We start from the raw sequence: 144,179 nt of genomic DNA on the forward strand, positions 1-144,179 counted from the left end.
TGATCAATTTTCAAAAGGTTTCTTCAAAAAGGGGCGGGATGAGGTAGGGAAGATTTTTCGTTTCATATCAGGTGACCATGAATGGGTCTCAAAAGTCTCCATCAGGATCTTAAGGGAAATATTTTAATCAAATATGATTTTTAAAAAATACTCTAAAGTAGAGTTTATTTTACCAAATGGCTATTACCTTTCATTCGATTTGCCATATTTTTGGCACCGAAAAGCTGTCAAAAAATTCAGCAATCTAGACGTGAAGCATATCTAATTTTTGCAAATGAAAATTTAATAAATAGTTGAATACAAGATCTAAGCATCTTCTAACTAAAATTTTTTTTGGAATTCAACGAATTTTTAACAGTCAAACTCTATGAAAGTAGACAACATTTTCGACTAAGGGTCCTTGATTTTCTGTGTAAATTGTTGTGTATGTTACGCTTACCTGGCTTACCTTTCGCTTCCCTTGTGAAATTGCATACTTAGAAAGAATTAAAATATCTTAAGCATTAAACCATGTAATTGGATATATATATACCCAAATTTTATGAAAATACACCCATTATTAAGGGAGGTCCTTGCGTACCAGCGTATATGTGTGCTTTAAATTTTGCGTTAGCAGTTTTAAAAAAAATATCAAATTACATTTCTTAATAATCATAATATATGTTTTTAGCTGATAGTTCTTAAAACATCTGTCATTCCAAATTTATTTTATTCCGTAGTTTTTTTAATTAAAAATATTGTATGTAAAATACAATATTTTAATTAAAACATAGTTTGATTATTAAAGTGAAGCAAAAAAAATTAAAACCATTATATTAAAATTGATGAATATGAAGCTGGTCAAATGCAAATGGTACCTGTTTTCATACATTAATCTCTTATTTCTTATTTGAAATATGCCAGTTTAACTTCGAATATTCCTTTACATTTCAGATTTTAATCCACAAAACTCCTCCTTCAAAGACTGAGGAGTTTTTTTTTACTTTACTATAAACACTGCATTGTTACCGGGAGACTATATTAAATTTAAAAAAAACTATTCTGAACAAAATGCGACTAGTTTTCGCAATTTTCCTCCTCATCAAATGTTCTATAATCTCACTCGAAAAATTTTTTCCACTAAGACGAGTCAATATTTGACTCAATAGTTATCTTGTCTTCAGCATTGAGTTTAAAAAATATGAATATAATCAAAGGTGATTAAATAAAACAAAAATACTTTGAAGTGTACAAAAACGCATTAATGTTTTCTATTTTAGGTACAGCATGAAACGGGTGACTTGAATTAAATTTATAAAATAATGTGAATATAAATTGAATTGAAACATACCTGCATGATTTTTTATCTGAGTTTGATACTTCGGAACAGGAATAGACAATATCAGATGTATATTTCGTGATATTCAGCAAATTCCAAATTTCCTTGGATCTCCTAATACTCTGATACTCAAGATCGGAACGAGAACACATCTGAGTATTATTAAAAATAAATAAATTAAATTAATCACTATTTTAAACTAGTTTTTTTTTATTAGAAATTTTTACACTCACTGTGAAGAAGGGTACTTGATTGTCTGGACACAACTTTGGAAGCATTTTACACATTCCACTTCCGATTTCAAAGGATGATTGGAAACGCTCACAGAATAGACTTCGTCTTTGTCTGTTGGAGGACAAAATTCTCACAGATAATAGTTTATTTATATTAACGATGCTTAACCAAATTTGGTATTAAATACTACTAGTATTACCGCTATTGGAGCTGTGGTAATGAGAACCAATTATGCTTATATAGCTGCCTAATATGGGTACTGTGGTAATAGTTTCCTTGCAGCCTTCCGAAACGGATAAGTACCTTAATATCGCCATACTACACATTCATGATTTCATATTACCTAATGCATAACTTTATATTTTTGTTGTTTCGTTGCAACTTCATGTTATTCGATAGAACATAATATATAAAACAGGAAATATCACTTAAGATTAGTTTACACTCATAGTATCGTTTAACCAATGATGTTCAGAATTTACCATAATTTTTCCGACTTATTAGATAGCTTCAATTTTGGTTTATCAGTTCTCGTTGAGTTCCCATTATTTAAGTTTGCAGAGCGAAAAAAATGGGTCTTTGACCACCCCGTGCCAGAAAATACAGCAATAAGCTTGTAACTTGTATCGATCACTTTTTTTATTATTATTATTTGCAATATCTGCATAAAATTTCATAAGTCTAACTTTAATATTCATGGAAATATGGATATTTTTTATTAACAAACAAATTATTTCATCTAATATTTTCTTACTATAACTGTAAAAATATTCAATAAAATTAAACACATTTTTGGAGTAATTTTTAATTGATATAAAAATATCATTTTAAAATTTGAAGAAGAAAAATATATCATTAAAACTTGAACAAGATATGAGTAGTTAAAGTAGTTCTTTTATACTATGCATTAGAGGAAAATATTTCATTTTTTTTTCTTCATACTTCTGTGGTGAATTGCATTTGGTAACTTATGAAAAATGCTTGATTTGAAAGTCTTCAAAATTTAAAAAGGTTTCTATCAGTTTTTGTAAATTTGCGAAAAAGAGTTGAATGATAAGGTATTAACCACACATTTCATTTTTCATCATGAAACATTTAATAATAAGTTATAATAGTTACAATAATTGATAAGAAAACGGAATGTGATGGTATAAGAAAAATGAAATATGTCACATATTTTAATAGAGGATGGGACCTCGTAATGGCGGCGACATTTTTAATGAATCTTGTTTTATTTTTAACAAGAGTTTTATTTTTAATAAAGTTTTTTCTTAATGTTTGAAGTTTATTCTTGTTCAATAGAACATAATGTGAATTGCGGAAAACCCTTATCATCCACAGCTCTCTTCTTTCAAAATTCGAAAGAAACTACCTAGAAAATTGCTAGAAACTTTTTAAATTTTTAAGATATCCAAATCAGACATTTTTCATAAGTTAAAAAATACTATTCACAATCTAGGAAAAAAATCAATAGTTTTTTGGGCATGCGCAGTGTGAAACGACTACTTTAAATGCTCAAATCTAGCGTAATTTTTAATGAATTTCTTTAAACTTTTTTTAAAATGATATTCTTGCTTTTAATTAAAATTGCACAATAAAATTTTATAGCCGTCGTTGAACAACCGAGACTATTTTGGGGTTACGACTAATGCTCAATTCCGCTGCCTTGTAATTTTGGGATTTTGGGATCAGTAACCCCAGATTTCTTGTTCTTGATAGGAGATTTGTTGAGACTTATATATATATATATATATATATAGTTATGGGTTGCATCAATTGGTGTTAGTTTGGTTGTCCTAATTTTTACATACGTTTCTGAAGAGGCCATAACATTCTTTTCCTTTTTCAGTATTCATATTTATATTAAAATAACCATTCAAGACAGTAGTTATGAAGTTATGAATAGGTTAAATGTGAAGGGAACGTAAAAATACTTCAAATTTATATTATGTAAAAACATTAAAAATGCAAGCTGATGATAAGAAAAAAACACAAGTGTGGAAAATAATCAACTCCAAGAGGTTCCAAAACTGATCCAGTTGAGCTGCATTTTTATTTATGATTGATTTTGATTTTCTGATTTTCTTTTATGAATCTCACAACTCTATTTATGATAATGGTGTTGATGAAATTGGTCTCGTCAAAAAGTGTGCGGGCATGAAAAATCTGTAACAACGTTCATTTTCTCGATTGGTTAAAAAAAAAATAGTGAAAGTGTGTTATAATTACCCGTAAAAATAAATAAATAAAGACATATTCCTTTCTATTTTTCAGTTTCTTATCTTAGATAGTCTGAAATTAAATCTTTTTACTTGTGTTTGACGTTTAATGATATACAAACAAGAAGTTTTGAAAATAAATATATATATGTACAATGCGAGTTTTGTAAATTTTACTCACGGATTGGAATTGCAAACTGTGATGGCAGGGTACTCCATGTCCATCGGGAATGAGACCACCTCGCTTTTGGTGGTCGGATAAGTGACATAGACGGACAAAATTATGGAGAACTGATAGAGGAATCCTATCAATCCCATCAAGAGAATAACAGAGATGAATACTCTCTCCCTCATCGATGCACAACTGGCGATGTCTGAAAACGCGGAGAAATAGGATCTCTCAAAAATGGATTTTAAAGATCGCCTCACTCTTAGCTTCTTTACATTTTGCTTCATAATTTTCATCTGAAAAATAATAGAAGAATTTTTATTGTCCATATAAATGTTGGCTCTAAAATTGGGGTGATTATTGGAATACTAACATTGTTCGATAAATAAAGGCAGGATGAGACAGGTCCTCGGAATTATAGAATGCAAGTAATATAAGATACGATGAAAAACTTTTTTTTTTCATATGAAGCAGTTTTAGAATTTTTATTGTTTGATTTTATGATGATTAGTGAAAACAATATCATGATTTTCTATTTTGCTAAATTGTGATCCTATAAGAACAGTTAGAATTCGCAATTCTGTTCGTTTCTTTTCTTTTTTTTGCTTTTGAATTCAGTCATCAAGTACATAATATTCGCAAAAAGATATTTTGAACAATTCAATCCTTAACTTCGTACGTCACGTTCGGAAGAGAACCTCTGAACCTGTCAAAAAAAAAAAAAAAAAAAAAATACGATATTTGTTTATTTTAGAGTCTAAATGTGACGTTTTAATCCTACTGTTTCATCTTTGAATAGTTGGTTCTATTTTGAGAACGAATTGCATTATTTGGGCATAAAACATCAACGAATTTGTGTTCTTGCCCCCGTCGTCAGACCAAAATAGGGGGAAAGAAATACTCTTAAGTCTGATGGTGGCTTCACTCTGTCCCTCAATAAAAAAAATTAAAAAATCCTCTCATTCCCCCATTTCAGCAAATAACAAAAATACAGACAAAATTTAGAGTAACAATTTTTAGTTGCATCTGAACACAATGCTAATCTCTCAATCATTTCTCTGTTAGTAATGTTTTGTAAGATGTTATTTATTGTGAAAAAGAATCACGGGAAAAAAATCCCATTAAGATCGCAAAGAAAGACTTTAGAGGAGTAATTTATGTAGAGAGAACAATTCCCCCTTTCCTTATTGCAAAAAACGCTGTCACGTTGCCCTGTGTTTGGAACTATAAAATTTAATAATAAAAAAATAATCATAGTCGTCTGCTTTTTGAGGTGAAGAAAATTTCATAAAAAGATAACTTTTTACTCTTCACAAGAGCTACTTTTGTTCTTTTATTTTCATGCGTTAAGATGAAATTGTTCTTTTAATAATTTCGTTGAGAATTTTAATTTGTACTTATATGTAATGTTTTGTTTTTCGGAAGAAGAAGAAACTTTAAAAAAATTTCGTCAGCAGATAAAATTTATAAGCAAAAAAAAATCTTTTTTATCATCTAGGATATTATTCTATCATTTAAAAAAAATATTGGGATATACATTTTTATTTCGGAAATTTTATATTTCTTATTCAAGTATTATTCAAGTAAAATATTAAATAAGTAAAATTGAATTTACTAATTAATTAATTTATTTCGATGCTTTGAAATATAAAAGAATTAAATCATTTTGAAGCGATTTTAATTACAAACTTTGCTTAGTAAACTTCGTTAATACATAAAATTTATAAATAGGAAACTACTCTCTTAAAATGAAAGAGTTATTTCCCCTACTCAAAAAAGAGTTAAATTTTTTTAACTCAACTTGAGTGAAATACGTTCTTATTTGAGCGAAATTCTTGGTTTGCATTAACTCAAACTTGAGTGGTATTTATTAAGAAATATTTGAGTGCTTTTAGCTCAAACTTGAGTGATTTATTTATTATTTAATTGTGTGTGAGATATAAGCTGGAATTTCTATCGTTTTATTTTAAAAAGCTAACGATAATAAATCTAAATAAAATTCTTATGTTCTGTGATCTAAATAGATTATGTCTTCGTTTTTCTTTTACGTTAAATTTTTTTTCTGGAGAATATGTCATTTAATATTTTGAATTAAGAAGAATTGAAACAACTTTTAGTTCACAGCGGTATTTCTGAAGAAGACGCTGTTTTACTTTTCAGTAAGTAGATATACTTTGTTGTTTTTATTTTGAAAATACTTTTATTTTGAATGTGTTATATACACATTCTATTTAAATTAGCTGTTTTTCAGCGTTTTTTAATAAAATATACTATTCTTTTAAATTATTTGTCAAAAAAATTTATGAAATATTAAAGTGGATGATTATGAAATATTAAAAAAAATTTGATTCCCTGATAGAATCTTTGTCGAAGCATGTGGGAATATATTATATCTCATCTATTCAGAAATTTCTCTGTTTCAGAAATTTTTCAGATTTCATATTAAAGTTTTAACATTTTATTTTAATATAATAAATTTATATCCATGTTTTAGTTTTTTTTATGTATAATTTTGGAACAAAACATTTCTGGATAATTAATTTCATATCATTCTATACTTCTTTTATAAAAGATATTTACGAAATTATTGTTCATACAGTCTATAATTGCTGTTGTTTAAATTGCTTTCCATTAATAAAGTTGACTGTCTTTATGAAAGTTCACATTTGCAACATCCATTCATTCAAATCAGAATCTTCAGATGTTCAATGTATTTTATTATAAATATATCATTCAAAGAAAAAGTGGAAAATATTATATTTAAAAAAATTAAGCAGCATTTTGAAATTCTATGTTTTTATCCCGTTTTTAGCTTTTATTTAATTGGAATTCAGAATTAATACTATCTTTTTATTTCATAAAGTATTTATCACATTATACAAATTATTTTTCCTTTGTTGCTAGCATAAAAGCACTAGCACTTTAGCATAAAAGTACTAGCAAGTAGCACTTTTCTTCAAATTTAATTTTCGAGGCAAAATTGAAAATGCAGAATTAATATTTAATTAAAAGTACAATGCTAATTAAAGTATTTGAAAATGCAAATAAACTAGAATTTTACAATAGTTATTGATTAATAGTAAAAAATAGGAGCAAAATTAAAAGTAATATTTATTATAAGATATAATTCAATTTGAATTTATATACCTATATCCCAGCTGAAAATAAACTGTATTCTACAGAACTGAAGTAATTTCGTAGTTTTTCTAGAGTTAACTGCAAATTTTCTGTAGTGCAATCTTTACTGTAAAAACACTGTAGTTATTTTGCAGCTAATGCGAAGTAATTTCTCAGTAATTTATTTCAAAAAAACTTTTAGCTATTGTCTATAAAATTACTGTAGTTTAAGTGAGGTCACTTTAAAATCATAAATTTAGAAAAAACTGAAACTTTAAATCCGTGGTCATTCCGCAGTTAATTTGAAGTAATTATGCAGTCATTGTTTCAGAAGTATACTTTCTGATGAATCTGCAGAAAAACTGCAGTTACTTTGCATTGTTGCAAAATTGAAAGAGTTTGATGTCTTCAATCTTGCTTTCCTGGTTGGTATATTAAATTTTTATAATGTTTTTTCTTTTTGACTAAATATTAATTTCTTACAATTAGGTAACAATTCTAAACGTATATATTGATAACGGAAATAACGTACACTATCTATATTCATAATAGTTAAAATTCATAAAATACATACTTGATTTAATTGTAATTATTTATAATTCAGAAGCGATACAATTTAATTAGTTTAAAACATGCCTAAAGTTAGGTATTTCAATATTTCTGCATTTTAGTAATTTTATTAAAAATGTCGTTTTCATTAATTTTTATTATTTATTTCTTTTTGACTTAATTAAATTCCTATCTAAGGCTTTCTTTCAAAAGGAATTATTTTTAAACGAAAACTATACTACTTTCTATCGCTTACGATAGATGGCACCACTAAATACAAAAATTTCGAATATTAACAGTAAAAATTTTGACTGCAATTTACAAACTGAAATACTGAAAATCGCTCAAATACGAGTTAAAATCACTCAAGTTTGAGTGAAAACGATTCACTCAGGTAATACTGAAAATCACTCAAACTCGAGTGAAAATAACTCAAGTTTGAGTGAAATTTTTTTCACTCAAATTGAGCTATTTCCATAACTCTTTCACATCAGTGATTTAACTCAAGATGAGAAGGCCGGTTTTATCTAGATGAAAGAGTTAAATAGCACTCAAGTTGAGTTATTTTCACTCGTTCATTTTAAGAGAGTAGTTTTTTTTTCTTATATTTAAAGAATTATTTTATTATTTAAAAAAAATAATTCGGATATAGATACATATTTCGGAAATTTTATATTTTTTAACTAAAACTATATTTACATGACTGTGTTTGTTTAAATTTACAATTTTATGGCATCAGTTTTTCGGAGGTGCGGCAAATTATTATTACTATATATATTTTATTTTAATTTTTGAAAATAGAAAAGGAATATTTATACCATTTTTTTTATAATTTTAATATTTATGCAAATATATTACAATTATTGTTTTGATACCATTTAAATCATATTTAATAATATTAAACAAAGTCTATGATTAAGCAATTAAAAGTGAATAATTAAACGTTACACTTGTTATAATGTAATTTGATTTAAGAACTTGTATTTTACAATAATTATTATTTTATTATCGTTATAGCCGTCGTTGAACAGCCAAGCCAATATTTTTTTTTTTTTTTTGGTTGAAGGATTCTTCAAAATTCTCCTTTATGATGCAACCACTAACAAGAAATTTTCGCCACAAAAGGTAACCCTCCAACTAATTCATCTTTAAGCAAGTTTTCAGAGCCTGAACAATAGATTAACTCTCACTACCTAAATGCCTTCTTTAATTGTAAAATGGTCATCATAGTAACTCCCTTCTCTCCTTAAAAATGGTATGAATTCAATATTTGAGCCTGCTGTCTTCATCACCAATCCCTCCCCCGTAAAAGTTGAACCACTCTCACCATTTTGAAACTCTTCATTAACAGTCCTGTGGAGTTACCCATTGATTTGAAATTGAAGACTACAGAGGATGAAAAGTGTGGTACAAATGTGTCCACCAAATTGAATACGATTCGTTTTTTTCAGTTGTTGATACATATCTGTGCCTCCAATGCATCCGGAACATTGTTTTCAAAATCTTTCTCTCAAAGATGTGATTTTGTCATTGAAAAGATCTAACAATGACTTCAAATACAAACCATGTTTGTTTTCCTCTGTATTTTTAAGTGTCGTTTGAGCCCCAAAGCTGTCTTGGATCTTTTATAACTCCATTTGTGCCACAGTCTTCACATTTAGACATTGACTGCAAGAGGCAATTTCAGCCTCTAATTCTAAAAGCCGTTTAAAAAGTTCAATAATACGGTTCAGGCGAGATATTTGTAAAGTGGTTTTTTCGTATTGGTTTAGTGTTAACCAGTATTACAAATAAAGCTGTTGACGATTCTGTTTGGGAGTTTATTGCACGCTCTTTAATGTCTAAATATTTTTATTCGCTCAGTGATCAACAGAGATAGCGTGATTACGTTACCGAATTTCTAAATACCTGAAACCACTTATTTATTTAATTGGGAATTTCAAATGCGTTTCTTTAAAATTAAATAATTTAAAATTAATGGTAGTTGAAGTAAAGAAAACATTATGTTACAAAAGAGAACAAAGTTAATGGAGAAAAGTTCTGGTTCGTTTAGGGAAACCGTAAAAAAGTGCCATATGCTTAATTAAGTTGGGTAATCAGTACTAAGGTAATTGGTGCTGTTTTTAATCGGTACCAAATATACTAGTACAGCTGAAGGCACTGAGTTAATAGTTAATGGTTATGGATTGTAAAAGTTGGCCTCGAGTCACAGCCAAATGATAGTTAATCCTTATTTCGATTGGATGAAAAAGGAAACATATTAAATTTATAATTTAATCTTTTATCAACTTTTTTAAAACGTTACTTAATAATATTTTAATTTAATTGATAATATAACACTAAAAAGCCTTCAGCTATATGTTATTTATACTTCACTAATAACAGAGTGGATAATTGTTTTCTCAAATATATCTGATTTTAAATTGAGTTATTACTATCTGTTTACAAAGATAAGAAATTACTGAGGACTTAAATCTTGTAAAAAGATGAAAGAGTCTGAAATAAAGTAGAAAACAGCAAATTATGCTTTTACTCTGAGATTCACATTTTTTATAACCATTGCAAGTAGAATTATCACCATAAAAATTTTCAGATTAGTTACACTGTTTGATTTTGAACTGAATTTCAAGATGAATTGGCAATTGCCTCCAGAATGATGCAAGCAAAACGTATCGACAATCGAAGTTTCAGCCATTTTTATCAATTAAACAGACGCAAAACTAAAATAAAGAAAAAATAAATAAATAAAAATTTTAAAAACTTTTTAAGTAGACTAAAACAGTGAAAATAATTCAAGTTTTTCCGACTCTAGAACGTGTACTAAATTCCTATCTATTTATAAGGAAAATTTTACTGTTTCATCTTCCAAGTCAACTCGAAAAAAGTACTTGAAAGAAGAATCAAGCGTTATAAGAAATATTGTTCTAAAATACGTACTTTTAAATCCTGTATTAACGAAACGGTTCGTCAGAAGATCGAATCGAATTGTCTATGGATTTGCTCTAGGAATTTTTGTCCTTTTCGAAAGAAATTTTAGAATTAGAATAAACTTTTTAAATGTCAAAAGAAACCCATTTTTAATCTATTCATTAGTCTATAAAGTTGACACATCTGTCGATGAAGTAAATACGATTTTAATAGTTACAATTCATGAAATATTGCATCACGAGGATTTTGATTAAAAAACATTTTCGTTTATTTTTCAGATATTGAAAAGAAATTACTTCTTATCACTACTTTCTGAAACATAATCGGGTAAACAGAAAATATTAATGTGGAAAAACGTACAGAAGAATAAAGAGTCAAATAGAAAAAAAATTTGGTTTACCGATACCCCTTTTGTTGTTCGCTTAAAGAAATGGAAAATATGTTGATATGAGAAATGCAATCGAGATGTTACTATTAGAAAAAAGTTTGAATGTCATTTTCTCAATCAAGATTCTAAAACGAAAGAAAAATCTTTACAGCGAGAAAAAAAAAGGATTTAAAAGTTTCTATTCAAAAAGTAATGATCGAAATACAAACTAATGCATAAATGATCTTTTTAGAAACCCATGAAAATCAATAAGGCAAATGTTGTTTCTTAAAAAAATTAGAAGTTCAGCAATCAAATTCCGTAATTGCTTCTCATTCGTCGTTATTCTTTCCTTAGACGTTAATATTTTCAAAAAAAAAATACATTCTGTTTTCAAAATATACAACTATTATAGCTCAATGAAAAAATATTTTTCTACTATGATAATCGCAAAAAAATGGACAATTAACCTAGATTGGAAGTATAATAAATTTTTACTTGAAAAAAAACTTAACCTAAAAAAAAATTAAGAGTAATTTTACTCATTGACGGTACGATTCAAATAGGGAACGGTTTTTATTGAACTTTATTGAGTTCTTTATTTTTAAAACTTTCGCGTAAATATTTAGATTTACATCTGGCAACATGTAATCTTTATCTCCTTTTTTTCTACTTTAAATTGACACGTACTCGTACTTATAAAATAAGAAGATCTCGCAAGGGGAAAATAAGTTTTCGCCAATTGATATAAATAATTAATAAAAGAAGCTGAAGAACTCACGAAAAAGCACTTAATTTACAATAACTTTCAAAAAATTAGGAATTTCGAAAAAAAAATTGAGTTAAGTTCTCACATAAAAAAGGCCTTTTTAGAACGTCAAAATTCAACTCTGTTGTTCCATTTCAGAGGGCTATAGATCAACCAAACATGATTTTGTTTTCTCACCAGTGGATGATTCTCAGATGAGTTGTTGAATATTATTTTTTTTTCATTCCGTCGTACTCCCTGTACTTTTTTCTGCAGCCCATCGTAATTTAAATTTTCAATTTTAGAGTTTTTGCGCGGCAAAGCAAAAGGTAGCGTAAAAAAATTGAGAGAAAATTTAAAAAAAAAAAGCTTTTAAAAATTGCAATAACTTTCAAACAAATTTGAATTTCTCAAAAAAATTGCCTTTTTTGTCGAATTCCTGCTGTTCGTTGAGTGGCCGGTGTAGTATTATTTACGTCAAATTTAACAGTTTAATAATTCTCTGTCTAATTATGGAACATTAATTGTCTGTTATTTCATCATGCTCTTTGCTTTTTGTACAATCCTTCGTAATTTTAAGTTCATAAGTCTTAAAATTTTTGTACAACAAAAGAAAGCGCAACATTGAGTTAAACACCCAAAATACTGTCGGTGGTGTGGACCCTTTACGACTTTTTTTACTTACATTATGAGGCTCCCTGCTGGCTTCACTCTCAAACCCCAGTTGTTGTTTCTCATTTTTCATTAAGATGAAGAGAGAAGAATTGCTTTACCCATTTTTTATAGAAACCATGATTGGATTGCCAGCTGCTGTATTTTGAGAATTAATAAATTTTAGCAAATGAAAAACATGAAAAAGTGATTGCTCTGAGAGTTATTACACAGTGAATATAGGTCGTGCTGAGGAAGCACAGCTCCTATCCGTGGTCAAATTCTATTTTTTTCTTCTTTTTTTGGAATCAGCTTCTTTGAACATAAGCCGTTCTTTACTCTTTATCCTCTTAAAAGTTCTTAAAAGTCGATAAAAAAAATTTTTTATGAAATATGTCATTATTATATTCTTATGTTAGTGCACTTTAAAAATATGTTAATCATAACAAAATGAAAGGATTTTAAAAAAATAATCAACTGTCTTCGAAAAAAACAAACTTTAGAAAACAAAATATGTGCAATAAGAAGAAATAAAGTAATTTTTTCTACGACAATGGGTGAATAATAATTATTTAATGAAAAAAGGCACAAAAAAAAACCATTTAAAAGTGCAATAACTTTTATACAAATAAGAAATTCGAAAAAACTGTAGTTAAGTGCTTTATTGAGAATGGTCCTATCATCATGCTATATTTCTACTCTTTAGTTGCATTTTAGCTGGCATTAGATCAACCAACATTTTTTTACTACAAATACAAAACTTAATAATTGAATTAATAATCGAATTAATAATCTCGAATAATATCTTTTGTTTTACTTCATCATACTCCTTGTGCATTTTCTACATCCATTTTTAATTTCAAATGTTTAAGTCTTGTAGATTTTAAGCAGCAAAATAAAATGTGACGTAAAGAAAAAAAATGAGAAAAAATTCGCAAAAATAACACTTATAGCAAAAAATTTCGAAAACAAAACTCTGTGTTCAGTTCATGAACATTCAAATTTCAACTATGTATAGTTACATTTTATCTCACGATCGGATTTTCACATACTAGGTACCTCAAATATGCTAATTAGTGCAGCCACTATTTTAAGTTATGAGATCAGGCACAAAACCTACTTCTGAGACCCCCGAATAATAATAATATCATAAAGGTGATATCCGCAATATGGGAAATATGCTACTAATAATTTGGGCAATGATTAATTTTATTTTTTCTAAATTTTGCCATATCTCGAAAACTATTTAAGCGAATTGAAAACTTTTTGCCCACAATTATAAATTTCGTTTTTCCAAAGATAATTTCGCATAAAACAAATTTAGTCATGATTTAATGTTTTTACTATTTTATTCAATTATAGTCGAAAAAATTTTGAATTGTGAAGTATACAAACTTCACATTATTTTAAAGAATGTAATTCAAAATAGCAAAACACTATAGTTGATGAAACTTGACGAATCGAATTTCAAATATATCCGACTTTTTTTAACGATTTATAGAGACATTTTGTTCGCTATATTTGAAGGAGAGAAAGGTTAAAATATTTTAAGTGTGCTATTTTAAGGAATGACAAAAATAAAAAGCTATTTATGTTCAAAAATTCGTGTACCACATCACAAATTTGTGAAATCAATACCCTAATTGCCCCTTGTAATTAAAATATAAAATGTGTTTTCATTGAAAAAACATTTTCAGTAAAGCATTATTTAACGAACCAACAGACAAAATCTATGAATGTCCTAAAAATTCTTGCTCCACCTTGGAATGTAGTGAAATTAATACCTAAGGAGCCTTGTAACCAACACCACATAGTGATCTGAATCGAAGAAAAGATGATCAAAATTCGAAAAATTGAGTGATAAATTTTTTTTTTTAAAAATAGAAGTTAACGTTTACGGAGAACAAAATTAATTTTTGACGTTTCTATTTCATGACATTAGTTTTTTTAATTAAAATATCATGTTTATAAATACAAATGTGTAAGTAGAATACATAAAAATTGCATTTTATTTGCTCATATAGACTTTTTAAATACCTATTAATGGTACCGAAAAGTAATGTCGTTTCGGCGCATTAAATATTAGTTAGTCTTGAAAATCAAGTCATTTTGTTTCCGATCCATTTCGATTGATTTTCCATCCGGCATTGAAAGGTTGTTGCTAACAGGGATGAATACATTATTAAAATATATTTTATGTCGAAAACAGTTTTAAAATTTTACCTAAAACTGTATTTTAGTACCAATTATTTTCGTATTTAAAGCTTAAGAACTTTAAATTTATTTTAGTAAAAATCCATTTTCAATAATAATAAAACTCTTATATCTTATATTTTAATTTTTCTAAATTAACATTCTATTAGCAGTCATAAATCTAGAACAAATAGAAACTCTTTCATTTAATGTGTGTAAGAAATATCATCATTTTAACCCTTTTTTCACCTACTCAGAGGAAGAACCATACTAAAATCTCTCCAAACCTATAAGAGTTATTTCGATTCAGTGTCCATTCAACCGCCGTGTACCCAGGAATTAAACTTTTAAATACATTAATTTAAAAACGTGTCATCTTGATTTTCAGTGCTGTCATATTATTTATCAAATATTTTGAAAACACGTAGTTTTAACTACTATAACATTATTTTATTTTTACTCTTAGCTTTCAATTTTTCTCATTCATTACCTGAAATCTAAATAGTTCATTTTTTAATCATCCCTTGCACTTATCTTGCAGATGAGGGTGACCATATGTCTAGGTTTTTAAAAAATACATTATTAATAATTTCACCGTAGTTTCAAATGAATCGTATCACAAAATATTACTCTTTGTTTAGATAAATAACAGAATCTCAAAAGTTAGGAAAAAAATATGAAATAATAGTGTTAAGCGAATTTCATTTCTGAAACTAAAACTTAATAAAATTTATGAGGCATAAATTGTTCGCAATAAGAAATAAATTTTCATTGAATAAAAATGCTTCTTTTCTCCCTATGCCATAAAAATTTAAATGATAAAATGACATATAGGCAATGAGAAGATGTCTTATCACGTGACATCAATGAAAATAAACAGGCATAAAAAAGAGTGATGCGTGTTTGGAAAAAAAATGACAATTATCTATGCTTGAGTAAATGCGGGTTTTCTGATGGAAATTTGTAAAATATATTTTTAAAATGATTCTAAGTATTTCAAATAAGTTATAATACATCAATTTTTAATAATTTTTTTTTTTTGAAGAAGATCCACCGAATTGCTCCTCAGCATGCAGAAACAATACATTGGTTTTTCTTCCTTAAAAACACATGACGGGTTTGACAATGAATATAAATTTTGGATTTTTTTTCTTTTTCATTTTTCTTCTTTTTATATAAAATACAAATTCCGTTCTTCTTGGCTTATTTGATAATTATTAATTCTTCAGTTATTATAAGCAAGTGTATAACACTCAGCTGAATTATCCCGGAAAATCTGGTTATTATTTATGATGTATGAAGATTTTGTTTTATTTTATAACCGTCGTTGAACGGCCGACCCAATTCTGAGTTTAGGACTATCAAACTCCGTAGCCTTGTCATTTTAAACCTAATCCAGAAGACAAGGGAGATCCTGGATCAAAGGGACTATGATACGTCGACCACTGAGAATATTTTCTCGTCATTACTGTGGTCAGTGCGAGCCGGATGCGGAATTCGTAGCGACCAGCCGTCGTTGGGATTCGAACCCGGTCAGCTCATTGTAAGACGAGCGTTCTATCCACACTATACACGAAGAGTACAAACAAAAACCATATATGTGTAATAAAAATGTGATTTCAATATTTGCCCGTCAATCAGATGATCTTCAGTGCGAAGGAAAGAAGCGACTTTACTCTTACGAAAGTGAATTAAGATATAATATTTCGAAAGCAATATGAAGCTGTTTTTAATGCATCATTGAAAAGACAAAAATTCAAGTCTTTTGTGCCTTACGGATATGTTCAAACACTGCAGACGGTGATAAATTGTTGTAGTGAATCTGTGTTATGTACTTCAATTTAGTAGAAGCATTTCACTTGCAAGGCCATTTATCCGCCGAGCAGTTTTCACCAGAAAAAGTCACTGTCTACCGAAAAGTTTCTACAACGATCTTATTATTTGTGCTATGTTCCTTCTAGCTGGGCTGCATGATGTGTTGCAATATTTACAACACTATTTTCTTTATCTAATAGATAATAGAACAGCACTATTATTCTATTATCTTCAAGCCCACTTTCTACACTGTCCTATATATATTTTCCGAGTTCCATAGGAGCACATGTGCTCATTTTTCGTCCCGAGTGTTTCAGATACTCTACTGCCCCCCCCCTCAAAGTTAAGAAAACTTCATGATGATTAGGATGCAGGCTGCTACACGGTCCCAAACTCCCCCCCCCCCACAGTTACAGATAAATTCTGGAGCCGCCATTGAGAAATGTGTATGTGGTGAAAAAATCATGCCAACAACCTTCACTTTACAAAAATAGGTTTATTTACACCGGAATGAATATATAACAAAAACTTGAGAGAGAGTTCAAGTGTTGTGACGTCCTTCTACCCTCCTTGAAATGTAAAACTTTCATCAATAATAAAAGTCGTCCTCTTGTAAGAAAGAGATCAATAGTTCCAACCTATCCAAATGTGACATGTCACCAAATAGATTGTTGACAAAGTTGTCGTCAAGATCATTGTTGGAAAACCGATCCTTCAATGTAAAAAACAAACAAATTAATTAAATTTTTGAAAAGTAAGTAACACTCTGCCATGAGCTAAAGCTACAAAAATATTGTACTTTAAAATTTAAAAAAAAATCAATGCGATGAAATAACTTGAACTAATAAATAAACTGCATAAATTAATGATTATAAACTATATCTCTATCCATTGAAAACAGGTCGAATTATATGTTTTATATAAGGAGCTTAAGAAAAAATGATATCGAACAACTAAAAAAAGCTAACAACTTATCATTAATTTACAAATGCACAAATAGGTGTTTTCTGAATGTATTTCAATAAAGTATATTTTATTCAGAAATAGATATTCGGGATCACACTATAAATAAAGCTGAGAAAGATATTAATAAATATAAAAATAAGAGAAATTCTAATTTGTTAAATGGATGAAATTTAATTGTAACACTATTTTCACGCAATCTGGTTAGCTAGAGCTTTATTTTGAAGGTTTTTATTAATTTGTTTTTAAGCTTTCTATTATAATTATTTTATTTATAAATTATTTATTTAATTTGTTTTGCTTCACTTGCACTCGAATATGTTTAAAAAAGCCTCCACCAGCAACACTTTTTTTTTTTAAATCTCTTCCATTTTGGGTCTACAGTTAATTAATTTTCTTCATTGTTACGCTAAGGTTGCAACACTTGCTGTGGTGTTTGCACCTTTGAGTTAAAACTGTGGTTTGTGTGTCGTCACTCTTGAGACCTATTCCGGCATTAGCTATTGCTGCTGCTGAAATACTCTTGGGTGGACGTTAGTGGTGGGCGGGGAATGATTTTCCTCACTGTCAACTTCCGGGCACCTCTTCGACACAGTATTTTGAAATTCACCAATGTTGCATTAGCCAGTCGGGTCTCACATTTTCTCGCGAAAATCTTCAAACACTATTTCGCGCATCACTTGGAACATACGATATGAAAAACACTATGATTGAACATGAATAAATATAGCTGCTTTATAAGTTTTTGTGCATCTTTCAGCCTCTTTATAATCAGATTTTCTGAAACACCTTTATATTTTATAGCTTTTGTTTCTTTTTTGGTTTAAACGTGTTTTATAAATCTTAGAGGTGAAGCATAAAAACTTTCTTGTTTCGAAAACTCATGGCCAAATTTAGTAGTGTAGCCCGTCAGAAAGTGGTCAAAATTTTAATTAGTATTAAGTTCTTTGGGCAATAACTATTAATATAAATCTATTAATAGCTATTACTTGTAGCGATCATAAAACTATGAAACTAGTTATACCGTCCAGTTAAAATTTGATTCCTCTAGAAAGTCGTCGGAATTTTGACTGCTTAGAGTAATTAAGCTTGCATTGTCATTAAAACGCAGTTGAAATTTGTGACTATTTGAAAAATAATCAGAATTTTGATGGACTACTGTAAGGAATTTTATCTGATTGAGAAATAGTATGAGGATCAACTAACAATAAATGATTTGAAGTTAATGCATCCTGATATAAGTTTATAAAAGCGTAAGGAGGAAAGTATTTTAAAGTCTGTTCAATCTAATTGCGTTGGATTTGCCCGAAAAGTGTGTTTTATTTCTCTTTCTCTCTCCACCCTATATTTTTATATATTCTTTTTATTCTTTTTTTTATATTTTAATGTGTGTGTGTGTTTTTTTTTTATATTTTGTGATTTTGTGTTGCGTTTGTCTGAACAGAACAAAAAATTTTATAATTTTTTTGAAGCGCCTCACATAACTGAGTTAATATATTTTGATTTAGGGATACAAACCAGTTAATTTTTAAGTTACTGTTTTCTTCTTTTAAGCTCTCATTTATTAGCTCTTATCAAATATTTTCAGATTTTTACTAGTTCCTGTTGTGTGGTTACCTTAAATTAAGGATTCTATGTTCACAACAAAAGCAAAAATAGCTAAAAATAAACTGCAGTTAGAAGACTGTGGTGATTTGGCCTATTCCGCTACAGAATTCTTAAAGTCGAAACACTGCAAAATTACTGCAGTTTACAAACTGCAGTAATTTTGTAGTAGTAGCAACTTCAAAATTTTTACTGTTAAGATACAAAATGTCTCTCTTCAGTGGTGCCATCTATCGTGATCGATAGAAAATACTATAGTTTTTGTTAAAAAAAATTCCTTTTGAAAAAAAGTTTTTGATAAAAAAAAAAAATTAACTTAATTTTTTCTCTATTTAAGTCTCTAATTAGAGAGTATAGTACTTATGAAATTTTTTGGAGTGAATATGTCGACACGTTATATCCTGGGATTCGAACTCCTACCCTATCAGCCATGAGATTGACCGATTAACCCTCTCGGCACTCATTGGGTTGGATGAAGTCTTAGTTTTTTTAACTATATTAGGTGAAAACAAAATTAATAAATTTTCCCAGAGTTAACAGTTTGAATATCGTCATTTTATGGTTATCTAATTGTTTTGATTTGAATACGGTAAAATAACAATTAAATGAATTATTACTGATTAAAATTAAAGATTTTTTATGAAAAATTCCCAACAATGTAGATTTGAGGTTATTCAAACAGCTATTCAAACGGCAATGTTCCGTATTGATTATGTAACATGGCGAAATCTTGTCCTTTCAATGAAAAATTATGTACTTCTGTTGATTAAAAAATGGAGTTTTCCCATCAATAATTAAAATTATGAATTTAATTTTTTTCTGATTAAATACTGTTGTTTATGCTTACAATTTTGAAGCACGCTTAGCTGTAAAAAGTGTGATTATTTTTTTTTTCTGAGTCAGTTTTTTTTCAGTGGTCGATTTATATATATATATATATATATATATATATATATATATATATATATATATATATATATATATATATATATATATATATATATATATATATATATATATATATATATATATATATATATATATATATATATATATATATATATATATATATATATATATATATATATTAGCAAAAGGGATAAATAAAAGAAAGGAGAAAAACGAAGAAAATTAATGCGAGTATTATATATTATCTTATGAGATCTGTGTACTTGCAGCTTATGAGCAGTAAATAAAACTTATTAATTTTCTTAATTTTTTTCGTAATTTACACTTCAAAATTCTTTGTTTCGATCGTGTAAAAACTAAAATGAGAAAAATTTCACCAAAGTAAAAGACAAATTTAGATCATTTATATTTTGCTATTAATTTTCAGAACCCTAATTTCAATAAAGTTAAATTTCACAATATTTTTGAAAATTTAAGTAATTTATTTCCAATAAAAGATTTTAACATAATTAAAAGCTTTAAACATAATAAATCTCATGGTAGAACTATTTTTAATTATAATGATATTAGTGAAAATTTCGGAAAAATTAATAGGTCTGATTATGAATGTCATTGTGAAGAAAAGAAATATTTTGAATTTGCTGATAAATAGAGCCCGGATTTTGATGACCTAAAAAATCTCAACTAATGCCCTTAAAAAGTGCAAAAAATGCCCTTAAGAAGGGCAAAAAATGCTCTTAAAAATGCAAAAAATGCCTTAAATAAAGTAAAAATATTGAATTAAACAAATGTTTTGCTCTTTAAAATTATTATGAGTCATTTAAAAAATATAAAACAATGCAATACTTGTTCTACGTTCAGTAAAGTTTGAAAAATATGTTTTATATCCTAAAATAACAAAAAAAGGAAAATATATTGACACCAAAATATTTTTATTTTGTATAGAAACTTTAATGGATATAACAACTTCCATCTCATAATATTACTAAATATCAGAATTACATTGGATTATTAAATGTTTTTTGATAATTTGAAATGTAAACGAGCGTCTCTTGTCTGAAAGTAAATTTTCATTCCTGCAGAAGCTTCTTTCAACGTCTACTGATGTTATAGGTGTGTACTTGAAAAAGACGGTCTCACTTACTGACAATTCTTCTTCAATTTGAAAAGATTTTGCTTCACCTGTTATTATCCTATAGATTTTCTTCATTGTTTAGAAGCCAGTGTAATAATGAAAATTGATAAAAAATAATAAAAATTGGAAAAATTAACAAAAAACTTAAAAAAATGCATTAAAATGCAAAATACGCCCAAAAATTTAAAGAAAAATGCTCTATAAATCTAAAAAAATGCTCTAAAAGACCAAAATGTCCAAAAATGCAAAAAATGCAAAAAAATTCAAATGTCATCAAAATCCGCGCCTTACTGATAAACATCATAAACATATTATTACTGATAATTTAAAAAATATAGAAAACTTATAACTTACAAATTTAATAATAAAAGGCACAAAACTTAGGACCATTTACCATATATACCATTTACCATCTAAAATACTTTCTTAATAAACGCAATATTTTTTGCTTACAGACATCAAATAGATGATTTTCACCTTTAGATATGTTAGCAGAATGGAAATGGGCTGTTATTATTACTTTAAAAAAAATTTGCTTCCAATAATAAGGAAAATTTAAATAACAATAACAATTCAACACATTTTTCTAAAATTGATCGATTAATTAAGCAACTACAAAAAATTTTATAACTACCCCCATAGGCAAAGCTAACAATAGTTATGTTTTCTAATGTAAAAAATTCTATGTTGAACTTTTAAATAAGGAATTAAAAAATAGTAAACATTTTGAGCTTAGTAATTTAGATAATAATATTATCATTGTAAGAAACCTTAGATTTATGTAAGTGGCTAAAAATTAAAATTAGCAACATACAATTTCCTTACTTATTTCATAATATTCCTATCAAATTTATAACAATCACAAGTAGGTTTAATATTTACCTAACTAAACTTGGCACCATTTTCTCTAACTACATAAATAAAATTTTTCTATATTGTTAAAGGCAGTTTTTCTTGGATTATCACTAGAAATCAACCGATTTTAGAATTTATTTAACAAAATAAAATTAATTCCCTTGCGACTTTTGACTTCCAGGATCTTTCCAATAGCATTTTCCTTTTGAAACTAAAAGATGTTCTCTTGAGTTATTATTACGATTTTAAAAATATCCTTAACTGCGATTTTGATTATTGGGAACTTTTTACTAATTTTTGTTTCTTTAATACTTATCTTCACAAAAGAAAACATACTTTTATTCAAATTGATGGAATACCACCAGAATCTAATTTTTCATCTCTATTATAGCTAATTTATTTTTAAACTATTACGAAAAAAATTATGTTCTTAATATTAAGTTTGTTTCTAGATTTATTGATGAGTAACTATCTTTAATTTTCCAGATTATACAATTTTGTTGAATAATATTTACCCCGAGGAATTAATCTTGCTACGTAATCATGATTATAATGTCAATTAAAAAAATTTTGATATAGGTATTAGAAGAGGAAAACATATCTGCCTTGTTGATTTATACGATAAAAGAAATTATTTTAGTTTAATAGAAATAAACTAATTAGTTGGAAATCTAGTGCTTCTAAAAACATTTATTTGAATACCATTTTTAATCAAATGAATAGAATTAAGAGAATGTGTATTAATGTTTATTTATCCAAAAAACAAATAACCAAATTCTTTCAAAATTTGATAAAATATTCAATGGATACCCAACTCATGTAATTAAGTTCTAGATAAAGTCATTGAGTTAATTGTTAGATAATTATTAATAAATTTACTAAAAACTTCTTTGTTAGTCATATTTTTACCATGTACAAATCCAATTCGGGCAAATCAGTGGCAAAAGGGGCAAATCATGTTTCTTCTTTTTAAAAAAATGTTAGTTTTCTGAAATCATTGAAACTGTATAATTAAATATCAACCTCATCAATTATAAACTTTAAATTATCCAGTGCAATATTATTACATTGCGCACATTCATTTTTGGGCAATCCAAGGTAACTAACAAACCAAACGCGCTTCAATACTGCAGTAAGAAAGTGCTATAAGAGATTCCCCTCTATTTACGCTTCTAACCTCTATTAGCTCTTCTGATTTCATATTTTGTAAACTGGTAATCATATTATGAAAATATTTCAAATCATTCTTGAAAGATTTCGGTAGGTGTAAGTTCACTTGAATTCACTTCACTACTCTGGAGTAAGAAATTAAGAGAATTTGCAAACTTGGCTGATTATCTCTAGAACTACAGGATCGATTCTCATGAAATACACTGATACAATACAAATTAAATAACCATTCAACAATTGTAATACACACTCATGATCGTGCGCAACATTCATTGGAGTCGGAAGGCATGAAACAGCGGTTGCAGAATAACCACACAAAAAAATTGGTTAATATGGACCCCTCTAACAGATATACAGGCCTTGCAGTGGTTTTACATTCAGTACAGTTCTTTTCATGAAATTCAATAAAATATGCAAATTATCTTCATTTATTTCACCAGTGTATTTCGTTTTGTGTTTTGTTCTATATTTTCGTTACATTTTAATTTGTTTTCTGTTTAATATGTTTTATTTCGTATATATTTTTAACTTAATGTGTTCTATTTTCGTTTCAATTTTTTTGAGTGCTCCTCACACTATTGCATTGAAATATTTTGCTTCATACTGATACAAAATTAGAAAGCACTCCTTTTTGCGGATATAATCGTGTGAGCTGATGAAGAGATTATATGTTTTTATTATTTTGTTTTCCGGCATTTTAATATTTTTTTTATTCAAATTTCATTCTTAAATATTTTTAAAAATATTTTACTTTCATAATTATTTTTTCTTCTCTTTTCATTTATCTTTGTTATTTTCCATGTTTTCTCTATATTTTTAATTTAGCTCATTGATTCAGCCTAAATTTTTATTTTGACCCTGGGATACTATCATTCTTTTTATCTACTTTGTTATTTGCCTGTTTGATCTTCCTAACTTTTTCTTTGGTACTTATACATATCACAAGTTTTTTTTTCTTTACAGAATAAAAGATTAAGAACTATTGTTTTACAAAACCATAAAATTTATATTAGTGCATGTGGGGAAATTCAATGAATTGTTTATAAATCAGATTTTTTCAGAATGCATGCATTTAATTTTTTTATAAAGGTTTTTTTGAAAAAAAAGAAGAATGCTCATCTAGATGAATAACAGTTCTGAACTATTAGAATACCCACCTGAAAAAATCGTAAAATGAAAACCTGTAGCCGTGCTGTTCCGCCACTCCGGCTGTCACCAAATTTGCAGAAGCACCAATCAGAGTCCCGTTTCCTTAAATAAAATATACACAAATGAAATTAATTTATTTTTAAAATTGTTCTTGGGTAAAAATTGAATGAAAAGAAATCGAAACCTCAACGATAGGAACTGTCAAAATAACATGTTGGAAAATTCTGATAACAGACGAATTAAAATTTGTTTTTACCTTAAAATAAATGTCTTGAATATTTTGACTGCTTAAATGCCGAATTAAGAAAGGGTAAATCAAATTTGATAAATTCACTACTAATGAGCATCTAAAGACAATAAAATAAAATAAGTGTGTTCTTAACGATGTTCCATTTTTGGAACATTGATGTTTGACAGGGAGTCTTTTTTACTGACTGTGGTCGCTTCAACGGTTCGGTATCTTCTCTCAAAACAAAACGGTATCGATTTGGAAGCCCATAAAGATGTAAAATATATTTTTGGGAAGCATATTAATTGCTTTTTTAAAGCATAAAAGTATTGTATACTGACAATAAAATCTACATATTTTTCAGAAATAGTTTTTAAAGCACGCAAAGACAAGCACAATTCATGCTTTCACGATAATTTTTCAAAATTGTTTCCTTCTTTTTCAATTCTGTTGGCTCATCAAATTTTACTTCCTTATTCGATTTATAATTTGGTTTTCTCTCTTTCGTTTTTATTTGCAATTGACTTGATTTTCTGCTTCATCATCTCCAATGTTACTTTCAACTATAATAACAGGCTCTGAGTTATTTTCATCTGTATACATTAGAACTCCTGGCTGACAAATATTTATCCAAATGATAATATTTACCAAAACTGTATCAGGAAATAAACTCCTTCAAATCCTCTGTTAGACATGGGATGAGAGGAAAACACTTTGATCCAATCGGTAACAGCAAAATTTATCAGAAGAGTAAAATAAATAAGAAAGGAAAAACTATTAATAGCAGGAATCTATTCAATATCATTGTTGGAAAAAATTGAGAAACCTATTTAATGTTAAATTTTAACTCATCCATTGTCAAATAACGCAAACGAAGTACATCGCACCCCTAAAAGCAATCACTTTATCAGAAATTTATTTTTTTCAATAGTTAAAAAAGAGATATATTTCCAATAGTTAGAATAGCAAAAGAGAGAGTGAGAGATGAAAGAGTGAATTGCTTTCTCATTATTATGTCACTATCACTGCATTTTTAGTCACCAGAAAAATTTATGTTTAGTTGAAATGAATAACATTTATCCCCTTTTTTTCATTCAAATATCTCTGGAATAAGTGCCATAATATCAACCGATTGAAACACACGCAGCATAACTCGCAATCTAAAAATAGTCTTAAAAATGCCAATGTTTCAAGAATGGAACATTTGGTTTTAAACTAATATTTTGACTTTAAAATTTTGAAATAAAATTTTGCATTCAACAAACAGAGGGATATATTGGCCCTTTAAAAGTTTATTACAAATTACATCAAATTTGTAAAATTCATGAAAAGCTATAAAATTACTTAAAAAAATTAAATTAAATAATTAAAAGTTATAAAACTACTTCATAGTGTAAGATTTAAATAAATGAAAAATAATAATTTGGGACTTAAATTGCGAATTATAAATTCTAACTCCATTTTCGTTCATGAAAATGTTTAATTTACGAGGAAATTCTTTCACCAAATTTATTATGTATCTTTTGAAGCTGAAGTAAAAAAATTTTAATAATATTTTGTGCTTTCATATTAAATACTCTGAAATGACTAAGGACATTTGAATCCAGACATTTGTCTTATCTGAAAAAATTTCAGTGGCAGTGCGAAATGACAAAAACTATCACACGCTCCATTTGCAATAAATCATGAAATAAAATAAATAAAATAAAGCATTTTTACTATTACGTTATATTTCAGAATACAGATTAATTGAATAATAAATAAGCTTAACATTTTTATATGCACGATGCGGAAAACCACTTTTGCAAACAGCCCTTGAAAATAAAAATTACATTATTTATAAAAACTTTGATATTCTCAAACATTTATTACATTTAAAGGAAAAGAATACTTACAAATAAATAATGTCAAATAATGTTCTTTTCCGTGCATTCATTAAAACACCCCTCAAAAGACGGTCAGTTATGACGAAATGATACTTAACGTGAGGGAAAAAAATAAAAAAACATGCTTCCAAAACTATAATTCAGAAAACCTTTTAAAGAGTGATGAAGCATAGGGACAAATTATTCAATACGAGTGATCAGCCTCCAAAATAATTGACATTATTCGGTATAATTATATAGCATAAATAAATATTATTTTTTTTGTTCACATGCCGCCTACAAAGCAATTGTCTATGAAAAAATATAATTGCTCTCATTGGCTGGAATTTTTAATGTCAATGAAAAATTTCAAGAAGTTTAAGATATTCGATTCAAAAAACCTTTTGAGCAGTTTTATGGCGGATAAATATGTCACTATTTGAGTCTAGTGAGCTTTGTTATGTGACGAAATACATGTATCCTATACTATGTAAAAAAAATTAAAAATTAAACTGTACCACTTCCTTATGCAATATTTAAAAATTTGTAAAAGATATTGACACTCTATTAATATTTTCTCAACAGATATTCCACTTTATTGAGATGTTGCGATGTAACTGAAAGGCAGTGGACAAACAGAATGTTTCAAAGGAAATTAAACACCTCTTCGTTTCTTCTTACGTGAAAACTTTCAAAACAATGGTTATTATAGATTTAGTTGCGTGTTCGCAGCTTTAATAATCTATAATAGTTTGCTGCGTATGTCTCTCTCTTATAACTCCAAGAACTTCAATGATAGAGTTATGGTAGCAGGAACTGCATTTTCCCAGCCTTCAGAAGTGCCATGTGCAAGTAAGTCACGTCTTTAAATTGGCATATTTTTTTGAAACTATTTCTGCTTGTGGTAATAAAGTACAACGTCCAACGTGAATCTTGGTACAACCTTATCTATCGATCAACTTTTGAAGTATTTTTTCCCTCACACAAACAAATTTTCTTTGCTCCACGTATATTCGGACAAAGAATCAGGTCATTCTGACCAGTGGTGATTTTTCTTTTACTCCCTTTTGAAAGAGCAACTATAAATATAAGCACCATGTACAGGGTAGGTCAAAATGAATGTCTCAATTTCATAGGTGGTCCAGTAAAATCAGACTTTTCTTAGGAAAAATCAATACCCAAAACAATATTTGACAATAGCTTTGTTAATTTCGCATAAATTATATCAGAAAACTCTCCTGCTCTCTCGTATACCTTTCCCATTTTTTTTAGGGAAATGTGGGTGATTTGAGAGAAAGAATTGAATTTCTTCTAAGCAAGCAAGTGAGGTACTGTTTCCGAAGTACACAATTTTTCTGAAACTGATTAAGACCAATCTTTACGCAATCGGAGAAACAGTTTATAAGCAATAAGGGTTTTGTGTACAAAAATTATAAATTTGTACTCATTTACGCATCTGATGTTGCCATACAAGCAAATGAGGCAGTGTTTTCTTACGCTAAATCGAATGAGACTAGACAAAAGTCAATAGAACAAATAACTCAAAAGTTGCAAAGGCTCTTCTGTATAAAATGTACTTCTTTTGATAAGTATTAACGTATTTATTTACTTTGCATTGCTGTACAAGGACTATCTGAATTAATGTGAAGTTTCTGGTGAAATTTTTTTACGCTGAATTGAATGAGCCAATTCTCGAGATGATCAGAAGAAGAATAATGAGTGTTTTATGTACAATTTTGTACTTGCAATTATTTACACACTCTACATTGCTGTATAGACAAGTGAAGTATTGTTTCCTGCTTATTTTTTCTCAATTGATTGAAAGAGACAAGACACGATTAGAATGAGCTAATATTTAAAAATTTGAAATGATTTATTTTTTGTATGATTTATTTTTTGTATTATTTTGAATGGTAGTTGCTATGAGGAAAACTCTTATCATTTCAAAACTATATTCTGTGAGATTGAATTTTATTTCATTCAATTCAGTGTAAATTAATCGGAAAATACACCTCACATGTTCAGGTCGCCTTGACATAGAAAGGTAAAAAGTGTACTAACTTGTGCCAAAAATAGTACTTTTTATAATAGATAACGCTTGCAACTTTTGAACTGTACTTTCTATTGGCTTGTGTATAGTTTCATTTGCTTTAGCGTAAAAAATACAACAGAGCAAATGTCTCACTTGCTCTGTTCATAGATTGCAATATCAGATATGTAAATAGGTGCAAGTATAAATTTGTATATAAAACCCTTATAACTTCTAAACTATTAGTTTGATTATCTCGAACTTGTTCTCAATCTATTCAGTGTGAAAAAATGCAATGGAAACAGTGCCTTCGCAGCCTGTTTAGAAAAATTCAAATGTCCCCCTCAGCTCACTCCATTTTCCTTCAAAAAGGGTAAGCTTATAAAGGAGAGAAAATGAGTTTTCAGGGAGCATTTATAATAACCTGACAAAGCTTTCTGCGAAAAAAATCTTGAGTGTTAATTTCTAACATAGAAATATCCTTTTTTAAATATAAAATTACTGGACTAAGGTGATATTTCTCAATATGTCACAAATGTTTTCATTAAAATATACGTATAAACAGGGGAAATGTAAGCAAGTTTTGAATAGTTGACGTCTAACTGACATCAGCATTATTTCAAAAACAAAATGACCAGAAAAATAATAACACGTTTGTTATTAAGGCCTTGACTCGGCGATCCCCAAATCTCATATCATGTCAGGTTCCCCTCATGTCCAATGACATGATTGATTTAACAGCCCGTCTGCTATCGCCATTATCTTGATGTAAGCCTCATAACGAATCATTTGAAGAAATCAAAACTTGCTCATAAAACCTTTGCATGCATCTTTAATGAAATAATTTTTAAGTATTTGCGTAGTACATCTTTTACACGAGTCCAATGGCATGACTGATTTCATCAAGCATCCCATCTTCGAAGAAGATGGGGCTTTTATTTTGACTTAATCTCTATTGGGAAGAAAAGGGAAAAAAGAAAGAATTAAAACTAACCTCCGAAGCAAGCTCCCAGTGCCAAGGATAGAACAAGAGGAAAAAGTGGAAGTTTCTCATTGCTTGAAATGTCACAAATCACTTGCACCTTCACACAAGAAGAGAAGAACAACACAATTCATAAAAACTTCTTTCAAAGAAAGTAATTTTTGTTTTTAATCAAGAAACGTTCGACTCTTTTAGTCTAACATTTTTATTTTGTGTAGCAAGGGTTACAAAAAGGGATTACTACGACTTAGGTCATCTGTACGGAAATATATGTCCCAAAATGTTGTTGGAAATCAAAATTTAAATTATTCAGCGTCATTATCAAATTTCTAAAAAAGATTGCTTGTGTCCGTGACATCGGAAACAAATCATCCTAAACTGTTTAAAACGTTTCTGCTCCACAGTGATAGATTAGCATACGCACGCCAATGTGTTATTGGGCAATCAGACCCAATTGAATCATCTAACTTTATTATATATAGCGATAAGTAATAGAGAAAAACAATTTATGAATTATGAACTTTTGATGTTTATTATTCTTCTCTTAGAGAGTAATGAATTTAGATACTGCCGTAGTATTTGAACCAATTTATAATTTAGGCGTGGTGAAAGTTTAACCTAAATATTAATACCTATTTAATCAATTTTTAAGATATTTTTATTTTATAACAGTCATTGAACAACAGATCGAATTTTCAGTTTACGGCAACCAATGTTCAGCTCCGTAGCCTTGTAATTTTAAACCCCTTCCAGAAGACAAGACAACTCCTGTATTAAGTATTGGTAGAAATTTTATCTTCGTGAAGGACTTTTTGATGGAACTAACCCGCATTTGCGCTATATGGTAGGAAAACCACAAAAACTTTCAGTGATTAGCCTGACGGCTAGGGGACTCTAACCTAAGATTTATCTATTACAGAGGATATTTTACGACAGCTGTGTGTACTGAAATCATTTCGGATCCAGTTTTTAAAATTTTATTTTATAAGTGTCATTGAACAGCTGACCCAATTTCGGGTTTACGACTATTAGTGTGTTCAATTCTGTAGCCTCGTAATTTTGTACCCAATCCAGAAGAAAAGGGAACTCTTGGATCAAGTATTGGGAGAAATTTGCCTTCCTGGTGGACTTTTTGATGGAACTTACCCGTATTTGCGGTACAGGGTGAGAAAAACCATGAAAATCTCCCACGGCTAGCCTGATGGCTAGGGAATTCGATTTCCATGATCCGCCAACCCCTGAGGATATTTTACGTCAGTAATGTGATCAGTGCGAACTGGGTACGTAATTCGCCTCGCTGGGATTCAAATCCGGTTCACCTCATTGGAAGGCAAATGCCCCTGAGCCACCAAAGCTCAATTTTTAGTGCAGTGGAAATTTTTGTTTTTAAAATATATGTGTAACGTAACTCCTAGAAGGAGATTAGTTTGTTTATTCCCTCTGGAATGCTTCAACTACATTAAAAATTATTTAAATAACTCATTAAATGAAAGTATTGGCAGATAGAGTAATATCCAAGGCTAACGGCATCGTGACATAAGTTTGTGTCGTTGACAGGAAGACCTCTAGTCTTATTGAAATAAATAACTTTCATAATAATAATGCAAATTAGTCATAAGGATAAAATGATTCTATAAGTTGATACACAAATAATTGCTGTGTCTTACCATGACCGTGGTGAAGGGAATGTTGTCGATGAGACTGGACGAGAGAGCGGATGTCCAAAGGATAATAACGATAGCCACCAGGAGCCTGTGTTCTGAATCCACAGAATTGATGATATCCTGAGTAGTGCTCACAATGTAATACACAAGTTCTAACCTCGAAAGAGCCTGAAAAACAAACATCAACTTTAAACTAATTCGTGTTTTTATAGTCTCACTCTTTGTGTTTTGTTAATCGGCATCAATGTCATTTTAAAAGGATAAATTGACCTGACATGGAAGCTAAATTTTATAGTTTCAGTTATCTTAGAGCAGCTATTTTTCTCCTTATTATTAACACTAACATTAAACATCGTTAACTATAAACATTTATTAATTGCTGGATAAATATGACTAACCATTTTGTCCGATTCTTGCTGTTTAAATTTGAAACAAAAATGGCATTTTTACAAACTTTGCTTTTACGAGCACGAAAATATTCGAAATATTTTCTTTTTAGATTGATATTTTTTTTTTAAAAATAGCTGTATACGGAAAGATTTGGTTTATGAAAGCTGAATCAGTGTGATCTAATTTTTTAAACGTTTGGAATTCATCTTTACTTGCAGGATGTTCTTAAATTTCCATTATTCGTAAACTTATATTACTAAAACGACAGATTTTAAAACAGTATGTTATATTGAGAGTTGAAAGTGTTTTTAATACAGCGTGGAAAAATTATTTTTGAACTAACATTTACAATAAATGCTCAAAATAATAGATTTCTTAAAGGAGGAAAAACTGATTCTATTAGTGCATATTTTTGCAAACACAATTTGAAATGCATTGGTGTGGTGGTTTTCACGTGATAAATTCATTGGGAAATATTTTGCAATAATATTGTTTCAAGAATTCTGCATGGAAAAGTATAAAAGAGAATAAAAACGCTTTATGTAATTCAATAATAATGCCTAAGGATTCCTAGATATCATATTGAAGCGCACGTCCATTATTTCGATGCAATGTCTTATTGGGACCCATAATCATCGCTCATTAACAATGCAAAAAATTGATTGGAAAAGCTCACACAGAGCAATGCCGTATTTTAACCTGACTACCCATTCAAATTTTTATCAAAAAGTTATGCGCTATAAGGATAATCTAGAAAAAAAAGCCTTCATTAAAAAAGTTTAAAAAATAAATAGAATGTAAAATTTTAAAAACCTATTATCAACAAATAAAATAGCGTTGTCTTTTTTTCACTCATAAACATTGCTTTTGCAATAGATTATCACACATGCACGTCTTATAACTTGATGATCACAATTAGATACGTTACTTAGTCACTCGTGACCTTCTGCAATCTCTAATACACACCTGATTACAAATTTATTTGAAAATTTCTTATTACTAAAAATCACGTTTTTCTTCATCTCATTTGATTCATTCCTTAGCTTTTTAAATAGACGCACCGAGGGAAGACTGCGTTTTTTTAAAAGATACAAGCTTATTTTGCATGGTAGTTGTGTTTCATGTTGAAATATACAAAAAATCTACGAGAGAGAAAAAAAGCTATTAGTATAAGAGGCATAAACTAATATGAAATTCAAAAAACAACGCTAAAAGAGAACGTCAAAAAACTGATAAAATAAAAGTGTATTTTTGAAGAGAAACAAATTGTTACAATTCTGTACAGAAATGCAAATCTTTAAAAATCTCGACTTTGAATTTTTGTTGCTAGAGTTCATCTTTCTATTGCACGCAACCTATAAACCTGTTACACACTCATTCAAAAAATGTCAGTGCATTAAAAACATACAATTAACACTTCCAAATGATTACCTCCATGACTATGAAGAGGGCGGCGAAGAAAACCAGAGTGGACCACTCAACTCTTCCCAGAATACTCTCCAGTTCCTCAAAGTCACCCAACACTAACAAAAATATGGCACCAAGTATGGCGATCCAGCCTACAAAACATCATTTCATAAAAGAGAGAAATGTATTTATTTGAAGCCTTAGAAACACGTTTTAACTTGTCATAATTCATTTCTTACTCCGCTTTAAATAATAAAAATGAACTGCTTTCTAAGAAACAGTTCTCATTTTTAGTTTAGAAGGATGAAAAGTAGTGCGCATTGTTTAAACGGCAACATTGAAAACTTTTTAAAAGAAATCAAAATATATTTTGTACTGCTCTCCTTTATCGACTAGTGGGTCAGTCTTTCAAGTAAATAGTCTGCTTCGAACTCATAGGCTGAAATTATTCTTTTGAATGTACTTAGATGGGTGTGTGTAAAAAGTAGCTGTTAGGTCTTATTCCTAATGAGTACATTAAAAATAGAGTTTAAATGGGGTATCCAATCAAAAATCTCAGTCTGCGAACAACTCCTAAGTACCCTCCTTATAGTGCGGGACATAGGTTTCACAGCCTCGCGTATGACGTAGGAAGAAACTTACATACTGCTATATAGACAAGTGAGGTATTGTCTCGATGTCAATTTATATGCTGAATGAAATGAGATTAATAACGAAACAATAAGAAAAATATTCAGAATTTGCAAAGTGCTTTTTATGTATAAAAATTATTTTTTTTAATTGTACTTATAAATATTTTTAACATATCTTTCCAATCTAGACAAATCAGGCTCTTTATTATTCGCAGGCAGTAACTCACTTCCGTCTCATTCTGAGTCACTCAACTCTTTTCTGTCTACTATGAAGAGGATTGTTAACATTCGCTGTAGCTTAAAACATTTCTTCTTTTTTTTTTACGTCCTGTTTTTTTGTGCTATCTTTACTTTTTCTTTATACAAAATCTTTCTTAATTCTGTTAAAAATTATTAAACTAAGTTTTAAGCATTATTATTCCGATACTAACCAGCTTGGTCACCTTTCAAAATTATCTTGTACAACATATAAACTTCAATGGTACAAAAACCAAATGCACAGCACAACTGTATTTAAATATTATTCAATCCCTTCTCCAATCCTAACGGCATAATTGGTTTTAAACAATATACATTAACCAAATTTTTTCACTGTCTAGAAGTTGTCCGTGCGGAAGTACTTTGATTTCAATTTTTAATTATTCTAGCAATAGTTATTATGTAATAATTATAAAAATTAGCAATTGAATTTTAGTATTCATTTAAAATCTGTCATTAAATCAAAATCACACAAACGTGCAATCACACAAAAGTATGAGTTCGAAATATTTCAGCAGAAGTATTAAAATTATTTCTGTCTCTGTCGCGAGATGAGATAGAAAACTCATCTTAATACTCCACTACGTGCTGTTTAAATATATATATATATATATATATATATATATATATATATATATATATATATATATATATATATATATATATATATATATATATATATATATATATATATATATATATAAACAAGGGAAAAATTACAGAACAATGAAACAAGGGGAAAAAAAGAAAAATAATAATAAAAATAACAAGAAACCGAACAAAAAAAATTCCGAAGAAAAGGACAAAAATTTTTAAAACAATCCGGAAAATAAAAGATGTAATCTTTTCATCAGCTCGCACGATTATATTCTCAAAAAAATGGGCTTTCTAATATTGCATCAATACAGCCAAAGCAAAAATATATCAATACAATAGTATGAGGAGTACTCAAAAAATTTTACAGAAAAATTACAATAAATAAAATAAAAAACAATAAGTAAAAATATCACGTAAAAACAGAAAATAAAATATAAAGAAAGAAACAGAATAAAACATGAAATGAAATCTATAAAGCGAGTAGCGAATTAAAATGAACTTACATGAACGGGAAATTTTTCAAATTTTTCAATATACAGTCGAACCTCGATTTCACGAATTTTTCGATATCTCGAAGAAAAAAAAATTCCCTTCAAATTTCCTATAACCTTTCCTATTTTTTTAACTCAATGTTAAAAAAAACTTGATTTCACGAATTTTTTTTTCTAATCCCTCGATAACTTGAATTTTTTTCCTCCATAAATAGTGTAGATTTTTCTTCTGAAAATGAAAAACTATTCCAAAAAGAATAAAAAAATTTAAGAATATAAAACCAATTCTCAAAATGATAAACTTTTTTTTAAAAAATGTACATAAAGACGTCAGTGGCATGGAATGATGTGTCTTTCTCTACGATAATGAATGACTTCAAGAAGGCTGGAAAGGTCACGAAAGTAGTCAAACAATAAATATCGTTAATTCTGATGAAAACTACACCGAAAACGATTGGGACAGATTGACCGGACTCATGAAACTTGACGACATGGAATTTCATGACTTTGTAAACGTAGATGATGCAGTAACAGTGTGTGGTCAGTGGGATGACAATGATATCATCGCTCAAACGAAAGCTTCTTGTGAACTATCAGAAGAAGAGGACGAGGAAATCGAAGACTTACTCCCCCCCCCCCTCGCGAATGTTACTAACTAACAAGCACTTTTTGCAGTGGACACTGTAAGGAGATTTATTGACAGGCAGCCAAATATGTCACAGGAGACATTTAAAGCTATAGTCCACTTTGAAAGTGTTACAGACAAATTTCCTTACACATCTCTAAAGCAAACAACAATTGAATCTTTTTTTAAATGAAAGTGCAAAAAGTGTTTTTAGAATAAATATGGAATAGTAAATAAGGTATTTAAAGAGCATTTTCCTTTATTCTACCATCGATAACATGCGATTTTCAATAATTCGAATTTTCGGTATCTCGAGTTTTTTCTCCTCTCCCTTCAAGTTCGAGATATCGAGGTTTGACTGAATATATATAAAAATCTATAAAATATTTCTAAAATATTTTTTTTTCTTATTTAATTTTTCATTTCAGAAATACATCACTAAAAACATCGTCTTTAGACTCTGAATGCAACATGAGGTTGTAGATCTTTTTCAGAGATCGTCAAAAAGAGCTCTCCAAATAAGAACCTCACGCAAATATTTTGAATACATTTAACGTACTTATTTGTTTTGTTCATATTTTTTGCTTTGATATTTTTCTTGTTTCCTTATTAGATCTTTTCCAAATTTGGTGCAGAGGTTTTACCTACTTTGTCAAGAGAGGTTTTGATGGCGTCGCCTAAAGGTTTTCACAACACAAAGTCTATGGAAAAAATTCCGTGCCTCACAAAAGTGGTCATAAATAGAGGGGGGTCGCTACATAAAAAAATTTTTAAACTAAACACTTAACTTAAAATTTATTTTTTAACACTGCTTAAATTATTGCTTAAGGCAATCTAAGAAAATATTATGTTACCAATAGATAGAGGTTTAGGGTGCCACATGAGAAATATGTATACATACATAGATTATGACCTCAAAATGCTAATATTATACACGTATTTTTTAAAAAAAATAGTGTTAATTGTGTCTAAATGAATTGAAGAACTTATTCTATGAAGAATTCAGTTACGGAAAAATCATAGAGCTGTATGATTTAAAGCTGGACATTTTCAAAAGGTTCTCTTGACATCATTACACACTGAAAATAGAGAGAAAATTCAGAAAAAGCAGCATTTAAAAAAAAAGAACTTAAATCGTACCTAAACTTAGATTAAGTTGTGGAAAACTTTCCAAGAAGAAAAGGATAATAACTATCCCAATAACGATCAGGGATTTTATGAGAAGCACAGAATCCTTAATCTTCAGCTAGAAAAATATAATAAATGAATAAAAAAAACTCATTTTTATACAGAATTGAAAGTATAAATAAGGATGCCTCTCCATAACTTACCGTATTTGTTAATTCTACTAAACTCGCTCTATAATCTGCCTCCGATATTCTGTTCGAAATGGAAAGAAAAAAGTGAGTTACTCAAAACGGCATTATTTTGTGGAAAAAAATGCAATTTATAATTCAATAAATATTTCTTAGTGATTATGCTTTTCATTTCTACAAACTTCCACAAGTAATTGAGAAAAAGTATCTGCAATTAGTGAATAGAGAGATTTTACATTGAGTTTCTCTTTCATTCATCGTAACACTCACCTTATTTTCTATACCTTAGAGACACTGAGATATGAAGTTTTTGCTCATGTACTGTCAAGCTCAAATAGCGTTGCCGTTAAATGCTTTGCAAAATCTCTCAATTATTATTCTCAACACACTTGTATTAGCTTGTAATAAAGGATGAAGGTTGTATGGTGAGAGCAACCCAACTGATCTTTAATATATATATGTATATATATATATATATATTATTGAAAGCATGGAAAAAATAGCAACATAATTGTTTCATTTATTATATCTAGTTTCAATCAGTAATATTTCTTTCCCTGCAAGTTTATACCCATTCAACATGCCATAATTCAAACTCACTATTTCATAAGTTTTAGAATTTCTGTACATCTAGAGAATTTTATTTCAAAAATGACAAGCATTTGCGATTTGTAGCTTTGAGTCAGAGATTTAAAATTACGCTATTGTTAGTATTATTATTACAGTTTCAACTAATGAAAACTGGTTTTAATGAAGGCTAAAAAGTACTTTTTAGCATATAACATAAAACAAAGGCATGTATCTAAAATCAACCTTATGTATGATACTAAACTATATTTCGAAAAAATCTAGAATGCGGAATTGTCACGTTATAATTTTATCAGAGAAAAAGTACCGTAAATACCGTAATAGGTGATTGGATGACGGCTTCGTGTTGTTTCGAACAATAAGACTGCAGAGAGAATGAATCATACAGTGTGTTTGTGAAAATTAAAAAAAATTTCTTCTCCCCGTCTCCATCCCTCCAACAGTTCAGTTCGGCCTCTTGAGAAACAGACTTATCTAATGACGGGTAGACACAGATGTTGTCCCATCCTCACATGATTTTTTATTTTGGGCAACTTCGATCTCGATGCATTGCCTGACACTCACGGAAACACCAATAGTGAGCGATTTGAAGACAAAGTAGTTGCAAACCATAAAACTACAATGACGAAATATCATTCGATAAAAACTTTCTAGTCTAACATGTGGCCTTATTTAAAAACGACGGATGGAGTCAGACTGAGGATTCTTTGTCATCTTATGAAGTCTTTACAGTGTAATATGATGCTCTTATAATTGCTGGAAAGTGTCTGTTACATCCGTTTACAAAAGCCCTAACAGTAACCATGTGACATAACAAAAAGAACCTAATTTTTCACCTCCGATTCTCTTAGCCTGCTTTCAGGCAAGCACTGTTGGGCTAACATCTCATTCTACGCGTAAATGGAAACAATCTTGCGACTCCTACGAAGATCAATTTAACTATTCTCTCGTCAAATTTACACTATTCCGTAGATTAAGAACCCTATTTTGCAAGGATAGGCTAAAATTAACCACGTGACGCAAAGAACCAGTCACCATGCACGTGTATTCCACCCAAAGTTATCTTCGCTTGACAATGCTTTTTGCCTGAAAGCAGGTTAGGAGAATCGTAGGTGAAAAATTAGGATTTCGCATTAGTTTGTCTATGTAAAGAACTCCCCTAGGTATTCGTCGGAATCCTTGGCGGTGTATCCGTGTTGGAATCCGTGGGGGTATAACAGCTTCAAGTAGGAGTGTTTAAGACAAGTCTTGGCTCGGGTGAGCGAGAGAATCTTTTTCTGCTGTTCATTGTGTTAGAGTGAAGAAAAATGATCAGAAACATTGTTTAGAGCTTTCGATTCCTTTTTTTTTTTTTTTTTTTATCCTTTCACTTTTTCGAGAGTCTCCATTTCGAGAAATTTATTTCAAAAACATATGGGAGTTTTTTCAATATCATTTCTGATTTTCATTGCGATTGTACGTCTAAATATTAAAAATATTATTCCATCGTTATTATTTAACATGCTGAAATTATTGTTCTTATTAATAACGGTCGATAAATGGGAGATGAAATTTCTTAATATTGTTTAAAAGCAGCTCGAATAGTTCGATGTACGCATTTTATTAATGCATAACTCATCTGTAAAGTTCCTATACATTGTAAAACGATTTTTAAGGAACACAGAAACAGTAAAAATAAATTTGCAAATAGAAATAGTAATGAAAATGTAACTAAAAAAAGCTTTGATAGCTTCAGCTGGTTTGATGGGTGTGGATAAAAAAATTTTTTTTGATAGTTTTAGATTTCATCCTTGTTGTGGTAACTTGTTTTTCGCTATAGAAAAAAAATAAATGGGAAAATAAAACACGATGCAATTTATTACCTATTTATTTTATTTATTATTTATTTATTATTTATATACTTATTTATTTACATATTTATGATTAAAAAAACTATAAATAAAATAAAAACTCGACCCCCCCCCCCCAAAAAAAATGAATTCTTTAAAGGAAAGAAAAAAGTAGAGAAAATGTAGTTGTTATCGTATATATTAGCTAAATAAGTTATTAATACAAAATATTATCGATTAAATTATCTGCACATGAGAATACACATCAACTACATAAACAAAGAGTTATAAAAAATTCTAATGGATCGGTTAAATCATTGAAATTTTCTCCTGCATAAATAACATTAACTATTTCTATCTTGAACAAAATTTTTATCATCTTTTAAAATTAAATTTAATAAGTTTTAACTTCTCACTTTTACCAGAAAATTCAAGTAATAAAAAAAAACTGCTTTTTAAAAATGGTAAATTCTAAAATTAAAGCATCTGAAAATCAATGAATATTCATAGTAAATAGAGAGAAACTAGCGTGAAATTAAAATACATATAAAATAACATATAAAAAAAACTCTACAATACCCTTAATATCAGAATGTGTTCAATGTTTTCTCTTTTTGTGTGCTTGCGCAACCGATTGCATAAAATGCATCATTTTAAATCCATGCAAATCTTAAAAATGTTCTCAAATCAGATTAAATAAGTCAACTGCTGACAGCTGAGTCAGCCAATCTGGTAAACTTCATATCCCCGAAGCTCCCCTCTCTAAAATGCGCGATTCTTGTTTTGATGGCGGCCTTAAACTTTGTGGGGAGTTCTTACTATAGACAAGCTATACCTGTTGTGACGCCACTCATCTGTTGCCAGGCCTCGTGTAAATCGGAAGTAAGACAACTCCAAGTCAAACTGTAATTCAGTCACGTAACGATTGGTCCCCTTACACCACGTGGTTCTGTTTCAGATTATATATTCAAATATCCGCCAAAAAGATGGAGAAATGTATATTTGCAGAAAAGGGGTGACACTAGAAATTAAATTTTGATCGAAAATGGCTAGTTTAAAAGTTAAATCTTATTATTTTATCTTTTGAAGAAATTTTTTTGTGACATAATTTTATGATGCCACACTAATTTAAATCAAATTACTTTCGATTCTATTTTATTTCTAAAAAAAAAAAAAAAAAATTGTAGTTATAAAATTTTTGATATGAATCAGTTACTGTTTTGATGGTTGGTTAGATTTAAAACTTGCTTCGACTCTTAAGGAAAAAGGAAGTTCCATTACTTATTTAGAGAATTACTTTTTTTAAATTAAAATCTATTTGATAGTCAATCATTAAAGTTAAAAAATACAGAAAAAAATACTAAAACATCGCAATCAACTTAACATTAGCATTGCAAAACTGTTTGACATTTAGTTCTATGGATAACAATTGAAATAATAGAAAAATATTATAATATTTTTAGAAAAAAGCTTTATATTGCTTATTAATTTTGAAAAGCAGCCGATCCACACGAAAATTTTGAAAAAAATTTAATTTTATGTGTTTTAATACAACAAAAAAATAACATAGCTATTACATCTTATATTTTGTTAAGACAGTGGATGTTAGATATTTTAATAATACTCAAAAATAAACAAATGATGGCAAAAGTAATGAACTCTTCATACTTCGGATCATTAAATTTTAATGTTTTCATCTCGAGCTTTGATTCGATGACACACATTTTTCGCTTCAGAAGGGCTCTGATAGCGTCTTCGTCTTTTGAGTAACCAGAATGCAATTTGGCCGCTTTCTTCCACAGAGTCAACTCATGCTTCATATCTGTTGGAAAAGAACTATTAAATTCCCTTTTACGTATTATGCAAATAAATTTTAACTTCCAGAGAATAATATCAATGAAAACTTATGATGTAATTGCACACAAATAGGAAAGGTGCTTCAAAATCTTTCATTCCTAAGACCTTTTCACTAACTAATGATAAGCACAAAGAGAAAATTTTTATAGACTTTTTTCTACCCTACCAATGCACAGGGTGTCTTAAACGTACGGAGGAGATAAAGTACTTCAAGAAATGGGCATCGGATCTTAAACTACGTGACAGAATCGTTTTTCACAAAATACACTGAATGATATTTCACTTCAACCATTGGGAGAGAGCAACTCATGTGCATCGTTGAAGCGTGGGTACGTGCCCCTCCGCTTAATTGTTAGAAATCTCAAAAAGTTTCCAACAATATTTCAAAGAAGTTTTTAAAAAAAATGAATCATCGTTGATTTAAGTTAAACTAAGTTGAAAACAAGCCAAAAACTTTTCAAAAAATAATCATTTTGCCGATATTAAACGTGTAAAAAAATTTCTCATTTTTTAAAAAAATATTAAATTCAGAGATTTATCGTAACTGTGTAATATAATTTCATCCCTCTCAAAAATTAAACACCCGGGGGAGACCATTGGGTAACTTCAGAATCTTAAACAGGAACTCCCATTTTTTTTATTGTAGATTTTAATTCTCGGAAGAATAAAAAACACTCCAGATGTTTTTCAAAAGTTTTTGTATTTGTGTTAACAGATGGTGCAATTATTGCGATATGAAAATGATGAGTCTTGATTGTAGGGTGGTTATAAAAAAATAAGTTTTTTACCCTCAAATAACAAAAGTCTTATATTTTTTCAATGTGACTCAAGGTTTTCTTATATCTCGATTTTGAGCAGCTTGTTTTTATTTGTCGATTATAGTACTAAGTTAACAGAAATGCAAAAAAAAAAACTTGTAGAGCAAAGTGAAAAGTAATTTTTTTTTCCTTGGTGAACTCTCTGCTATATAAAAACAGGGTTTTCTGCTTAAAATTTTGAAGGTTCCCTCTGCTCTATTCGCGATCGCAACGAACTATAAAGGTCGTTGTTGTATGAGACTAATACCTGCGATTTCTATATGAACAGTCATTCATTTACTCTAGAGACGTATTTAATGTAGCGTGTAGCATTGCAACGTTCCTTTTTTTTATCGTGGCTAATTAAATTTAAAAAAGAAATAAGTTTAATATCCTTTCTTATGCAAACGAAAACAAAATGGTATCTCCTTTTTTAGAGAAGGGACATCCAAAACACATCGGAAAAATATTTGCACATAAACAGAAAAAAATATATATATTCTTATAAGAGTTAAAACCTAATGCCCGAAAAATAGTTTTACTAAAATTATCGATATAACATGAAAGGCCTATTTAAACTTTACATTCCATAGTTTTAAGAATCATATTAGTTCAAAAATTAAAATGAACAAAAAGTATACATAAGCCTCATAATTTTATGAAATTTAATTTAGTAAAAAAGGTTTTTTTGACAACAATTTTTATTAAAAAACTTCAAGTTTCAATAAAAATCATTATTTAGAAACTAAAAAAAGTAAAATAAAGAATGCTTACGATACAAAGCAAAAATGAAAAACCCAATTCTAAAAATTCCTTACATAAAAATAAACAACTTTCATGTTTTTTCTTTTTTGACTCATAATCGGGCGCAGAAAACCATTCTATAGAAAACTATCATTTAAATCAAATAAGAAAGAAATTACTTAAAAGTAAAATTTTTTATTTTATAAAAATTAACACTTACCTGCTTTATAAATCAGAAGAATTCCAAAATGATTTGTTCTTCGATTTTTGTTACCATTTTTTAGTGCTATGAAAATGCGTCTTTGGGATTTGCCAAAAATTGAACAAGATGCAATTTTATTTTTTGAGGAGCGAAATATTTTGGCCATTGTCCACCGAAATCCGATAAACTACTTTGATTTTAAATAAAGTGTTTTATTTTATGATTTGTTGCAAAAATTTTGGTGTAGATTGGTGGCACTTAAAAACCGCCAAATCTGTAGTTGCGGTGGCGTTTTTACGTAAGTACCGAATCATATTACTTCAAACATTAGAATATGCAAGAAGTATACATTAGCACATAATTTTATACCATTTAATTTTTCAAAACAATTATTTTAACAACAATTTTTATCAAAAAATTATAAACTAAAAAAAGTAAAATAAAGAATTCTTAGGATAAAAAAAAACGATTTTGAAAATTCCTCATATTGAAATAAAAGACTTCCATATGGTTTCTCTTTTCATTCTTATAGTTCTTAATCAGACGTAAAAAAGCATTCTGTAGAGAACTATTATCAAATAAGAAAAAAAAAATTTACAAGCTAATTTTTTATTATTAAAATCATGACACTTACCTTCTTTATAAATCCGCAGAATTCCAAATGAAATGTTCTTCGTTTGAAAGTTTTATTTTCAAATAATATGTACATAGATTATCCCTTTATTACTTTTAGATAACATACCACACATCAAAATTTTATAATTGTAAGATCACGATATGAATTTGAATATGTAGCTTAAAAACAGAACAGCTGAATTCTAGATGAAGTTATCTATTCTTTCAAAACTAAAAAATACTTACCAAGAAAACGATAAAAATTTATTAATCATCAGCACAAATGACACTATTTCAAGTAATTTGGATGATTCTTTATTGTTGTTTTCCGAATTATATAGATCCAAAAATATATACCGTTCTATAACAAAGAAGAATATTCTGTAACAATTGCTGTTCTTGACGTTCTGAATTCACATTTATTTATTGGAATGACGAAAGCAATGTTGACTTCAGTTTAATTTGTAATGAATTGAAGACAGAAGAAATGCATTTTACCTTAAAACACACATCTGTAACAGTATGCGATAGCGAAATCGGAAGTTATCAGTTGCAAGTTTGTTGATAATAGAAGTTGAAAATTATTGAGGAATTTTCTTCAAACGTTTGGCGTGTTCTGTTTCTAAGAGATTTAACAATGTTCTGGAGAGTTTTTTCAAGTTTTTCGGCTTCTTCCTTAGGGGTATTTTGCTTCTTATTTCGTGCAAAGAAAATGGCGACCGACTCTGCCAGTGATTCTGATGGAACTGAATGAAAACGGGATAAATTAATGTCTGATATTTACAGGCTCCCACTAGAGGACGTACTCGAGAGTTGCGATCGCGAATGCTCAATGGATAAGATAGAGTTTGAAGTCAATTTTTTGTTAATTTTTTTTTTCCTTTATGTTTTGAGATCTTCAATCTGATGCGTCGAACTTTTTGGCAATTTTTATATATTGCAGTCATTTTTAATATTAAAATCTAAAATTGAAAAAATAGCTAGTATTATTTTGAGAAAAAATATTTTTTTAAATAAATTTAAAGTGTTATGAAATTTAAAGTAATAATTGTTATAAAAATTACAGCTTTTGGCTTAAATCATTTTCTTTGACTAAATAGAAATATCCCTCTTTATGAGACATTCATATTATTTTGCTTAAATTTCAGCTATGTCACCTCTCTCTACCTTCTTATTTAAGCTTAATATTTTTGCAATTCGCGATCGCAACGCTTGAGTACGCCCTCTAGCGGGAGCCTGAAAATATCAGGCATTTAGTTCTATAATAATCATTGGCAAAATCGGACGCCATTTTCTTAGTCGAAAATAAGAAGCAAAATTTCCCTAAGGAAAAAGCAGAAGAACATGAAAAAACGTCCCAGTACATTGGTAAATCTTTCAAAAACAGAACGCGCCCAACATTTGAAGAAATTTCTCAATAATTTTTACCTTTCTATTATCAACAAACTTGCAACCGATAGCTTCCATATTGTTACAGATGTGTGTATTACGGTAAAATCTTTTTTTTTTTTTTTTTGTCTTCAATTCATTACAAATTATTAAGAAGTCAACATTTCTTACTTTATAACAATTGATAAATATCATTTCAGAACAGGCAGAACTTTAATAGTTTTAGAATAGTATATATTTCTTAATCTATATCATTTGGAAAACAGCAATAAAGAATCATCCGAATTACTTGAAATAATATCATTTATGTTGATAATTAATAAATTTTTATCGTTTTCTTGGAAAGTATTTTTTTAATTTTGAATGATAAATTTCAACTAGATTTCAGCTATTCTCTTTTTAAGTTACAGATTGAAATTCATGTCGAGATCTTGTAATTATAAAATTTTATTGTGTGGTATGTCATCTTAAAGTATTGAAGGGATAATCTATGTATATACTATTTGAGAATAAAGTTTTCACATGAGATCATTTTGGAATTCTCCGAATTTATAAAGCAGGTAAGTGTTATGATTTTTATAATAAAAAATTTTACTTGTAAGCACTTTTTTTTCTTATTTGATGGTAATTTTATATGGAATAGTTTTCTACGTCCGATTATGAATAAAAAAGATAAAAAGAAGAAACATGAAATTTTTTTATTTTTATCTGAGAAATTTTTAGAATCGTTTTTTCTTGGTTTCGTAAGCATTCTTTATTTTACCTTTTTTAGTTTATAAATAATGATTATTATTGAAACTTAAAATTTTTTGATCAAAATTGTTGTTAAAAACTTTTTTTGCAAAATTAAAAGATATAAAATTATGAGCTTATGTATACTTTTTGCATATTTTAATGTTTGAAGTAATATGATTCTTAAAACTGTGGAATCTGAAGTTTAAATAGGGCCTTTCATGCCATATCATTAAATTTAGTAAAACTATTTCGCAGGCATTTGGTCTTAACTCTAATAAGAAAATACATATTTTTTTTCTGATTATTTACAAATATTATTCCGATGTGTTTTGTATGTTCTTACTCTAAAAAAAAGACATACCATTTTGTTTTCGCTTGCATAAGAAAGAATATCAAACATTTTTCTTTTTTAAATTTAATAAGCCACAATAAAGAAGGAACGCTACTATGCTAGACTGAAGACATTTCCAGAGCAACTGAATGACTGTTCTTATGAAAATCGCAGGATTTCGTATCATACATTAACGCCCCCTATAGTTCGTTGCGATCACGAACACATTTCCAGAGCAACTGAATGACTGTTCTTATGAAAATCGCAGGATTTCGTATCATACATTAACGCCCCCTATAGTTCGTTGCGATCGCGAATACCCTTCAAGTTACTTTGTATACATTTTGAATACCCTAAAAATACGCATAATGAAATATGACCCTAAAAATGGGTAATATGGGAATGATTATATCTACTATATACTAATCCTAGCCTATAGTCGACGATCAAATCAGTTTCGTTTTTGTATGTAGAAGTAGGAGGAATTTTTTATTGAAACACTGATAGCGAAACCCTAATAGGAAACCGAACGGACATAAATCGAAATATATATATATATATATATATATATATATACATATATATATATATATATATATATATATATATATATATATATATATATATATATATATATATATATATATATATATATATACATATATATATACATATATATATAAATATATATATATATATATATATGTATATATATATATGTATATATATATATATATATATATATATAAATAAATACAAGAAAACACGAAGAAAGTTAAAAACAATAAGTTTCATTTATTGCGCTTAAGCTGCAAGTAAACAGAACTCATTAGATAAGTTCAAAATGAAGAATAAAACAAAGAAAAATAATAGACATATGAAGAAGAAAAAAAAGGGGGGAGGAAATAATAAGTAAAAAAATTGCACTCTGTTTTGCGGATATAATCATGTGGGCTGAAGAAAAGATTATATCTTTTTTTTCCGGTTTTTTTAAATAAAATTTCATCCTTTTTTTTCTTCTTTATTTCATATATATATATATAAACTGTTGTTTGTTATTATATATATATATATATATATATATATATATATATATATATATATATATATATATATATATACATACTGAATGTATCTATATATGTATGTATATGAATATGAATATTTAATATTAAAAGATTTAAAACATCATCATGCTGAAGTTTGATAACAAAGTTTCTCGACGACCGTAAAAATGTTTTAGTAGAAATAATCTGACACGTGGCAGAAAATCTTGTTGTTTAGGTTTTTTATATAGTTCTTTTAACCTATCTTTTGTCGATATTTGTAACGAATTTTAAAATTTCGTAAGAAAAATATCTTGTATCCAAAAGAACGCAACAAATCGAACTTTTCTATTACCAGCAGTCTTTATTTTGCTGACTATGCAATTTGGCTGCCATTTTGGGGCATTTTTAAAAATAAAATTTCTCGTTCATATTTTCGATATCTAACTTTGTCTTCCTACAGATTAAATTTCTTCCAAACAGCGAATTTTCGTACATCTTATAGTATAAGTCAACACAAAGGAAATGTTTCTACTTCAAAAGCAATTGAGTATGAAAGAGGCATTGTAAAATACAGTTTAAAAAGAGACAACGTACCAACAACATCTTGGGGTTCTCTAAATTTCAGACCTGCAGTATTTCTGTACATTATCCTCATGAGAATGTAGGTGGCTCCAATGCAGATGATCACAGCCGGAGCCATGTGAAGAGTGAATGCCGTAAAATTAATACCCTAAGTTTTAAAAAAGTTTTTTTTTTAATCTAGACACAGCTACTCGAAATGTTTGTTTACGGACAAAACGGGCATAGAATTTGATTGTTTTTTAAACTTCATTTATGAGTGTTGTTTCTTATTTTAAGAATAAACTAATGAATCGAAATAAGTTCGTAATACGGTATCGTCTATTTGCATAAAATACTTTTTTTAGTCTTTTTTTATAAAAAGACTTTAAAAATCAACCGTTTTTTTAAAAGGTTGTCACGAGTGAAATAAATTTATAATAGTGGTAATTGATTAGTGGTAGCTGCAGGAATTTAGACTTTTAAAACTTACTTTACCGTTTAGAGGTATGAAGATAAAGCTTGAAAAGTTAAATCTGTAATATTCCATGCCCCAAAGTTAGGGATTTTGCTCCCTAATGATCATGCTTCGTGTTTAAAAATAAGTAAGGAAAAGAAAGCATGTAATTCCTGATTTAGTTGTTAAATTTGGGTTGAAAACGAAAAGTCGAAATTTTTTCATTATTTTCGTGAACACCCTTACAAATTCTGTCCACTTTCGTAAGCAATCATTTCGAGCTGTGTCCAGATTGAAAAAAAATCACCAATGGAATATAAAAGAAAAAGTTTAATCTGATAATGAATATAGTATTTTTAATTGAATCAGTTGTACATACAAGCACTATATAGAGCTAAATATTTTATTAAATTATTTTCGCGTGTAAGGGTAGAATCCTGATTAGAGCACCGTTTACAGTATTCGATCACAAATGACAACTGTAATTAATTGCAGATAATTACTGCTATGTAATCAATTACTAGTAATCGAGATACAAAAAAATACCATCAGAGGAAATCATGATTTCTGATTGGATCAGATACGGGCAAAAAACTAATAAATTTTTCGATTAAAGTAATCAACTACAAGTAATCATGATTACGAACTTTAAATACAGCTGTAATGGTGATTACAGTTATAAAGTAGAGTAAAAAATTACATGCAACCGTGATTACAAGTAATCCAAATACCTGATTACATGTAATCATGATCGCATGTTATCTTGAGGACATGAAATTATGATTACTAGGAATCCAAATATACGATTACAAGTAAAGACGATTGAATACCGTATATATTATTATATTATTCAGTACAGATAGTATAATAATACATTTTGTACTTATTTATAAACAACATATGTACGTACTTAGAAACTAAAATATATGTACAGTAAGCCAAAAAATAACGGAACATCCTGAATAACTTTTGATCTAGTGATCTCACGCTCTTGGACTCATTCTTAATGGTTCGAAGGGGTGACCTAAAATATGCTAATAAACTAATGCGGACGATATTTTTAAATACTAAATCAGACACAAAAACGCACTTTCTCTTCATCTAGGCCAAAGGATCCTGTGTGCTCTTTGTTCGCCAAGCTCTGAAAAAGCATACCTTTTTCCCAACGCATTCAGATTTCTGACCCCCAAAATATAGAGAGTAGCCGCAATGTACGATATATGGTCCCCGTTGTTTGTTCAGGAGAGCGATCCAAAGTTTGAACCTTTTAATGTTAGTCGTATTTTTTGTGTATTTTCCCATATCTCGAGAACTTTTTAAGGGAATTGAAAAGATTTTGAAAAACAATTATAAAATTCTTTTATCCAAAGAGAATTCCACGAAGGAAAACAAATTTAGTAGATATTTATTATTTTTTATTATTTTATTAAATAACAGTCGAAAAATTTTAAATTATAAGGTATACATTTCTATACATCATTTTAGAGTATGTAATTTAGCAAGGCAAAATACAAAATTTGAGCAAAATTGGTTAAATAGTTGGTTTGATAGAATTGGTTAGGTATACGATTTTTTTAAATTTGATTTCTCAGGAACGATTACATTACTCAACCGATTTAGCTCAAATTTTTTATTTTGCCATGTGAAATGGTGTATACCTTAAAATATATATACCTTAAAATTCAAAATTTTTTCGTCTATTATTTAATAAAATATTAAAAAATAATAAATATTTACTAAAAATTTTTTTTTTTTTGCTTAGAATTGTCTTTGGGTAAATGAATTTTATAATCGTGAGCAAAAATGCTTTTATTCACAAAACAATTTGTCGAGATATGGGGAAATGCACAAGAAATAAAATTGACATTAAGGGGTTCAAACCTTGGACCAGTCGCCTGATCAAACTATTGGGACCCTATTTCGCAGATTGCGGCTATCCCTTATATTTGGGGGGGGGGGTTGTCAGAAATCCAAATCAGAAGTATGTATGTCAGGAAAGAAGTATCTTAATTCAGAGAAAGCATGTTTTTGTGTCTGATTTCGTAACTTAAAATATCGTGTGCACTAATTAATTAGTAGCTTGAGGTCACCCCTTTTAACTGTAATAATTAGAAATTTATTGTATTTTTTTTTTGTCAAGTATTCTTAAAGATGTTTTACTTTTTCAGCTGAAATAGTTCGCTTATTTCATCAATAGATACTGGTTAGCTCTGCTTATTTTCGAATTCTTGTGAGTGTTTATGGTGTATAACACGATTTGCCTTCAGGTGGCGCCACCATTATAAATTTGAAATTCAATCACAATAGTATTATGTATTGGAAATTTTAAATATAATTTTAAACTGGGATTTATGGACTGAATTATGTGTATTTAAGTTTATTTATATTTAATTAGTATTGTCTTATCACTTTTATAATGTAATATTTAATTGAGACTGTTTTTATAATGGAACTTTTTCTTTCTGACGTCGACTGGTTGCGTCTCGGCTCGTGGGGGGAAAACAGGTCAGCCTAAGATTCTTTCGCCTTGCTGAGAAGAGAATAAAAAGGTTGTGAAGAGTGACTGAGGGAGAATGAGACCAGAGATTCGCTCAAGCCTTGCTCGAGTCAAGACGTGTTATCTCTGCTCAGTTATGCCGTACCATGGAACAGCCCGCGGCGGTAAGGTGCTCCCTTCCGGCCGTCATCAGCTTCCAACTAGTGTAGATCAAACATCGTCAGATGACTTACTTGAGAATTGTGGGATTCCCCCGCAATTTCTTCTTCCGAGTAAGAACATGGACAGATATGAAGAAAGAGATTTCTTCTCTCATTTTCCATTGGAAGAACTGATAAAAGTGAGAAGACTTTACTTTAGCCTCCTAAATAGACTAGACTATCGTGTATGTCCCCAATATGGTTACTTCCTAAAAGGATCAGATGCTGTAAACTACATAGATGTTCTACAACAAAAGATGAAGAAGGAAAATGATCTTATAAACGAAGTTCCAGTTACCATTCCAGAATCCAAAGCTCAAACGACTGAGGAAGAGGACACAACCAAAGTCACAGTGTCTGTCCCAACCAATCTACCGACTGATATGGATACTTCAGAAATTCCTGTTCTCCCTGAGAAAAGGAATAAGAAAAAGAGGAAAAAGTTGAAAACGAGTGTCAACCAGGCGACTCTCCACGACTTAGCTACAGAAGGCGAGCCCACCCTAGACAGAGAGTGTGGAGATTGCCGATCCGGTAGACCCCATCACTACTACCAATTCAAATATGGACACTTCTCCAAACAAAAAACTGAAAACCCTCATCCGAGGTTTGAAAATTGATACATATATTCTCGAACTAGAGAAATATCTCAAAGAATTCGGACTTCTCCCGGAAAAGATAGTGCAGCTCAAGAGAAGAAGTGGGCGGGAGCTTAGGCCCCTCCCAGTATTCCTCATCATCCAATGGGATTCAAACAATAGCCGAAATATCTACAACGTTAGATCTATCCTACAGAGACCAGTTCAGATCGAACGTTTCAGAGGCGGCAGATTTCAAGTTCAATGCTACAAATGCCAGAAATTTGGACGCACTTAGCGCAGTTGTACTGCCACAGTTCCCGCCTGCATGAAATGCGCCAAAGACCACTTCTCATACGAATGTACGAAACCACTCACAGAGCCAGCGACCTGCGTCAACGGTAATGGTGAGCACCCAGCCTGTTTTTCGGGCTGCGGTGCAAGACCCAGGAAGCTCCCTAAAGAAAGGAAACCCAAGAATGCCACAGACTCTGCATCCAGATTTCTTAGACTCTTCCGAGAACTACTAAAGGATGAAAAGCTTGTTAAGCTGCTTCGCTCCCTCCTCCCAGAACTAGTGTTCCACTGCCTGCAAGACATCTTCTCATATGACTTCCACAGCTTTAGGCTGTGGTGTACTCTTACATATATTTATTTCTTCATGAAATTTATGTCTAATCAACTTAGGACTTTTCGGTTTAGATGAATCAGTTAGCGGCACTTCGCGCCGAATACTGAGATACAGAACATTTCCAGCACTGAGGGAGAATGGAGCGTTGGAAGGATGGACTAAGACGGTACTGCTGAGAGAATGATGAATTAAAGCCGGAGTCGCTGAGGAAGATGGTCTAAGACGGAACCGCTGAGAGAGCCAGAGCCGCTGAATGAATGGACTAGGTCGGAGCCCCTGGGTGGATTAGCGGGAGTATTGAGAAAAGTTTAGCCGAAGCCTCCAAGTTGATGACTGAAAGTGATGAGCTGAGTGCCGCTATGCTCGAGTCTGTTGACCTATCCAAAGCGTACCAATGCTGAAAGTCTGTTGTCCCACTTGTGCAAACTGCCTTACTAGAAGGAAGCCTAAAGAAGTTTGAAGGGTTGGAGTGCTCTCTATCAGAAACTAAAAGTTTTACCTGATCCACGAGTCTGGCTGCAATATCGGTGGGCGTTCCAGGGATTTGGTCCGTATTTTGATTTGAATTTATAAACTCTAAGTTCGATTTTAGTACAGTTTTAAAAGAATAATTTACCCTGACTTTTAATTGCTTCTACTATATTTTAAGATAAGCCTTTTATTTTTAATCGTGTTTACAGAATTCAAAGAATATTGTGTCCGTTATTTTTAATTGATTTTAGTAGAGTTTAAGATAAGTGTGTATTTTATTCTTATTGTTTATTCTGGATTTGGAGTAATAGAATATTGAGCCATAGGTTTTTAATTGCATTTTTATTGAAAATATAATTTTGTGTTGATAAATTTTATATTTGAAGTAGTGTATAATTTGGAAATACATGTGTTATTTACGTGATGACATTTGGAAATGTTTTGAGTGTGTTTTCGTTTGAAGATTTGAGTTTTAATAAATTTGGCTACAAATGTTAAATGTTTCAAGTAATTTGATGGTTGATTTTTTTTGTTGAACCTGGTTACCAAAGTTAATTTATTGATCACAGCATAATCAAAGTTTTAAGTGTAACAGTACATAACCATTACGAATGATTCCTAAAACGTGAAGATCTGATCATTAGATTAAAATTTACTCTGGGTGGTAGGGTTTTCTTTTTTTTTTTACTCCTTGTAAATATGTATATACCTCTACGAGTAAGTTTTAAATTGTAAAGTATGAAATTTTCTACATTTTTACTTGTAAGAATTTCAATCTACTTTGCTTAAATTTTGTATTTCGCCACGTAAAAGGAGATTCTTTATAATGATGTAGAAAATTGTATGCCTTACAATTAAAAAAATTTTCGACTTGTATTAAATAAAATAATAAAAATATTTTTTCTCAAGGAATTATCTTTGGATAAACGAATTCTGCAATTGTGTGCAAAAATTTTCAATTCACTTAAAAAGTTCTCGAGATATCTGGAAATACGTAAATAAGTGATCAAAAATAATTCATAACTGTAATTGACAATTTCTATCACGATTACAAGAATTTACTTACTGCAATCGATTGTTATAACCCCGATTACAGCTGTAATCAAAATGGTGATGTGTTGTAATCATGATTTCAAATCATGATTACTGTAATCGAAAAATGCTATCAATTACGACTGAAAAATGCTATCAAAACAAACTTTTTTCCATTTTGAAAGTGGCACTAAAACCTTTACTGGAGTGCCTGACATGCAACGGCTTTAATGATGAACTATACATAAATTTAAAAGTAAAATTGACTTTCAACAAATAAACTCTTATTTAAAATCCGACTTTGAAATATCACCCTCGATAATCCAAACAAAATAGGATCGCTGCCTGAAAGGCCAAATATTTGGATCAATCTAAATTCTGATAGCAATCGATATTCAAGATAAACTGTATAGTGATCCTAATCATGTAATATAGCTCGATGCATGTCGAGATAAATTTTTAATGATTAACTTTCCTTATTTAATTAATTCTTTTTTATTTGTTTATTTTAACAACAAAACGCGCACTACAGACCTAATTTCAATGGAGTTCAACGAGAGAAAAAAAGAAAAATATTGCGATGAAAAATAATTAGAGCTAAATTTTTAAAAACATTGGAAGACATTTTAAGAATACGAAATTCATTTGCAAGTCCGTTAAAAATGTTTTTTTTTTCCTAATTAGCTTCAGAAAATGAGCTTACAAATAATTTTTCATTACACATAATATGACTATTTACACATAATTGAGTCATACTTAAAATATCAGAGAAATCAATATTAATATCTAGAATTTCATGAATAAATAATAAACAAAACAAATCCCTACGACAGTCTAATGATGGAACAATGTTGCAATGTAGTAACAGGAACATCAGTTGCTTAGTTGTTTTATAATAGAATGAGTTGTTTATAATAGTTGTTTTATAATAATAACGTCGAAAATTATTTTATTTCACTATTTATTATTATAATAGGGCATTAGATAAAGTTTTGCTCAACGCGGAAGTTTTTGCGTTTTACTAAACCAAGTTTACGATAAGTTTTGGAATTATTTAGGTGATGAGAAAAAAAAGAATCAAATTTGGATTGTGAAAGATCTTTACTAATATCCAAACAATTTGAAAAAAAATGTTGATTTCATATGGGAACAATAAAGGATAAAACTAATGTGCATATTTAACAATAGAACATTTATAAACATAAAAATCTAAACAATTCATATCACACTTATTATATTAACTATCTAGGTCTTGTTACAAACGAATCTGACATTGTATTTATGAACTTCTACATTTACAAGCCATTTGCAGAAAAATAAAAAATCATAATTTTTAAAAACATATTGATAACAACGTGAAACATATTAGCAAAATCTTCAAAAAAACATTCTTAAACGTTTTAGTTTCCGTTGCACAAATTAATGCATCACTTTTCGACGTTTAATTGCAACAAATGGTTAATAAGCCACGCCCTTTTCATGATTGTGATTTGTATTAACGTGATTAACTTATTACATTTGATGAACTTTTCGCAATACGTGTTCTATATGTGTTCTTCCATTTTAATTGTGATTTGTGGGCTGTGATGGCCGAGTGGTAAAAGGCATTGTTCGATCCAGACTTCTAATCGATGAATAGTTAGCTTGTATGGCAGTCCGCGAGCAGTGCTGATGACTACATCATGCCTTTCGGTTACGACATTGTTGAACCTTATAGTCCCGCGGAAATGCTCACAGTAACGAAATTGGACAACTGTTCTTTTCGAAGTTAAATGCATTTAACTGATCGGCCGGATCACGCACTTAAATTATCTCCATCTTAAGAGAAATCCATATTCAATTGTATTATCAAACATTGGATTCATTTTTATGAATATTTCGCAAAAGTTTTAAATTTGAATGAAATGGGTTCTCAAAAATAAAAAAACAATTGAAAATACGAATTTTTAAAATTTTATATCGCAGAAAACGTCCATCTGTTTCCTTTGAAACTCTTTGTTTAAACTTATGATGATATAAAATTGAATAAAAAAACATCGTTTTTCATTCGTATCAGACCCTTTTATTCATTCTCTTCTCACTTCGAATCTTTCTCTTGCGTCGTCGGTGAGCTTTTTATACAACTCGCTCGAAATGAAGAAAAAGCATTTGATTCTATTTTCTCTTTAAAAATTATTCCCTTTTTTAAAATAACCTAATGAATCTAAATAAATTCGTTATATGATATCATCCATTTACCTTAATTACATAGTTTTTTTTTTTTTTTAAATTAGTTTTTTAAAATACTTTAAAAGTCAACTGTTGTTTTTACAATGTCTTTGACAGGTCTCATGATTTTATAATTTTGGTATCAATTACAATTATGGTTTTAGGATCTTAGATTTTTCATCGTTAAGTGCTTTAAATACGACGAAATCACCAGAAAATTTATTGACCCGAACCCGAACTTTGCCCGTATTGATTATGCTTAGTTTTTTAAAATGTTAGGAAAAATAAATACGTTTAGTGTTAAATTTAGGTATAACTTAGAATAGGAATATTTTTTGCTGTTTTCTTAAACTCCCATTTCGAGCTGTGTCCAGAATACCGATGTTCCGTTCCAACTGTTTCCATTAAAGGCAAAAATAAAATATTTTCTGGAGATATGTTCCGACACATCATTTATTTATTATTTCTATTTGTTTATTTATTTTCAGATCTTGCCAAAGTCTGATATCGAATTCGGCGTACAACATTTGTATCGTAGATTCCCTCGAAAACAATGTTACTCAAAGTATGACCCCACGGGGGGTACAATTTAATTCTTCAGGGTGATTTTTCAAAAATGGACATACCCAGAATTAAATTCAACATTGTAGCAACTCTTAACCTCTGCTAGAGATAGATAAATCTCAAGAATAAGTAAGTAGCTTTTGTGCGTCACGTTAGTAGCCGTAATTTTATTGCATAGGCGCCGACTATGGGAGGGGGAGAAGCAGAGTTATCTCATTTCATGACTCATCGCTAAATGTGAGAAAAGTCATACAATATTCCATCTGATTATTTTTATGATTAAGTACCTGAAAGAGTTTACAAAGCAGAAAACTAAAAGAAAAGGAAAAACCTGGATATAACAAAACGGGAAGAATTGAAGCATTAAATATCTTTGCAGCAAGCGTAATAATCATACTCAGTTTAATTAATAAGTAAGTTTCCATAATTTATAATATAATAAGGAGAAATCTTTGATTAAAGTTATTTTGCACTTAAAATTCAGATGTTCATTATATGTTTTGGATTGTTTGTTCAATAACTTCATTGTGATCAATCTTTCAAATATCTTTAGTGACTATATGAATTTTTAAATATTCAAAAATTGCGTATGTTAAGAAGGAGGTGAAAAATAAATTCTGAGAAGTTTTGTAAGCTCGGGAAAAAAAAGTTGGGAAACACTGCTCTAAAGACTTTGTCGAGTATTTTTTTATGTGGATTCCACAGAATGTTTTCAATTCTACTTACGTTGCTGGCAATTCCTTTAAAGTTGATGATGATGATGTTGGGTGGATCTCCAATGGGTGTGGCCGCCCCACCAATATTTGAAAAAATGACCAACGAAATGAGCATGTGTTTAGGATCAACGTTCATCGTTTCACACAACCTGGTGCGTAAAAAAAATATTTAAGAATACATTGAGTGCAAAGAAGTTAATAATATCTCATTTATAACAATAGGTTAACTTATCTCCCGCTATTTTCTAATGTTTCAGAAATTTAAAATGCATTTAACTTTTTCTACCAGTTCCCTTTTTAGTATGACACGAATTTTCGTGCAAAAGTTGGTTTAATTGCTCTTCACCAAACTTAACTAGAGGGTCGGTGCGTCTTTGAAATCAAAGTTTTCATTTTTAAACCTGGCGCACCCATCAAGATTGGTTCTTTCAACTTTGGCATTCTCTTCATACAGAGCACAAATATTACGAGCGGCTTTTGCAAACATAGAAAAGTTAAAAATGGTTATTTTTCTCAACTTGACATTTCATTCAAAAGATTTGAAAATTAATATAAACTAACTTGAACAAAAAAAAATTAGATTCTGGTGTCATCCTCTTTCAAATGATTGAAAATATTATGCCAAAATATTTCATGATTCAGAATCAAGAGAGATACCTTCAATTAAATATTTATTGAAGCATACGTTGGAACAAGAGTGTACCTTCACAGTGCTACCTAAGCAAATGAGAAGGGTAAATTGTGCCTCATTATAAAAGTAGTTCTTCTTACAGGTAGTCATAGATGCCAACCAGAGAAATAGGAAAAAAAGGTGTTTGTTCGAGCACCTTCAACTATTTCCACAGGTAGAGATTGAATACCCTGTTTAGATCAACATCAAGACAGTCCTAACCAGATGTCTGTAAAACGCTTGTTATATGCGTTTTATGAATCTTGCTAAAACGAAATCAGCAAGGAAAAAAACAGCTTAAAATTTGACCAACGTAAAATAAAGTCAACGTTGAGTAAAGGGCGCGACTTTCGAGGTTTTCCTCAACATAAAACGCAAAAGCAGGTATTTCCATCGAAAGGTCTTCCGCGAGGGCTAGTTCCTCACAATGCTTGATCCAGATGTCTTCTGGATTGGGTTCAAAATTATAAGGCTTCAGAGTTAAGCCTTGATACTCGTAAAGTCAAAATTGGGTCGGGTTGTAGGGCACCGGTTAGGAAAAAAAATGAAACACATGTACAAAACGTATTGTAGTGAGTTCAACCATTACATGAAAGGTTTTTCAAACTATTGCAGTAACAAGATTTCTTGTGCTTGCTTTCAATTCAGTATATTGTTCTTGCTTTCAGTTTTATTTTAAACATTTCCTCTTCCTTTCATAGCACACCACCTCTCTGACCTTTCCAGTCTCTTCGCATTTAGGCAATTCCATCATCTGTAATGAATATAGAATGATTTTATAGGCAATGATGATCGATAGCCACTTTAAATTATGTTTGAAGAGCTCCTTTTTTTTGTTTGAATGTGAATTTATTCTTCACAAAATATTTTTTTTTCTCGTGGTTCACATAAGCGACGTTTAAACACTAAGCATTTTGCTTAGATCATGGGTTAGACGTTTCTTAGCAAATTCATTAAAATGATATTTAAAGTGCATCATTTCTACAAATGTTTAAACCAGATTGCTTTTTGATTGAATTCCAATCAGGACTGGATTAAAAAGGGGGTTAATTTAATGCTGTGAGTACTATGATGTTTTTAATTATATTTTATTGTTTAATATAATTGTTTTTGAAAAAAAAAAATTCAAATTTCTGTAAAAAAAGCTTTAACAGGAATTGAATTTCGTAAAACGTTTCAATATTTCGAAATATAGGCAAATTCAGTACACATAGAGCCGAAATTAAGCATCTGTCATACCAACCCTTCGTCCAATACTTCGTCAATTCGTGTGCCACGTAAATTAACAAAGCTGTAGCAACGTTATAACAAACGTTGCTATTTCAGCAGTATTTCCTATTGACCAAACACGTAGTTTTTAACAATACAAATCAAAACATTATTCAAACTTCTAAAATAGAAAGTCATGCCCAGGACATTTTACAACCTAAAATCTCTAAAGAACGCAAGATTGTATATTTTCTTCCCATCCCAGGGGCCATTTCATATACAAAAGGGAAACTATTTTCCCAGAAATTATTATGTTATTATATTATTCGATTATAATAAATTAAACCTTAGAAATTTGAGCGTAATCTTATCTTTTCTTTATTATTCTTAAAAATATTATAATAAAATAAACATATTTAAAATCACCTGATGGCAACAGCAGACATAAGAAGAACTGTCGTAACATTATCGAGAAATGCAGATAGTACAGCAGTGACTAAACAAAGTCCAGTTATTAAAGGCCAAATTCTGCCTCGTGCCATTTTGTATGTCTGAAATAGAAATTATTCACATAACAACTTAGCAATCTCTTGACTTTTCACAATGCATCACATGAGCTGAACTGGTTTACTGTTCTATAGATATTATTATCAGGGACTTAAATATCAATTTTGTGATGTTCTATAAAAATTATTATGAATTCCTTCATTGTATTCCTGCAAATATAAAAGGTTAAAAAAAAGAAAGAAATTTTTTAGATTATAAGGGCGTTTCGTAATTGTGTCAATGTTTACTTTTGTTGCTGTGAAAACGTAACTGCTATGTATTTCGATTCATTCAAAAATTTCAGGCTTTAAATTAACCCGTAAGCACCCGTTTTTCAGGACTGTCTTTTTGTAGCTATGACAGGAATGTCACGTAATTTTGAGCCCAGTCAACCGACCTAGGGCAGCATCACTTCCACACCACAACCATCAAAAGGACTTTCAACCACGTCAGAATTATCGTGCTGCGTATACAACGCCGGTTGATTATTCGGCTGCCAGGATCAAACTCACAATCCTAGGCTCTCCACCAGCGGAGTGAACGACACTTTTGTCGAGTGCGCTACCGAGATGAAAAACAATCATTATTCAGAGAAAACGTACTTTTGTGACTGATTTTATAACATACTATATTGTCTACATAATTTAAGTCCGCTTTGAATGCCGATAACCTAGTAAAGGACATGCGTTCCTCAATACTTTTTATAGGGCTAGCAAATACACCCTGTCATGATTTGTTTCTTTTGGCCGCCGCCATTAGATACTAAGAATTTGGGACTTATCAAACAAATTTAGAATCTGATTAGTGCATCATCGAGACGTTGAGGCGAATAGTTCAAAATAGGGTTCCATGCAAATCGTATATACAGTGCACAATAATGTAGACGTGTTATTAAAAAAAAATAATAGATTTGATTAGTAAAATAAATACAATTTTTTTTGTCAATAATAATGTAGGGTAATAAGTATTCTTCCAATCAGATTCTCTTAAGCAGGCCCTGTTCTGATATTTTGAGCTATGAATGTGGATCAGAGAAAAGAAGGAAATTTAAATCTTGTTCTGATGAAAAGCTTACTTAACAAATAAATTGTGTTTTCCTCCCCAATCACCTACCTCGCTATGGTAGGTCCGCTATTAATTCGTCAGAGTTTTCCAAAAACACTATTTGAGCATCGCCAGAGCATGCATGAAAACTTTCCTACAAATCTCCGCATCGCTAGGGAGGAGCAGAAAATAACTAAAGATTGTTGCGCATATACATACCAGAACGGCGATGTAGTCGAAGAATCCAGTCTCACAGAGAATGGACACCAGTACCATCATTCCAAAGAGGAGGCAGAGCGTTTCCACGTCCACCCATGTTAACACCTCAGCCAGAGATGGTCTCTGCGAACAGTTCATGACAAACAAATTTATTAGAATATTTTGCTTTAAAATTTTGATTGACTTGAATTGGGTGAAAATTCGGAAGTAAATTGAGTGTTCGGAAAAAAGATATCCTAAAATGTGTCAAAATATATTAATTAAAGTTTTATGATTAACTTTCGTTTATGTCTACCCGAAATATTGACTCGAAACCTCGTTTATCGCACTATCTTTCGAGTCTGATTTACGAAAGAATCACGAAACAACTTCTGGTGTATCATGGAATTTACAGTCTTTAAGTAAGGATTAAATTTGTGTTATGTATTATTAAAACAAAACCATACCAAAAGAGTACAAATAATACCACACATTGGATTACTCTATAGTTAGAGTTTTAGTTCTATAAAAAAAAATACTCGTCAGCTTGAAACACTGTATGATAGAGGAACTCTTCATTCCGTGTCTAGAGGTCTCCTTCATTCTGTGTGTTCGACAACGAGGAAGGTTCTTCATTATAGAATGGAATCTATGATATGTCGGCTTATGAGTGATTTTTTTTTAACATTGTTTGTCTTTATTAAAAATTTTTACCGGTTTATAAAAAACACAAATAATAATATAGTGCTATGAGATAATTTATTTTATTGTATTTCCGAACTTAACAATTTATTTACTCGGCAAAGGTCAACTTCAGTATTCAAAAACCATTAACGTGAAAATCAGGAAAAGTCAAAAATTTTATAACTTAAACTTGAAATTTTCAAATCACCTATTAAATAATTTCAGGCAACATTTTAATTTAGATGACGAGAAATTTTTAATTATCAAATTAATTTTGCTTAAATACTTCATTTATATAGTTTATATAATTTTTTGTCTAAAGTGTCCAAAAATAATTGTGCTTCAAAAATTATAAGAGATAACTTTCAAATTCATAAATCAATGTATCAATCACCAGTTTAAAATTGTAAATGAATTTCGATGCTACATCCTATTCAGAGCTCTTTTGTAATGTTCGCCATTTGTCAGTATTCTGTACTGAATAGGATGCTCCAATGTAGCATCGAAATTCATTTACAATTTTAAACTGATGATTGATACATTGATTTATGAGTTTGAAATTTGCCTTTTTTTTAATCTTCTCCGCATAGTTTTAATCCTTCCTAACTTTCATTATATTTCGTTCTTCAAAAACATATATGGAGGTTTCATCACTACAAAGCGTCAGTACAGGGTTTTATCAGCTGCCAAAAGATTAAAAGGAAATTACATACTCAAGATAAGGGAAGAAATCGACATAAAACTTCGTGATAAATAGAAAAAGTTATTAGAGAGAACTGGGACGTGCACTCCACTTCACTTAATGAAACGTGAGTTTACTGGGGGGGAAAGGGGGGAGCAAAGGAACAAAAAAAAATTAATCTTTGAAAAAGTTAGAAGGCACTTTACTACAACAATATTATTTGAAAATATATTTTCGTTTGTTCTACACTTTGGTATTTGCCATATCTGTATTTTATATGTGCGCAATAAATTCTACGGGTTTGACTATGTCTCTCTAATAACTTCATAACCATATGCGCTGGAATTCGGTCATCTTGTGCAAATGCAAATTTCAGAAATATCTCAAAAATTTTAATAAGTCTATTCGAATTTTCGAGTCGATGAATTTTTCGCTCTTTTCAAAATGTGTCTGGTAGCCCCACCCAGTCACAAAAATTATGTTTTTTGACTGTTTTTTCAGGTGTAAATGAAAATGACCAATGTATTGACTATAGATAAACCTCATTTATCATTTTCATCACAAAATTTTTTTATTTACTGCATATTTATATACTTTTAGTGAATTCTATCATTTAATAACAACAATATTTGTTGTTAAAAATGCATATAACATTCAAATTTGAAGCAATAAAATAATAATCTTTGCAACCGTACATTTATCGTAGAAATAAAATTGGGCGGTGATACCCGACATTCATGCGAGCGGGACCCAAAATCCAATTTTTTTGTAAATTTGTAATTACTCGAACAATTTTTCACATATAAACTTCTTTCTTCGTGCAAATTAAACTTAAGACTACATACTTGAACGCTGTATGTATAGAAAAAAAAATATTTTTTTCGTATTAAAATGAAGTTTAATCGAAACATTCAACCAATTTTTCTCAATTTCATGACTACTGTATTCAAAATATTTTCAAAACTGTTGTTTACCATGTTACCAGCTGCATAAATACTTGAAACTTTGAAAATAATCTTTTGTTAACATAACAATTAATGTCCGATGGCCCATTGACTTGAAAAAATATTCTATACATATGAAATTGACAGTGGGCGGGGGTACCCGACACTCCCCTACGTATTTCCTGTTTTCTATGATAATTTTATGTTTTTAGTGAAACAGCTTATCCATATCAATTTTACAGCTGTCATTGCTCAATTCCTTGTCCTAGGACCTAACACAAAAGACGAGAGATCTCATGAATCGGAATAAACCTACATTCTCTAATGAGATCTCGGAATTGAAAATTTACAGAGTAGAAAACCTCTTATGATTAACTTTATAGCAAAGAGATTGTGGTGAACCATCTAATTGCTGATTTCTTAAATAGATATATAAATATAGTGAACACACCTCTCCCACTATAGCCAGGCAAGAAATAGCACATGTAGCACCTATCATGGCAGCCAGAGTGCGATGAACAATCTATAGAAGAAGAAAAGAAAATCAGTGACCAAAATAAAATTCCCTTATTACAACTGAAATTGAATCTTTTTATTTAATTCTTCCTCAGATTAATCTTTCTGTTGCACACATACAATTCTGTTACACAATAATTTTCTGGCAAGAAAATTAAATAATAATAAAAAAGTATAAAAATTAACGAAAGGTTAAAATATCCAATCTCAATGATTTTACCAAGGTTAGAAAATTTATCTTAGCAATGATGAAAGCAAAAAATGCTGCTCAAGTTTGTGGCGTTGGACCTTAAATGATAAGAGCACGTAAAGTTTTTTCAATAGAATTAAAAAGTTTCAGTTACTACATAAGTGAGTAATAGCAGTTATCATAAGTACAAATTCCAGTAAACCATTTTATTTATCCATCATCTCATTTAGCATCTTTTTCATTTGTATAATTTCTTATTATTATTGTTATGAAATTCCACAGTCTCATTGAGAGCTTTCATTCTATTACTTAAATTGCAAATATTTTCAGCTGAATTGAATTGAAAGGCTTCACCAATCTTTAATAGTGGGAGTGATTAAACTTAAAACTCTGTTACAAATCATTCGTCTTACAAACTAACTAAAATTTAAAAAAAACCTATGCTTATTTTTACATTTTCGTTTATTTATGTCAAACAAATTAAGAAATGAGTAAATAAAGAAACGTGTTATTTTGAAATCGATATGTTGCCGTGAGATCAAGAGAATGTCGACTTTCCCCGGTGAAAGTCAACAATCGCATAATCGCTTTAGTGAATGTCCGAAATATTTGTTATGTCCGATTTGGTATTAATTTATTCCTTGATATTATTATATTTATTTGATATTTTTATTATCATCTGAGGGCAGATTAGGAGAAACATCAGTGTTCGGAGTACCGGTTAAATGCAGACTGGGCAGTGGCACTTGACCTTAAAAAAACATTGATGTAGGGCATACCGGGAAAATGTGAACTGAGCAGTGACACTTCACTAGACCTAGTACCGGAGTTGGCCGTCGATTACAGTAATCGCGATTACAAGTAATCAAAATTTTTGATTACATCAGAGTAGAGCGAAAATGTAATCGATTACATTTTTCAATTACAGTAATCAATTACTTGTAATCATGATTACATAGTCGATTAAAGTAATCAATTACTTGTAATCGTGATTACAACTTTCAAAAAATTTTGATTACAGCTGTAATCATGATTACAATTTTAATTACAGTAATCAATTACTCGTAATCATGATTCCAAGTAATTGCGATTACAAGTAATCACAACGAAAACGATTACGGGTAATTATGATTACAAGTATTCAAAATATATGATTACGTGTAATCATGAATCAAACTATACGATTACAAGTTATTACGATTGTATACTATATGCAAATTCATTATGTAAGTATGCATGAGTTAACATATTTTTATGTACATAGAATGTATGCACGCATGAAAGTACAATTGGCGAACGCATATACTTAGTACATATAATTATGCATTTATGATACATGTACGCATATACGTTAGTTTGTACAAAAAGGCAATGTTTTGTATCTTTGTATACATAGACAATATACGGATGAACGTATATGAAAATAATGTTTATGCGTTTGCATGCTTTTATGTACTTAAGTACATACATTGTATGAATTTACGATAATAGCACGTATTTACAATGTACGTATGTATATAAAATTGTACGTATTTACGTACAATATGTAAGAATGTTATTTAAAGGTGCAATGTGTGCACATAGTTGCGTAAATAAAATGCGTACATGTATACATGCACATTTTTATGTACATCGATATATGTACACGCAAAGCATGTACTTATGTACAACGTACGTATGTACTTGTATAACTACATACTTTGTTAATACTTATGCACATGTAATGTATGGATGTACAAAAAAATAGTTATATGCACAATGTACGCATGCACATACAACGTATACATGTACATAATTACAAGTAATGTATAAATACATGCGTACATTTAAGTATATGTAATTGCAATACACACATACATTTTGCATACATTAAAAATTTATATAAGTAAAGTTATTAAAGTTTGTTTTAAAATTTATTCTAAGGCATATAAAACTCGACCTCATATTTTTCAAAAAGCAAACGATAATTTTATTTTAAATTTCTAAGTATTATTTCCACACATAAAATTTACCGTTTTTTTTACCATTTAAAAAATTTCTTTGAATCATGCATTATGTTATTAAAAAAATAGATCTGTATTGTCAAACATTTCATGAAAATACCTGAAAATAATTTTTTATTCAAAGAATTTCAAAATGATATAGAACAATTAAAGCTGAAAACTAAATTTAAATATCGTTTGATTTTGTCATTTAACTTGCTTGAGTCATTAAAAGTTAACTTACATGCATTTTTTTATTGCATTGTACACATATTTAGACATAAATGTAATGTGCATATGTGTACGTGTAATGTATGCACGCATGTACAATGCATGTACATACATTCATGTATTGTACATGCATATATAGTACATATGGATATGCATACATGGAACATACGTGCATTGTACATGTGTGGATACATTCATTGGACATATATACATTGCACCATATGCATAGATAGGGATAGCATGCATGTACACATGTATTAATGTACACATGTATGAAAGAGTTACGCCCAATATATTTATGCACATATGTACTGTATATGTACACACATATGCACAGTGTATGAACATTATATGTTCATTTCATCATATGTACATTGTATGAATATACATCTGTACGCTATATGTATATACATCTGTACAATATATACAACTGTACAATATTTGCGTATGTACATACGTTAATATTGTACAGTTGTGTGTGTATGTACATACGTTATGCATGTCGAATATATGTATGAATATATCTAAAATATAAATACGCCTAATGTACGTACAATCGTACACAAATGTATTATGCATATTTGGATACATACATTGAACATGAACATATTGTGTATCTGTGCATAAATACAATGGAAATGCATATCATGTACATGTATACATACATATATTGTACATACTACATATATACCTTTATTGTACATGCATACATATATTATACTGTTCATAAATAAATTGCACATGCATGCATGGGACATACATTGTACAGACAATGTATGTATGTTCGTACAAACAACAAGTACTTGTATATGCATGCGTACATGAACATAGATATACATTTTACATACACAAATATTTGCATAAAATGCATATATTCATTGTGTATAAATGCACATGTCTACATTGTTTGCACATACATACGTAAATATCTATATACATACGTACATATATTTTATACTTACAATATAAGTGTATGTACGTGTGTGTGAAACTAAGATGTCTGAACATATGCACTAGGTAAAATCATATGTACATTTATTTTAGTTACATTCATTTGTACGTATAGAAATACGTACAAAATGCAGTACATGTAAATACGTGCAAAATGTATCATTATAAAATACATTATACTATCTACTGTAAAATATAATCATTTATAGGAATAAGTCTTGTAATCGTGTATTTAGATTACATGTAATCATAATTACATGTAATCAAATTACATGTAATAAAATTACATGTAATAAAATTACATGTAATCATGATTACATGTAATCATATATTTTGATTACTTGTAATCATAATTACCCGTAATCGTTTTTGTTGTGATTACTTGTAATCGCAATTACTTGGAATCATGATTACAAGTAATTGATTACTGTAATCAAAATTGTAATCATGATTACAGCTGTAATCAAAATTTCTTGAAAGTTGTAATCATGATTACAAGTAATTGATTACTGTAATCGACTATGTAATCATGATTACAGCTCTAATCAAAGTTTGTAATCACGATTACAAGTAATTGATTACTGTAATATTGTAATCATGATTACAGCTGTAATCAAAATTTTCGAAAATTGTAATCATGATTACAAGTAATTGATTACTGTAATCAAAAAATGTAATCGATTACATTTTTGGCCAACTCTGCCTAGTACATATTTCGGACAATTACCTAAGCGACTATGTGATTGTCAACATTCACCGGTGGAAGTCAACAACCACCCATTTCTGTCATTCACAGTAACACTTAAATTTCTATTTTAGGATGTGATGAAGTGTAATGATTGCAACCTTTGAAAATGATATTTGCTGCCGAAAGTCTGTTAGACGAATGAAACATTTTTACCTCAAATATGATGAGTAAGTAGAGTCCGATGAGAACACAGAGTGCCATAAGAATTCTTCCCATCGCCAACTTGGGTCGAACCGAGAGAAAGACTGAGAGGGATACGATATCTCTCCTCTTGTTTGTCGACACAGACACCTGGTAGATCTCGCTGCATTAAAAAACATTTTGCATTAATTTCCATCCTGTTTACTACTCTCTTATTTGTCGAAATCAAAAGTATCATCCTATATGAAGGCGATTGGAGGTAAGAATTAGAGAAGTAGACTTAAATGAGTGTATGGTATTGAAAGCTAGGCAAATGTTCTATGAAACTATTCTCAGAATAAAGCTCTTTCTGTATCATTTATTTATATGAGTGAAAAGTAAAACCATATCTTCCAAATTTTAATACCATGACATAAAATGGCATGGATATTACGACTGAGTTCGCATAAATGATATCCCTGAAGTGGTAACTACACTTTAATCTCGATAGTTCGAGTTTCCCATAAATTCGAGTAAGTGAAGAAAAATCAGTCTTGCTCCCAAACAGTGACCAACGCGCACACAACGTGTGGAGCGATTACTAACGATTGGTTTTACGACCATTACTACGAGTAAATATTGAAAACAAATTTGTGTCCTAAACACTGAAACGTGTGAACAGTGTGTTTAAATAAAAAACAGTAGACAATTATTTTAAAGTACTATTAATCTGATGCAGTAATAGGATGAATAATGTAACTTGGTGTAATGTAGTAAATGTAGCCTGATCATCTATAATGTAAGTTAAAAAAAATTTAAATATAACACATTTTTCAATTAAATACTGAAATTAAAAAATTGCCTTGTTTCTATTTATTTAAATATTTCTTAAATTTTAAGTTTTCAATAATTCGAGTTTTTGAAATTTCAAAGTAGGTTCGGTCCCGTCCACCACGAATTATAGAAACTCAATTGTATTTTTTTCTACTTGAGCATAGCTTTCCCTTTAATATAGCCCCATAAATGTATAGCTACATAATTTTTTATTATCAGAGAATCGATTTATTTTTATTGAGAATAAAAAGAAATTTAAATTGTTTAACTTTTAAATTTTTTTATTAACACAAATATCAAAATATGTGAGCATTATTTAATGAAGATTGTAGATATAGAGGCATCTCTAACAATACTTTTAATAAATGCTCAATTATTAAATCATTTGTCTTACATTCAACAAGTTTTGCTTTAAAAAAAGGGGGCGGGATTAAGTTAGTTTTTGTTCCATATTTCACAAATAATTGCACAAAATAAAATTGATATCAAAGTTATGAAAAAAATCTATTGAAATTAATATAGTATATAATTTAGAATAAAGAATGAGAGTCTTGGTTTAAAAAAAGAAAACAAAATATTGTGCGTGTTTTTGAAACAAAATTCTTTAAAGAGAACATTTTAATAATTAGGCGTGTTGCTTTCAAAATATCTGTGTTTATATATATGTTTCGGTAAAACACCGAAATCTGGAGAATGTCGACATTCACGTAGTCGCTATGGTGAATGTCCGAAATATTTGTTATATCCAATTTTATATTAATTTATTCGATAATATTATTATATTTATTTGATATATTTATATTTATTCTATATTTTAATACTTAATGACGATAGATTAGAGGAAACATCAGTGTTTGGAGTATCTGGCAAATATATACCGGGCAATGGCACTTGACCTTAAAAAAACATCAGTGTAGGGTATACCGGGCAAATGTATACCGGGCAGTGGCACTTAACCTTAAAAAAAACATCAGTGTAGGGTTAAAGTATCGAATAAATGTAATTATATCCACGAATAAATTCATATCAAATCGAATGTAATAAATATTTCGGACATTCGCCAAAGCATATCTGTGATTGTCGACATACACCGGTGAGGGTCCGAATGTACAAGAATGTAATGAAATATTCGATCTTTTACCGACGTATTTGGTGTTTGTCGACATTCACCGGTGAAAGTCAACAACCACCGATTTCGTTCTTTCGCCGTGACATATATCTAAAAATCTAAGTCAACAACTCAGATTTCTCTTATTTTAATTTTTAACTTAATATTGATAATAGAGTAAATATTATAATGTATCTTTGAGCACATAAAATAATTTATTTAATCTGGAATGAGAATAACAGAATACATTTTTATGAGAATAAATTTTGTTACCATTGAAAACTTTGAAACAAATTATTCCTTACCTTGGATTACACATTTCAATACTTAATATTTCGAAATCAAAATTATATAAATTTATATTTCATTAAAAAATGAACTCTAAATGTTTAAAAAGTAATTGACTTTCCTTTACTCAGAAATGAAAGATTTTTCAAATATTTAAAGAAATATCAAAAATCAATTAAAAATTTCAAATAAATAGCTGTATTTTCTAAAAAATTGAGAAAATTTATGTCGGAAGCTAGTTTTATTATAATATTTATAGTATCAATTAGTTTAAAATAAAGGGTCGAATTTTCTAGTTCTGAGATTGGGTTCCGATATTCGAAAAACTCACTTTAAATGAATTAACTGTTTTGTTTAAACTCTAAATAAAGTCATGGAATCAGCCTTAAAAGTTAATTTCCTCAGATAAACTTCTTTTTCTCTCTCAAAATACTAAATAAGGCCTCCAAATAGTTTATTGTCGAAAGTGGTCGAAATGTAAATGTTATAATGTAAAATGTAGCGAAAGGTGAAATGTCTTAATGTCATTTTTAATTTTTGCGTTTTGCATCACATCTTTCGAATTAATTATAATGTAATTTACAAATAAGTCAAATTTCAGAAAACTTATTTATTAACTCATTACTTTAAACATGGCTAAAAGTTTCCATTAACGCAGAATGCAAATCTATAATTTATTTATTAAATTCTTCCGTTTGGTTCCCCATCATAGTGAAGGATTAAAAGAAATAATTGTTCTAATCAAGTATAAAATCATATTTCTTTGAAATGTCTTAAAGCAGAAGAAAAAATAGAGTTCACCAGTCAGATATTTCATTTTTCTTTAGTTGAAAGTCATGTTCTAAAATGACGGGTTCCACCTCATTTTCCCGAGAATTTTCTGCTACATGAAGAATCCACGGTGTTGATACTTTCTGAAATATATTTAGGAGAAATTATTATTATTTCTTCCGTTCATTCTGCTGTCTAGTTTACGAAGCGATACTCTGATTAGTACAATAATTTCATTATTCAATTTGTAATTTTTTTTTTCTACATCGATTCCTTCCATATATTAAAGTGTCATTTTTTTTTCATCCGTTGTTTTTCTCAAAAATTGATAAATTCCCTTCTGCGCAGTACGAAGAAGAATAAATTTGTGCTTTCGCAAGCCTTTATTTTGGATTAAAGTTTTCCGTTTGAGTTGTCAAGTTCTAAATATATATTTTTTAGTTTTTATGAACTTTAAAAATAACTCGGAAGAATAAATTGATTTTATGTCAAAAACCCATTTAGCATTTAGATGATCGGGAGAATTTTCCGAAATTTTAATCAAAGGAAAAAAATATAAGAATGTCCAAAAGAACTTAACGTACACCACCCATTCATAAAATATAAGCTTGAAAAACTAGAATGAGCTGCTATTATCGTATGAGTCAAGCTCTTTCATTTGAGAAAAGGAAAACCATATGATCGATAAAACTCGTGCGATAGAATCATATCTGTAAAATTAAAGCAAAATATCATTTCTTATACATTTCTCAACCTATTTTTTTTTTCAAATAGGGTAACAAGATTCAGGAGCTCTACTTAATGACTCCCTTTGAAGACCAAAGAAAGAGCTTTTCAAGGATTTAAGTAAGTGATTTACCTGCGTACAGAACTACCTAAACAAAAGTGAGTTTTATTAAGAGCTTATTGCGTGCTCTCATTAAGTATTTATATTAGGTTAGCTCAACTAAAATAAATGTTGAAAATTTCACGACGTCAAAGAATTTATATTTTAAAAGGTAAAAGAAACTATGTGTTTCTTTTGTTGATACATTCTTTTCTCAAATTTTTCATTTGTAAATAATGTAAAATAAAGTATAAATGCAATTCAAGTTCGAATACAATAAAATTGAAGGCTGATTTAGGGAGAAATTGGGACAAAGTTTGACCATCACAAATTAAGCAATACTCTATGTATAGCTAACCTTTCTTTTGCGGTGTTGAACATTTATATCATTTTTTACTAAATTTAATCATGTAAAGTCGTCGCCGTATGCATGACGTCGTACTAAGTGCCGATCCATCAAAATGATTCATAGCAGGCTGAAAAAATAGAACTAATACCGCGATGATCAAAAATGATGACTACCATTATTAAATATTTTCGATAATAATATTGCATGTTTAAAAACCCTCTGTTTAATATATATATATATATATATATATATATATATATATATATATACATACATATACATATATATGCGTGCGTGCGTGTGTGTGTCTGTGTGTTACGGCCAAAGCCCGAATTCGGCCACTTCGCGAAATGGCTAAGAACGCTGTAAATTGGCTGGCCAATGTCCAATATTTTCTTGATTTCGGGAATTGGCCGTCCAGACCGCGAAGTGACATGGAAGGATCAGCCAAAGTTGGAAGAAAAAATCATTGACACGTATTATTGGCTCTGTATAACCATTACTTCATTCTTTAAAAATTATTAACCGCGGTACCCGCAGCAAAATGCCGTGGGATGTGGCCATTTGAGACAAAGTAAAAAATTAAATTTTAATTTAAAAACTTGTTTATTTTTTATATTTTTAAATTAGAAGGTTTATATTTTTAAATTGAAAAAGAGAACAAAAAGGGCAATATTAGCAAATTAACTTTTTAATAAAACAAATATTAAAAAATTGTGGTCCCACCGTACCACACGGTATGTGAAAAAACATACCACTACAATTTTTTTTTCTGTAAAGTAAAAGTTATTTGAAATACAAAAGATGTTAAAAAGTAGTAAAATGGTCAACATAAAAAATTTGCATTCTTGACTGGGCATTCTTGAATGAGCGCATCGCGTTTTGGCCGGAACATCGTGTACACTTCGCGAAGCGAAGTGGCCGGACTTTGGGCTTTGGCTGTAACATATATATATATATATATATACATATATATATATATATATGTATGTATATATATATATATATATATACATATATATATATATAACATATATATATATATATATATATATATATATATATATATATATATATATATATATATATATATATATATATATATATATATATATATATATATATACAGTGATCTCTCACTTATGCGCGGCGCAAAAACTTTCTCACTTTGAAAAGGAGGGGTCTCAAAATTGTAGCATATTGCCTGTCATAAGAATTTTCATCCTTTTGACATGTTTTTCTTAGAATGCTCTCGTTTTTCTTATCTTTGTGTGGTAACAACCCTCGTTTTAAGGCCTTAAATGACTCCCCTACTGCTTTCCTCTTTTTTCTCTTATCCCTATTGTTCAAATTCCAGGAACACATTTCACTTAGAGGGGTAAAAAGAGGGATCGCTGTTGTAATTGAGGTAGGTAAAACTGACAGCCAATGGAAAATGTTAGTGCGAAAACCATGTGACATCGTCGACTAACTGAAGATTGTCGGTGTTTAGTTAGATACTTACTTTTCAGCATGGCGAAGAGAACAAAATTGTCGCTTTAATTTAAAATGGATGTAATAAAAAAATTCTTTCATCTCGAAAAAGGCTTTGGCGGAGACTTTTAATGTCCCCGAATCAACGTTAAGAGGGATTTTAAAAAATCGAGAAGCGATTTTAATAGCTAATCAAGAATGTGGTGTGCAATCGAAGAAAAGAAGCAGGATTCAAGGTGGGAAGTACGAGGAATTTGAAAAAGTTTAGTTGACATGGTTTAAAGAATCTCGTGCTTCAAACATTCCCATTAATGTTGAACTCTTGAGAGAGAAAGCTGTAGAGTTGTCCAAGAATTTTGATATGCAAAACTTTTCAGCATCTCACGGATGGATTGAAAAATTTAAAAACAGACATGGTTTAGCAACTCGTGTCCTTTCTGGAGAAAGTGGAAGTGTCAGTGAAGAAACTGTTCAACAGTGAAAGGAGCAATTGGCCACTTTAATAAAAGGATGCGAACTAAAAAACATCGACAATTGCGACGAAACAGGACTTTTTTTAAATGATGCCAGACAAAACTTAATCATTTAAAGGAGAATCATGTCATGGGGGGAAGAAAAGTGAAGAAAGGTTAACTGTCTTGTTATGTTGCAACGCTGATGGCTCAGAAAAATTCACACCATTAGTCATGGGATGATCAAGCAAACCGCGATGCTTTAAGAATGTGAAAAAGCTCCCATGCGACTATAGTAGCAATAAAACGGCGTAGATGACAACGAACATTTTTTTGGATTTCCTTCATAAATTTGATGAGAGAAAGGAAAAAGAAAAATTAAAAGTTCCTTTACTCATGGATCAATGCCCTGCTCATCCAAAAGACTTACCGAATTTCAATAACACGAAAGTTGTTTTCTTTCCTGCAAATTGCACTAGAAAAATTCCACCCTTGGATCTAAGCATCATCCGTTGTGTAAAAGTACACTATAGAAAAACTTTAACTCGTCGTCTTTTGGCTGCCATGGAAACAAAACTTCAGGCAAAAGACGAGCTAAAGCAAATCACTGTCCTTGATGCAATGCACATGATGTGCTCATCAAGGAGAAGCATCACAGACAAGTGTAATCAAAACTACTTAAAAAAAGCGGGATTTCTGCTTCCAGAAGAATCTGAATGTGAAGAGCCAGAGCCCGAAAATGAAAACGACATTAGCGAAGAGGATTGGAATACTGTGTCTGGTGGAATGGGTAATTGTACTTTCAACGAATTCGTTGAAGAAGATGAGCATTTAATAACGGCTCAAATACGAGATATTGCAGAAATTGCAGCTGAAATAAATGGTGACGAGAATGATGAAGAGATAGACGACATTGATGAAGAAGATACCGCAAAAGTTCCCCCAACTCACACAGCCCCTTTACAGGCACTAGAATCTCTGCGTGATTATTTTCAATTTCATTCAGGAAATGAATGAACTTTTTCAAATCTTGAAGGCTCTTTTTGAAAACTCCCGAAAACAAAAACAAACCTCGATTGTAAATTATTTTGTGAAAAATTCATAATTGGAATAAAAAATTAAATTTGGGTTTGTAAGCATTTTAATTTTCCTCAACTTATTAATTTATAGTTAAACCCAGATAGCAAAAAGCTATGATCTAATATTAGAAAGATGCAATATAACTGCCGTGCTAGAAAACGCAAGACTCCTGAATCCTATCTTCTAATATTACAACTAATATTATATAAAATTAAATAGTATTCGATCTAACATTCGAAATTTCAAAATTATCATCTATTTCATTATTTTGGTCCAAAAAGCGCCACATTTTTGCGAAAGGTTATCCCATATTACTAATAAATAAACATTTATTTATGAAGGAGAACGATAAATTAAATATTACTTAAAATATCATTTTCAGCCAATGCAATTTTATGGCAGAAAGTGCAAAATAATATTAGTGGTAGTTTGCGAACGATTGAACTCGAAAAATTTTTTCAACTGCTTATGTTGAGTTGTAACTCCTTCATGCTTGTTCATAAGACAACCTCGCCATCTTGTTTTCGCTCAGCAGATTTCGTTTCAACTATTCAAGGTATTTATAATTTAGTAGTTTTTTGTAAACTTTATAAATTTCAATGATAGTTACATGATAAAGTAGTATCGTAGGTAATGTTTTTCCTTGAGTTAAAAATCAGCTAGAAAAGTAATTTAAAGCACGATGTGTTTGAGATTGTAGATGTGGTAGAAACATTCAGTGTACTTAATAAACTTGACCGCTAAATTAAAACATTTAAAAATTAATTTATTGATCATGTATCCAATAAAGTCAGTAAATATTTTGTACTGTGATCATTACTGTTCACTCATAGTAGTTGAAACGTATTGTCTAGCTGTAATTAATAAGTAATGTTTTTCTGCAAAAATGAAAAAGACAAAAGTAATTGTCTGTAAACAAATTAGCCGTGTTAAATCAATATATATATATATATATATATATATATATATATATATATATATATATATATATATATATAGCGCAGTTAAAACCATTATATTGTAGAATGTTTAAAGTTTAATACAAACAATATTGCTAGCATATTAAAATTTCATGTTCAAAATATTGTACAACAATAAATTAAGCATTTTTATTTAAATATAGACTGATTTTTATTTGAATATAGATTAATCTGTACGTTTTTGATGCATCATTATTTATATTAATTTGTAAATGATTAAAAAATTTTTATAAAAATTACAACAAATAAAATAGAACCCAAAAAGTAGAAATAAGTAAAAATAACATGTAAAAACAGAAAATAAAATAAAAGAAAAAGAAAAAATAGTAAAAATGTACTATAAAGCCAGTAGCGAAATCAGATCAACTTACATGGACGGAAATTTTTCAAGAATGATTTAAAAATGTTTTCGCAGAAAGATTGCCAGATTACAAAATATGAAAACAAAAGCGCAAATTGAGTGTAACAAGAGGGTTTTAAAGTGTCGTTCTTACAGCACTGCTGAAATGATTTGTTATTCTGTGCATTGATTTGTTAGTTACCAAGGATGGGCCCGAAATGGATGTGCGCAAGGTATTATTATACTGGATAATTTTAAAAATTGACCATTAATAGTTTTGGAAAATAGATGTTTATTTAAGAAAAAATATATAATAGAAAAGAGAAATATAAATTGCCTGTTTCGCAAATAATTTTAGCCACGGATTTGCACGAAATGGATTAGCGCATGGAAAAATTTTATAAATTATCAAAGAAAAAAAAATTTAAATAGATAATTATAACACGGATTTGCCCGAAATGGACATGCAAATCCATTATATATATATATATATATATATATATATATATATATTGTGACATTGTGTCACTTAATCTCAACTTTCTAATAAAATTGTGACCTAAAAATTAGGCCGACCCCTGACCCCTCTCCTTTGAGCCTTACTGTCTGTCGACCTTCACGGTGTTGACCTTCGGCGGCCTTTGATATGAACACATGGGAGATGGTCCGTTATGGTCACAGTTAGTGCATAATTGTGATTATATTTAGGCGGTTCATCAATTCACTTCGGTTCCCCTTTTAGCCACGATTCTGCGGCATTATAGGTACTTTAACTTCAATCTTCAACCGGATTGAATAAATACCGCCCATTTTTGGAGCATGGAGCATTCGAATTAATTTTACATCCCGTAACACTACGATCCCTTAACAGGGATTTTTCTTTCTTTTCACCCCCCGTGGGTGTTTTTCGTTCTCCGTCTGTGATAGCATTTTCCTACGCCATGATTTTATAGAGGATAAATCTGCCGAGGGTAGATTTTGAGATGTATGACATCCCACTCCCGTGTTAAATGATTTTTACATTCTCTCCCCGTTCCTTTGTTTCTCGATAGATTTTTGATACGCCGAAGGTGCTTTTAAGATGTCCTCCACTAATGCCTATCCCTTTTTCAATCATGTGCCAGCTGTGTATTGATGATGTAGTATTTGATGGTGCTCCTCGATGCTTGTTTTCAAAACAAATAAACAAGGATTTTATAGTGCTTTTCAAGAATTTGTCTTCATTTGATGTCATTGACTTAAACTCCTACTTTAGGTACAATATGTAAAGAAATAAGTCTTTGATAATGTTTTTTTAGAAATTGTACCTCACCAGTTGTATTTTATGTTAGTTATTGTGGCACATCATATTCTTTTTTTAAAAATATTTGCTTTTCTGTTAATTCCTCTTTTTTTGTACACGGCCCCAACCTTAACATATATATATATATATATAATATATATATATATATATATATATATATATATATATATATATATATATATATATATATATATATATATATATATATATATATATATATATATTACGAACTAACAAATTCAATTGAGATTTTGATAAAATAATCTCATTTTTTTTAAAAAAAATTTAAGAATACATTTTAAAATTAAAGACTTGAAAATTATTAATGATATAAAATTTGTCTAAAAACCCATTGTATGAAGTAAAGAAACAATTATCAATAAAAGTTGTGATATAGTATTATTTCTTAAATTAATTTGAAATATTCAAAAAAGTCAGCAGAACGTAAGATAGACTTTGGAATAAGAGGGAGGAAAATGGATGGTAGCAGAGTTCGCTAAAATAATTTTATTTAGTATTTCTGTATTGCTATGTAAATAATGCATGGAATGACATTATAAAACTAATGTTCTATGTTTTACTGCTTCACAGCAATACAGAAAATTGAGCAAAATTATATCGCCGAATTATTCTACTACCATCCAAATCCTCTTCTTGCTTACTTCAAAAATAAAGAGCAAAGCAAGATAATATCAGAAAATGCAAAATCTAGAATTACATAGCGTTAAAACTAATGCAAAATAATATTATGGTGAACGCTAGATAATATTAGTCTGCATCAGACTCTAATATTATATATTGCAGAGCAAACAGCGACCTTTTGTATCTTTCTAATATTAGAAGTTGTGCGAGATAACGTTAGATTTTGCCTATTTTCTGATGTTAACTAATATTAGGTGCTACTTGGGAACATATTAAAATTTGAATCTCATCTTATTTAAATGTTCAGTCAAGTATACATAGTATTAATTCGAAATATAATGTTGTAAAATGTATTAATGTTCTATTTTTAAGATCTTTATTAAGGCTTTTCACTTATACGCGTATATATATATATATATATATATATATATATATATATATATATATATATATATATATATATATATATATATATATATATATATATATATATATATATATATATATATATATATATATATATATATATATATATATATATATATATATATATATATATATATATATATATATATATATATATATAAATAGTATCCAACCTAGAAGTCAAGCATTGGGGCAAATCAGATTCAGTGGGGAACTTTTTGATGGAACTAACACGCATTTTTGATACATGGGGAGAAAGAAAAGGAAAACTTCTTTTGGTAAGTCCGATTCTACTCCTTGATCCGTCAAACAGATAATTTCGGTTCACGCAGTGTGAACTAGGAGTAGAGTAAGGATCGACCAGCCATTATAGCTGGGATTCGAGTTTGGGTAGCTTCAAATATGAATGGTAAAATATGCTTTCTTACGATAATATTACTAAAATGCCTCTTTTATCCCAGGTAAAGCTGCTAGATATTTTATTCAGTGTAAGGAAATCTCTCCCTAATATCATTCCAAAATTATATTTAAAAGAATTGCTAAAAGTATCTAAAATAAGCATAGAATAGATTTAAGAACTTTACAGCATACAGAAAATCTTGGCTTGTCACTTCCGTCAATCGCACTCTCAATCACGATTTAGAAATGGCATTATGGATATCTAAACCTATTAGTTAGTAATATTTCGACAGATTTTTTTAAACAAATTTCTATTCCAAATGTTTTTAGGCTCCTGTTAAAAACATAGTTTTTTTTAAATGGAATGAGTGTATAATGAATCAGTTACTCACAACGTAAGTTCCATTGCAGTTTATCTTGGAGACGGAGAAACTCACGTAGTCTTGAGAGCCCGGATAATCTTTGTCGATGATGAAGGGTCCCTTCGCCATCACATGGATGAGTTCCTGCTTAAAAGTTGCATCTCCCGTCACATTCATGTATAAACTATCATCAAGGAAGTAAATAATTCATTCCCTGAATCATGCCCCCATTATACATAGATAGACACACACCCACACACAGATCTATATTTATGTATTATAGAATGTCTCATACGAGTCTTTCTATCTTTAATCATAACCTTAAAATAGATTTCTCTTTTTAATTTTAAGACGTAGAAATCGTTCTTTCACGAAGAGCCCTAAAAAGTCAAGATGCCAATTAAAATATTATTTCCTGAAGTTAATGGGTAATAATTCTTAGAAAAATACGCATTAAGAAAATCCCGAAAATTCCCTATGGTCAGAAAGGCGTCATCTTTGGAACGTATCAAAATTTGGATGACGTTTGATTAAATTAAGGATATTCTTGCAACCAATCAATTATCCTTTCAGAATTCCTGTTTAAGAAACGGGAGCCATTGAAAATGCGTGGCTTTTTCATGATGTAACTGCTAGCAAAACTACGACTCGAATGGTCAAAGCCAAAGCCCAAGCCCCAGCCAAGAAACCCCGCTCCTTAAGAATTCATCATAAGATGCTAAATAAAACTTAAAAGAAGCCAACTTATACCTCGTATGTGGACTTGTGTAAATGACTTGTGTTTTCTTCAAATAAGATCATAAATTCCTATAAGCCGTCAATTCGGTAATTCTTGGGATTATTAAATAAAGTTCAAACTATATTTTGAAACAAGAAAAAAAATTACGAAAGGAAACTTTTGAAACGCAACTACTCTTTTAAAAACAGAAAAAAGAGGATGAAAATAAAGCTAATTATTGAACTTATCCTGATCCCACTGAGATCCTGTTCATGTAATGAAAAGTCCGAAGATTCTTTATAATTCCCTCTCAGAAAAAGTAAATAGAAAAATATGCTAATGGGTCATCAAATAAACGAAAAAAGAAATTTAAAATACTTTATCATTCTGCTAATGTCGGTATACAACCGTGGAAAAAGTTAATATGTAACAATAAATTTTCGTTCAAAAGTTCATCACATTTTAAGAATCATCGAGTAAACCATCTGGCTAATTTCAACTTCCTAGAATCATGAGATATCATCACTTGTTATCCTCTGTAGCTAGTTGTAAAATGACCGAAATTTTCTATGTTCCTAATTCAAAGGCATAAAAGGGATTTCATCAAAATGTAATAATTACACTGGTCAACAGTGGTTTCGGTGCCAAGGTTTTTTGAGGTGATTTTACATGAATTTGATGCCCTGAATTCGAATACAGCATTAGTTTTTGCTTAGTAGCTCTAGTTTCTAAAATATAACATTTTAGTGAACTATACGTTTTACTATTTTAAATGAAATCCATGGATTAAACAAGCAAACTAAACACTGAATTTTTATTATATTATACAAATAAGAGAAAAGTCATCAATTAAGCCAATTACTCACTGAACACTTCGGAAACTTCTTTTCCGTGTCATTCTTGATTGTATTTTGGCACAATCCCGTTTTAAAGACCAGTCTGCCATCATATGGTTATCCCATCTCTCTTGGTAGCGGTGCTCCATAATTTTAATATCCTGATGAAATCTTTCACCTTGTTCCTCACTAGTGTCTCCTAAATTATCTGGAAAATGGTCGAAGCGGTTGTATAAATTGGGCACCTTAATGCTCATGTTACACCCAAAGGATTTGAAACTATTAAGCATTTCGTTTACTAGCTCAACGTAGTCTTCAGCTTTGGGCTTGACCAAAAAATTTCTGATAACTGCAACAAATGAAGGCCAGGCTTTTCTCTCAACCTCATTCATCGAATTTATGAAGGCAGGGTCTTTAATCAAGTGTCTTATTTGTGGATCATCAAATATTTCTGCATTAACTTTTTCCGTACCCAACTGAGGCATTTTCTCCCCTATGTATGCAGAGCATGATCCATTCTTATCAAGAGAATATGCAGTGGAGAAAAGATGATTTTTCTCTCGTGCAACTAAGGGATTATTAATGATATTCTTTTCCCCAATGTCCATGTTTTCTCTCTTAGGCCACTCTTTTCTAATCCAGTGATGTACTTTGTCTGTGCTATTCTAGAGGCAAAGGAAGCAAGGATATTTGGTATAGCCGCTTTTCTGTCCAAGGAGAAAGTTTACCATTTTTAAGTCTGCACAAATCATGATACTTTATGTTCTTCAAAACCAAAACTATGGTATCGCATTCTTCTTTCATTTTTGTTGAGAGAGCAATTGGTATTGAGCCATATTTATTGCTCCCCTTATGTTGAAGAACGCATTTCAAACTTCACTTAGAACTGTCAATAAATAGGCAGCTATCATCGGGAAAATATTCTGGAAGACTAATTTTTCCCAGGTGACCTCTAACGTGACAAAATACAAGATTTTCTTTTTGATAGAAAAAGGGTGACATATATTTCTCTCTTATACGATAAAATGTAATTTTGGTTTCTGGTTCAAATAAATTTTTATTCTTCAACCTAGATGCCAGTACTTCAGAAGCTTCTTTCGAAAGATCTATGATGAGGTCATTTAGCTCATATTGGTTTGAAATGTTGAGGAATTGATGATGTCTCCTCATAATCACTGTCACCTTCAGTGGTATCGAAAGGCTGATCAGAGGGACAATACTCGTCCTCACAGAGCTCTGGTAGCTGGTAAAACGTTGAAATTAGCAATTGAAAAATCAAGCACCTTACACCGACTAAATAAGGATAAGTGCACTTGTTGCGGTTTTTTCGATTGATTCTTGTAATATTCCGGGTAGTCCACTGTCGTAAATGCTCTGAAAAAATTTTGCAGACCCGATGTGGTGCCCAGGTTTTATCCTGATCACCAAGCCTGGAAACCAAAATATCTAAGATAAGCTCTCTTTGCAAAGTCACTAACAGCTTTTCTGTTTTCCAGAAACGCGTATTCTCCACAAACATAGCAAAATACATCAGGATGATGTACACAGCTTCTTCTATTTGTCCTCATTTTACTTCTATTCAACAAAACAAAAACAACAATATACGTTATAGGTTAACTTTATAACAACTCTTTACTAAACAGAAATTTTAAGCGACGCCAACATTGATCTCTCTGCACGGTGCGAACTCACACACTAATCTCAATTGCAGCTGAGGTTTTGAAGGTAACTTCAGATACAGAATCTAACTAGAACTAACCGAACGGCAGACGGTTAATAAGAAAGTTAAATCCTACATATTAACAATATGCCGTCCAGTTAATTATAGTTGCCATAGCCCATAGCGTCTCTTTTTATAACAATTGGACTATAGTAATAGTATTTATTTATAAAATAATAATATTATTATCTCATAAATATTATTTGAATTCAATTATTATAAAAATAAGACTGACAATTTGTCAAGTATACAAGAACCAATCCTTGTATAAATTTTACGGCACACATACTTGAAGGTATTGAATAGAAAATAACATTGACTGATAAAGTGAAATTATCTAAAAATGTAGAGCTGATCGAGAAAAACTGATTTCATGTTTAGATTCAGCAACCCAAATATACAGGGTAACAAAAAAATATAGGGATCATTTTTGAATGTTTATATTTCCAAAATTTATTACATAAATTCAGCGATGTTTCTCAATATGTCAACCTCCGGCATAATAGATTTGTCTACAACGCTTCGGCCAGGATTTTAAAGCCCGCAAAATGATTTCCTGGGGGATTTTCTTCACCTCTTCTCTAATAGCTCTTTGAAGGCCTCTCGATGTAGAAATTCTTCGCTTATTCAGTTTGTTTTTCAGATGTCTCCACAGGAAATAGTCGCATGGTGCAGCATCAGGACAGTTTGGAATCCATTGTTCTGGTCTCAGGAATTGCACTTGCTGATCTGTTAAGAATTTCTGGGTGGTCTTAGATGCATGCGATGGGGCAGAGTCCTGATGGAACACAGCATCACCATTAGGGTACAATCTGCAGTAATAATCCTTAAGAAAGGGCTTTAATATCTTCTGTATATAATACTCAGAATTTATTTTGGCCCCAGGTTTCACAAACCGAGGTTAGGTCGCACCATGGCCGGATATGCCCATCCAAACCATTACGCCTTTGGGATGAGGCACCGTGGTTGATGGTGTCAAGTCTCGCCTGTTCTGCCCGCGACTAAGATATTGAACTTTAGATTTAGCATTGGTATCAGATAGATAGATCCAAGCTTCATCAGTTGTAATGAACTTTCGCCATCTGTCCTTACGGAGAAGCTTGTAGAGGGGCCATGAGCGTTGCCTCCTAATCAGCACCGATCTCTCACTTAAATGATGACATTTAGGTTTTTTATTGCATTTTTTCTTCAACTTTTGTTTTAGTTGATATCTTACAACTTGCTGACTCACGTTAAGAGATTTAGCCAGGCTTGCCTGTGTTGGTGGATCCGGTTTTGATGTCATCTTATCAAGCTTCTGCAAATCTGATTTCTTCAATTTGCTTGGCCGTCCACTTCTTTTTGGCTTTGCATTATTTTGCATCGATCCGAGTTTTGAATTCTTGATGCGACTGATATGGCTGAGTGAAATCGCAATACCTTTCTTTTTAAAATGGATTTGTATAATCCTGTGGCTCCAGCGAAGTTCTAAAAATGCTTGTACTTGACCAATTAGCTTTTCGTCAAATTTCTTCAAAGACATTTTTGTGATTTTATGAAATAGTATTGCAATTGAAAGTCTAATAGCAGAGCTTTAGATCAGTAAGCTATATATGCAAAAAGGTTTTAAAACTTTAGTGGTAGATAGCCACAAAGGTGATCCCTATACTTTTTTGTTACCCTGTAGCTAAAATTCGTTTTAAAATTTCAGGTATGAAAAAAAAAAATTTTTTTCTTTGTTGACCAGTGTTATGATTACTTATAAGAATAATGAAAGCAGCTTTATTGCATGGCTTGAAAACTAGTGGTGTCTGAGGAAGTCAAACATTTTGAGTTATCCGAAATAATTGACTTTGGCCCGTTTGACGAGACAATGTTTGAAAGATCAAAACTCACAGCAATACAAAATAATAATAATAATAAGAAGAAGAAGAAGGATTAGGGACAGCGACAGACCATGAGTTAAGATGGCCAAGAGAGAAATGACGCACGTTCCTATTCCTAGGGCTCCTAATAGCAAGGAGAAAATTGTGTTTGAGATTATTGTTCTTAATTTCTAAGAAAAAATAGAATGCTGTAAAAGTGATTATCATTCATTAACATTTAATCCTTAATATTCATTATGTCAGTAATTAAATTGATGACATTCTGTATTTTGATGCCTAAAAATCCAAGTAAGAGATTTTAGAAGAAGAAGATTCAAAATGATGATTGATATATTCAATCTATCTAATATATCTAATCTTTAGCAATGTTCAGCGATAGAAGAAAGTATCTTGACCTTGAACGCATATTTCAAGTTTAAATCAAAGTTTAAATATATGTTTGGTTTAGCTGATTTAAGAAATTGCACCTAGGCAGGAAATTTAACAGCTATTTTTATCTGTGATATAGCCCTTTTAGTCAGCGAAATTTTAGTTTATTTTAACAGGGGAAACAAGAACCATCCGCAAGTCAAATTTTATTAAACCAATGAGAAATTTAGAGCAGATACTTGGAAGAAATGTAAAAACAAACAACTTAATTAATAAAGCTATACATTTGTGCTATAAACAAGGATTTGTTAGTAAGAGCAAACCACGGCTATGGACAGGTTTTACGAGACTGCAGTTTTCTATAAATTGAATGAATGTGAGAAAATGAAGTAAGTTCTTACAATTCATCGGAAATTTTCTTCATTTAAATGATTACTTAGCTCTTTGAAGTATGAAAGAGTTGTTCGTTTGTTGCAATATTTATAAATTGCCGTGTGGTTGATTAGAAAAAATGTGCATTCAAGCACTCTCATGCATTCACTTTTCTAATTTGTCCTCTCTTACAGAAACGTTTCTTGAAAGCCTTTCATATTGACAGATTTTGATTTTTCTGAAAAAAGAAAAATATTCCAAAAGAAAAAATATGAATTATTGCAGTTCTAGTTTTGCTGTACTGACTGAAATGCACTGAAAATAATTAAAGGATACTGATTGTTTTACCTTTAAGCAGAGCAATAGAATTCCAATCATGGCTATGGACTTTAATAAAACTCAGAGAAACCTGTAAAATGAAAAAGAAACTAAATCTAAAAGTATGCACTTATGTTTCCGTAAACTGTTATTTTGATATTTCTTTTGATATTGCTCTGATATTGATTTGATATTGTTTTAATTTTTATTTACCATGGAGTCAAGGAGTTGTTTAATGATCCTTCTCAAAAATTAGCTTTTGATTAAATAAGCGATATAAAAGACTTGATGACCTTTAAAAGAACCAATATCATTTTTGATTTTAAAAAAAAAACGCTTTGTTTATTTTTAAATTTCGAAAATGTAACATCCATTAACTTAGGGATCCACAACCTTCTTGAGTGAAGGGCCACTTGCCCAGCAGGTTGACTAACGAAGGGCCGCACATGTATTTAGACACGTAAACTGCAAATGTAGTTATTTAAACATTAGTGTTCTAGTTTCCTTGTATCAGTAAACTTAGTAATATATTTGTAAAAAATTAAAAGCATTCAATTATTAGAATTCATTGAAAAATAAGAAAAAATAATACTTCTTTTTTAAAAAAAATTGCAATTTTCATCATATCAACAATAGATTTATCAAAATAAATAAATAAACATTGGAGAAAAAAAATGCTTTTTTTATCATATCACGCAGTGCAAAAATTCATTTTAAAAATAAATTCTTAGAAAAAAAAACAATGCTCACAGAATGAAAGTAGGAAAAAATTTAGTACATAATTAAGTAATATAAATTCAAATTAAATATTTTAATTGAAGAAAATTTATAAGTTTTAAGCAGAAGCCTAAAATAAAAGCAAAACTGTTACAGTTCGAGATAAAATTTAATACTTATTTGGTAACGTACTTTATTATTTCATTTTATTAATTATTAGATTTTTTATATAGCAAGCGTTATCTTTTTTCTATCGAAAAAGATCACTTAAGCAACAAAAAATTGAAATCAAAACTACAAACAGTGAGTAATTCAAAAATTCTCATTTCCTGCCACTTCATGAATTTCTCAGGTTAGAATCATATCGCCTTTAGATAAGGGATGTAACGAGTATTTGGCCCTTTTGTCAAAAATTCAGTTGGTTAAATAATCGGTCAAATATTCGTCAGAATATTTTTCAGAAGTGTATTTTCCTAAGTTTTTTTTTTTTTTTTGAATTTGTATAGATATGATAAAGAATGATATAAAATCATATTTTTATTATATTATGGTATTTTTCATTATAAGAAATAGTTTAAACACAAATTTCTTAAATTTTAGAATCCATGTTTCTGCACATGGCTTGCGAATTTATCTTCTGGAAGACAAAGGGAAAAACGAAATTTGGAAAACTAGATTACTTAATACTGAACCGCAAGTTTTTGTAGTTCTGTTTTTCTTTAAAAAAATAATTAATAAAAATTATAATCAGACAAATCAATTTCATAATTTTTTCGATATTTTTAATTCTAAGAATTGAGAAGAATTTTTTTTCCACTTCTGCTGTTTTTATTATAACGCAGCATTTTAACGTAACGTCTCATACTATTAATTTATTATCACTTTTTCCCTGTACTGCAATCTAAATAACCAGTAATATAGAAAACTGATTTTCAGTGTTAAAGTTTTGTTTTAGGAATTAAGAATAACTTTGTTCCTACGCATATAATAATAATAAATGTCTTCGTTTTATTATTTAACGTTTCGTTGGGCTACCCTTTTTTCTAGCAATTTTATGTTAAAATATTTTTGTGCCTGAGATTGATTGACATATAAAAAAATCGTTATTGCCCAAAATTAGATTTTTTTTTTTTTTTTTTTTGATGAGAAGGAGAATTTGATTTTCGAAATGTTACCAACTGTAAAGAAGTGTTGAAATTGTGTGCCTATAGATTAATGAGCTTATTTATTCTGTGCTTAAAACTACCTCATTGGGAAATACTTAAATGAACAAAGGCACAAAAGAAAATAGCTTCCCAGTCTCTTATTTTGAATCCACATTATTGTTGCCCACATTTATGAAGTTATTTGTCTACAGATAAAATTAGTGGAAAAATATTTTTCAGAAAGGAATAAAGTTGAGGAAAAGTATACAACTAAACAACTCTCGTAATTGAGGATCTCTATCTATCTTTGAAAATCCAACCAATTCAGGATTATATTGAATATTATATTCATGAGTATTATTTTATAGACATGTGGACGATTAGCTGAAGCTTATATGCAATCATTTACCCATAAAAATGATGGGACTTTGCCAAAATATCTACATTTTATTAGTTCATTTCAAAATCACAAAATTATGGGCGAAAAATTGAGTAAACTCTTAGTTTCTTTCCGGTTGAAACAAAATTCGAATCAACACACTAGTTAGATGGGACTACTTGCAAAACATAATACTATGCTCAAACTAAAAATATTTGCTTTATAAATGTGTTTTTATTTTTAGCTCAAATGGCTTTAATAAAGGAGTTAACAAAAGTTTTAAAGTAAAAATTTTAAATTTTGTTTAATTTTCTCACTTAACTACACATAGGATTACAAACAATACAAAATTCAAGTAGAAAGTTGTGTGACAGAGGGTGCTATGAAAGCGACAGAGGGTGCTATGAGTAGTCTTGTTGAAAAGAGTAATAGTGGTTAGTTCGTAAGGTTCAAGAAAAGGGAGCGCTATAGCACGTTTTTAAATTAACTTTTTATATTATTATGCGAGTTTTACATAGATCTAATTTTATTTAGTTAACTTTTTTATGTTAGCTTGCCTTGCTCTTGGGTTCGAAAACTAAAACAATTCATACTGATAAACATGGTGATAAATAAATATTACAGTCGATGGTAATTTAAATTTGTTACTATGCAACAATGAATAGCAGTCCAGACATGTAATTGCGCTCATGGATCGAGAAACCTTGTATGCCACTCATTTTAATCTCTTTAATTTGATATTTTATGTCAACACCGTCAATATTTCGCCAAATTTAAAGTAAATATTTGCTAGAAATTCTGAAATCCCAACAACTGTTATCAAAATTTCATTCCGATAAAACTGTAAATTTTTAAAATAAAAAATAAAAATTTATATAAAAGATTATAATCAGAAATTTTAAAAAATCGGGCTCTCATATTCAAACACTTCAGCATCTTTCAAAGCTAAATTTCGTAGTTGTACACCATATCGCACTTATTCCTTATTCTGTAAATAGTGGAGGAGATGAAAGGTATAATGCTTCTAATAGTAATATGAAAAGAGTAAGCCAGAAGCTATAAAAAAATAATTTTTTTTGTGTTATATCTTCAATTAAGTTTTACAGTAAAGTCGTTATCATTACAAAGACGATAATTATCCAGACAGTAAAGTATGTCATAAAACTTGTAAAAGAGAAATTATATCTCTAAATTATGACATTCCTACAGTGAACTTGAACGCTCAGGTATTAAATGGTTAATTATATTTCAAATGATCAAATTTATCAAATTTAATTTTATAGATTGAAGCAAAATAAAAATGGATAACATTTAGTGATCTGCATGGTAAAATATTTTTGAAACGCAAACAATAATATTACTCAATAAATCTGATTATGTTGAGAATATTTTAGCTCTTACACCCTACTGCTGCTATTAAGAATAAAATAAAAAGGACTCTTTCGGACTACACTAAACGTCATTTCTTCTATTGTGCTCGTTTCCATTCTCTTCTTAAAGTTCACAACTTGCTTTTAGACCTCGAACATTGTTACCCCGAGCTATAAACTTGCTTGCTATTTAGTGTATACCACCTCAACAATATCTATGCTGTTCCCATGATTTTGTTTCCCAACTAACGCATCTCCCCCCATGTCCATTCCTTATCGTCATTATGCATCTCATACTTTCCGCTCACTAAGCCTTTGCACTGAACTTAACTCGCTAGAGGCTAACCGTACATTCAACCCTTCTATAGTTGATTCAGCTCTTGCTGAACCCAAACCTTCTTCTAATCCTTAAAGAGAACTTTTTCACCCGCTTCCGTTTTAGTTTTAAAGTCATTTTTAGAGCTGTTAACAAAACTAAATAAAAGTCTCTTGAATATTTTCTACTAATCGCTGGAGACTCATTCCTCGTCACTGGCTACATCGGACAAACTAGACGCCTTTTAAAATTTAGACTTAAGGAACACAATATCCGTTATCAAGAATTCGAGAAATCATCAATTGCTGCACATTGTTGGAATTTTGGGCATAAAGTCAATTTCGACAATACGAATCATTTCCACCCCAGTCACATCAGCTCATCTTGATGCCTTGGAATCTTCTTAAATTCTTATAAATGCTGATACCCTTGTTATCGACATTAAATTCTCAGCACCTCTCCATAGCGCATGGAAATACCTTTTACCCAGATTTTCTCCTTCAGGATACGGTGGTTTTACTTTTATTGTTCTGTTTTTCATTTTTCTCTCTCGACTATTCTTTCGGCTACTTTCCTCCAGTTTCGTTTCTCACCTTTACTTTTTCCATTTTTCGTAGGCAACTTTAAGTTTTATAGAATCCCTTTTCGTTCTTCTCATTCGCATCGGTAAAATGGGAGCCTATTTTTGAGCGCTTGAAGCTTGTCAACCGTTATTTCCTATTTGTATGATTTTGAAGCGAATGGAATTCTTAATTTGAATAAATAATAATTACAACAAATATTCTTTTGTTTAGATTAAAATGACTAAATATTATATTTCACAGTTATTTAAATATGATATTAAATCATTTTAATCTAAACGAAAAAATATTTGAAGCAATGCTTACTTATTCAAATAACAAATTAAGTAACTATTCCATCAACAGTTGATTTATGTAAACAATTAACCATTAAATTTTACGGACAATTATTATGTTAAATAACGAAAAAAAAGTTGTTCACTCAGTGACCATGTAAGGAAACATCTTGCGACTTTTGTAGGAACACAGTGTAAAACCTCGATATAACAAGAAAGACATATTACTCAGCTATTATAACAAGTTACTGTTAAAATGCGAATAATAACTATAAAAATATTTTAAATCCATATCGATTAAAAAATTACTGGCCTCCCGCTATAACGAAGAAGATTCAAGGAAATACATATTTCTGCTGTGAGTAATGTTAAGTGACAAGAGTTTGCTGGAAGACATTGTTATTTAATATAGAAAAGCGAAAAGCTAATATCGTTTGAGACTTATAATTTCAAGATCTTTTTTATAAAGCAGTGTGTCAAGACCACCGATTAAGTTATCTCATTTCTAAAAGTTCTTTTGTTTTTAGTATCCCCTGCCAATCACTTTTAAAAAAAGGGTCTTTTGCTGGAAGAGAAAGAACGATTTATGCTCTCTTTTCGCAACAAAAAAAATGATGACTGGAACGCTATCTCGTGCATTTTAAAGAATTACTAAGCTTTTACAAAGCATAAATGTGTAAAATCGGTCTTTCCCGAGAGTTATTACTTGTAGATGGGCCCTGCTTGGGCATTTGATTTCTGTCCACACCTAGACAAAGAAGAAAAGTATAGTGAAGAAAGTGCTTAGTCAGAAAATGTTGATTGGGGTAATATTTTGAGGGGAAAAAAGCAGTTTCAATCCAATTTTCTAGTTTCTGAATTCTATTTTCTCTCAACATTAAATTTAACAACTTGGATTCGCAAATTCAATTTAGCGCGCTCTAAACCACTTAACATAGAGCAGCAATCCAGTGAACTTTTTCAAAGCGAAACCAATTGACTCTTTTCCTGCACGTCTCCAAATGTCTCTTTGCGAAAGGTGATTATTTCTGGCTTTTGACGGGTGGTCACATAACTGGACAGTGTAATTTTATTTTTAGGGATTTCAAGGAAATGATTGCTCCAGAAAATTCTCAAGCCTTGAAATTCATTTTTATCAGAATCAGCTTTTATGTACATATACCACTTTTTTCCCCTTGATCTTCATCTACCCTACTCTCTTATTATCTTTCTTGATAACTTATTATTAAGATCAACATTCAGTTTCATGCCGATTTCAAGTCTTTTTATTAATATTTCAACACTAAAAAGTGCATTTACTCATAAAGACAAGTTCTCTATAATACCACTTTCATATGCTATTATGAATTATTGCCATGATAAACTTCTGTATTTAAAATAGTGCTTAAAATTACACAACCTTTGGTATTTTTACTGAATTTTGAAATACAGTAGCAAAGAAATCGAACCAGAGAGACCAGTCTTTCCCTTTTTCAGCCAATATCATGTTCCTAAAAGTCTGGTTTAACAAATTGTTAATGTAAGTGTTGTAGTCTAATTGAAAAATTCGGCTCTTAGCACACGCTGTCAGCATTTTATGAAGTTCCTGGCTAATTGGAAAAGTAAAAGTCTTCCAAATTTTCTAATCAATCTTATAGTTAAGCGTATTACAACCAGCTTCTAGCCGTTTGGGCTAATTAAGAAATAACCGATGAGTTAATCAGACTAAATTTCCCTAGGCCTTATTGTAGTGTGGAGGAGTCTGATTGCTGACTTCCTTGCAAAGAAAGAGAAATAAAAAAATCACCCAATCTAAACTGCAAAGCTCCTGGTTAAATTGAAATTAAAAAAGAGGTTTGCTTCCTACCTTTTAAACGAAGATGTGAGGAAAGGACCCGTGCGAGTCTTGCTGAGGCGTTATTTCGTTTTTAAACTGGACACGATTGCTTAGATGTCCATCACTTTAAACTTAGTCTTGAACACTTTCTATTACTCTGAAAAGCTCTGATTTTAAATAGTCCAGTAGAATCAGATTTTTTCTTCAGAAAATTATTACCCCAGAATTTTTTTACAAAGAAAGCTTTGTTACGCTCTTATAAATGATACTTGAGTGTCTGAGTGTAAACTCCCCTCTATAAGCTTAGCCCCTTTTTTGAGAAAAATGGGGTAGCTGAGGAAGAGAATTGAGTTTTTCCCTAGATAAGCTAGTGAAGTATAATGTACTTTTTCACACTGAATTGAACGAGACCACTCTTGAGAAGATCGAATTAGTAGAACCTACAAGGGATTTATATTTATACTTGTACTTATTTATGTACCTGATAATGCTATCATTGTTTGCGATATATTTTTAAGCTCAATTGAGTAAGATTGATTTCGAGACGATTAAATGAATAGTTAATAAGTTGCAATCGTTTTATGTTCAGCGATCAGAAAAAACGGGCAACCACGTGAAAAGGAATTCAACCTTGTGACGAAAAAAATGTTATAAAATGGTTGTCAACAATACGCACCCATCTATTTGTTCCTCAAACAGCAAGGAACTTCCATTTATTTTCAACTTTCATCTATTAAGTCTTGTAAATGACATATATTTATTTAATATGTTTCAAAGCTTCCTCCAACAGCCGTGTTGTGCTCGGCTTTAAACATTTTAAAAGCAACTTTCAAAATCCTCTGTCGGGATTCTCCTCCATTTTGATGTTCTTAATGTCCACCGACATTCTTAAATCTTTTTACTTCATGAAATGTTTCAGTTTTGGAAACAAAATATCTGCGAGCGATTTGTCCGAATGGTAAGATAATTTATTCCTTACCATATCCTCCGCAACTAAACAATTTGATTAAATAACAAGGTTTAAAGGATGTCGAAAGACATTTAGAACTCCCGAATTGAAGAGCATTCCAAAAATGAATTTCAAAATTTGTTACTGAAATTTTCAAAGCCAAACACTACACGGTTAGTTGTGCTTACTTTGAAACATCTTAAAAGCCATTCCCATAATATTTTCAAGAGATCAATAAGCTGTTGCTCCTGATGGTAACAACAGTGTGTCTAGAACAGATTAATAATGTTCCGAATGACTCTCACTCGAGGTCCTAATAATATCTTTGCTAAACATTGAAATAGGAATTGAAAACACTTACGACACAGAAGAGCATGATGATGGTGAGAAGGGTCAGCTTGATGTTCTTTCTGATGGCCGAGAAGCAACAGCTCCTCCTCTCATTAACAGTAGACGATTGATCATGGGATTCCACCATCTGCAAGATCTCTCTCTCCATCCTTTCCTCGTGACTATAAACAACGTAATTTATACTCTGATTTTGGTGCAAATATATATTGCCGGTTATTGTGCAGTTGTTAATGCTCATATCATGAAATAAAAATATTACATTTATTTAAGCCATGAAAATTAAAAACACATTGCGTTGTGTTTTGGTGACTAGACAAGCAGAAGCGTCGGATTTTAAAAAATTTTTTTTTAGGATCGCACTTTGTTTTCCTCTTAAGATAATAATTTTGTTGATTTTAAGTTAAACAACATGCGTGCATTTTATATTATATCGATACCTTTTAAAAAATCAAAACACCATTCAAGATGTTAACATTAAAAGAATACTAAAAATGCCTTAAATATTGTCACTCTATCAAATTTTTTCAAGAAATTTATGTTCGAATTCGATGACTTAATGATTAAAGGTCTCTATCCTCGCAATTTTTGACTTCAGGTTAAAAAAAAATTCTTGAGGTTTTTTTCTGATATATTCTTGAGGTTCTTTTCTGATTTCTGATATAATATATAATATTATTCGACATCACAATACATGTTATAAAAGTAAAAAAATAAAGAGTTTGCTTCATTTAATTAAGATAAATAACGCTTGATAATTTTTAGAAATTCTATGGATTTTTTCCTCAAAACTTTAAATCAGGCTTTTTTTGAAGTGAAATTGACCAATATCCGTTACCGTCATGTAATTTATTTTCCTGAAATTTTTTTTGTAGAAAAGGTCTTTTTGTAAAGCGATAAAATTGGTTTTGAGAATTTCTGGACCATAATGTAATTTTTCTTATAATGTAAAATATCATATTTTTCCATGTGAAAAAAATCAAGAGTATGTTTTTTTTTTGCTCCTGATCAGTAGAAAAAAAGTAATTTTTAGCCAAAATATGTTTTTATCGCACTACTTGGCTCCACTCATCAACTTCCGGGGTTGCTCCTCATTCATCTTTTTTTTCCCTTAAAAGAGCCGATAAAAAAATGTATAAAATATGTACTTATTATAACTTTATGCAAGCATATTTCGTTAATCGTAAAGACAAAGAAGATACCTGGATTTGAAACATAATAAGCAGTTCTTTAAAAAAGAAAAAAAAAACATTAAATTTGGAATCTTTTAATTCGAATTTTTTATTACATTTATTCCCTTCTATATTATATTTATTCCTTCTGTTAATACATTGAAACCCTTGATTACTTACATTGATGATATCGGAAACTTAGCTATTTTTTCTTGAAAATATTTTTGATATATTTGGGCTAAAGACCATTTTTTATTTTTCAAATGACTAAAAACAAAGTTAAAAAACTTTTTGGAGCTTTATCATGTTAAGAAGCATTACATTGACTACTTTTAGCATTATGTAAAAAAGTTGAGGTTAAAAATCTTTATTTTTGTGCCATAAAAAAATTAAAGCATTTTGAAAAATTGAAGCTTTTGAAACAAAATTGAAGCTTAACTTTTTACTGACCAAAGATTAAAATGCTATTGAAAAAGCTATAAAGATTGGCTAGAAACAATTTTTTACTTTTTCACTGACCAAAAACAAAAAACACCTTCTTGATTTTTTTTAATATTAAGATTATGAGAAAAAAATTTGCAAAATAAGCATTGATATTTAACATTATGCGAAAATAATTTACGTAATAAAAATTGCTACCCACCAGTAAAAATTTCTTGAAACTCGCTAAACAAAATTCCACAAAAAATATTTTAATTTTCACAAAACTATTAAAAATTTGAATATATATATATATATATATATATATATATATATATATATATATATATATATATATATATATATATATATAATTAAAATTGCTGAATGTCACTCTTTTAGCATTTCCGAAACTTTTTCTGGAACTTGGCTCATATTTTTGCAACAACATTTCAGTGTGTTCAAAGTAAATTAATAAACGATGCATACTTAAAGGTGTAAAATAATAATGTTTTATGAAACTGTTTAATCATTTAACTCAAAAAATTATATCTTTAAAAAGTTTGTCTCAAGGTTTGCCATGCCAAGGTTGCTCCTGAAAATGATGTGCCCTGCGTTTCCTTTTTTAGAAAGATGAAAGAGTTATACTTCAATTGAATTCGAGTAAAAGAAACATGAATGCAATACAGTAGGGGACAAACCTGCATGCATTCATGTTGGACATTTTTTTGTGAATAACTGTTTAACAAGACAAAAATGTTATTCACGTCCACATTTTAATATTTATAATAATAATAAGAACCTCAAAAGAGGACATTACCTATCCTGGTAGGAATACACATAGTGGGGTGATCTTGTGTCGACGAGGGGGGTGATCTCCGTAGCATCTTCTCCACCTGCAGCACCCATTTCGGTCACATTTGACATTCGCCTGCTCTTCTGCTGCACCGAATGCTGAGCACACAAAAGTTAGAAATGAAAAGGAACTTGAAGTGACCCGTAAATAAGCTCCAAATGATAAGCTACGCTTTTTAGTTTCCGAACAATAACACAAAAATAAAATGAAATGGAATGAATGCGATAAGCTATCTCTTCTCCAAAATGAATGATTCCAGTGCTTCGATTTCCTTAAATAAATTGATTCAAAAAGAATTTGAATGAGAAAGGTTTGAGTTTTATATACTTTGTTATGTCGCACAGCGTGTTATCGATGTGCTAAACTTGATGGAACCGATTCCGTGTTAAAGATTAGATCTTCATTTTTTTTAAATAAAAAGAACTTTGTTACATAATACCTATTCCTGCTCATAGTTATCTTCACCCCCCCCCCTCCTGAAGTTTTTTCACCATCTATGCAAAGCGTTTTTACGAACTCGATTTCATACCAATAAGAGCGGAGCATTTTGATTGCTTTTCTGTTCCTGATGAAAATGCAATCACTTTCCAACCGCCATCACATTTTCAACTACTTTCTGACTCACTAGAGTGATCCGATTTCAACTGCAACGCAATACTAATGCTGTCTACTTTGAAACTATCTTCCACCATGTGTTACATCCCACAGAAATAATCTTCCATAAATTTTGATAAATCTATAATAATAAAATGACGAGTTTGTAAGTCTATCTATCTCATATGACTCTTGAACCGTTAGTGCCTGATTTAGGACAGTGGGCTAAAAATCATTTTAAAATTTAATTAGTTTCTACGAAGAAGACGTTTGAAAAATAAGATTTTTTCATTAGTTTATAATTACAATTGATAAAAATTAAACTGTTGCTGACGATCCTGTTTATTTGATTTTTTAAAAGATATGTTTAAGATAACATCAGAGATGTTTTCTAGCTTATAAATCCCAGGCATTTATCTCACGTTCTTTAATATTTAATTATTTTATATTCGTATTACATTATATTAGTATTATTTTATATTCGTATTATTTTACATTTTTATATCGTAATCATTTTATATTCGCATTATATAAACTCGTGAACGCAGTAGCATGGGTGGACTGCGTTGTCAAATTGGTATTCCTAAAGCTATCCGCAGTTTCCATTCTTAAAATGTGCTTCCATGAAACTAAATAATTTAAAATCTACGGTAATTGAAATGAAAAAAAAAGTACTGAAAAGCATAATGAATGGAGAAACAGCTCTAAAAACATAAGTTTGTGCGAATGGTTTAGAAGAAACGTAAAAAATCGCCATACTATTATTGTCACCTTAATTAATTTTAATAATAGCTACTAATTTAAATTTTAAAAAAAAAACTATTGTTCTAAAAACCACCAAATTAATGGAGAAATGGTACTAATTCTCTTAAATGAAGCCTAAAAAATCGCCACACTATTTTTGACACCAAAGATATTCAGTTGATGATTTCGCTCATTTATAATCATAATTACCTCTTCATGTTGTGATTACCAGTAATCAGAATCGCTTTTTAACAGAAATTGCTATTAGTAATAACTATGACTACTAATAATCACAATTGCTAGTTGTTTACAGCTGTGGGGATTTAATTATTGACCATGTCAACTTTCATCTATCAAAAGGTATTTCGTGATAGAATCAAGTTAACATGTCTTAAATTCTAGTGGTTTGGTATTTAATATTTATAGTGGTAGTTAGGCCACATTACTCCCCTTCCAGAATTTTATCTGTTATAGAATTCGATGAACCTATACTACTAGTTGATTCATGCTGTTTATTTATATATAACATTTTTACTCATTATATTTTTTTCTTCATTTTTTTATAGCATTTCGCTAATTTTTTTATTGCATTTCGCTCATTTTTTTATAGCATTTCGCTCATTTTTTTTCTATATTGTTTATTACCGGGCTTTATTACTTCATCGACTTTATTTACTTCATCGGATTTTTTTTTCTTTGAGCAGTTTTTATATTAAGCAAATCAACTGTTTAATGTGGACCATCCGAGCGATTTCATATCACGTCCGCAGGTCACCAATGAAGTGTTGTTTTATCACAATTATTCAGAAGGTTAGCAAATATTTATTCACCATAGCTGTTTTATTTTTCAACCAGACTGTTGCCTTCCAACATATAAGAAAAAATTTATAATCATCTTGCTTAATCGATTCATTATCGATTAAGAATAATACTACAGAGTATCTCCCCCAGTGACAGAGAATTTTACTCTGAAACGACATAATATTTCACATAAAATTTTGAATATTACACTATTTACATCATTGATAAATAATATTTTATACTAAACAACCTTGCTTAGTTAATAATGTTAATAACAAGCGTAAGTTGCCAGTTTTGCTGGAAAGTGTACATGTCTTCCATACCTAGTCACAATTTAGTCTGGTTCTTTGGGAGAATGATTTTCTTCTTTTTTTCTGTACGTAAGGATTTGGAAATTCCTTCTAAAAATTGTATTAAAAGATAAAGGGTATCGGCGGCTTTTGGGATGAATCTGCGATAGAAATTAAACGTGACTAAAAATCTGCGAAGTTATGATAAATTGGAAGGTTGAGGGAATTCTAATATGCATTGTACGCACTCCGGTAGAGGTTCGAATCCTAATTCTGTTAATTTAAAGCCTAAAAAATTTATAGAATTTTTACTGAATGTACATTTTTCAACATTGATACAAAGACCATATTGTTCTAATCTTGCAAATAAATTCCTAAGGTTTTGTATATGTTCTCTATGATTTTTAGACCCGATTAATATGTCGTCGACAAATGCAAAAATATTACGTAAATCTGTAGTGACTTCGTCAATTAATCTTTGTAATGTAGCTGCTGCATTACACAGTCTGAACTACATGCGTGTACTTTCGAATAGTCCAAAAGGTGTACAAATGGCCATTTTATGAATGTCATCAGGGTTAATTGGAATCTGGTGATTGGCCTTTACTAAGTCAATGTGACTGAAAATTTTGGCGCCATGCAGTTCAGATGTGAAATCAGCTACACAAGGGATAGGATATTTTTCCTTCACCGTTTGTGCATTTAGTGCCCTAAAATCACCAACTGGCCTCCACTCCAGTGTTCCCTTTTTTTGGGAGCATGTAAAGTGGGGATGCATAATTACTTCTAGATGGTCTTATGTGCCCTAACTCCATCATTTTTTTAAATTCTGATTTCTCAATTTTTAGTCTATCCGGAGCTAATCTGCGAGGTTTGGCTACTACTGGAGGACCTATCGTATTTATAAAATGAAGGATGTTATGTTTTACGTGTTGATTGGGATCCGGTAATTTAGTAATTGAGGGAAATTCTGCTAAAAGGAAATTTAAAAGTGAAATACGCCACACTACTATGTATTTTTTATTTGTAATTAATCACAATTATTGTCAACATCAGAACGTATTTCTGTTGAGCAGCAAAATTATTCATTTATTACTGACTAATGATAATAATTAAAAATAAAAGAATAATGACTAAAAAATTAAAAAATAATATTTTTTCAAAATGTTCTCTATAAATATTTATTCATTATTCAGGTAGATTTTAAATAATTATCCATTATTCCGAGTAATTAAAACCCATCTCTGGTTAAATGTGTCTTAGTTAATAATGTAGGGTCTCGCCGATTGTAAAATGATCTACAGCGTTTGCTAATCACTATATTGCAATAACGAAACCTCCAAAAAGGGTGCCTACTAAAGAGTAAATACACTTTTTTTTTTCATCATTATTATTTTTTATTTCGTTTTATATACAAGTGAATGTCTATTTGTGTATACTTTATAGAACCAGCGGGAAGGACAAAACATAGTAAATAAAAATAATAAATTATTTTAGCTTTATTCTCTGCGTTAGTATATGTCTTTCAATTTTGTGCATGATTTCGCAGTGTTGATCAATACTATTAATACTATTACATAAATTGTTTACTTTTTTTTAACCCGCTTCGGAGAATGTGTATATATATGGGTCATTCTCACAAAAACAGTCATTTTTATGTCCCCAGTATATTTTATGTTTGTTTTACAGCTTATGAAAAAAAAAATTCAGGGAAAGTGTCCTTCAGAATGCAAGCTAACAAAAGAATAAAAATAAAATTATCAATTTTTATTTTTTATTTATTTTAGGTAATTAAAATATACCAATACGTCATTCCCTCACTTGGCCCCACTGCTGATTTAAAAAAAAAAAAAAATTGTTTCTGAAATATAAAAAAAAAAAATTACAAATTCGTGTTTTTTATTTCAGAATACTGAAATATAGAATTCAGAAAATCAATTTTAAATTTAATTTCTGATAAAAATATTAACACAGCACTATTTTAAACTTTGTCCCCAGTGTTTCGCGTCATTCCCTCACAACAAAGTTCTTATCACCTGTAATCTTCTTAGAAAAAAAATATATCAATAAAAACTTCAGAAGTTAACAACTGGCATCATGGAACAAAATTGCAGTATGTTTCCATCTTCAACTTAAAGAAGCTTTGCTGTGGAATAAATTTGAATGAATCAAACCAGGTAAAATTTTTTACATTTGTCATTCCCTCATGTCATTTTTTAGAGTAAAATAAAATACAACCTCATCGAGAAAGTGGATAATTATATGTTGCTTTCCTGTATGAATATAATTGTATGTGATTGACTTCAGAAATTAATTAGGCCTAACTGTTATTTTTAAATTTTATTGAATTCGTCATTCCCTCACTAGTGTATAAAGTGAGGGAATGACGCTGAAGTGAGGGAATGATTCAAGATGAGTATATTATCAAATTTTTTTTTTGTTCAATCGTGACAATCAATTTTATTTCCCAAACCTGAAAAAACTATCAAATATATAAGACTAAATTATGATAAATATTAGATATACTTAGTATGTAATCATTTTCAAACTTTAGGTTGATGTAACTTAGATAAAAACATGTATTAAAATAAAATATCATTCCCTCACTATTAGTGTCATTCCCTCACTTTTTAAATAGTGAAAATAATTAATTTACTTATTAATTAATTTGAAAAATAAATTAAAAAATTAATAAATTAGTTTATTAAATTAATTAATTTATTTATTAAATTAATTAATTAATTATTAATTATTATAAATTAATTAATTATAAATTAATTAATTATAAATTAATTAATTACAAATTAATTAATAATAAATTAATTATTTAAAAAATTAATTAATTTAAATATTAAGTATAATTTATAGGATATATATTTTCTTCATAATGCCATTACATATTTCTATTAAAATAAAAAGTTTCAGAGCTTTTTATTCACTTTACTTTTTTGGGATTTTATGAACTGAAAAATGACAGTTTTCGTGAGAATGACCCATATATATGATTGATTCTTCTAAACATACAAGTCTTCTGATTAGATTTTTATAAAATAATCAAAGTTCGTTTCAACCTCCTATCTCTCTGAATGTATGTCAAGGTTAGAAATTATCGACATTATTTAATGCACACTGGATAATGTTTGCATAATATAAGGGGAAGATCAAAGTATGCCTATTTTATTGAGACAATTAAAAGAATGAAATGAAATCTTAATTTTATGTCACCAAAACGCACTCAATTTCAAAATATCTGCTTACCACAGTTGCGTCAATAGCTCAAAAGTTTAGTTTAATTTTGTTTGACACTCATGCATTTGCGATGTCAGGAAACTAATTTAAAGTCTGCTTACTAAGTGTAAAAAATTTAAAAATCGCCCTGGCCTCCCAAGGGGAACTAAAGAATAACTAACGATTTGAAATACCCATGAAAGGGTAGAATATAAAAACGTTTTTCTGCTTTCCAATTAGGAACAAAGATGTTTATTATCGCCCACTTAAATAATTACAAGATTCGTCAACTGATGTGGTTAAAAACTGAGAAAACTGTAAAAATAAGTTTTAAAAAAAAACACACTATTTGTAGAAAGAAAATAGAACAAGCCGAAGACAAAATAAATAATTAACCATGCAAACATTTAATTTGGAATCTTGATTGAAAGAAACCATTGCCTTTGAGCTTCTTATAACCATCAGAGCCATCCATTAAAATACTTTGCTTCTAATTTTGTATCATGTAAATTATATTCCTAAGCTGACTGCAGTAAACTGTACATTTACTCCTTATGCTATTTGCTAGATCAGTGTTTCCCAAAGTGTGGTACGCGTACCCCCAGGGGTACGCAGGGGCCCCCATTAGGGGGGAAGGTGGGCGTACGATGCGCCCACTTAAAGCTTGGGGGTAATTTTTACACTAAATAAAACGAATAGTTTGGGGGGGATTTAGACGAGAGAATTTTTTTTTAAGTACATAACTAAAAGAAGCAACGTAGCACTATTTCGAACAAGCTAACATGGAAGGGGGAAGTTAGCAAATTTTTTTTGGGGGGGGGGATGAATGCGCCCAAGAGCTTAGGGGGATGGGGGCCAACGGGGGGTACACGTTCTTATGCAAAATATCTTGCAACAAACGAAAATTTCAAAAGTTTTTATTCAAAAACAACGATAGCCATGAAAATTTACGATTACGTATTGGCTATTTTTTGCAGAGTTAACAGTTAATAATTAGTGGTGTAAACAGCCAGTTGTGATTTTTAATTTTTGTGCAATTTTTTTTATCACAGCAAAAACAATATCATACTTTTCACTGATGCAAATAAACTTATTAACAAAACTTGTACCAAAAATGAAAAATAAACATATTTTTAAAAGAATACATTCATTTTTCTTTAGTGCTAGATTATTGAAATCGCCATCTATTAGAAACTTTCTGATAATAAACTTATATTTTTCTCCAGAAGAATTCGGATTTTTGACCTTCAAATTATGGAAGTTAGCCATAGTTCGAAGATTATGATTCAGTCTGAAGAGCAATGGATTAAATTTGATCCCCTTAATGCTGTGTTTAATTTTTGTTGCTTACGACTCATTGTGAGAATTTTTGTTTTATTTTTTTTTATTTCCAATGAGCTGTTCAATCGGTCTTGCCGATGAGCAGACCTAGTGCGTTCTCCAGAGGTGGTATCCACTCTTTCAGGACCAAAACAATGGGTGAGATACCGTTGGTCATGTTAATTTGGACGTCTAGTTTCTGCCAAACTGGATGGCAGCACCGAGACTCTATTTGGATGCTAAAGTGCACTAGGAATTTAATTTTGCCCGAAATGCCAGGTGCCAATAAGGCACTCCAGGGATCTCTTACATGCCGCATAATCATCCCAAGTAGCACCTAATATTAGATAACATCAGAAAATCGGTAAAATCTCACGTTATCTTGCACAACATCTAATATTAGAAAGATACAAGAGGTCTCTGTTTGCTCTGCATTATATAATATTAGATTATATGCATACTAATGTTATCTAGCGTTCGCCATAATATTATCTTGCATTAGTTTTGATGCTATATAATATTAAGATTTTATATTTTCTGATATTATCATGCGTTGCTTTTTATTTTTGGGAGTAAGCAAGAGGAAGATATAGATGGTAGTAGAATAATTCGGCAGTATAATTTTACTTAATTTTCTGTATTGCTGTGAGGGATAGAACAATAGTTTTATAATGTCATTCTATGCATTATTTACTAAGCAATAAAGAAAAATTAAATAAAATTATATCAGCGAGTTTTTGCTAACCATCCATTTTCCTCCTTCTTACTCCAAAATATATCTTACGTTCAGCTGATTTTTTGAATTTTTCAAATTTAATTAAGAAATAATAGTATATCACAACTTTTATAGATATTTTTTTCTTTTCTTCATACAATGGGTTCTCTGATGAATTTTGTATCATTAATAATTTTAACATGTATTCTTAAATTTTTTATAAATGATCCTTTTTTATAAAAATTTTAATTGAATTTGATAGTTTGTAAAACATGCTTTATAAAAGTTGTGACTTAAGCCATTTGTAATTTCACAATTATCATTCTTTATTTATATTTTGAAATTATATAATAAAAATCGCACTATATAATCTTAAAGTTATATATTTACAATTGAACTCAATGGAAATTTCAACTTAAATTTTTTTCCCCTCATCCTAAAATAAAATTGCTCAATTTTTAAGTTGTCATTTCTTGTAATAATTGACACAATAAAGAACATAATTTAAAAATATTCAAATTACTTCAACAAATTTACACACATTTTCTTCCCTTTCTTCTTTCACTGAAATTAAATGGAGAAATACTTACGTAACTTTATTGCTTTAGTATCTGAACTTTTATTAACAAAACCCAAATGGAACGTAGAAATTTTTCCAGGGAATGAAAACAGGAAGGCAACTAATATTATGAAAATTGCTCATATTTTTTAATAATATAAAAATAACTTTTATGGGCACATCAGAAATTTTCATCAATTCGATAATTATTTAAAGGTGTTATGTACTAAACCAACAATCTTTGCAACAATTTACGTAACATTTTAATTTCAAAACTGTCAATAAATATTATGTTTTATCCAAATTAAATATGCACACATATATAATTGCAAACAAGAATGAGACGATAAATAGTATAACATTGATTATCTTTAAAAAGTTGCCTTTAATATGAATCATCAAAATTTGACTACAATCCATTACTCTTTTGAGATCGTTGGAATATAACAAAATAGACTTTTGTTTAAAACAATTCCATTGCTTGTATTTCTCTGGATTATAGATTATGTATTATAGCATAAATGGGTTTAAAATAAAGCAGGTGTAATATGTAAACATTTTAAACAGAGCTTTTCAGAAAATAAGATTTAAAAAAATAAGCAGACACGGGGGTCAAGTTTCTGGTATTGATGAATTAGCCATAAAAAAACTATGTTATGCATTTAAAAAACTTGCTTTCTCAAAGAACTTTATAGATCAAAATTTAAACAAGAGTCTTCTCTACATTGGCTAAAATTTTTTGCCATTACCATAATGTATATAAATGTTCAGCTAAATTTTAAATATTAAGCCAAAGAAATTTTCACTATCATTGTTTCATAAAAGTACATAAATACACTTCTTATTTCAAATTTAAACTGAATAATTCAAAATTAGAGTAATAAATACAATGCTAGTAGTATAAATGCTTATAAGTTATAGTTAATGTTTAATAATGTTAAAATAAAATTGCTTCCGATGTCTGGAAAATTTAAAAGAAACCGAATTTTAACTATATCTGTTTTCATAATGCTTAAACATTACTATAATGACTATAAAAATTTTCTAACATTATATCTTATTAAGTTTCATTAATGAACACATATCTGCCAACCCCATTTTCTAAAATTCCGAAGATTTATTTCAGAATAAATTACACAATGCAGTAGTTAAAAATAAAAAGCAAAAAAATCAAATCATGACAAACATTATTTCACAACTTAATTATTTTATTTTAAAACGAAAGACAATATGAATATAAACTTCACTCAGCTAAAAAATCAATATATTCTCACCGATAAACCTTTCGTAAAATACAATTTAAGAACACAAATTTGTCATTAAATAAAATAATATTTATTCCAAAAAGCATATTTATAATAATATTTATTCCAAAAGCATATAAAATAGCATATAAAATAATATTTATTCCAAAAAGCAACAGTTGGTTATCATTTTAATTATTATTTTTAAATAAAAAAAAATTACAAAACTTTACAGTTTTTTCAAGCAGTTTAAAGTTTTGTTTAATTTTAATTGAAATTTTTCGTTTATGTGAAACATCAACTATATTTCAGAGCAATAAACCCGGAATCTTTAAATGCTTTTTTGAAAGATTTTCATAATGATCAGCAAGTTAATAACGTAAACACACAGTTGAGATGAATCACAAAGGAATGCACCTTTTTTCAAACTTCTACACAACAACCAATAAGAGAGCTTTCATCTCCGACAAATTTTAAGTGCACCGGTAGCATTTCCAAACCGGTTGCTCTGTTTTCTGTACGGATAATGAACAGCAAGTTAATAATATAAACAAACAGTAGGGATGAATCACAGAGGAATGCATCTTTCTTCAAACTTCTTCACAACAACCAAAAAGAGAACTTTTACCTCCGACAAATTTTAAATGCACTGGTAGCATTTCCAAACCAGTTGCTCTGTTTTCTGTGCGGATCGAACTTAAAGCTCTCAGTTTTCTACCACTGTGTATCATTTTCCATTTGCAGAGTCCAGCAGTCAATCTCAAAATACCTTCCAATCCTTCCTGGTAGATAAGCTTCTAAAGCCAGCAGACGAAGCTAAAATTATAAGAGAGAAAAGTTAAACTATACATTGAAAACATTACATTTAAAACTATTAAGAATTGAATATTTCTTTAAAATTTAAATTATTCAATTTGAAAATGTCTAAAATTTAATGGGTAGATAGATTTCCGTAATAATATCAGCACCAAAAATTCTCATTATCACCACGCAAGTGTCGAAAAATATTTCACTTATAAACGCTCTCAAGTAATAATTTCATTCTTTTTTTGTAAAAAAAAGGGGGGGAAATTATAGTATAAAACCTTTAAGCTCTTTTTATTTGAAGTGAATATTCAAGTATATATACAGATACAGAAATATATCAAATTTAATACTTTTTAATTTATTTTAAAGTTAAAGTACAATGACACTATCAAAATATTTTTGTACATTGCATAAGCTCATAGAGCCAATAGGAAATGTTCACATTTTTTTAAAAAAACTTTCTGAATAAAATTTGTAACTCCTTTTTAGCACTGCTCTTCATTTAACGTAAACACACATTGAATAGACCATATTGTTGCTATTTTTTAACCATTTGCTATCATTTACAAATTAATATAATTAATGATGTAACAAAAACATGTAAATCTGTCTATATTCAAGAAATGAAAATGAAGATGTTTAAATTATTATCTTACAATGCTTTAAACAGAAAATTTAAATAATGTAACAATAGTGTTCGTCTTATGAATAAAATTTCAAACATTCTAAAATGTAATGGTTTTAACTAAAAAGTAGCTGATTAATTATTTATTATTTTAACATTACAAACTTGTTTACTAAAAATTTATCTTTATCTTTATCACTGTTGTAGTGAAATTTTGTCTGATGCGAATTACCAAGTAAACATTGTTTTTACGAGCCTATTCTAAACCAACTACAATACTTACTATTTATAATCAGCAATATGTTTTAACAGAATAGTCAACTATTACTTGCGAACATTGTCAAAAATGAGCACAATTATAATATTTACTGATAAATTTATTACATTAATTCTTGAATGTTTTGATTATGAAGCGGTCAAGATTATTAAGTATACTCAATGTTTCTACAGGAAAAACACTAGCTAAGATACTACTTTAAGGTTTTATGTATCTTCATTGAAATTTATAAAGTTTACTAAAAATTACTGAATCATAAATACCTTTGAAGCTAAAAATTTCATTCTCCGACAAATTTTAAGCGCATCGGTAGCATTTCCAAACCAGTTGTTCTGTTTTATGTACGGATCGAACTTAAAGCTCTCAGTTTTCTATCACCGTGTATCATTTTCCAGTCCAGCAGTCAATCTCAAAATACCTTCCAATCCTTCGTGGTAGATAAGCTTCTAAATCCAGCAAACGAAGCTAAAATCATAAGAGAAAAAAGTTAAACTATGCATTGAAAACATTAAATTTAAAACTATTAAGAATTGAATATTTCTTTAAAACTTAAATAATTTAATTTGAAAATGCCTAAAATTTAATGGGTAGATTTCCGTAGCAATACCTGCACCAAAAAATCTCATTATCACCACGCAAGTGTTGAAAAATATTTCATTTATAAACACTCTCAAGTAATAATTTCATTCTTTTTTTGTAAAAAAAAAGGGGGAAATTATAGTATAAAACCCTTAAGCTCATTTTATATTAAGTGAATATTCAAGAATATATACAGATACAAAAATATATCAAATTTAATACTTTTTAATTTTTTTTAAAGATAAAGTACAATGACACTTAACTATCAAAATATTTTTGTGCATTGTATAAGCTCGTACAGCCAATAGGAAATGTTCACACTTTTATTAAAAACTTCCTAAATAAAAATTTTAACGTAAACACACTTTGAATAGACCATATTGTTGCTTATTTTCTAACCATTTGCTATCATTTATAAATTAATATAATTAATTATGTATCAAAAACATGCAAATCTGTCAATATTCAAGAAATTAAAATGACTTATTATTTTACAATATATTAAACAGGAAATTTAAATAATGTAACAATAGTGCTTGTTTTATGAATTAAATTTAAAACATTCTACAATGCAATGGTTTTAACTGAAAAGTAGCCGATTAATTAATAATTATTTTAACATGCCAAACTTCTTTACTAAAAATTAATTTTTATCTTCTCACTGCTGTAGTGAAATTCTGTCAGATGCGAATTACCAAGTAAACAATTGTTTTTACGAGCATATTCTAAACTAACTACAATACTTATTATTTATAGTCAGACTATAAGTTTTAACAGAGTAGTCAACTACTACGAGCGAGCATTGGCAAAAATGAGCACAATCATAATATTTACTGATAAATTTATTAGATCATTAAACGAATTCATGAATGTTTTGATTAAGCGGTCAAGATAATTAAGTACCTACACTGAATGTTTCTACAGGAAAAACACTACCTACGATACTACTTTAAGGTTTTATGTATCTATCATTGAAATTTATAAAGTTTACTAAAAAATACTCAATCATAAATACTTTTGAAGTTAAAAATTTCATTCTCACTGACTACCACAAACAATATCGGCGACTGTGAACAATCGTGAAGAAGTTATACGAGCCTATACTACTACTAATTTATTATTTTTATGATACTACTTTAAGGTTTTATGTATCTATCATTGAAATTTATGAAGTTCACTAAAAAATACTGAATCATAAATACCTTTGAAGTTAAAAATTTCATTCTCACTGACTACCACAAACAATATCGGCGACTGTGAACAATCGTGAAGAAGTTATACGAGCCTATACTACTACTAATTTATTATTTTTATGATACTACTTTAAGGTTTTATGTATCTATCATTGAAATTTATGAAGTTCACTAAAAAATACTGAATCATAAATACCTTTGAAGTTCAAAATTTCATTCTCACTGACTACCACAAACAATGGCGGCGAATGTAAACAACCGTGAAGAAGTTATACGAGCCTATACTACTACTAATTTATTATTTTTATGATACTACTTTAAGGTTTTATGTATCTATCATTGAAATTTATAAAGTTTACTAAAAAATACTCAATCATAAATACTTTTGAAGTTAAAAATTTCATTCTCACTGACTACCACAAACAATATCGGCGACTGTGAACAATCGTGAAGAAGTTATACGAGCCTATACTACTACTAATTTATTATTTTTATGATACTACTTTAAGGTTTTATGTATCTATCATTGAAATTTATGAAGTTCACTAAAAAATACTGAATCATAAATACCTTTGAAGTTAAAAATTTCATTCTCACTGACTACCACAAACAATGGCGGCGAATGTAAACAACCGTGAAGAAGTTATACGAGCCTATACTACTACTAATTTATTATTTTTATGATACTACTTTAAGGTTTTATGTATCTATCATTGAAATTTATAAAGTTTACTAAAAAATACTCAATCATAAATACTTTTGAAGTTAAAAATTTCATTCTCACTGACTACCACAAACAATATCGGCGACTGTGAACAATCGTGAATAAGTTATACGAGCCTATACTACTACTAATTTATTATTTTTATGATACTACTTTAAGGTTTTATGTATCTATCATTGAAATTTATGAAGTTCACTACAAAATACTGAATCATAAATACCTTTGAAGTTAAAAATTTCATTCTCACTGACTACCACAAACAATGGCGGCGAATGTAAACAACCGTGAAGAAGTTATACGAGCCTATACTACTACTAATTTATTATTTTTATGATACTACTTTAAGGTTTTATGTATCTATCATTGAAATTTATAAAGTTTACTAAAAAATACTCAATCATAAATACTTTTGAAGTTAAAAATTTCATTCTCACTGACTACCACAAACAATATCGGCGACTGTGAACAATCGTGAAGAAGTTATACGAGCCTATACTACTACTAATTTATTATTTTTATGATACTACTTTAAGGTTTTATGTATCTATCATTGAAATTTATAAAGTTTACTAAAAAATACTCAATCATAAATACTTTTGAAGTTAAAAATTTCATTCTCACTGACTACCACAAACAATATCGGCGACTGTGAACAATCGTGAAGAAGTTATACGAGCCTATACTACTACTAATTTATTATTTTTATGATACTACTTTAAGGTTTTATGTATCTATCATTGAAATTTATGAAGTTCACTAAAAAATACTGAATCATAAATACCTTTGAAGTTAAAAATTTCATTCTCACTGACTACCACAAACAATGGCGGCGAATGTAAACAACCGTGAAGAAGTTATACGAGCCTATACTACTACTAATTTATTATTTTTATGATACTACTTTTAGGTTTTATGTATCTATCATTGAAATTTATAAAGTTTACTAAAAAATACTCAATCATAAATACTTTTGAAGTTAAAAATTTCATTCTCACTGACTACCACAAACAATATCGGCGACTGTGAACAATCGTGAAGAAGTTAAACGAGCCTATACTACTACTAATTTATTATTTTTATGATACTACTTTAAGGTTTTATGTATCTATCATTGAAATTTATGAAGTTCACTAAAAAATACTGAATCATAAATACCTTTGAAGTTAAAAATTTCATTCTCACTGACTACCACAAACAATATCGGCGACTGTGAACAATCGTGAAGAAGTTATACGAGCCTATACTACTACTAATTTATTATTTTTATGATACTACTTTAAGGTTTTATGTATCTATCATTGAAATTTATAAAGTTTACTAAAAAATACTCAATCATAAATACTTTTGAAGTTAAAAATTTCATTCTCACTGACTACCACAAACAATATCGGCGACTGTGAACAATCGTGAAGAAGTTAAACGAGCCTATACTACTACTAATTTATTATTTTTATGATACTACTTTAAGGTTTTATGTATCTATCATTGAAATTTATGAAGTTCACTAAAAAATACTGAATCATAAATACCTTTGAAGTTAAAAATTTCATTCTCACTGACTACCACAAACAATGGCGGCGAATGTAAACAACCGTGAAGAAGTTATACGAGCCTATACTACTACTAATTTATTATTTTTATGATACTACTTTAAGGTTTTATGTATCTATCATTGAAATTTATAAAGTTTACTAAAAAATACTCAATCATAAATACTTTTGAAGTTAAAAATTTCATTCTCACTGACTACCACAAACAATATCGGCGACTGTGAACAATCGTGAATAAGTTATACGAGCCTATACTACTACTAATTTATTATTTTTATGATACTACTTTAAGGTTTTATGTATCTATCATTGAAATTTATGAAGTTCACTACAAAATACTGAATCATAAATACCTTTGAAGTTAAAAATTTCATTCTCACTGACTACCACAAACAATGGCGGCGAATGTAAACAACCGTGAAGAAGTTATACGAGCCTATACTACTACTAATTTATTATTTTTATGATACTACTTTAAGGTTTTATGTATCTATCATTGAAATTTATAAAGTTTACTAAAAAATACTCAATCATAAATACTTTTGAAGTTAAAAATTTCATTCTCACTGACTACCACAAACAATATCGGCGACTGTGAACAATCGTGAAGAAGTTATACGAGCCTATACTACTACTAATTTATTATTTTTATGATACTACTTTAAGGTTTTATGTATCTATCATTGAAATTTATAAAGTTTACTAAAAAATACTCAATCATAAATACTTTTGAAGTTAAAAATTTCATTCTCACTGACTACCACAAACAATATCGGCGACTGTGAACAATCGTGAAGAAGTTATACGAGCCTATACTACTACTAATTTATTATTTTTATGATACTACTTTAAGGTTTTATGTATCTATCATTGAAATTTATGAAGTTCACTAAAAAATACTGAATCATAAATACCTTTGAAGTTAAAAATTTCATTCTCACTGACTACCACAAACAATGGCGGCGAATGTAAACAACCGTGAAGAAGTTATACGAGCCTATACTACTACTAATTTATTATTTTTATGATACTACTTTTAGGTTTTATGTATCTATCATTGAAATTTATAAAGTTTACTAAAAAATACTCAATCATAAATACTTTTGAAGTTAAAAATTTCATTCTCACTGACTACCACAAACAATATCGGCGACTGTGAACAATCGTGAAGAAGTTAAACGAGCCTATACTACTACTAATTTATTATTTTTATGATACTACTTTAAGGTTTTATGTATCTATCATTGAAATTTATGAAGTTCACTAAAAAATACTGAATCATAAATACCTTTGAAGTTAAAAATTTCATTCTCACTGACTACCACAAACAATATCGGCGACTGTGAACAATCGTGAAGAAGTTATACGAGCCTATACTACTACTAATTTATTATTTTTATGATACTACTTTAAGGTTTTATGTATCTATCATTGAAATTTATAAAGTTTACTAAAAAATACTCAATCATAAATACTTTTGAAGTTAAAAATTTCATTCTCACTGACTACCACAAACAATATCGGCGACTGTGAACAATCGTGAAGAAGTTAAACGAGCCTATACTACTACTAATTTATTATTTTTATGATACTACTTTAAGGTTTTATGTATCTATCATTGAAATTTATGAAGTTCACTAAAAAATACTGAATCATAAATACCTTTGAAGTTAAAAATTTCATTCTCACTGACTACCACAAACAATGGCGGCGAATGTAAACAACCGTGAAGAAGTTATACGAGCCTATACTACTACTAATTTATTATTTTTATGATACTACTTTAAGGTTTTATGTATCTATCATTGAAATTTATAAAGTTTACTAAAAAATACTCAATCATAAATACTTTTGAAGTTAAAAATTTCATTCTCACTGACTACCACAAACAATATCGGCGACTGTGAACAATCGTGAAGAAGTTAAACGAGCCTATACTACTACTAATTTATTATTTTTATGATACTACTTTAAGGTTTTATGTATCTATCATTGAAATTTATGAAGTTCACTAAAAAATACTGAATCATAAATACCTTTGAAGTTAAAAATTTCATTCTCACTGACTACCACAAACAATGGCGGCGAATGTAAACAACCGTGAAGAAGTTATACGAGCCTATACTACTACTAATTTATTATTTTTATGATACTACTTTAAAGTTTTATGTATCTATCATTGAAATTTATAAAGTTTACTAAAAAATACTCAATCATAAATACTTTTGAAGTTAAAAATTTCATTCTCACTGACTACCACAAACAATATCGGCGACTGTGAACAATCGTGAAGAAGTTATACGAGCCTATACTACTACTAATTTATTATTTTTATGATACTACTTTAAGGTTTTATGTATCTATCATTGAAATTTATGAAGTTCACTAAAAAATACTGAATCATAAATACCTTTGAAGTTAAAAATTTCATTCTCACTGACTACCACAAACAATGGCGGCGAATGTAAACAACCGTGAAGAAGTTATACGAGCCTATACTACTACTAATTTATTATTTTTATGATACTACTTTAAGGTTTTATGTATCTATCATTGAAATTTATAAAGTTTACTAAAAAATACTCAATCATAAATACTTTTGAAGTTAAAAATTTCATTCTCACTGACTACCACAAACAATATCGGCGACTGTGAACAATCGTGAAGAAGTTAAACGAGCCTATACTACTACTAATTTATTATTTTTATGATACTACTTTAAGGTTTTATGTATCTATCATTGAAATTTATGAAGTTCACTAAAAAATACTGAATCATAAATACCTTTGAAGTTAAAAATTTCATTCTCACTGACTACCACAAACAATGGCGGCGAATGTAAACAACCGTGAAGAAGTTATACGAGCCTATACTACTACTAATTTATTATTTTTATGATACTACTTTAAGGTTTTATGTATCTATCATTGAAATTTATAAAGTTTACTAAAAAATACTCAATCATAAATACTTTTGAAGTTAAAAATTTCATTCTCACTGACTACCACAAACAATATCGGCGACTGTGAACAATCGTGAAGAAGTTAAACGAGCCTATACTACTACTAATTTATTATTTTTATGATACTACTTTAAGGTTTTATGTATCTATCATTGAAATTTATGAAGTTCACTAAAAAATACTGAATCATAAATACCTTTGAAGTTAAAAATTTCATTCTCACTGACTACCACAAACAATATCGGCGACTGTGAACAATCGTGAAGAAGTTATACGAGCCTATACTACTACTAATTTATTATTTTTATGATACTACTTTAAGGTTTTATGTATCTATCATTGAAATTTATGAAGTTCACTAAAAAATACTGAATCATAAATACCTTTGAAGTTAAAAATTTCATTCCCACTGACTACCACAAACAATGGCGGCGAATGTAAACAACCGTGAAGAAGTTATACGAGCCTATACTACTACTAATTTATTATTTTTATGATACTACTTTAAGGTTTTATGTATCTATCATTGAAATTTATGAAGTTCACTAAAAAATACTGAATCATAAATACCTTTGAAGTTAAAAATTTCATTCTCACTGACTACCACAAACAATGGCGGCGAATGTAAACAACCGTGAAGAAGTTATACGAGCCTATACTACTACTAATTTATTATTTTTATGATACTACTTTAAGGTTTTATGTATCTATCATTGAAATTTATAAAGTTTACTAAAAAATACTCAATCATAAATACTTTTGAAGTTAAAAATTTCATTCTCACTGACTACCACAAACAATATCGGCGACTGTGAACAATCGTGAAGAAGTTAAACGAGCCTATACTACTACTAATTTATTATTTTTATGATACTACTTTAAGGTTTTATGTATCTATCATTGAAATTTATGAAGTTCACTAAAAAATACTGAATCATAAATACCTTTGAAGTTAAAAATTTCATTCTCACTGACTACCACAAACAATATCGGCGACTGTGAACAATCGTGAAGAAGTTATACGAGCCTATACTACTACTAATTTATTATTTTTATGATACTACTTTAAGGTTTTATGTATCTATCATTGAAATTTATAAAGTTTACTAAAAAATACTCAATCATAAATACTTTTGAAGTTAAAAATTTCATTCTCACTGACTACCACAAACAATATCGGCGACTGTGAACAATCGTGAAGAAGTTAAACGAGCCTATACTACTACTAATTTATTATTTTTATGATACTACTTTAAGGTTTTATGTATCTATCATTGAAATTTATGAAGTTCACTAAAAAATACTGAATCATAAATACCTTTGAAGTTAAAAATTTCATTCTCACTGACTACCACAAACAATGGCGGCGAATGTAAACAACCGTGAAGAAGTTATACGAGCCTATACTACTACTAATTTATTATTTTTATGATACTACTTTAAGGTTTTATGTATCTATCATTGAAATTTATAAAGTTTACTAAAAAATACTCAATCATAAATACTTTTGAAGTTAAAAATTTCATTCTCACTGACTACCACAAACAATATCGGCGACTGTGAACAATCGTGAAGAAGTTAAACGAGCCTATACTACTACTAATTTATTATTTTTATGATACTACTTTAAGGTTTTATGTATCTATCATTGAAATTTATGAAGTTCACTAAAAAATACTGAATCATAAATACCTTTGAAGTTAAAAATTTCATTCTCACTGACTACCACAAACAATGGCGGCGAATGTAAACAACCGTGAAGAAGTTATACGAGCCTATACTACTACTAATTTATTATTTTTATGATACTACTTTAAGGTTTTATGTATCTATCATTGAAATTTATAAAGTTTACTAAAAAATACTCAATCATAAATACTTTTGAAGTTAAAAATTTCATTCTCACTGACTACCACAAACAATATCGGCGACTGTGAACAATCGTGAAGAAGTTATACGAGCCTATACTACTACTAATTTATTATTTTTATGATACTACTTTAAGGTTTTATGTATCTATCATTGAAATTTATGAAGTTCACTAAAAAATACTGAATCATAAATACCTTTGAAGTTAAAAATTTCATTCTCACTGACTACCACAAACAATGGCGGCGAATGTAAACAACCGTGAAGAAGTTATACGAGCCTATACTACTACTAATTTATTATTTTTATGATACTACTTTAAGGTTTTATGTATCTTTCATTGAAATTTATAAAGTTTACTAAAAAATACTCAATCATAAATACTTTTGAAGTTAAAAATTTCATTCTCACTGACTACCACAAACAATATCGGCGACTGTGAACAATCGTGAAGAAGTTAAACGAGCCTATACTACTACTAATTTATTATTTTTATGATACTACTTTAAGGTTTTATGTATCTATCATTGAAATTTATGAAGTTCACTAAAAAATACTGAATCATAAATACCTTTGAAGTTAAAAATTTCATTCTCACTGACTACCACAAACAATGGCGGCGAATGTAAACAACCGTGAAGAAGTTATACGAGCCTATACTACTACTAATTTATTATTTTTATGATACTACTTTAAGGTTTTATGTATCTATCATTGAAATTTATAAAGTTTACTAAAAAATACTCAATCATAAATACTTTTGAAGTTAAAAATTTCATTCTCACTGACTACCACAAACAATATCGGCGACTGTGAACAATCGTGAAGAAGTTAAACGAGCCTATACTACTACTAATTTATTATTTTTATGATACTACTTTAAGGTTTTATGTATCTATCATTGAAATTTATGAAGTTCACTAAAAAATACTGAATCATAAATACCTTTGAAGTTAAAAATTTCATTCTCACTGACTACCACAAACAATATCGGCGACTGTGAACAATCGTGAAGAAGTTATACGAGCCTATACTACTACTAATTTATTATTTTTATGATACTACTTTAAGGTTTTATGTATCTATCATTGAAATTTATGAAGTTCACTAAAAAATACTGAATCATAAATACCTTTGAAGTTAAAAATTTCATTCCCACTGACTACCACAAACAATGGCGGCGAATGTAAACAACCGTGAAGAAGTTATACGAGCCTATACTACTACTAATTTATTATTTTTATGATACTACTTTAAGGTTTTATGTATCTATCATTGAAATTTATAAAGTTTACTAAAAAATACTCAATCATAAATACTTTTGAAGTTAAAAATTTCATTCTCACTGACTACCACAAACAATATCGGCGACTGTGAACAATCGTGAAGAAGTTATACGAGCCTATACTACTACTAATTTATTATTTTTATGATACTACTTTAAGGTTTTATGTATCTATCATTGAAATTTATGAAGTTCACTAAAAAATACTGAATCATAAATACCTTTGAAGTTAAAAATTTCATTCTCACTGACTACCACAAACAATATCGGCGACTGTGAACAATCGTGAAGAAGTTATACGAGCCTATACTACTACTAATTTATTATTTTTATGATACTACTTTAAGGTTTTATGTATCTATCATTGAAATTTATAAAGTTTACTAAAAAATACTCAATCATAAATACTTTTGAAGTTAAAAATATCATTCTCACTGACTACCACAAACAATATCGGCGACTGTGAACAATCGTGAAGAAGTTATACGAGCCTATACTACTACTAATTTATTATTTTTATGATACTACTTTAAGGTTTTATGTATCTATCATTGAAATTTATAAAGTTTACTAAAAAATACTCAATCATAAATACTTTTGAAGTTAAAAATTTCATTCTCACTGACTACCACAAACAATATCGGCGACTGTGAACAATCGTGAAGAAGTTATACGAGCCTATACTACTACTAATTTATTATTTTTATGATACTACTTTAAGGTTTTATGTATCTATCATTGAAATTTATGAAGTTCACTAAAAAATACTGAATCATAAATACCTTTGAAGTTAAAAATTTCATTCTCACTGACTACCACAAACAATGGCGGCGAATGTAAACAACCGTGAAGAAGTTATACGAGCCTATACTACTACTAATTTATTATTTTTATGATACTACTTTAAGGTTTTATGTATCTATCATTGAAATTTATAAAGTTTACTAAAAAATACTCAATCATAAATACTTTTGAAGTTAAAAATTTCATTCTCACTGACTACCACAAACAATATCGGCGACTGTGAACAATCGTGAAGAAGTTAAACGAGCCTATACTACTACTAATTTATTATTTTTATGATACTACTTTAAGGTTTTATGTATCTATCATTGAAATTTATGAAGTTCACTAAAAAATACTGAATCATAAATACCTTTGAAGTTAAAAATTTCATTCTCACTGACTACCACAAACAATATCGGCGACTGTGAACAATCGTGAAGAAGTTATACGAGCCTATACTACTACTAATTTATTATTTTTATGATACTACTTTAAGGTTTTATGTATCTATCATTGAAATTTATAAAGTTTACTAAAAAATACTCAATCATAAATACTTTTGAAGTTAAAAATTTCATTCTCACTGACTACCACAAACAATATCGGCGACTGTGAACAATCGTGAAGAAGTTAAACGAGCCTATACTACTACTAATTTATTATTTTTATGATACTACTTTAAGGTTTTATGTATCTATCATTGAAATTTATGAAGTTCACTAAAAAATACTGAATCATAAATACCTTTGAAGTTAAAAATTTCATTCTCACTGACTACCACAAACAATGGCGGCGAATGTAAACAACCGTGAAGAAGTTATACGAGCCTATACTACTACTAATTTATTATTTTTATGATACTACTTTAAGGTTTTATGTATCTATCATTGAAATTTATAAAGTTTACTAAAAAATACTCAATCATAAATACTTTTGAAGTTAAAAATTTCATTCTCACTGACTACCACAAACAATATCGGCGACTGTGAACAATCGTGAAGAAGTTAAACGAGCCTATACTACTACTAATTTATTATTTTTATGATACTACTTTAAGGTTTTATGTATCTATCATTGAAATTTATGAAGTTCACTAAAAAATACTGAATCATAAATACCTTTGAAGTTAAAAATTTCATTCTCACTGACTACCACAAACAATGGCGGCGAATGTAAACAACCGTGAAGAAGTTATACGAGCCTATACTACTACTAATTTATTATTTTTATGATACTACTTTAAGGTTTTATGTATCTATCATTGAAATTTATAAAGTTTACTAAAAAATACTCAATCATAAATACTTTTGAAGTTAAAAATTTCATTCTCACTGACTACCACAAACAATATCGGCGACTGTGAACAATCGTGAAGAAGTTATACGAGCCTATACTACTACTAATTTATTATTTTTATGATACTACTTTAAGGTTTTATGTATCTATCATTGAAATTTATGAAGTTCACTAAAAAATACTGAATCATAAATACCTTTGAAGTTAAAAATTTCATTCTCACTGACTACCACAAACAATGGCGGCGAATGTAAACAACCGTGAAGAAGTTATACGAGCCTATACTACTACTAATTTATTATTTTTATGATACTACTTTAAGGTTTTATGTATCTATCATTGAAATTTATAAAGTTTACTAAAAAATACTCAATCATAAATACTTTTGAAGTTAAAAATTTCATTCTCACTGACTACCACAAACAATATCGGCGACTGTGAACAATCGTGAAGAAGTTAAACGAGCCTATACTACTACTAATTTATTATTTTTATGATACTACTTTAAGGTTTTATGTATCTATCATTGAAATTTATGAAGTTCACTAAAAAATACTGAATCATAAATACCTTTGAAGTTAAAAATTTCATTCTCACTGACTACCACAAACAATGGCGGCGAATGTAAACAACCGTGAAGAAGTTATACGAGCCTATACTACTACTAATTTATTATTTTTATGATACTACTTTAAGGTTTTATGTATCTATCATTGAAATTTATAAAGTTTACTAAAAAATACTCAATCATAAATACTTTTGAAGTTAAAAATTTCATTCTCACTGACTACCACAAACAATATCGGCGACTGTGAACAATCGTGAAGAAGTTAAACGAGCCTATACTACTACTAATTTATTATTTTTATGATACTACTTTAAGGTTTTATGTATCTATCATTGAAATTTATGAAGTTCACTAAAAAATACTGAATCATAAATACCTTTGAAGTTAAAAATTTCATTCTCACTGACTACCACAAACAATATCGGCGACTGTGAACAATCGTGAAGAAGTTATACGAGCCTATACTACTACTAATTTATTATTTTTATAATACTACTTTAAGGTTTTATGTATCTATCATTGAAATTTATGAAGTTCACTAAAAAATACTGAATCATAAATACCTTTGAAGTTAAAAATTTCATTCCCACTGACTACCACAAACAATGGCGGCGAATGTAAACAACCGTGAAGAAGTTATACGAGCCTATACTACTACTAATTTATTATTTTTATGATACTACTTTAAGGTTTTATGTATCTATCATTGAAATTTATAAAGTTTACTAAAAAATACTCAATCATAAATACTTTTGAAGTTAAAAATTTCATTCTCACTGACTACCACAAACAATATCGGCGACTGTGAACAATCGTGAAGAAGTTATACGAGCCTATACTACTACTAATTTATTATTTTTATGATACTACTTTAAGGTTTTATGTATCTATCATTGAAATTTATGAAGTTCACTAAAAAATACTGAATCATAAATACCTTTGAAGTTAAAAATTTCATTCTCACTGACTACCACAAACAATATCGGCGACTGTGAACAATCGTGAAGAAGTTATACGAGCCTATACTACTACTAATTTATTATTTTTATGATACTACTTTAAGGTTTTATGTATCTATCATTGAAATTTATAAAGTTTACTAAAAAATACTCAATCATAAATACTTTTGAAGTTAAAAATTTCATTCTCACTGACTACCACAAACAATATCGGCGACTGTGAACAATCGTGAAGAAGTTAAACGAGCCTATACTACTACTAATTTATTATTTTTATGATACTACTTTAAGGTTTTATGTATCTATCATTGAAATTTATGAAGTTCACTAAAAAATACTGAATCATAAATACCTTTGAAGTTAAAAATTTCATTCTCACTGACTACCACAAACAATGGCGGCGAATGTAAACAACCGTGAAGAAGTTATACGAGCCTATACTACTACTAATTTATTATTTTTATGATACTACTTTAAGGTTTTATGTATCTATCATTGAAATTTATAAAGTTTACTAAAAAATACTCAATCATAAATACTTTTGAAGTTAAAAATTTCATTCTCACTGACTACCACAAACAATATCGGCGACTGTGAACAATCGTGAAGAAGTTAAACGAGCCTATACTACTACTAATTTATTATTTTTATGATACTACTTTAAGGTTTTATGTATCTATCATTGAAATTTATGAAGTTCACTAAAAAATACTGAATCATAAATACCTTTGAAGTTAAAAATTTCATTCTCACTGACTACCACAAACAATGGCGGCGAATGTAAACAACCGTGAAGAAGTTATACGAGCCTATACTACTCCTAATTTATTATTTTTATGATACTACTTTAAGGTTTTATGTATCTATCATTGAAATTTATAAAGTTTACTAAAAAATACTCAATCATAAATACTTTTGAAGTTAAAAATTTCATTCTCACTGACTACCACAAACAATATCGGCGACTGTGAACAATCGTGAAGAAGTTATACGAGCCTATACTACTACTAATTTATTATTTTTATGATACTACTTTAAGGTTTTATGTATCTATCATTGAAATTTATGAAGTTCACTAAAAAATACTGAATCATAAATACCTTTGAAGTTAAAAATTTCATTCTCACTGACTACCACAAACAATGGCGGCGAATGTAAACAACCGTGAAGAAGTTATACGAGCCTATACTACTACTAATTTATTATTTTTATGATACTACTTTAAGGTTTTATGTATCTATCATTGAAATTTATAAAGTTTACTAAAAAATAATCAATCATAAATACTTTTGAAGTTAAAAATTTCATTCTCACTGACTACCACAAACAATATCGGCGACTGTGAACAATCGTGAAGAAGTTAAACGAGCCTATACTACTACTAATTTATTATTTTTATGATACTACTTTAAGGTTTTATGTATCTATCATTGAAATTTATGAAGTTCACTAAAAAATACTGAATCATAAATACCTTTGAAGTTAAAAATTTCATTCTCACTGACTACCACAAACAATGGCGGCGAATGTAAACAACCGTGAAGAAGTTATACGAGCCTATACTACTACTAATTTATTATTTTTATGATACTACTTTAAGGTTTTATGTATCTATCATTGAAATTTATGAAGTTCACTAAAAAATACTGAATCATAAATACCTTTGAAGTTAAAAATTTCATTCTCACTGACTACCACAAACAATATCGGCGACTGTGAACAATCGTGAAGAAGTTATACGAGCCTATACTACTACTAATTTATTATTTTTATGATACTACTTTAAGGTTTTATGTATCTATCATTGAAATTTATGAAGTTCACTAAAAAATACTGAATCATAAATACCTTTGAAGTTAAAAATTTCATTCCCACTGACTACCACAAACAATGGCGGCGAATGTAAACAACCGTGAAGAAGTTATACGAGCCTATACTACTACTAATTTATTATTTTTATGATACTACTTTAAGGTTTTATGTATCTATCATTGAAATTTATAAAGTTTACTAAAAAATACTCAATCATAAATACTTTTGAAGTTAAAAATTTCATTCTCACTGACTACCACAAACAATATCGGCGACTGTGAACAATCGTGAAGAAGTTATACGAGCCTATACTACTACTAATTTATTATTTTTATGATACTACTTTAAGGTTTTATGTATCTATCATTGAAATTTATGAAGTTCACTAAAAAATACTGAATCATAAATACCTTTGAAGTTAAAAATTTCATTCTCACTGACTACCACAAACAATATCGGCGACTGTGAACAATCGTGAAGAAGTTATACGAGCCTATACTACTACTAATTTATTATTTTTATGATACTACTTTAAGGTTTTATGTATCTATCATTGAAATTTATGAAGTTCACTAAAAAATACTGAATCATAAATACCTTTGAAGTTAAAAATTTCATTCTCACTGACTACCACAAACAATGGCGGCGAATGTAAACAACCGTGAAGAAGTTATACGAGCCTATACTACTACTAATTTATTATTTTTATGATACTACTTTAAGGTTTTATGTATCTATCATTGAAATTTATAAAGTTTACTAAAAAATACTCAATCATAAATACTTTTGAAGTTAAAAATTTCATTCTCACTGACTACCACAAACAATATCGGCGACTGTGAACAATCGTGAAGAAGTTATACGAGCCTATACTACTACTAATTTATTATTTTTATGATACTACTTTAAGGTTTTATGTATCTATCATTGAAATTTATGAAGTTCACTAAAAAATACTGAATCATAAATACCTTTGAAGTTAAAAATTTCATTCTCACTGACTACCACAAACAATGGCGGCGAATGTAAACAACCGTGAAGAAGTTATACGAGCCTATACTACTACTAATTTATTATTTTTATGATACTACTTTAAGGTTTTATGTATCTATCATTGAAATTTATAAAATTTACTAAAAAATACTCAATCATAAATACTTTTGAAGTTAAAAATTTCATTCTCACTGACTACCACAAACAATATCGGCGACTGTGAACAATCGTGAAGAAGTTATACGAGCCTATACTACTACTAATTTATTATTTTTATGATACTACTTTAAGGTTTTATGTATCTATCATTGAAATTTATGAAGTTCACTAAAAAATACTGAATCATAAATACCTTTGAAGTTAAAAATTTCATTCTCACTGACTACCACAAACAATATCGGCGACTGTGAACAATCGTGAAGAAGTTATACGAGCCTATACTACTACTAATTTATTATTTTTATGATACTACTTTAAGGTTTTATGTATCTATCATTGAAATTTATGAAGTTCACTAAAAAATACTGAATCATAAATACCTTTGAAGTTAAAAATTTCATTCTCACTGACTACCACAAACAATATCGGCGACTGTGAACAATCGTGAAGAAGTTATACGAGCCTATACTACTACTAATTTATTATTTTTATGATACTACTTTAAGGTTTTATGTATCTATCATTGAAATTTATAAAGTTTACTAAAAAATACTCAATCATAAATACTTTTGAAGTTAAAAATTTCATTCTCACTGACTACCACAAACAATGGCGGCGACTGTGAACAATCGTGAAGAAGTTATACGAGCCTATACTACTACTAATTTATTATTTTTATGATACTACTTTAAGGTTTTATGTATCTATCATTGAAATTTATGAAGTTCACTAAAAAATACTGAATCATAAATACCTTTGAAGTTAAAAATTTCATTCTCACTGACTACCACAAACAATGGCGGCGAATGTAAACAACCGTGAAGAAGTTATACGAGCCTATACTACTACTAATTTATTATTTTTATGATACTACTTTAAGGTTTTATGTATCTATCATTGAAATTTATAAAGTTTACTAAAAAATACTCAATCATAAATACTTTTGAAGTTAAAAATTTCATTCTCACTGACTACCACAAACAATATCGGCGACTGTGAACAATCGTGAAGAAGTTAAACGAGCCTATACTACTACTAATTTATTATTTTTATGATACTACTTTAAGGTTTTATGTATGTATCATTGAAATTTATGAAGTTCACTAAAAAATACTGAATCATAAATACCTTTGAAGTTAAAAATTTCATTCTCACTGACTACCACAAACAATATCGGCGACTGTGAACAATCGTGAAGAAGTTATACGAGCCTATACTACTACTAATTTATTATTTTTATGATACTACTTTAAGGTTTTATGTATCTATCATTGAAATTTATAAAGTTTACTAAAAAATACTCAATCATAAATACTTTTGAAGTTAAAAATTTCATTCTCACTGACTACCACAAACAATATCGGCGACTGTGAACAATCGTGAAGAAGTTAAACGAGCCTATACTACTTCTAATTTATTATTTTTATGATACTACTTTAAGGTTTTATGTATCTATCATTGAAATTTATGAAGTTCACTAAAAAATACTGAATCATAAATACCTTTGAAGTTAAAAATTTCATTCTCACTGACTACCACAAACAATGGCGGCGAATGTAAACAACCGTGAAGAAGTTATACGAGCCTATACTACTACTAATTTATTATTTTTATGATACTACTTTAAGGTTTTATGTATCTATCATTGAAATTTATAAAGTTTACTAAAAAATACTCAATCATAAATACTTTTGAAGTTAAAAATTTCATTCTCACTGACTACCACAAACAATATCGGCGACTGTGAACAATCGTGAAGAAGTTAAACGAGCCTATACTACTACTAATTTATTATTTTTATGATACTACTTTAAGGTTTTATGTATCTATCATTGAAATTTATGAAGTTCACTAAAAAATACTGAATCATAAATACCTTTGAAGTTAAAAATTTCATTCTCACTGACTACCACAAACAATGGCGGCGAATGTAAACAACCGTGAAGAAGTTATACGAGCCTATACTACTACTAATTTATTATTTTTATGATACTACTTTAAGGTTTTATGTATCTATCATTGAAATTTATAAAGTTTACTAAAAAATACTCAATCATAAATACTTTTGAAGTTAAAAATTTCATTCTCACTGACTACCACAAACAATATCGGCGACTGTGAACAATCGTGAAGAAGTTATACGAGCCTATACTACTACTAATTTATTATTTTTATGATACTACTTTAAGGTTTTATGTATCTATCATTGAAATTTATGAAGTTCACTAAAAAATACTGAATCATAAATACCTTTGAAGTTAAAAATTTCATTCTCACTGACTACCACAAACAATGGCGGCGAATGTAAACAACCGTGAAGAAGTTATACGAGCCTATACTACTACTAATTTATTATTTTTATGATACTACTTTAAGGTTTTATGTATCTATCATTGAAATTTATAAAGTTTACTAAAAAATACTCAATCATAAATACTTTTGAAGTTAAAAATTTCATTCTCACTGACTACCACAAACAATATCGGCGACTGTGAACAATCGTGAAGAAGTTAAACGAGCCTATACTACTACTAATTTATTATTTTTATGATACTACTTTAAGGTTTTATGTATCTATCATTGAAATTTATGAAGTTCACTAAAAAATACTGAATCATAAATACCTTTGAAGTTAAAAATTTCATTCTCACTGACTACCACAAACAATGGCGGCGAATGTAAACAACCGTGAAGAAGTTATACGAGCCTATACTACTACTAATTTATTATTTTTATGATACTACTTTAAGGTTTTATGTATCTATCATTGAAATTTATAAAGTTTACTAAAATATACTCAATCATAAATACTTTTGAAGTTAAAAATTTCATTCTCACTGACTACCACAAACAATATCGGCGACTGTGAACAATCGTGAAGAAGTTAAACGAGCCTATACTACTACTAATTTATTATTTTTATGATACTACTTTAAGGTTTTATGTATCTATCATTGAAATTTATGAAGTTCACTAAAAAATACTGAATCATAAATACCTTTGAAGTTAAAAATTTCATTCTCACTGACTACCACAAACAATATCGGCGACTGTGAACAATCGTGAAGAAGTTATACGAGCCTATACTACTACTAATTTATTATTTTTATGATACTACTTTAAGGTTTTATGTATCTATCATTGAAATTTATGAAGTTCACTAAAAAATACTGAATCATAAATACCTTTGAAGTTAAAAATTTCATTCTCACTGACTACCACAAACAATGGCGGCGAATGTAAACAACCGTGAAGAAGCTATACGAGCCTATACTACTACTAATTTATTATTTTTATGATACTACTTTAAGGTTTTATGTATCTATCATTGAAATTTATAAAGTTTACTAAAAAATACTCAATCATAAATACTTTTGAAGTTAAAAATTTCATTCTCACTGACTACCACAAACAATATCGGCGACTGTGAACAATCGTGAAGAAGTTATACGAGCCTATACTACTACTAATTTATTATTTTTATGATACTACTTTAAGGTTTTATGTATCTATCATTGAAATTTATGAAGTTCACTAAAAAATACTGAATCATAAATACCTTTGAAGTTAAAAATTTCATTCTCACTGACTACCACAAACAATATCGGCGACTGTGAACAATCGTGAAGAAGTTATACGAGCCTATACTACTACTAATTTATTATTTTTATGATACTACTTTAAGGTTTTATGTATCTATCATTGAAATTTATGAAGTTCACTAAAAAATACTGAATCATAAATACCTTTGAAGTTAAAAATTTCATTCTCACTGACTACCACAAACAATGGCGGCGAATGTAAACAACCGTGAAGAAGTTATACGAGCCTATACTACTACTAATTTATTATTTTTATGATACTACTTTAAGGTTTTATGTATCTATCATTGAAATTTATAAAGTTTACTAAAAAATACTCAATCATAAATACTTTTGAAGTTAAAAATTTCATTCTCACTGACTACCACAAACAATATCGGCGACTGTGAACAATCGTGAAGAAGTTATACGAGCCTATACTACTACTAATTTATTATTTTTATGATATTACTTTAAGGTTTTATGTATCTATCATTGAAATTTATGAAGTTCACTAAAAAATACTGAATCATAAATACCTTTGAAGTTAAAAATTTCATTCTCACTGACTACCACAAACAATGGCGGCGAATGTAAACAACCGTGAAGAAGTTATACGAGCCTATACTACTACTAATTTATTATTTTTATGATACTACTTTAAGGTTTTATGTATCTATCATTGAAATTTATAAAATTTACTAAAAAATACTCAATCATAAATACTTTTGAAGTTAAAAATTTCATTCTCACTGACTACCACAAACAATATCGGCGACTGTGAACAATCGTGAAGAAGTTATACGAGCCTATACTACTACTAATTTATTATTTTTATGATACTACTTTAAGGTTTTATGTATCTATCATTGAAATTTATGAAGTTCACTAAAAAATACTGAATCATAAATACCTTTGAAGTTAAAAATTTCATTCTCACTGACTACCACAAACAATATCGGCGACTGTGAACAACCGTGAAGAAGTTATACGAGCCTATACTACTACTAATTTATTATTTTTATGATACTACTTTAAGGTTTTATGTATCTATCATTGAAATTTATGAAGTTCACTAAAAAATACTGAATCATAAATACCTTTGAAGTTAAAAATTTCATTCTCACTGACTACCACAAACAATATCGGCGACTGTGAACAATCGTGAAGAAGTTATACGAGCCTATACTACTACTAATTTATTATTTTTATGATACTACTTTAAGGTTTTATGTATCTATCATTGAAATTTATGAAGTTCACTAAAAAATACTGAATCATAAATACCTTTGAAGTTAAAAATTTCATTCTCACTGACTACCACAAACAATGGCGGCGAATGTAAACAACCGTGAAGAAGTTATACGAGCCTATACTACTACTAATTTATTATTTTTATGATACTACTTTAAGGTTTTATGTATCTATCATTGAAATTTATAAAGTTTACTAAAAAATACTCAATCATAAATACTTTTGAAGTTAAAAATTTCATTCTCACTGACTACCACAAACAATATCGGCGACTGTGAACAATCGTGAAGAAGTTATACGAGCCTATACTACTACTAATTTATTATTTTTATGATACTACTTTAAGGTTTTATGTATCTATCATTGAAATTTATGAAGTTCACTAAAAAATACTGAATCATAAATACCTTTGAAGTTAAAAATTTCATTCTCACTGACTACCACAAACAATGGCGGCGAATGTAAACAACCGTGAAGAAGTTATACGAGCCTATACTACTACTAATTTATTATTTTTATGATACTACTTTAAGGTTTTATGTATCTATCATTGAAATTTATAAAATTTACTAAAAAATACTCAATCATAAATACTTTTGAAGTTAAAAATTTCATTCTCACTGACTACCACAAACAATATCGGCGACTGTGAACAATCGTGAAGAAGTTATACGAGCCTATACTACTACTAATTTATTATTTTTATGATACTACTTTAAGGTTTTATGTATCTATCATTGAAATTTATGAAGTTCACTAAAAAATACTGAATCATAAATACCTTTGAAGTTAAAAATTTCATTCTCACTGACTACCACAAACAATATCGGCGACTGTGAACAATCGTGAAGAAGTTATACGAGCCTATACTACTACTAATTTATTATTTTTATGATACTACCTTAAGGTTTTATGTATCTATCATTGAAATTTATGAAGTTCACTAAAAAATACTGAATCATAAATACCTTTGAAGTTAAAAATTTCATTCTCACTGACTACCACAAACAATATCGGCGACTGTGAACAATCGTGAAGAAGTTATACGAGCCTATACTACTACTAATTTATTATTTTTATGATACTACTTTAAGGTTTTATGTATCTATCATTGAAATTTATAAAGTTTACTAAAAAATACTCAATTATAAATACTTTTGAAGTTAAAAATTTCATTCTCACTGACTACCACAAACAATGGCGGCGACTGTGAACAATCGTGAAGAAGTTATACGAGCCTATACTACTACTAATTTATTATTTTTATGATACTACTTTAAGGTTTTATGTATCTATCATTGAAATTTATGAAGTTCACTAAAAAATACTGAATCATAAATACCTTTGAAGTTAAAAATTTCATTCTCACTGACTACCACAAACAATGGCGGCGAATGTAAACAACCGTGAAGAAGTTATACGAGCCTATACTACTACTAATTTATTATTTTTATGATACTACTTTAAGGTTTTATGTATCTATCATTGAAATTTATAAAGTTTACTAAAAAATACTCAATCATAAATACTTTTGAAGTTAAAAATTTCATTCTCACTGACTACCACAAACAATATCGGCGACTGTGAACAATCGTGAAGAAGTTAAACGAGCCTATACTACTACTAATTTATTATTTTTATGATACTACTTTAAGGTTTTATGTATCTATCATTGAAATTTATGAAGTTCACTAAAAAATACTGAATCATAAATACCTTTGAAGTTAAAAATTTCATTCTCACTGACTACCACAAACAATATCGGCGACTGTGAACAATCGTGAAGAAGTTATACGAGCCTATACTACTACTAATTTATTATTTTTATGATACTACTTTAAGGTTTTATGTATCTATCATTGAAATTTATAAAGTTTACTAAAAAATACTCAATCATAAATACTTTTGAAGTTAAAAATTTCATTCTCACTGACTACCACAAACAATATCGGCGACTGTGAACAATCGTGAAGAAGTTATACGAGCCTATACTACTACTAATTTATTATTTTTATGATACTACTTTAAGGTTTTATGTATCTATCATTGAAATTTATGAAGTTCACTAAAAAATACTGAATCATAAATACCTTTGAAGTTAAAAATTTCATTCTCACTGACTACCACAAACAATGGCGGCGAATGTAAACAACCGTGAAGAAGTTATACGAGCCTATACTACTACTAATTTATTATTTTTATGATACTACTTTAAGGTTTTATGTATCTATCATTGAAATTTATAAAGTTTACTAAAAAATACTCAATCATAAATACTTTTGAAGTTAAAAATTTCATTCTCACTGACTACCACAAACAATATCGGCGACTGTGAACAATCGTGAAGAAGTTAAACGAGCCTATACTACTACTAATTTATTATTTTTATGATACTACTTTAAGGTTTTATGTATCTATCATTGAAATTTATGAAGTTCACTAAAAAATACTGAATCATAAATACCTTTGAAGTTAAAAATTTCATTCTCACTGACTACCACAAACAATATCGGCGACTGTGAACAATCGTGAAGAAGTTATACGAGCCTATACTACTACTAATTTATTATTTTTTTGATACTACTTTAAGGTTTTATGTATCTATCATTGAAATTTATGAAGTTCACTAAAAAATACTGAATCATAAATACCTTTGAAGTTAAAAATTTCATTCTCACTGACTACCACAAACAATGGCGGCGAATGTAAACAACCGTGAAGAAGCTATACGAGCCTATACTACTACTAATTTATTATTTTTATGATACTACTTTAAGGTTTTATGTATCTATCATTGAAATTTATAAAGTTTACTAAAAAATACTCAATCATAAATACTTTTGAAGTTAAAAATTTCATTCTCACTGACTACCACAAACAATATCGGCGACTGTGAACAATCGTGAAGAAGTTATACGAGCCTATACTACTACTAATTTATTATTTTTATGATACTACTTTAAGGTTTTATGTATCTATCATTGAAATTTATGAAGTTCACTAAAAAATACTGAATCATAAATACCTTTGAAGTTAAAAATTTCATTCTCACTGACTACCACAAACAATATCGGCGACTGTGAACAATCGTGAAGAAGTTATACGAGCCTATACTACTACTAATTTATTATTTTTATGATACTACTTTAAGGTTTTATGTATCTATCATTGAAATTTATGAAGTTCACTAAAAAATACTGAATCATAAATACCTTTGAAGTTAAAAATTTCATTCTCACTGACTACCACAAACAATGGCGGCGAATGTAAACAACCGTGAAGAAGTTATACGAGCCTATACTACTACTAATTTATTATTTTTATGATACTACTTTAAGGTTTTATGTATCTATCATTGAAATTTATAAAGTTTACTAAAAAATACTCAATCATAAATACTTTTGAAGTTAAAAATTTCATTCTCACTGACTACCACAAACAATATCGGCGACTGTGAACAATCGTGAAGAAGTTATACGAGCCTATACTACTACTAATTTATTATTTTTATGATATTACTTTAAGGTTTTATGTATCTATCATTGAAATTTATGAAGTTCACTAAAAAATACTGAATCATAAATACCTTTGAAGTTAAAAATTTCATTCTCACTGACTACCACAAACAATGGCGGCGAATGTAAACAACCGTGAAGAAGTTATACGAGCCTATACTACTACTAATTTATTATTTTTATGATACTACTTTAAGGTTTTATGTATCTATCATTGAAATTTATAAAATTTACTAAAAAATACTCAATCATAAATACTTTTGAAGTTAAAAATTTCATTCTCACTGACTACCACAAACAATATCGGCGACTGTGAACAATCGTGAAGAAGTTATACGAGCCTATACTACTACTAATTTATTATTTTTATGATACTACTTTAAGGTTTTATGTATCTATCATTGAAATTTATGAAGTTCACTAAAAAATACTGAATCATAAATACCTTTGAAGTTAAAAATTTCATTCTCACTGACTACCACAAACAATATCGGCGACTGTGAACAATCGTGAAGAAGTTATACGAGCCTATACTACTACTAATTTATTATTTTTATGATACTACTTTAAGGTTTTATGTATCTATCATTGAAATTTATGAAGTTCACTAAAAAATACTGAATCATAAATACCTTTGAAGTTAAAAATTTCATTCTCACTGACTACCACAAACAATATCGGCGACTGTGAACAATCGTGAAGAAGTTATACGAGCCTATACTACTACTAATTTATTATTTTTATGATACTACTTTAAGGTTTTATGTATCTATCATTGAAATTTATAAAGTTTACTAAAAAATACTCAATCATAAATACTTTTGAAGTTAAAAATTTCATTCTCACTGACTACCACAAACAATGGCGGTGAATGTAAACAACCGTGAAGAAGTTATACAACTCAACAACTGAACTCGCGAGCTCAGCTTATTTCTGCTAATATTATATTGTGCTTTCTGACCCTAAGATTGCGTTGGCTGAAAATGATATTTTAAGTAAAATTTAATTTATTGTTTTCTTTCATAAATAAATGTTTATTTATTAATAAAATGGGATACCCTTTCGCAAAAATGTGGCGCTGTACCAAAAATAATGAAATAAATAATAATTTTGAAAGTTCGAATGTTGGATAGAATACTATTTAATCTTATGTAATATTAGTTCTAATATTAGAAGATAGGATTCAAGAGTCCTGCGTTTTCTAGCACGGCAGTATTATATTGCATATTTTTAATATTAGATCATATCTTTTTGCTACCTGGGATGCGACATGACCGCTGAGGATTTTCTGCATCCCGAAAATCCAGTGTCTGGGTGGGGGATCAAACCCGCAGACTTGGGCTCAGAAGGCCGACGTTGTGAGAAACTAAATGTATTTGCATTACCCAAAGCAGGTTTGCATAAGCATAATTTTATACAGTCATAGATTTAAATTGTTGCTGTTGTTACTAATTCCCATCTGGTCTGACTCCGTCAGACCAGATGCAAATGTTGACATTTAGGAAGTCCGAAACTAAAAGGGGAGAAGAATGAATGTCGTTCCAGTCCAGCCCTAAACAGTTCAAGATATGCTCAGGTGAAGCATGGTTTTGTTGGCATTTAGAGCAAAGAGGAAAGATCTTTTGATTGGCAGAAAATGTGAGACTTTTCAGGTGTCCACTGGCCAGTCGGGACAAGCAAGTGTTGGTCTGCCTGTCACCAGGAAGAGATAGAGAGAGTCTTTTTGCTTTATACCAGTAGTGAATAGGAGGAAGCAGCCACTTTTGTTTGTTCTGGGCCTTTTGCCTTGCGAAAAGTTCAAGGTATGTAAGTTCTGAGGTGGAGGGGACTGGATGGTCTAGTCCCTTCCTTGCAAGAGTGTCAGCCAACTCGTTTCCGTGGATATCGACGTGGGACGGGATCCATTGATAGCGGACTTCATGCTGCTGGGAAATGAGCTTTACTTTTTGCAAGAGCGAAAAACTGGTTTTATCTCCAATGATGGCCCAATTTATGAGGTGTTGAATTGAACTACGGCTGTCGGATAGTATCCAAGTATTTCCAAAGTGCCCGTCACTCAAATTTTAATTGTTATTTGTAATAATAGTAGGCAGCGTGGTATAAGGGATGGAAGTGACGTCAAGGAGTGGTTATTTCTGCTTGGGTGGAAAGCGAAAATATTAAGTAAAGCAGAGGCCAGCTTATTTCTGCCAGATTGCTTATTTCTGCCCGCTTGCTTATTTCCGCCCAACTGATTTTTAGTTTGCTTCATTTTAATATTAATTTTTGGTGGTGGCAACACTAATTAATATAGAATTACTTTTTGATGGTGGGGAAACTTGTTTGCTTCGTTATTCAGCAGTTTTAGTAGGGCTGATCTACTTTATCAAATTCGTTTATCTAAAGATTAATTCCATGCAAAAAATTACTTTTAGTAAATATATATGTTTATTTATTATTTTATTCAATAATGATAGAAAAATATTTGAATAGTTAGGTATACAATTTTTTGCATAATTTTAAAGAATGCAATTTTACACGGCAAAATACAAAAATTGAGAAAAATTGGTCTAATAGTTCCTGTGAAATCGAATTTTAAGTATCGGACTTTTTTGAAATTCACCTCAGTTTTCATTTTAATTTTAAATAGTTTTCAGCAATAGATTTCTGATTTAGCATGTTCTTCCTCATCTTGAACATCTATCTTTTGCGAACATATTTCATCTTTTCTAAAGGTGTTCACTTCACTAAGGTTTTCCTTATTTAAAATTCTGCACAATTTAAAAATATGTCGTTCTTAAAGCAGTCATAATATTTGAATATTAAATTAAGAAATTGATGGAATCTTCGATTCAACCATTACTTTTTAAATAATTACTATAAATCAAAATATGGTAGTGGTTAACATAAATGAGTGTTACCCGGCACTAGATACCCGGTAAAATTAGCTGGGTCCGGATAACCGGTCCCGGAAAGTATAATTCTTTTGCGGGTTTTCAAAATTAAGCCAGGTAATTGCCGTAAATCTCTAACCTTAAATTGGAGCCTCTTCACTCTCATTGATATCCATCACAAGCACATCCTCTTAGCGTAAAGTTCTTGCACAACTAATTTTTAGTACAACATTATAAATTAGTTCATTGTGTTTCACAGTCATGACAGTCACATTGTTGATCAACAGTTGTCATTTGACATTATTGATCAACAAAAAAAAAAAACGAAAGTCGGCACAATATTCTAAATCATTGTGACTCATAAATTAAAGTAAAAGACATTTAACTAAGTACATAAGATAAAGGAAAAGTTTCTTACTGAAAATAAAATACCTTTTTCTTATACTAGGAATCTGAATGTTAATCGATAATAATATCGTAAATATGAATTTTATTGATTATATTAATAACAAATTGATATGGGTTATTAAATTTTTATACTTGTTAAGCTTTCTAGTTTTATTTACTTATTTTAAAAAATAAAAATTTAGTAATCTTAGATTAACATTTATTTAAATTTTCTAAACCTGGATTGAATTTGTTTTAAGTCAAAGAGGAATTATGATTTTTTTTCTCGAACAATTAATTTAATGGAAAACCTATTTTAACTTTGGATTGATCTCCTGACCAAATCTATATTTTGAGAGCCAAAAATCTGAATCCATCGAAAAAAATGTATGTTTATTCAAACAAAGTACGCTTTTGCAACTGATTTCGTAATTTAAAATATAGCCTTTACTATTTAGTTAGCATATTTGAGGTCACCCCCTCGAACCTTTAAGATTGAGTCCTACAACGGAAGGATCCGATTAATAGATTAAAAGTTATTCAGAGTGATCCGTACTGTATGTACGCACATTGTCTGTACATACTATTATGCACATACTTGTATTGTATGTCCTTATCATACACAGACCTCAAAATTGGAATAATTTTATATTTTGATTACTTGTAATCTTAATTATCTGTAATTGTGATTACAATAATTATTTATTTAGTAATTATCCACAATCAATTTTGATTTCTCTGACACCCAACACTGTTTCAAACATTAGGGTCATATAATAGTTAATATATAATAGTTAGTACATAATAGTTATGATAACTTTGTATAAGAATTGTGTCATACGCATGAAATTTCTTAATGCCAAAATTATTTCCACCTCAAGCGACACTGGCTCACCTTGACACCCTGAAATCTTGCTTTATTTATATGAATGCTGATTCCGCTTAAAATATTTTGTGAAACAGTTCTCTTTGCTATTCGTCTTCTTTTGGTACACTAAAAGGGATGACAGGATACTACTAGTCATTAAAATTGCTGCACCAGGAAGGCGACACATCACGAACATGAGATTTGCAGGACGGATAAAGCATGTTGCGGTATGCAAATGATTAGCTTATCCGCGCAGTCATGTAAAACAGGTGGAGGTGTTGGCACCTACATTGTGTATAAAAGAAGAGATTTGACAGTAAGTTTCTCATACGGAAATTGAATTTGAGCGTTGTTCTTGGGTTTTTATTATGTCTAGAAAAGTTTTGCTTTGTGTCAGAAGGAGAAATACTCACCAGCACGTGTCTTTGATCGAGGTCAAATTGTGGCCTACCGGGATTGCGGTTTATCATACCGAAGCATTTCTGCTCGCGTTGGTTGAGATCCCATGACGGACATATGGAAAGCCGCGCGGGATCATAGCGCCCCCCCCCCTCATTAACAGCCACGAAGAATAGACATGTTATCTACATGGTCTTAAGGGATCGTATAGCAACGTCACGAACTCTGAGTCACCAAATGGGGCAATTTGCAAGACAACAAGTGTCTGCACGAACAGTTCGACGACGTTTGCAGCAGCGTAGACTATCAGCACAGTGACCATGGCTTCGGCTACCCTAGAAGCTGTATAACAAGCTGGAGCGCCTCCAATGATGTGATCAACAACGAACCTGGACGCAAAAATGACATGACGTTTTCTTTTCAGACGAATTCAGGTTCTATATAAAGCATCGATATGGCCGCATCAGTGTTTGGCGATATCGTGGAGAACGCTCAGGCTGCTTGCATTCGACATCGTCATTCTGGCCCATCACCTGGGGTGATGGTATGGGGTGCACGACCGCATGTTGCCCACACTGTCCTGACCTTCCTTGACACAGAAGATGTTTGCTTGTTGCCCTGGAAAGCACGTTCTCCTGATCTCTCATCAATTGAAAACGTCTGGTCAATGGTTGTCGAATGACTGGCACGCCAACACTCGTCAGTCACTACGGTCGATGAATTATGGCATAATGTTGCATGGAATCATGGAATGCTGTACCCTTTCATGCTCTCCAATCTCTGTTTAACTCGATTCCAGGAAGAATAACTGCTGCCAGAGGAGACTGCTCTGAGTACTCATTCCTCAGGATCTATACATTCAAACATACTTAATCACTTGTTCTTCCAACCATAATGTGTGTGTCCAATAAATATTATTCTGTTATATATATATACATATATATGAATTTAATTTGTGGAGCGTAAGATGAAATAACGACGATAATTTTACAATCAAACATAGTATTTAATAGAGCAAAAAGATAGAAGGAAATAAGTTTAACAGTGACATGATTGGCGAGAGCTGCCTCCGCGCAGTGGCCGCCAAATCGGATGTGAATATAAGATTAGATTGTTCTATGGACGAAAGTTAAGAGTTAATTTAAATTCGGGAGTTTTCCCGTCTCGATTCGCTGGCGCCGTTCAATGAGTTATCTGATGCAATTCCTTCAAGTATTACATGATGACGACTTACACAATCTGCCAAGATATTACACTAAGATACTGTAACTACACACACGCACACACACACACACACACACATATATATATACATACAGCAAAATAAATAAATACAAAAAAAACACGAAAAAAATTAAGAAAAACAATAAGTTTCATTTATTGCGCATGAGCTGTAAGTAAATAGAACTCATAAGATAAATTCAAAATGAAGATAAAACAAAGGTAAATTACAGACATATGAAAGAAGGCGGAAAAAGAAAAATAATAATAATAAAAATAACAAACAACTGGGGGAAGAAAAAAAATTAATAAAAAATAATAATTTAAAAAATACGAAGAAAAAAAAAAGGATAAAATTTTTTTAAAAAGTCCGGGGAAAAAATGACATAATCTTTTCATCAGTCTTTTCTCCACACGATAATAATCTTTTCATCCACACGATTATGTCCGCAAAAAAGAGTGCATTCTAATATTGTATCAATATGGCTTATACGAATTTTTTTTTAAAAATTTTGTCCTTTTTTTTCGAATTATTTTAATTTTTTTTTTTTTTATTAATTTTTTTTTTATTAATTTTTTTTCTTCTCCCAGTTGTTTGTTATTTTTATTATTACTATTTTTCTTTTTCCCCTTTTTTTCATGTGTCTGTAATTTAAATTACGTTTGCTTTATCTTCATTTTGTTATCTAAGTTATCAAGTCTTTGTTATCAAGTCTAATGTTATAACGAATTTTTATATTTTTAAAGCGAATGACGTTTATAATCAAGTAATTTATTGCCATTTCAGTTTCTTGGGATTATTTATTTAATCAAATTAGGTTTTTTTATGCATAATAAATCCGTTCGTGTAGCAGGGGTACCCAACCCTATGCCCGCGGGCACCATGGCGCCCGTCGATCGGTCTAGGTGCGCCCGCTGCTTGTGCCCAACGATAAAATATTTCAGTTTTCCATTTCCCCATAAAATGCTATGCAAATACATACATAAGTACGCTAGCTCAGTAAAGGTAAAGTTCTTGATAGATTTCTAGATTTATCTGAAGAAATAAAAAATTATCTTGCATCCAAAAATCAAAAATTTTTAGATCTAAGAGATCCTCTTTGGCTAACAGATTTGTCTTTCATAACGGACCTAACGGAAAAATTAAATAATTAAAACTTGGAGCTGCAGGGAATAGACAAATATATAGCAAGAATGATAGGGGCTATAAACTCGTTCAGAGCTAAGCTAGTTTTGTGGATATCACATTTGAAAATGAAGTCTCTTGTGCATTTTCCATACATGATCAATTTGAAAAGCGCTTTCAACAGTTTAATATCATCAAGATATTTGATCATATATTTTGTAAATCCTTTTACCAACCAAATAAACGTAACCGTTATAGCAATACACATTTCAGAATTTTTTCAAGTAAGGCGAGAAGTGAAGATAGAAATTTTGGATCTTCAGAATGACATTATCCTCAAAACTATTATATCAGATGAGAAATTCTGGAATATAATTGTCAGAAATGAATTTCATTCTTAAAAAGAGCAGCATATAAAATAAAGTCGCTTTTTGGTTCCACATACTTGTGTGAATCACTGCTTTCGACAATAAATATCATAAAATCAAAATATAGATCCCGATTTACAGATAAACACCTTGACGATTGCTTGCTAGCAGGAATTACACCATATTCTCCCAATTATGAAGCGCTGGCCAGTGAAATGCAATGCCAAAGACCACATTGACTGCATTTTATTACTTTATAAATAATTTTTATACTTCGTATGGTTTGAAAAAGCAATTTAGTAATCATTTATTTCACACAAGAATATTAATACTAATTAAATTCCTAAGTTAAATTAATTTTTAAAATTAAATTTTTTGTGCATTATATGTAGTGTGTATTATTACCTACGTCTATCAACTATAAATTTATCTTAAAAAAATAAATGGTGCCCGCCATTCGACCGATATTCTGCTATTTGCTCTTAGGTACAAAAAGGTTGGGGACCCCTGGTGTAGAGTATCTACCACTACAGAAATACAATTCCAATTCACTAGTAATTAAGACATGTTAACTCGATTCTATATTGGGGTGCCTTTTCATAGATGAAGGTTGACATTGTCGATATCTACTCTCCCCACATTGGTGACCCGGACGTGATGTGAACATGCCTACCTTGACAGAAACTCCCACTTCGATATAAACCGCCTATCTTGACAGTAACACCCACATTTATCTGAACACGGATACTTCGATGGATGGTCCACATTGAACAGTTGACTTGCTACTTGTAACTGCGACACTATCCATCTACTAACGCTATTGCTACTCAGTCTCGATCAAACACAACGTCAGCCTGCATACACTTGACTGTTAATGGTAATAAAGCAACCACGACCGTCAACTTAATACACACTCAGCTCACACACACACACACACACACACACATATATATATATATATATATATATATATATATATATATATATATATATATATATATATATATATATATATATATATATATATATATATATATATATATATAGTACTTCATAGCTGAAAGTCCTCTTATTGACTGCTGTGTAGAAGTTTGTTGTAAGACACATACCTGTGTGATTTATCTTGACTTTGTGTGATGTACGCAATATTAACTGTTGCTGATCATTTTATAAAATCTTTCAGCAAAGCATATAAATATTCCTCAGTTTATCGCTCAGAAATATAGTTGCAAGTGAACAATAACTAGCAATTGAAAACATAAAACTGTAAAAAATGGCTGTAAAGTCTCGGAAATTTTTTTTATTTAAAAATAATAATGAAATAAAAGCACATAATCGAACTGTTGCTTTTTAAAACACGGAAAAAAAATTCTTTTATTTAATAACAAATATGTGTTTTTAACTTGTTACCGAAAGATTATCGATCTATTTATATTAAACAACGACGGTAAAAATGTATTGCTTATATAATTGAATGAAGTTTATTTTTATATTGAGCTTTATTTCTAAATAAAATAATTGTGTAAAAGAATAATGTTTGTCATAATTTTTTTTTATTCTTAACTACTGCAGTGTGTAGTTTATTCTGCAACTTCGTAATAAATCTTCAGAATTTTTGAAAATTGTGGTTGACAGATATGATATGTTCATTAATAAAACTTAGTACGATATAATGTTCGAAAATTTTTTATAGTAATTCTTAAGTATTATGAAAACGGTTTCATATATTCAAAATTTGGTTACTTTTAAATTTTCAAGACATCGAATACAATTTTATGCCAACACTGTCGTTCAACGTTAATTCTAGCTTATAAGTATTTAAACTACAAGCATTGTATTTATAACTTCAGTTTGGAAGTATTCGGTTGAAATTTGCTAAAAGAAGTAGGTATACATATTTTTTATCATGTTTGAAGTGATATAATAGTAAAATAATGATAATAGTAAAAATTTCTTTGGCTTAATATTTAAAATTTAGCTGAAGAACATTTGCATTACAGTAAGAACAAAAAATTTAAATAAATGTGGAAAGGAATCTTGTTTAAATTTTCATCTGTAAGGTACAGTATATTCCTTGCAAAAGCAAGTTTTTTAAATACATAATGTAGTTTTTTTTATTGCTAATTCATCAATACCAGAAACTGGACTCCAGCCATTGCTATTTTTTTGAATTTTCTTCTTACAAAAAGCTCTGTTTAAAATATTTACATATTACACGTACTTTTTCCTAAACGTATTTATGTTCATAACGCATTATCTATAATCAGGGAAATACAGGTAATAATATTGTTTTAAACAAAAATCTATTTTGGCAAGGCTCTCAAATGGGTAATTAATTGTAGTCAAATTTTGATTATACATACTAAAGGCAGCTTTTAAAAGAAGTTGCAAAAAGTTATACAGGGTGTTCCAAAATTATCTTTACAACTTCAAAATTCATAACTTCGAACATAAACAAGATATTTATATTCTGTCTTTTGCATGTATTACTACAACTAATAAAGTTTTTTTTTCAATAGGCTGAAAAGCTTTAAATGAGGATGTGGACACCACAACAGAAAGCTCAATGCGTCTCATGGCCGTATTCGCTCCACATTTTCTGGACTTGTGCTGGGTCGTCCGGCTCCACTTTTATGCAATACTGATCCGGTGCTCATGAAGCTTGTGTGCCATGCACGGATGGAGGGTCTGGATGGTGGGTCTCTTTGGAAATTTGTCCTGAAGTTCCGTTGAACCTGTGTATCTGATTTCGTCTCTATGAACCATGAGACGCATTGAGCTTTCTGTTGTGGTGTCCACATCCTCACTTATAACTTTTCAGCCTATTGAAAAAAAACTTTGTTAGTTGCAGTAATACATGCAAGAGACAGAATAAAAATATCTTGTTTATGTTCGAAGTTATGAATTTTTGAAGTTGTAAAGATAATTTTGGAACACCCTGTATATTTTTTGCCTCATTCTCGTATGCAATTATATATTTGTGCAAATTTAATTTAGGTAAAACATATTACTTTCTTTGATTGAGAAATTAAAATATTGTATACATTTTTTGGCTAAGATTGGTGGTTTAGTACATAGCACCTTTAAATAACTATCGAATTGTAGAAAATTTCTGATGTGCCCATGTAAAGTTATTTTTACATTATAAAAATTACTGACAAATTTCATAATATTAGTTGTTTTCCTGGTTTCATTTCTTGGAAAAATTTCTGCGTTGCATTTGGGTTTTGTTTCAGGTGTTTTGTTTAGTAAAATTTCAGATACTAAAAAGATAAAGTTTCATAAATATTTCTCTACTTAATTTCTGGGAGAAAGAAAATGGAAGAAAATATTTTTTGAAGTAAACAGGGCTCGAAAAACCGCCCGTCCGCCCGTCCTCGGTGGTCAAAAATTCGAAAATTCGAAAAACGAATTTCTCGAATCCGACGTCCGCGCGGACGGCCATTTTCCAGTTAATGTTCGTGATACATTTTCAATTTTTGTTGTTAGAATTGCTGTTTTCTCTGTCTGGGAGTACTGCAGTGGTTGAAAGGGGCTTTTTAACAATGAACTTACAAATAAAAAAAGAAGAAGAAAAAACACACACACATTACGTACTGGTCTTGAACAAGAAGCGCTAAACGCAATTATGAACATCTACCTAAATGGAAAACCCCTTTCAGATATCTGTGCAGAAACCTCTGTAAATCATAGGCTTGATTGTGGAACTGGCAAACGTCATATTTGATTCATTTAAAAAACGCAGTACCCTCGGATAAATTGACATTCCAGATAACTTGACCTTTGTCATTTAATTTATTTCATTAAATGAATAAATTATTTCATAAAAGAAATACTAGGTTACTATTAGTAACTTAGCATCTCTCTTATTACTGTATAATGTAATCCTAGTAACAACTAATTTATTGTGCAATTTATATAAATGTTTGTAATAAATAAGAGAAAATTATATTTTTATTTATTTAGAAACTATAGGTTAGTTTCAAAGGAGGACGGGTACATTGTTGGATAAACCGTCCTCGGGGACGGGTAAAATTTCGGAGTTTTTTCGAGCCCTGGAAGTAAGTAATATGAATATTTTTAAGTTGAAATTTCCTCTTAATTCAAATGTAATTTTAACTTTATAAATATATAATGTGGTTTTTAATATATAATTTCACAATATGAATAATGTGATAATTGTGAAAATACAAATGGCTAGAGTAAAATGAGGGATGACCAGAGTTAATAAAATTGGCCAGATTGATTAAATTGGTTCATTTGGAAAAAAAAATAGGAAGACATTTAAAATTAAAAATAAACACTTGGACATGATTAATGATATAATATTTAACAAAACCCTCATTGTATAAAGAACAGGAAAAAAATATCAATAAAAGTTTATCAACTCAAGTATTATTTCGTAATTTAATTTGAAATATATATTCAAAAAAATCAACTGGACACAATATATACTCTGGAATAAGAGGAAAGAAAATAGATGTAACTGAATTCCGTAAATTTTATTTAGCATTTCTGTATTGCTAAGTAAATAATGCGTGGAATGACATTATAACACTAATATATTGCTTCTCGTTTTACTGCTTCACAACAATATAGGAAATTAAGTAAAATTATATCGCCTACAATGAACCTTTGGATGTTAGTAGAATGATTCGGCGATATAATTTGGTTCATTGTAGACCTCGCCCAAACTTCAGCTGTCAAGATAAGGATAATTGCTTTCAAGTTCATCGAGTTCAATCCCTGATAAAACCGTTCATCGAGTTCTATCCTTGATAAAATTCTGGTGAGGGAGTATTGTGGCGTAACTACCACTACGAATATTAAACATCAATTCACTGGTATATAAGACATGCTAACTTGATTCAATCACGAGGTACCTTTTGGTAGATGGAACGTTGGCATGGTCGATAACTCCGCTCCCACAGGCATTGTTGGGAGTCTCGTCGATGGTATTGGATGATGTAGCAGTCTTAGGCTGCGGCTGGGAAGGGTTCTCGGAAGAAGAGCAGCTGTTTGTCGACGTGGAGATTGAGCTAACATTGGTTTGTACATCAGCGAACTTTTTCTTTTCTTTGCTGGAGGCTATTTGTTGTTTCTGATAGGTTTTTGCGATTCAGAGGCCGAG

At 29.5% G+C, this 144,179-nt stretch overlaps 1 protein-coding gene across 2 annotated transcripts; it reads right to left on the reverse strand.

Annotated features, from left to right (window-relative positions):
- Positions 1 to 16,784: 16,784 nt before the first annotated feature.
- On the reverse strand, positions 16,785 to 95,852 carry LOC107437251 (P protein). Of its 2 annotated transcripts, none has more exons than XM_016049183.5 (19): positions 95,482 to 95,852; positions 93,083 to 93,233; positions 85,192 to 85,264; positions 79,006 to 79,154; positions 70,374 to 70,486; positions 67,376 to 67,526; positions 63,056 to 63,127; positions 60,316 to 60,438; positions 58,933 to 59,057; positions 56,638 to 56,776; positions 47,310 to 47,445; positions 40,665 to 40,818; positions 36,595 to 36,643; positions 36,404 to 36,509; positions 32,685 to 32,812; positions 30,867 to 31,031; positions 29,212 to 29,299; positions 24,103 to 24,196; positions 16,785 to 17,020 (listed from the first exon to the last, which is right to left on the reverse strand). In XM_016049183.5, the coding sequence occupies exons 1-19, from the start codon at positions 95,586 to 95,588 to the stop codon at positions 16,933 to 16,935; spliced, it is 2,211 nt and encodes a 736-aa protein (XP_015904669.3). In that variant the 5' UTR covers positions 95,589 to 95,852; the 3' UTR covers positions 16,785 to 16,932. The 2 variants fall into 2 exon arrangements, with proteins under 2 accessions (XP_015904669.3, XP_087021437.1); XM_087165311.1 differs by having other exon boundaries at positions 79,006 to 79,159; positions 95,482 to 95,811.
- Between the last annotated feature and the right edge of the window lie 48,327 nt (positions 95,853 to 144,179).

The sequence above is a fragment of the Parasteatoda tepidariorum genome, chromosome 6 (genome assembly GCF_982258835.1).
Source record: "Parasteatoda tepidariorum strain Cologne lab strain chromosome 6, Ptep-v5.0, whole genome shotgun sequence".
In the NCBI taxonomy this organism is placed as follows: Eukaryota; Metazoa; Arthropoda; class Arachnida; order Araneae; family Theridiidae; genus Parasteatoda; species Parasteatoda tepidariorum.

Bases quoted from the DNA above. Each gene is read 5' to 3' on its own strand.
- LOC107437251 (XM_016049183.5), bottom strand. From the start codon at position 95,588: ATGTCAAATGTGACCGAAATGGGTGCTGCAGGTGGAGAAGATGCTACG. The intron at 85,265-93,082 runs GTAAGTGTTTTC...TTCATTTTACAG, and splicing joins TCATCATGCTCTTCTGTGTC to GTTTCTCTGAGTTTTATTAA. The intron at 59,058-60,315 runs GTATGTATATGC...TTTCTATTTCAG, and splicing joins TCGACTACATCGCCGTTCTG to ACATACAAAATGGCACGAGG.